The 144,179-nt window shown below is 39.1% G+C and overlaps 5 protein-coding genes across 17 annotated transcripts in view; 3 read left to right on the plus strand and 2 right to left on the minus strand.

Annotated features, from left to right (window-relative positions):
• Positions 1–6,179: 6,179 nt before the first annotated feature.
• LOC109405904 (uncharacterized) lies at positions 6,180–72,265 on the plus strand. 3 transcript variants are annotated; one of them, XM_019678968.3, is made up of 4 exons: positions 6,180–6,378; positions 59,135–59,504; positions 69,878–70,001; positions 71,536–72,265. In XM_019678968.3, exons 2-4 carry the CDS (start codon positions 59,308–59,310, stop codon positions 71,644–71,646), a joined length of 432 nt encoding a protein of 143 aa, XP_019534513.2. In that variant the 5' UTR covers positions 6,180–6,378; positions 59,135–59,307; the 3' UTR covers positions 71,647–72,265. The 3 variants fall into 3 exon arrangements, with proteins under 3 accessions (XP_019534513.2, XP_019534512.2, XP_029714799.1); XM_019678967.3 differs by having other exon boundaries at positions 59,147–59,504; XM_029858939.2 differs by lacking the exon at positions 71,536–72,265 and adding an exon at positions 70,212–71,402.
• Positions 72,266–85,903: 13,638 nt separating this feature from the next.
• LOC109407295 (phenoloxidase-activating factor 3-like) lies at positions 85,904–87,473 on the plus strand. Its single transcript, XM_019680292.3, has 3 exons — positions 85,904–86,582; positions 86,645–86,729; positions 86,792–87,473. The coding sequence occupies exons 1-3, from the start codon at positions 86,159–86,161 to the stop codon at positions 87,405–87,407; spliced, it is 1,125 nt and encodes a 374-aa protein (XP_019535837.3). The 5' UTR covers positions 85,904–86,158; the 3' UTR covers positions 87,408–87,473.
• A 14,947-nt stretch (positions 87,474–102,420) lies between these two features.
• Positions 102,421–144,179, plus strand: part of LOC109405894 (transcription factor SPT20 homolog) — a 98,699-nt gene continuing 56,940 nt past the window's right edge. For 8 of the 10 annotated variants that reach the window (XM_029858667.2, XM_029858673.2, XM_029858672.2 and 5 more), the window contains exon 1: positions 102,421–102,580. The gene's annotated coding sequence lies outside the window, so the exon portion shown is untranslated. Of the gene's footprint in view, positions 102,581–102,602; positions 103,064–120,754; positions 120,996–144,179 lie in introns of those variants that run through there. The other 2 variants (XM_062850653.1, XM_029858668.2) reach the window with 2 other exon arrangements.
• On the minus strand, positions 139,222–140,787 carry LOC115258483 (uncharacterized). Its single transcript, XM_062847836.1, has 3 exons — positions 140,373–140,787; positions 139,312–140,330; positions 139,222–139,254 (listed from the first exon to the last, which is right to left on the minus strand). Exons 1-3 carry the CDS (start codon positions 140,785–140,787, stop codon positions 139,222–139,224), a joined length of 1,467 nt encoding a protein of 488 aa, XP_062703820.1.
• The window catches only part of LOC134287776 (uncharacterized), a 4,042-nt gene continuing 3,822 nt past the window's right edge, over positions 143,960–144,179 (minus strand). For both annotated transcript variants that reach the window (XM_062850655.1, XM_062850654.1), the window contains one exon: positions 143,960–144,179. This exon is cut by the window's right edge and continues 797 nt beyond it. The gene's annotated coding sequence lies outside the window, so the exon portion shown is untranslated.

Here is a 144,179-nt window from a genome sequence, read left to right on the forward strand (position 1 = left end):
CGAATTTCGCGTGTCAAAAATTTCGATTTTTTACTGCACGAACAATAGTATGTTTCTAAATTCTAAAAAAATTTTCAGCATTTTAAGGGTGCATTAAATAAGCTGCTGGAATGTACTCCGTCAAAGCAATATGGCGAGTTAATTTTTACCACAAATGCCTAAATTTTCACTCGCAAAATGATAGGTAGACTGAGGCGCGTTGGGAATACGGAGCCAGAATGCGTGACTTACCGATAAATCTGGAGCGGCACACAAATTGACGTGCTCGGTCAGACTTTTTTGCGGTATATTTGTGCACATAATTATTGAACACATGAACGAAACTGTGGGTGCATAGTCACTGACAGTGACGAATGTGGTGACTAGCTGAATAGTTGTCGAACCGGTCACAGTTTGTAAGTTGACTATAAGTTGTATCTTGGTTGTAATTCTATTGCGTATTAAAACCGTTTATATCATGAATGGATGTTTTATATTGGCTCCACCTCTTGCGCTTTTTTAGTTGTAATTTAGTCGTTAATATGGCGATTGGTTCAAATGGCATAACTTTCAATATAGTTGCATACAAATTACAGGAACTTATTAATGTCCAAGTGTGTTGCTTGGGAGTTCATTTGAATCTCGTCGGGGACTACGACAAGGTGATGGACTCTCATGCCTACTCTTCAACATCGCTCTGGAAGGTGTGATGCGACGAGCCGGGCTCAACAGCCGGGGAACGATTTTCACAAAACCCGGTTAATTTCTGTGCTTTGTGGACGGCATGGACATTATCGCCAGAACATTTGGAACGGTGACAGAACTGTACACCCGCCTGAAACGCGAAGCAGCAAAGATTGGACTGGTGGTGAATGCGTCTAAAATTAGATACATGCTGGCAGCCGGAACCGAACACGACTGGGACCGTCTAGGTACTAATGTGACGATAGACGGCGATAGCTTCGAGGTGGTGGAGGAATTCATCTACCTCGGATCCTTACTGACGGCTGACAACAACGTGAGTCGTGAAATACGATGGCGCATCATCAGCGGAAATTGGGCCTACTACGGGCTCCAGAAGAAACTGCGATTTAAACATATTCATCCTCGCACCAAGTGCACCTGTTACATAAAAACTCATTGTTACATAAAAACTGGGAATTTTCTTCTGATCGACCCAATAATTAAAACGGGATTACATTTATAACATTTATTCTTCTTCTAGCCTAGCTTTTGCCCTGACCGTGGCCCTGACACTCTCTAGCAAGCGACCTTTCACACCTGGTTCTCCCGCACTGCCTCACTCTTACCCAGACACTTCGCTCCATGCGTTGGCCGGCGGATTCTCGTGTTCTCCGGCATTGCAAGCCCGTCAGCATCCTTCGAGCGGCAGTTCGTCCGTGCAACTCCCATTCGATCTTATTGCAGCTTTGGCTGCGCCTTCGACGCCTGCTCGAGCCAGCGGCTACTCGTCGCTCCTTCTTGCAGCCGCTGTTCACTGATCCGATCCTGGTTTCCGTCTTCGTCCATCCAAAGAGCGTGATCCACTTTGGCGTCTTGCTGTCATCGAGACTCCAGCTACCGCATTCAGGACGCGAATGTCCGTCACCGTTCCGCGATTTCCACATTGCCGTCTTTAGCGCGAGCACTTGACCGTTGTTTCCACTACACGTGCGCGACACCGGATTGTCCCATCGACTCAATTGGAATTATTCCGTCCGTATTGGGAGAAGACTGTCCCGGAAAAGAGACCAGTTGATCGTCGCGTTCTCTTTTTTATCCCCCTTTCGTGATGATTTCCTTTTTGACGTTTTGCACGTCGGCGTTTCTTCTTCTGACAGTTCGGTTCATACTGTCACTCTGGAGAGTGCGTTCAAATGTTCGGGCCAATAGAGTTTTGCATCGAAATTTATCCTCAATTTTCTCTCCGAGAGAGAAAAGAACGGCAACGAATGGGAATCAAAACAAACCACCGGAAAATGTCAAAATTCGCGTGAGAGGGAAAAGGAAAGGACGAGCGAGAATAAACCGAAAGTTCATTCGTGACGTCACCTTGCAAAATTCAATGGAAAATATTTGGGCGGTAGATATTCGAGCGAAACATGGCAAAGGTGCACAGTTGGCCAGGTGTGAATTAATTCTAGCCTTAATAAGACATGTTTATTTTACAAACAAAAAGAAATTTCAATGTGTTTTAACAAGCGGTGAATACAATCGACAATTTGATGACTTCGCTGAATAAAACATAACATTAACTTTCATACTTAAATCCAAACGTAACACACCATGTACAAAACGTTAATAAGAACGGTAGTCCTCTACGAACACGAGACGTGGACCATGCTCGAGGAGCACCTCCCAAGTAACAAATTCATTTCTGATTGGTTTTGTTTGATTTTTATTAGGGTTTTATTACAGCAATAATTAAAACTCGCAGTTTTATGACTGCTTTTATGAAAACTATTGATAAAATGTTTTATAGTATACTTGAAGATATCCATAAAGCCAGATTTCAAGAGTAAACAAAACTTTCCGATTTGTAAACCTTCTGGCAATCATTATTACCACAATAAAACTGTTAAAACTCTCAACAGATGGCGATCCGTTCGATTAGTAACGACATCTGTTGGTGGAAAAGCAGAACTACGGCATTTCTAGGTTTATTGTGGTCATCATAAAAGTAAACTTGCTAGATATCCATACCCAAGTAACATTTTAAGTTTTGTTCGGCTCTACAAGAGATCTTCATGACCAATTTTATAAAACTTGCAATAAAACTGAATCATACATCAAAACCTCTTTATAACCTCTTTAAGAGCATTTTCCGGCTAAGTGGACCACTCTCGGAGAGGTTTTGCAAATCGCATTAAGAGTGGCAATAAACCCGTTTTAAAACCTAGATGAAATATTTCTCATTCTCGATTGTTGTTGTTTTTTTTTTCAACAAAAACTATGACAGCTCAAGATGCAGAGAAGCTTCTTCGATGGCACGTAAAGTTCAGGAGGATACATCATTCGTAAGTAGAAAGCGATTATTTCAAAGTAGTATTTTAGTAGTTATTGTGCTGGTAGGCTTATGCGCATTCGAATTTACCGTGAATATTGGGGTTGCAGAATCATAAAATTAATGCGCTTCGAAAATAGTGAATATTATCATCTTGGAATGAAATAAATCAATTTGTGAATTTAGTAAAATTATCCCGAATCACAAGAAAACTCAGCAGAGAGAGTTTATTTATGTGAGCATGTTATGAAAATGGTTGCAAACTACCAATTCATTGCTAATTTAAGCAAAATTAACTATTTTTCATTCACGTAAGCTAATTCTTCAATATGGCGACGACCACAATCAGCGAAAATAAAACGAAAGCAAGTTTACTTTTATGATGACCGCAATAAACCTAGCAGTGTCGTAGTTTCTGCTTTTCCACCAACAGATGTCGTTACTAATCGAACGGACCGCCATCTGTTGAGAGTTTTAACAGTTTTATTGCGGTAATAATGATTGCCAGAAGGTTTACATATTGGAAAGTTTTGTTTACTCTTAAAATCTGTCTTTATGGATATCTTCAAGTATACTATAAAACATTTTATTAATGGTTTTCATAAAAGCAGTCATAAAACTGTGAGTTTTAATTATTGCTGTAATAAAACATTAATAAAAATCAAACAAAACCAATCAGCGATGGAATTGTTACTTGGGTAAAGCCAGATTTCAAGAGTAAACAAAACTTTCCGATTTGTAAACCTTCTGGCAATCATTATTACCACAATAAAACTGTTAAAACTCTCAACAGATGGCGATCCGTTCGATTAGTAACGACATCTGTTGGTGGAAAAGCAGAACTACGGCATTTCTAGGTTTATTGTGGTCATCATAAAAGTAAACTTGCTTTCGTTTTATTTTCACTGATTATGGTTGTCGCCATATTGAAGAATTAGCTAACGTAAATGGAAAATAGTTAATTTTGCTCAAATTAGCAATGAATTGATAGTTTGCCACCATTTCCATAACATGCTCACATAAATAAACTCTCTCTGCTGAGTTTTCTTGTGATTCGAGATGGTTTTACTAAATAAACAAATTGATTCATTTCATTCCAAGATGATATTATTCACTATTTTTGAAGCGCATTAATTTTAAGATTCTGCAACCCCAATATTCACGGTAAAATTGAATGCGCATAAGCCTACCAACACAAACTACTAAAATATTACTTTGAAATGACCGCTTCTACTTACGAATGATGTATCGTCCTGAACTTTGCGTGCCATCGAAGAAGCTTCTCTGCATCTTGAGCTGTCATAGTTTTTGTTGAAAAAAAAAACAACAACAATCGAGAATGGGAAATTTTTCTACTAGGTTTTAAAACGGTTTTATTGCTACTCTAAATGCGGTTTTCAAAACCTCTCCAAGAGTGGTCCACTTAGCCGGAAGATGCTCTTAAAGAGGTTATCAAGAGGTTTTGATGTATAAATCAGATTTATTGCAAGTTTTATAAAATTGGTCATGAGGATCTCTTGTAGAGCCGAACAAAACCTAAAATGTTACTTGGGCTGCCAGCACTTGGAGTTTTCCAGCGACGCGTGCTAAGGACGATCTTCGGCAAGTGAATGATGTATGGCGGATGAGGATGAACCACGAACATGCTGCAATCTACGGCGAACCTAGCATCCAGAAGGTGGCCAAAGCCGGAAGGAGCGGTGGGCAGGGCATGTTGCAGGAATGCCGGATAAAAACCCTGCAAAGTTGGTGTTCGAGACTGATCCGGTTGGCACAAGAAGGCGTGGAGCATAGAGAGCATGATGGGCGGATCATGTGGAGCGTGACCTGTCGAGCATTGGGCGTGACCGAGGATGGAGAGTGGCAGTCACGAACTGAGTATTGTGGCGTACTGTCGTTGATTACGTTTGGTAACCTCTGTCGCGTTGAGACCTATGGCACCCTTTCTAGACACATGTAGATACAAACGTCTCGCCGCGCACCCAGCTCTAAGCGTGTCTATTAGCGAAGAACTGAAAAAGTGCAACCTCAGCCTAAAGGTGCGGCTGTTTGCTTTCTTCGAGCAACTCCACTTCCTGTCCTGCAGCACAGTCATCACGGCGCGTTTTGCGTTTTGTTATGCGCTCGCAGATGTTGATGAATTTGTTTTGCTTTTTCGTTGTGCAATCAACCCATGCTAACAAAACCGTTCGCCGTAGCGGCGACCGGTGCGGTGGTGCGGCGTGATGCGACGCACGCTGAGCACCAAAACATTGAACCAAACTTCATTTGCGGCGTGCCACGGCGGATAGGTCTTCAAAGCAAAAACCATCTCGTGATCAGTTCAATCGCATGCGCCTCACCTCGCCTGGTAGCGATAGCGAAAGTGAATTCGGAACACGTGTGCGATCATTGGTACCGACAAGCATCCCGCTTGTCTGAGCGAGCATGAAGAGTCCAAATGCGAAACAGGTTCGCTGTGCGTTGAAATCACTCTTGAAATGTAAGCAAGCGTAGCTTGCATTGCAGTTGAACAGACGATCAAGAACCGGTAATACACACTCTTTCGATGGGGTTAGATAACAGCTGAGCTTGGAAGCGCCTTTGAAGCTGCAGTCAAATTGTCATATCGTAATCTTCTTATTTTTATGGTAATGATCCAAGTGGAATCGGATGAGGGTATGTCATCAAGTCATACACTGAAGTAGGTATTGCGAATTACGTTTGAGCCATCCGGCAATGCGTGTGGACATGGCTTGACTTTGAAATGATGATCAATCTTTGGTGACTTCTGACGAAGTGGTTCTCCTTGCCATGGGAACTCACTCTCTTTCGCGCACAATTGACATGAAGGTACCACTCACAACTTCAATCGCTCTGAGCAGTAAGTTGGAGTTAAATCAGGGTTGAAGTTGAATTCAATCGCATAAATTACGATTGATATAGGGTTCTGCAGAAGTCTCTTATGTCTTTCACAACTACTATTGTGAATTTGTAAATGAAAGCTTAAAATTTGTATAGGATGAGGATTGGATTTAGATTGTATCTAAAATTCAATTCAAATCCAAATTTACCAAAATTAAATAAAATGTAAACCATGATCTACTCAACCCAAACAACTCTCTAGATCCCAAAAATCCGCGCAGCGCACTCACCACGATCAGAACCCACCGCTCGCGCTCGCTCCACGCGTTTAAGTCTCCGCCGCGAGCCAAGGCGCGCAATTCCGCGCCGTCGTCAGTTTCGTTTCAACCCGTTTCCGAGTCGGACGCGATCTCGCTCTTGCGCGCGCACCCGAAGTTTCACGCGTTTTCGCCGTTCTTCCTAGTGCTATTATTTGATCAACGACAGACGGACAAGGAAAACCACTTCATCCCAAGTTGTGCCGCCACCTTCCTTGTACGGTCATCATCAGTGTAAGTTGGATACCAACTGGAATGGATACGTACAATATTCAGATTACGTACATACGTACAGTGGGTACAGTGGGTATGGCTTTCTGCGCCCCGATTGTCAAGGGCTGTGTGCGCGAGTGATTGCAAAGACGTCGTACCAAGGTACTGCAGCTAACAAGAGAAGAGAGAATGCAAATCAAAGTGCTTCGATCGATTGCGGTTGACTAATTGAGATTGGGGTGATATGGCAGCAGTGCAGTAGTGACGGCAACGGCTTTGGTAGTTGGTAAGGTTTCTATTTACCTATTCCTTTGCGCAGTGTCAATGCCGCCAGCCATAAGGTACCGCCGCATGCCGCCAACGAATCGGAACCAAAAGTGGCAAAAGATGTTTGCGACCAGTGAAAACAGTAGCGTGCATCATAACGAACAATGAAAAGTTACATTACAGCATCAGTTTTTTTTAAGAAGAACTTTACTACTAAATTTATCAAAACAAATTATTGTGATAAACTTCAAAATTATATTGATGAAGCATGTGGGATAACGGTTGTTTGCGCATAAACCTTGCATGAGTTAAATTTAAAAGAACAAAACGAAGACGACCCAAATGTGACGTTTCGCTTGCGAGTTCTGTGCGGTGAATATTTATTTTACTAGCTTTCGCGGCAACTGGTAATTGCATTTTTCTTGTCATTCAGCTCAGAGACATCCCCCGGAAAATGAAACATCACGTTTTCCCGTTTGATTGGGTTTTCTGGTCACTTTTTTCAAATACTTTTTCATACGTTCACGTTGGGGCGCTGGCCGGATTCAACTGTAAAATAATTGTGCAAATCATTGTAAATAGGGTCTGGGACCATTCGGGCAGGAGCACCTATTTTGGGCATTTCCTGCTGTAACTCAGTCAATTTCAAACCGATTGACTTGAATTTTTGAACATGGCTAGATACTGTGCGTATCTGAATGTGTTTCAAAAATCACGTCAATCCCTTCAAAATTGACTGAGTTATAGCATCAAGTGTCCAAAATAGGTGCCCCTGCCCAAGTGGTCTAAGACCCTACTCAGATCCTGATGATATTAAGCAATTCGAGCGATACGATACTTCAACCATCATACCGATCAACAATTGCGGTAATCCATCATCAAACCCGTGTTCTCCTGAATGAAGATCATCCGTATCCACTAAACAGTTTGGAGACACAAGCCAAAATAAGCAAGGTGTTAAAATAGTCTACACTTCAACCTTTTCTAGGCTTTAAATTCGTTGTTCGAATTTGTACGTGTATTCCTCCTGAACTTTATATCCAAGACTCTGCAGCAGTTCTAAACAGTTCCTCTCGAGCAGAAAATAATAACAACTTAATAACATACCTTACCTTGTACCTTGTTGGCTACAATAGTTATTTATGTAACGAGTTGCAAAAAGTTGTTTTTTTTTTCAGCACGAGTCGTACGATAAATACGAAGAGTGCTGAAAAAATCGAGTTTTGGAACGAGTTACATACAAAATTTTATGCAATGATTTTTTCATTATACAACTCATGAGTTGCATAATGAACATTATGCAAATATTTTTCATTATGCAACTCATTTCAGTTGCATAATGATCCAGTTCGGAAATGTTGACCATTATGACATCAAAATGAGTCATATAAAATAGAAATTATGATACTGAATTGCATATACAAAATTTTATGCAATGATTTTTTTCATAATGCAACCCATTTGAGTTGCATAATGTTCATAATGCAATTCAAATGAGTTGCATTATGAACTTTATACAACTATTTTTCATTATGCAACACATTTCAGTTGCATAATGGGCCAGTTCGGAAAAATTGGCCATTATGATAGCAAAATGAGTTATATAAAATGTAAATTAATACATATACTGAATTGCATAAAAGAATTGTATGGAGCTCGTTGCAAAACTCGATATTTTCAGCACTCTTCGAATTTATCCAACTCGGCAAGCCTCGTTGGATAAATGTACGACTCGTTCTGAAAAAATCAACTTTTCGCAACTCGTTACATAAATAACTATTTAGATCCTGAATTAACATGTATTGTTTATAAGTCGCAGCCTAAACTATGAAGGTAAAACTGGGTCCATTTATTCATTTTCTGTTTTTTTTTTTTATTTTTATGAAATAACGAAGCAATATTTTCAAAATCGGTTTTCGTACACATGTAGAGTATGGATCAAAGGCTTCTCCTGATTTTTTTCTGGTGGAAAATGTTTTTAGTTTGTTCAGAAACTATTTTCAAAAAAATTTCACAAAAAAATGGTTCCTGCAAAACTGGAAAACATTACCCACCTCAAAAAAATCAGGAGATTCCTTGATCCATACTCTACGTGTGTACGAAAACCGATTTTGAAAACATTGCTTCGTTATTTAATAAAAAATCAAAAACCTAAAAATTTAGGAAATGCTTTTAGTTTCGCCTTTAAGTGAAAGTTGTAGGAAAAGTACAAATTTCGAAAATTTTATATGGACAAAAGTTTACGAATGAGAAGTGGGGTCAGTTTTGTTCTCTGATATCGTAGAGGAAAATGTTGGCATATAAAGTAAATCTCCAATTTTTGCACAGCTAAAAACTTGCCAATAGGGCACTGCATGCCGCGGTTGCTAAGGTTTTTTTTTAATTTTTGACGTTCTTTGACGTGGCCTTGCTGTTCACCGTCCGGACTTGAAAAAGCTTTTGGACTTAGCAATATTGTGTTAGCTTTCCATGGATGGTTTGGTTCAATTCAAAATGTAAGGTTCGTGTACGTAGACAAGTGTGCTAATTTATGACTTGATAGTGACAAGGTGGCACCATTTCAAGGGTATTTATGGGATTCTACAGGAGTTCTATCCGCGAATCCTCCGAGACATCCTTGACTGTTCCTCCACAAGTTTCTTCTGATTCCCAGGAGTTCTTGGTGAGATTCTTCCTTATTTAGGATTTTTGAGAAGTTTCCTCTGGAGTTCCTCTAGAAGTTTCTTCTTTTATTTAAAAAACAAAAAACAATTACACCTTTTCGGCCTGAGGCCCCACAGACTGAACATTACGCTAACATTAGACAACGGACAACACATTTGAAACCCAGTGGCCCAGTGGAGAATTTTCTGTTTGACGAAAAGTTTTCCCCGCCTGGAGCGAGAATCGAACCCACACTCCGAGGCTTACGAGACACCTAAACGACTGACGCCGCTAACCGCTCGACCGCGAAACCCACGAAGCGGTTCAGAGATTCCTAAAGAGTTTTTGTCTGAGATTCCTTCAAGAGCTGCAGGGATTCTTCTAAAGATTCTTCCCGGGATCTTTTAAGGAATGACTTCTGGGATCATTGCGTACTTAAGAGGTACCCAGATTACTCCATAATCGGAAACTCCCCCCAAAAATTAGTCGAAATCCAAATCATTTTTGATGCCCGGGAACTATTTTTATAATGCATTTAAAGTTTGTATGGGAAATTTTTTTTGTTCGGGATGAACTGTCATTTTATCTATTGAACTCTCGTTATTTTATCGATTCTATTCACATAAATAAAAACTGGTTTCGTTTATTTAACCATCAACACAAAGGTTTTGGAACGCGCTAAAATCATGTTATACTCAGAAATGAGCTCTTTCTATTAGGATTTAGAAAATAGCAAGATTTTGTTCACTAAACAACCCAATTCCTACATTCCACCAGGAATTCTTCCTAGGATTACCCCAACATTTTTTCAGAGATTCCTCCAAGAACTTTTTCCGTGGTTTCCCGGATGAATCGTTGAAGGAGTTTCTGGAATCATCCCTGAAGTAATTCTTGGAGGATTCCCAGAATAAATTCTTGGAGGATTATCAGAAGGATTTCACGGTGCAATTATCATAGGAATCCCGAAAGAAATTCTTAATGCAATCCCAGAAGTAGTTCCTGTAGAAGTTCTTGGAGGAATCCTGTAGAAATTTTTGGAGGAATTCTTAAAGAAGTTCTTTCAAGGAATTCTTGGAAGGAATAAGAAGTTTGCAAGGAGTTCCTGAAGGAATTTCGGAAGGAATTCCTGAAGCAATCCTCGAAAGGACTACTGGAGGAATTTCGAAAGAAATTATAGGTCAAATTGTTGGAAGGATCCCAGGAGGAACTCCAGGTGTAATCTCTGGGGAAAATTCTTTAATAATTAAAAAAAAAACAAGTTCCTTCTGGTTTTCCTCCATCAGTTTCTTCCGAGAAGTCCATAAAAGCTTCTGAAGACATCCCAAAAAAGACTATTAGGAGAATCTCTGCTACAATTCCTGGAGGATTCCCGGAATTCCTTGAGAAATCACTTGAATCTCAGTAGGAATCCAGGAAGGAGTTCCTAGGGGGAATTTCTGAAGGATTTCAAAAATAATCTCAGACGAAGCTCCCTGAGGAATCACATAAGTGAATCTTTGATGGGTCAAAAAAAAAGTGTGAATAGACGGCGAAAGAAATTCCTGTAGGAATCTCAGGAAAAGTGGTTGGGTTAATTCTAGAATGTATGTCTGAAGGAATACCGGAATTAATCTCAGTATTCATTCCATAAGAAATCCCGGCAATAATCTATGGAAGAATCCCGGCAGATCTTCCTGAAGGGGTCCTGGCTCTTGAAGGAATCTCTTTAGGTTTCTCGAAAGAAGAAACTTCTGAAGGAATTCTAAAAATTCTAAATCTCCGGAAGTATCTCATCAAAAACTCCTGGGAATCCCAGAAGAAACTCCAGGACAAGCCCTGGAAAAAACTTGTGGAGAAACCGTGAGGGATGTCTTAGAGGATTCTCGGATGGAACTCCTGTGGAATTCCAGATGGACCCCTTAAGGCGAAACTGGAAGCATTTCCTCACTCTTTGGTTTTTGATTTTTTATTATATAACTAAGCAATATTTTCAAAATAGGTTTTCATACACAGTTAGAGGAAGGATCGAACTACCTTCTGATTTTTTTTTCAGGTGTAAAGCTTTTACCAATTTTTCAACCGATTTTGAAAATATTGCTTCCTTTTTTTATTAAAACATTAAAAACCAAAGAGTGAGGAAATGCTTCCAGTTTCGCCGTTTAAGGAGTTCCACCAGGTTCCGCCAAGCCGCCATCATATCATGAATCAGTACTCTTCCCCACATACGTTAACACCATATTTAGAATTAAATCAAGCCACCCATGAAAAGTTGACGATTTTTTTCTGAGTTCCAATAATAAACAACAAGGCTATGCGTTATTGTTGCACACCTCATAAGAAAAGCATGGAGAATGGAATGTACACCAATTGGCGAGTTTTTAGCCGAGCTACAATTAGCGATTCACCCTACCTATACGGCAAAACATATATTTAAAGAACACAGAGATATTCGCCACCAAGGATGGGAAAAAATCATTAATTTATTGCGTATCCCTCACTCACATCCACGCACAATCTGATGCGAGTGTGCTTCTCCCCCAGCCAAGCAAAATCTTTCCACTTTCATAGGGGACCGCCCTTGGATGAACCAAATGTCAAAACTACTTTTTCTTTTCATAGAGCTTCTATGAAAAGAAAAAGTAGATTTGACGTTTGGTTCATCCTAGGTGAACCACTTCCCCTGGCCTATTGCCTATTCTTTCCAATCGCCGAGCACCAAGCGACGCAAGCAACGACGGCCGAATGAATCGCTACCGCATCTGAGTGCCGAAGGCGAACGAACCAAGATTGAACGAATGTTTGCGTTCTGAGTCGGGTGCGAGAGCATTCATTTTGGAACGTTCATTTGGCGTTCAGTGGAAGCATTCAGTACTGGGAATTGAATCAGTGAGTGCGTTTTGATTAAATCAGCTGAATGCCACTCGGTAGTTGAGAGCGCGAACGTTCTTGTCGTATACACCGATGCAAGCTGATTTATTTCGCACTCTATTTGTTTCTCTCCTGATTCGCTTCGGTGGCGTCGGTGGCGAGCCGTTCGTGTTGCGTTCGTTCCTAGTGCGCCGTGCTATCACTCAGCATTGGGTTGTTGGCGTTCTTTTTGCTATTTTGCATCGCCGGTATTCGGGTGAGCGAATGAGTTTTCGCATGCTTGTTCGCCACAATGTAGCACACTTTTACTAGTTTCCATTGAAACTCAATACTTTCGGTGCTTCCTGTACCCTTAAGCACAGCTCTAGGTTGCCCATTTTGGATTCCTTAAGGGATTTTTTTCTGAGATTCCTCCTCAGCTGCCTTCAAGTATTTTCCTCATATTCCTTTTAATAATTTCGTAAAATTTTCGGTTTCTTTGAAATACCTCGACGTTTTTTTTTTTCGTAGACATTCGTAGACATTTATCGCCATTACAGTAAAAAAAAACCTTGCATTGATTCTTTTAAACCTTCGCCAACGTTTCAGCGCTTGTTGGAACCTCCTTTAGGGCCTTAATCAATTCACTGTTAAAATTGAGGACATTTCAAAAGATACTGTTACACATTTCTGAGATTTTAGCTACCTCGATTTAAATCAATAAATCACGATAGTTTTCTTCAAATTTGGTGTTTATACAGCCGATAGGCAACCAGTTTCAATTCCTTAGGAAGTCTACTCTGGGATTTTCACAGAAGTTCCTTTTGAGATCGCTTTACTTTTTTTTATATATTAGGAGTTACTTCGAGAATCCTCTAATAGTTCCTTTGAGATTTCCACCGGGAATTTCTCCTTGAGTTTCTTCCAAGGTTCCTCCAGTAATTCCTTCACGGATTTTTTTTTTTATTTCTTGTGGGATTCTCCCAAGAGTGTTTCTTTTGTTCATCTAGGAAAGCACCTACGATTTCACTTGGTTATCTCTTGGAGTTAATGAAAATCTTTTGCTCGGATACCCGAAAGAGTTCTAATTTCGCCAGGAGTTCTCTATGCAATTTCTTCAAGAGTTCCGTCTAGTATTAACCTAGATATCTCTACCCGAGCAAAGTCTGACAGCAAATTGAAAACAAATTTTGATATTGTGATATTGCAAATTATGATAACTCAGGTTGTTGTCGTTTTGGTCGTTTTAACGGTTAAAACATCAAAAATGAGAGCAGAAAAATGTTCCCGTAACAGCAAGTTGAAAACAATTCCTGCTATCGGTGATAGCAAATTGATAACTGTTCTTGCTATCAGTACGAAAAAATGGAAAAATCGTTAAATATAGGGGCTTTTCGATTGATATGAAATCCTGAATGTCATAAGATAATTACACTAACGATATACTCTTAGAGTTATTATACAAGGTTGCCTAGAAGTTTTAAAATAACTTAAAAACTTATTTTCCATAATAGTTTGAAGTGACAGCAAAACGAAATCTAAATTTGAAATCAAATTTAATCAAGACAAACTGATATCAAAATGTGATATCAATTTGCTGTTGAATACAAATCGAGTTTTCGATTTGCTATCATTTTGTTGTTAGATTCTGCTCGGGTGTCCCTACTCGCTTTTCCTTTTTTTTAATTTCTGTATCAATTCCTGTAAGAAATTTCCCAGACTTCAGTGTAGTAGTACGACCTCACCCAAAAAAAGCTCCTAGAGGAATCTAGTATAAGCAAATTAGGGTTAATCTGACTACATATATGCATAGACAAACCAAACTTCCTGTGAGGATCAAGCCTATTTATGTATGTTTTAAAAACGTTTATACTTAATATATATAAATCATACAAAATACAAAGGTTATACCAAAAGAATAGATGAAACTTAAGACCATTACAAATTTACTAGAAATTCTTCCTGGGTTTCTAAAAAAATCATTTCAGGATTCGTCTAGCAGATCCTTATGGGATTCATCAGAGAGCCTCTTCAGAGCTGTTACAGTGGTTTATTCAGAACTCCTGCAGAAGTTCGCTCCAGGATTCTTCCAGGAGTTTATCTTGGGAAGTAGTCCATCTGGGATAGTGTTATAGGATAAAAAAATAGCTACCTAACGCTGACATGGAATATGATTAATCAGCAGTTTCTTTTGGAATTCTTTCAGAAGTTCTGGGATCCCTTCAAGAGTTCCATCTACAATTCCTCCAGGAGTTCCTTCGCGGGTTCCTCTTGGGATTGCTTTAAAACATTATTTGAAGATTTCTCCATCTGAGACTCCCCCAGTAATTCCATCAGGATTTATTGCAGGGTTTTCTTCTGAAATTACAACAGAAGTTCCTTCTGATTCCCTCCAGGAATTCCCTACGGGATTCCTAAAGAAATTACTTCTGGGATTCCTCGCAAATTTTCTTCAGGGATTCATTCAGGTATTCATTCGGAGATTCATTCATGAATTCCACTCAAAACATCTCCTTGAAGGATTTCTCCTAGAATTCATTCTAAGATTCGTCCATCAGTCCCTTCTGAGATTAATTTAGAAGTTTCTCATGGGATTCCTTCAGGAGTAATAACTCCTTCAGGAGTAATAACTCCAGGAGTAATAACTCCTGGGATTCCTCCATGAATGCCTAGATTTTAATGTGAAATCCTCTATGATTCCTTCAGGAGTTCCTTCTGCTGGGATACCTCAGGTAACTACTCCCCCTCTCAATCAGTACATTATTAGTAGCTCAACTCCTCCAATCTGTACTCTGTAGGTCTGTGAGTAAACTAAAGGCGACGTGGAACTCTCCCAAACGACCCGCATGATTCTCGAACTGAATCAGTACAATGCCGGTTTTGCATACTCTTTCCTCTTGGCCAAGATCATCAACTCTTTTTCTCAAACTTGGTTTGATTCCTGAAATGAGGTTTGTGTGAATGTTAAGCGTATATTAAATTTACAGTCTTGAAACTCTCTAACCTGATTGAATCGTGTTTACCTAACGTCACAATGTATGAAACCACCTTGTTTCCTCCGAGGTACCCTCAATGATCGGTTCAAATCCGGAATTAACATGATCGTCGTCTTCAAAAACAATCTAAATTTTAAAAAAATGTAAAATCTGTTCTTTAGATTTATCTATAGACTGTAGAAAACAGCAACATTTTAACCACTAACTATAACCCAATTCAATGAATCATGCATTCTACGTATTCTACGGCCGCCATGGTTCGCCTGCCCGTTCGCCGTTGTTGGTTTAGATTTTGTTTCACGGAGAGTTAACCGCAATTTCGTTGGACTTTCCCGCTCTCTGTATGTACCTACCTACCTACCTAGTGTTGTGTTTTGTGACTTTTTTTTCGGTTTTGATCCAGTGATCGCGTGTGGGCTGACTTTCGACCGTCGTTGCTCGTGTGTCGTGGGCAGCGCTTGAAAATTGAAGCGTTTTACCGCAGACGAATCAAAATTTGCTCTTCTTTGACTGGCGCTTTTCAACCCAAAGCGGTAGCAATATGCCTTCATTGGCTAACATGCTTCAGAAGCAAGTGGGAGCGGGAGCAATAAAAAATATGAGTGAGAGTGAGGGACGACGATTCAGCGCCGTGCGGCTCTCTGAATCTCTCTCTTCGCCGATGTATACGGCAATGAATATACTTGATTTTTATCTCGTTATTACAGTGCAAATGGCATAAACTCGAATTAAATCGATTATAATAGTCACGTCCGTCATTCTCTTATGGACAAATTGATTGTTTTTACAAGTTTTGAGCAAAACATAAATCCACTGAATCATTTACGCATCTTCAGCCTCACCGCAGCAAGTGAGAAATAATCGTTACCAGTCGATATGCTTCACCAGCCAACCGACCGATGAGGAATAGTGGTCGCGGATGGTTCGGTTTCTCTTTGCTCCCTGTGCGTGTTCGTTCGTAGGGGCGGTTGGCGCTGATGACTGATCGTACCATTCATATTCACTGAATTTCAAGCACTGGTCGTGGGTCCATGGGTCTCTCTTGCGTGGAGTTGGACAATGACTGCGGTGTCTGGTGCACTGCGTGGTACGGTGTCGCGCTCTTTGGTTACAATTTTACCGTGCTTTTTTTTGGCGGAAAGGTGCGGAAAGGGCACTGACTGAAGCGGTATACAAGAAGGTTGAGTCACCAGCTAATCCATACACGTTTCAGTTGGTTGGTTTACAAGAGTGGAGAAGAAGCGCGGGGTTTAGCGGTGAAGTGATCTTGCACTCGGGGTTCAAGTGAACGGTTATACTGAAGTGAGTAACGACGACAACCGGTGTGCGGCGCAGAGTACAAACAACAAAGTGATGTGGTGGCCTATGAGGTCATGCGGTTCAATATTACGAAATAACGAATGGGCCGAATTCGTGTGGTACAGGTTACCTTTAATGGACCGGGTTATGAATAGCTGTAGGTATCTACCGCTGCGAGAATGGAACAATGAGAATAGTGACCAACAGCTGCACGAATTGGGACAAAGCTGATTTCGTGAGGTGATCGGAGGCAAAACTGAAAGCCAATCCATCAACTACCACTTATTTACTCGCTCGATGAGACTAATGCACTTGAATGACCAAAATCAACGAATGGATGAAATTGAAGATTTCCGCATATGACTGGAGTAGTATTCACTAACCTCGTCTGGTGAATAGTAGTAGTAAGACAAAAATTTCAACATTAACTCAGTATGTGTTTGTGTTGGGCTGATTTAAAATTTGGTGTTTGGAAACTCAATCTGATTGTTTTTTTCTGTATTTTTTTGGAACCATGTTACAACACATACACACAGATTCTCAGATAATGTACAAACAATGAAAGTACACTTGAAATCATGGAGCCCTGTAATTGTCAACCTAAAAAGATTAAGTAAAAAAAAATCGGGTAAAGTACTGTTCCTTTGAATTCCACTAAGAATTTGCATCCTTGTACTTGACTCGAGTCACCTTACAGTTAAGGTCGAAATACGTATCTGTAAAAGGATGATAAATTCTTAGTGGAATTCAAAGGAACAGTACTTAACCTGATTTTCTTTATACTTACAGATATTCCCCTAACAAGCCCAGGTTAATCATCATCTAAAAAGATTAGTTTAGTCGAAAAACCATGTTCAAACTTCAAATATTATCCACCCTATCTCATTTCAATATAGTGAACCGTGGGCCTTCAACATTCAACATTCAATTCTCATGCGACCCGATAGCCACAGCTGTAAAAGCGTGGGTATTCAGCATGACGATGCTTAAGGTGACGGGTTCGAATCCCGGTCGATCCAGACACTTTTCATGAAGGAAATTTATTTAACTTCCTTGGGCATAGATTATCTTCGTGCCTGCCACACAATATACACATACAAAATGGTCACTGAAATAGGAAGCTCTTAGTTGATAACTGTGGAAGTGATCATAGAACACTAAGTTGAGAAGCAGTCTTTGTCCTAGTGGAGACGTTACTCCAAGAAGAAAAGGGTTTTTAGGTGAATCACATCACGTGATAGTTAAATAAACCATAACTGTATCAGAGCAAGTTTGCCTTCGTGCGAGATATTGATCTTTTCGCCCTACCTACACTCAGCCAAATAACCTTAAGATTTCCGTAAGGCCCAACTTATGGAACGGCCTTTAAATAATTCATAATGATTCGGATGAATTTCATAAGGTCACTCTATGACGTAAAATCGTCTCACAGCTTGGCTTTTATTCATGTTTAGCAACATGGTATTCTCAAGCGTGTGTAGCCGTGTGGATAAAACACGGGCTCGGTGTTCCCGACGTTCATGGATCGAATGCAGTCTGCATCATTTTATGATTTTTTTGTTCTTTTCATAAGTCTATCTTATGAAATTTGTTATAGCAATCACGATCAATTTTCATAAGGTATTCTTATGTCATCCATAAGAATTAGTTATAGCAAATTTTCATAAGGTATTTCGATGAATTTCGCTAGTTTTTATCGCTGAGTGTACCTATCTGTGTGGGAAAGTTATCATTTTCCACCTTTCGAATCCCTTCTCCTCAATGTGCAGTCGATAAAACCATTCATTATGGCGAGACGTATCCGCTCTGATGCTTTGTGTGACGACAAATAAAAGACGCTGGCACCCAACAACTGGTACATCATACTCCATCATATTTTGCCAACCTACGAGGAGAAGAGATGACAATAAATGTGAAAGTTTTCCTCTCCATGTAAAGATCATCCACACCAATCGTCAATGAGTGGTGCTTCCGCTCTCGATTAGTATTTATCTGTCTGCCTTCAGCCCTTATTCCGATTACAATTTTTGATACTCTTTCGTCTGGTTATTGTAAACATGCAGAAACAAGACCCTGTGCATTTCTATTACCATATATGATACAAAGTTACATAACTTGAACGAACATCAGGAACGAACAAAATTTCCACAAATGAACCCATTTACAGCCTGGAAGTGTGGCTGTAAAAATGAAATAAACACATCGTGTGGAATTTTACACATTGGAGGTGAGATAGAAACATATCTCTTCCACCCGATGCATCGTGATGGTGGTGATTGATGTGCGTCATATGTGCACGTATGAAACAGAAGAAAAAAACCGACAATTGAACCGCAATTGAACAACTAAATCCAAATTTACCGCAATGGGAAGCTAATTGAGTGGGCACCGCAATGTGTTTTGTTTTTCTTTATCGGTGGTTCATTTGCGTGCGAATGATATAAGAAAATGTACCCAACACGGCTTCGATAAACGGCTTTTCGATTCTATGATAACTCGGTCAGTTTGGTTCTTTGAAAATTTAAAATGAAATCATGTTTTCTAGAACTTGTCAAGAGTTTCTTCAACAGTTTCACCGCAATAAATCTTCATAATGATCCACCAGAAATAACTTCAGAAGTATTTGCCGGAAAATTCCTCATTTCACATGAATACTTATTTCCCAACATTATTGCAGTACAATGGATGAATAAACCATTGTTCAGCTTGATTTTGAAAATGCTAGCCCAATAAGCTGTTATTCAGCTAACATTGTTACTTGGGTTGTAGTTATGTCAATTTATAAAATTAAAAGCAATTGTGCTCCCGTCAAAGATTATTTTACTTTTTTTTTTAGAAATTCTTAGATTTTTTTTTTTTTATTCATCTCTTTTTGGCGTAACGTTCCCACAAAACCTGCTTCTGAGTTTTGTATTCTATGATCACTTCTAAAGTTAACTGAGAGCTTTGTCATAATAGATCTAGCAACTGGTCGCAGTGACTTAGATACCCAACAAGGAATAAAAAAAATAACTGAGAGCTTTCTCTGCCAATGACTCTGTTGCATGGGAAAATCTTGTGGCCGGCATCCTAAGCCAAAGGAAGTTAAAGAAATTTTCTATACAAAAAGCTCTTGGACCGACCAGGAATCGAACCCATAACCCTGATCATGTTCATGCTGAATACCCATGGTTCATGGGATCAGATACATATGATCACTTATATAAATACATATGAAGTGAATCAAAACTAAATCACTCGAATATGTTGTGAACTAGGCCTGATTCACTTAAATATGATGTGTATTAGACCGCAATCACTTGAATACAATATAAACCAGACCATAATTACTTGAATATGTTGTGAGTTAGACCTGAATCACTTGATTTCGATGAGAATCAGACCTGTAGCACATTGGCGTAGCTAGAGGGAGGGCCTGGGGGCAGGCTAGGGCACCAAATTGCATTCGGTTTGAAGTATCATCAAGGGGAAGAGTGTTTCTTAACTATGATTTGGCGGGTATCCCCCTAAGGCCATTCCTACGTTTCTGCGGGGCGGATTTATAATATTATCATATCATGATATGATCATATCATATCATGATTTATAATATTATCATATCATCATGACATGATCCATAATATTATCATTTCATTATAATTTCGGTCATCCGGTGGCCATGGATCAGGTTCTGGGGACCTTGGAATCTCCGGTAGAAATGGTCATTCTTTGATTCTAAAAGAATCCCATCTGGATGAATTTCTGGAGGAATTGATGAGGAACTTCTGAAGATGTTCATAGATGAATCCATGGAGGAATTCCTGAAGAAATTCCAGAAAAAAAAATCCTGGAGAGATTCCTGGAGGAATCTCGAGAAATTCCAAGAGAATTTCCTGGAAGACTTCCGGGAGATTTTTTTCAGGATTTTCTGGAATAATCCGTAGGCGAAATCTTGGAGGAATTTTGGCAGAAATTCCTATAGGATTTTCTGGAGAATTATCTGGAGGAATTACTGGAAGTATTTCAAGAGAAATTCTTAAGGATTTTTGGGTGGAATTGTTAGAGGAATTCCTTGAACAACTTCTGGACGAATTACTGGAAAAGTTTCTGGAGGCATTCTTTGAGAAATTTCTGGAGAAATATTTGAGGTTTCCTTGAAGAACTCCCTGAGAAATTTCTGTAGGAATTCCTAGATGTAACTTTTCTCCCGAAACTCATTCGTATAGGGTTTCCTCAATGGGTTCCTCAAGGAATTTCTTGAGAAATTCCTACTCGGATTCACCCATGAATGTCTCGAGAAATTACTCAAAACATCCTCCAGATTTTCCTCCAGGAATTCCTTTAAAATTCTTCGAGAAGTTCCTCCAGACATTTCTCCAGAAATCCATCAAAGAACCAGAATTTTCTCAAGGAATTCCTTCATAAAAAAAGTTACTTCAGAAATTCCTCCAGAAATACTTCCAGGAATTTCTTCAAGGATTCCACCGGAAAATCCTGTAGGAGTTTCTGCCTGAATGCCTCCAAAATGTCCTTTAGGGATTCCTCCAGGAATTCCTCCACGGATTCCTCCAGAAATCCTAGAGGAATTTCTCCCGGAACTCTTCCAGAAGTTTCTCGAGGAATTCCAACAGGAATTCCTTGATGGATTCCTCTAGGAATATCTCCAGGAATTTCTTCATTAATTCCTCCGTTGATTCATCCATGAATATTTCCAGAAATTCTTTAAAAAAATCCTACAGAAATTCTTCTAGGAATTCCTACAGAAATTCCTCAAGGAGTTCTTTAAGGAAACTTCAAATATTTCTCCAGAAATTCCTCAAAGAATGCCTCCAGAAACTTCTCCAGTAATTCCTCTGAAAACTCCTCCTAAAAATCCTTCAGGAATTCCTCCAGATAATTCTCCAGAAAATCTTATTGGAATTTCTTCCAAAATTCCTCCAAGATTTCATCTACGGATTATTCCAGAATATCTTCAAAAAATCTTCCGGAAGTTTTCTAGGAAATTCTCTTGGAGTTTTTCGAGAAATTCCTCTAGGTATTCCTCCAGGAATTTCCCTTGGATTTTTTTTCAGGAATTTCTCCAGGAATTCCTCCATGGATTCATCCATGAGCATCTTCAGAAGTTCCACATCAATTCCTCCAGAAATTCATCCAGATGGGATTCTTTTAGAATCGAAAAATTGCCATTTCTATCGGAGATTCCAAGGTCCCCAGAACCTGTTCCGAGGTCACCGGTTGACCAGAATCGATCCAAATTATTTTTCTTTGTTTTACTGGATTACGCGCGGTATTCTGCAGAATTTGAGGTGTCGCATGATGGGATTATTTTGAAATATCTGGAAAAGCAATTCCTAGAGGAATTCGTGATGCATTTTCAACTGAAATTTCGAGAGGAAACCCTGGCATCTGTTCTGTGTGAATTCCTGGAAAATTTCCTGGAAAAAATGTCTGAAATGTCTGAAAGTGCTTCTAGCATGTAAGTACTAATATGTTTGAAGTAAGTCACAATGACTGTAAAAGAATAACAGGAAATATTCCTGGGGGAATTGCAGGACGAATTTCTGTAGCAACTCCTTGGATTGCTGAATAAATCTATGGATGAACTTATTAAAGACTTCTTGGAGATAATTGTGAAAGAATTCCTGGAGGACTTCTCTAAACTTATCTTAAGGTATTCCTATACAAATCACTGGAGGAATTCCTACAGAAATTCTTCAAGTAATTCAAACTTCAGGTAATTCTGGAAAAAATCCTGTGTAAATCCCTGGAAAAGATGATGAACGGATTTCTGAACTTTCAGACCGAGCCCCGGCATCAATTGTTGAAAAGATCCAGGACATAGCTACAGGTATTCCTGGAGCAATTCTTGAAAAAGAAAACTGCTGGAGCAAATGCTAAAAGAATTACTGGAGAAATTCCTACAGGAATTCCTGCAGGTATGCATGGAACAAACCGTGTAGGCATCCCAAGAGGAATTTCTGAAAGTATTCCTGAAGGAATCCATAGATGAATTCCTGGAGGAATCTTTAGAGCAAATTAAAGGAATCCTCAGAGAAATTTCTGAAGAAATCGCTTGATGACTCCTGGGAGGAATTCCTAGACAAATTTGTGGAGGCCTTGGAGAAATTTTTGGACGAATTCCTGGAGGAATTTCTAGAGGAATTTTTGGAGAAATTCTTGGAGAAATCCCTGGAGAAAGTCTTAAAAAATTCCTATAGCAATTCCTAGAGGAATACTGGAGGAACTTCTAGACAAATTCCTGGTGGAACTTCTAGACAAATTCCTGTTGGAATTCCTGGAGAAATTCCTGAACGAATGCCCAAAAAAATTTCTAGAGAAATCTCTGGATGAATCTGTGGAGGAATTCCTGAAGTAATTCCTAAAGCAATACCTGGAGGAAACCCTGGAGGAATCTCTGGAGAAATTCTTGAATGACTTACTGCGGAATTTTTTGAATGATCCTTGAGCAAACCCTGGGAGGCATCCTGAAGGAATCCCTGGATGAATTCCTGGAAAATTCTTTACAAGGATTCTGGGAGGAATCCCTGAAGAAATTTGTGAAGGAACATATAGGGAAATTCCGGGAGGAATCCTGAGAGATTCTGAGGAATGCTTAGACCTAGAGAAACTTTTTGACAAATTCCTGGCGGAATTCCAGGAGGAATTGCTGGAGAAATATCGTGAGGAATTCTTGGGATACTTCCGAGGAACTATTCCTAGTAGAATTCCTGGAGGAATCCCTGAATGAAATTCTAGCGGAATCTCTAGCGGAATTCTGGGAGAGTCCCTGCAGAAATTTTTGAAGAAATTCCTAGAGAATTTTCTAGAGGAATTCCTGCAGGTATGTCTGAGTAAACCCTGTAGGAATCTCTGGAGGAGTTTCTGAAATTATACCTGGAGGAATCCCTGGATGAACTCCTGGAGAAATCCTTAGAGCAAATATGGGAGGAATTCTTGGAGAAATTGCTGAAGAAATCATTTGAAGAATCTCGGGAGGAATTCCTAGCCAAGTTTCTGGAGGAATCTTTGGAGGATTTTTTGGACGAATTCCTGGAGGATTTTCTAGAGGAATTTCTAGAGCAACTCTTGGAGAAATCCCTGCAAAGATTCCTGGAAAAAAATCCCTGAAGCCATTCCTAGAGGAATTTCTGGCGGAAATCCTGGAGGTACTTCTGGACAAATTGCTGGCGGAATCCCTGAAGTAATTCTTGGAGAATCGCTAGAGGAAATCTTGGAGAAATCCCTGAAGGAATTTGTAAGGGAATTATTGGAGGATGTCCTGGAGGCATCCCTAGAGAAATTCCTGGACTAATGCCTGAAGTATTCCCTTGATAAATTTCAAAATAAATCCCTGGATGAATCCGTGGAGGAAACCCTGGAGGAATTCTTTTAGAAATTCCTGGAGGACTTACTTCAGAAATTCCTGGATGAATTCCTGTATCAAACCCTGGGAGACATTCTGATGAATACCAGGAGGATTTCCCAGAGGAATTCGGGGAGGAATTCCTGAAGAAATTTGCGAAGAAATCTTTTGAGAAATTTCGGGAAGAATCTTTAGAGACATTTCTGGAAAAAAAAAATGAAAAAAAAAAACCTGAGGAATTCTTAGAAAAATCCCTGGGGGAATTTCTGGACGAACCTCAGTAGGAATGTCTGGAGGAACTTCTGGGCAAATTCCTGGCGAAATTCCAGGAGGGATTCCTGGAGGAATCCCTAGAGGATTTCTTGTGATACTTCCGAAAAACTATCCCTTGAAGAATTCATGGAGGAATATCCCTGAATGAATGTCTGGAGCAATCTCTACAGGCATTCTGGAAGGAACCCCTGGAGAAATTTCAGAAGAATGTCCTAGAAGAATTCCCAGAGAAATTTCTGGGTAAATTACTGGAGGAATCATCGGAGGAATTTCAGGAATAATCTTTAGGGGAATCCGTGAAGGAATTCCTGTTAAATTCTTGGAGGAATGCCTGGTGGAATTTCTGGAGGAATCCATGAAATAATTCCTGCAGGAATCTGTGGAGTAATATTTGAAGGAATCCATTGAAGAGTAATTCCTGGATAAATTACTGGCGGAATCTCTGGAAAAAATCCTCCAGGAACTACGGGAGAAAATCTTGACAGAATTTCTGGAGGAATCCATGGAGGATTTCCTGAAAAAAAATCCTGAAGAAATTCATGGGATAATCCTGAAGGAATTCTTGGTGGAATTCCTGGAGGAGTCCCTGGGGAAATGCCTCCATGAAACCCTGGAGTAATATCTGGGATAATTCCTGTATAAACACCGGGACCAATCCCTGGAGGATGTGATGGGTAATTCATGAAGAAATTCTTGAATGTATATTCCTAGAGAAATCTCAGGAGGAAACCATGCAGGAGTCTCAGGAGGATTTCTTGGAATAATGCCTGCATAATCTCCGGGAGGAGGATTTCCTGGAGAAATTCCTGGAAAATTTTCTGAATAAATTTTGGAAAGAAATACAGGATCCATTCCTTGAGGAATTTCTGCAGGAATTCCTGGTGGAATTCTTAAAGGTATTCCTGGAGAAGTTCCTGAATGAAGTTCTGAAGGAATGCCTGGATCAATCCCTGGAGAAGTCTCTGCAGGAACTCCTGGAGAAAATCCTGGAAACATGACTATAAGAATTCCTGGAGAATCCTTGAGAAATCTCCAGAGGAACTCCTGGAGTAATTCTGGTGGAATTTCTGGAGGGTTTTCTTGAAGAACTTTCAGGTAGAGTCCCTGGAGGAATCCCTGGTGAAATTTCAAGAGGAGTTCCTTGAGGTATCTCTAGAGGAATCTCTGGAGGAATTCCTAGAGGAATCCTTGAGAAATCTCCAGAAGAACTCCTGGTGGAATCCCTGCATAAATTTCATGAGGAATCCCTGGAGGAATTTCTGGAGGTTTTTCTTCAAGAATCACTGGAGAATCTCTTAAGGAATCCCTGAAAGAATTCCTGGAGGAATTCCTTGAGTTATCTCTAGTGGAACACCTGGAGGAATCTCCAGAGGAATTCTTAGAGAAATCCCTAGCGTATTTTTTTAGAAAAAATCCTGGACGAATTCCTGTGGGAATTTTTAGACGAATCCACAAAGGAATTCACAAAGAAATCCTGAAGGCATTTTTAGAGACATCCCTGGAGGTATTCTTTGAAGAATCCCTGGGAGAAATCAAAGGATCAATTTGAGAAAGAATTCCAGAAGGAGTTTCTGGAGGAAGTTTTGAAGAAATCGCTGAGATCCTGAAGGAATCCCAAATAGTGTGCGTAGAGAAACTCTTAGACGAGTTCCTGAAGAAACCCCAGAAGGAATTTCGCAAGGAATGCCAAAAGGAATTCCTAAGAAAATCTCTAAACAGGAGAGCTTTCTTGGCGAATTCTTGGAAGAATTTCTTTAGGAGTCACTGGATAAAAAATCGGAAGAAATCCATGTCTGCAGTAATTTCAAGACGTATTATTGAAGGAATAATTGTTTTGTATAAAATTCTTAAGGAATTCTGGATTAATTTTGACACTTGACAATGATGTAAACCAAACCTGATTCACTTGAATATATTCTCTAGAAATTATGGACGATTATCTGGAGATTTTTTTTGTTTTTTTAGTTTTTATTTTTGTGTATTTTAACTTAGATGCTAATTCTACACTCATCTGGAGAAATTCGTGAAGGAATCGGGGGTGGAATTCTAGGAGGAATCTCTGGAGAAATGAATGGAAGAACTCCTGAATGAATTCTTTGAGCAATTTCTAGTGTTATTTCTAGTGAAATTTTCGGAGGAAAATTTTGGATGAAATCCTGATGGGATGCCTGGAAGAATTTTTGGAGAAATTCCTTGTGTAATTCGTGGAGGAACTCTTGAAAGAATTCCTCATAAATAGAATACCTGGAGGAATGCCTGGATGAATTCTTGGGGGAATGTCTGCAAAAACTCCGTGAGAAATCTTTATAGAAATCCCCGGGAGAATCCTTGAAAGAATTCCTGGAATAATCCCAGAAGTAATTCCTGGAGGAAGGCATGAAGGAATGCATGAATCCCTGAAAAAAAATCCTGGAGAAATTCCTGGCGGAATTTCTGGAGGAATTCCTAGATGAATCCCTGGATACATTTTTGAAGGAGGCCCTAGAGGAATCTTTAGAAGAATTCTTGAAGAATCCCTGCAAGAATTCGTAGAGGAATCCTAGAAGAATTCATGGAGGAATACCTGCAGGAATTTCTGGAGGAATACCTGCCGGTATACCTGGAACAATTTCTGAAGGAATCCTTGGAGGAATCTCTGGAGGATTTCCTGGATAAATTATTTATGGAATCTCTGGAGGATCTGCTGGAAGAATTCCTGAAGAAAATTCTGGAGAAATTCCTGGATTAATTTTCTGGAGGAATTTCTAAAGGAATTCGCGGAAAATACCGTGAAGGAACTCCTGAAAGAATTCCTGGAGGAATGCCTGGAAGAGTTCCTGAAGGAATATCTGGAGGAATCCTGGAGTAATTCCAAGATGAATTCCTGGATTCCAGGCGGAATACCTGGATCAGTTCCTGGATCAATCCCAGGATGAATCCCTAGAGAAATTTCTGGCGGAATTTCTGGAACACTTTCACGAGAAATCCCTGGATATATTCCAGCATCCCTAGATGAATTCTCTGGGAATCACTGAAGAAATTTTTGAAGAAATTCCCGGAGGAATCGGATGAAGGAATTCCTGGAGAAATTGCTGGGCGATTTCCTGGAGATATTCCTGGATAAAATCTCAGAGAAATTCTTGGATGAATCTCTGGAGGAATTCGTGAAGGAATCCGGGATGGAATTCCAGGAGCAATCCCAGGAGAAATGCATGGAGGAAGTCCTGACAGAATTCGTTGAGAAATTCCTGGGATGTTACTGTAGACATATTCGAAGGAGTTGCTGAGTTTCTGGATGAAATGCTGATGGAACGCCCGGAGGAATTTTTGGAGTAATTGCTGGATAAACGTCCTGAAGCAAGTCCTTGTGTATTTATTTCGTGGAGGAACTCTTGAAAGAATTTCTAGAAGAATGCCTGGATGAATTCATAGAGGAATGCCTGAAACAATTCCTGGAGGAATGCCTAGATGAATCCCAAGCGGAATGCATAGAGGAATTCTTGGAGGAATACCAGAAGATAGTTTTAGAGGAATTCCTGGAGAAATTCTAGGAGCAATCCTTGGAGAAATTCCTGGAGGAACTCTTGGAGGAGTTTCCACTTCGAAGACTCTTCGAGACAAGCTTGAAAATCATAAGTTATGAACTAATAACGATTGGATAAAAAACACATTCATTGGCGCATACCCATTATCTAAATGTAGCTTTTGATGCAGAATATCAAGTGCTGCACTACCAACATGAACGCAAAAAGGCATCTTGAGGAGAACTCCCATAAAATTCCAACTTGAACGGTTAAAACTCATAAAAAGCGAAAAGAAACGAACGCTCTTTGAACCGCTCAATACAGGTATGTACTGTTAGATCTTACAATGTGCTAACCTTGAAACTGCCCTAAGCCACAGCTCTGTTGGATACGGTTCAGTCGTTTTTTGTTCTGTTTTAATGGAAAATCGTGACATGGCTTGGCCTGTGAGCCTTTAGACCTCAATTAACCGCAGGTGAAATACGACATTCACCAACCGATTGATTAGCTTGCAGCTCAAGCTACTTCCGCATTCGATTTCGCAAACGAAACCACGCGAATCGTGGCCTCCAATGCAATGCCTAGGTTTCCAAGCCAGAATCGGAAGTTTTAATTTTCGAGACACACGAATGTAGGTTGACGGTTTGGCATTCGTGATCCACTTTTGGCTTCGTCGACACGATCGATGTGGCCGTCCTCGTCCCACGATCCATCACTTCCCACCTACGATCGAACGAATGAACGAACGGACGAAACGGTCAACTCTCGAAACGGAGATGACTCACGACGATCGATTCAGTTCCTATACCTGTCGCACGCCGTAGAAAACGAACCAATTCGGGTGGATTGGACGACGGATCTGGATCCAACCAAACCAATGCAATTTAACGGCAATTAAAGGCAGCGGCATTTCTTTTGAATGGCGCGGCGTCATCTCGTTCCGATCCGTCCGTGGGCTACACAGGTAGGTAGGCCTCTGGATTCTGGTACCGAACGAGAGACTCTTTTCCAACTCGTCGTCAGCGCCGTTCCAGATCTGTGGGCGCATGTTCCACCGTAAGTACAGACGGGGTTCGTCGCTTCTCCTCGTTTTCTTTTCGATTCATTGACCATTTGGAAGATTTAATTTATTCCTACGTTTTGCAGCTGTCTTCTTCGCTCTCGGTGAGCATCTTCTCTGTTTTGGTATGTTAACGACGCGACGGCCAACAGCAAAGAGCACTCAGCTGAAGGCGGTCGATTAGACGTGATGCCATGCGGTACCGTTAGCTCCCCAGGTGGATGTTTATTGTTTGGGGTATTGCTCATACAGTAGTTGAAAATGCTAGACTAAAAATATAGTGTTGTTACATTTTAAAAGTTTTTTTTTTTTTTACTTGTTCGTTTATTTGGGAGGCTCGGGCGCCACATGGGCATAACTGAGCCGAAATCTTTTGTTTTTACAATGATTTTACATTTTACAATTTATTACTGCCTTAAAACTATGTTAGTTTGGGAAGCCGAAGTACTCGCGGCTGTTTCGAGGTTAAGGATTGAGAAAAAAAAATAAAATAAAATAAAATAAAATTGGGAAGGAGGGATTTAAGGGTTTAAAACTAAATTATTTGCTAACTTATACTAAAACATTGATGGGACAAATTGTCCATATCTGTAACGGAACCAAAAAAAAAGGACTTTATCGGTAGAAAACGACAAGAAGAGGACAAACGGAAGGGGGGTGACGACAGACAGGGGCGAACAACAACACCAAAAGGCGGACAACGAAAACAAGGAACGTACTACATCAAACTCTGACATCAACACGTTTCAAAAACTGGTAAATCAGGTTCATGTATTCCAAATCAAGTCCTGCCAACACTTCTCTAACGGGTTTCTGTTGTTTTCCTCGGACCCGGAGAATTTCATGCAGCTCAGATCTGACCTCACGATACTCATTGCATCCCCACACGACATGTTCGATATCCTGGTAAGCCACGCCACAGACACAGAGATTGCTTTCTGAGAGTCCAATACGAAAGGTATGTGCGTTCAACAAATAGTGGTTGGACATCAACCGACACATCACACGAATGAAATCGCGGCCTAAATCCAACCCTTTGAACCATGGCTTCTTCGACACCTGTGGAATGATGGAGTGCAACCATCTACCCATCTCTCCATCTCTCCATTTGTGTTGCCAGCTGATCAAGATCTCCTGACGGGCCAATGCAAAAAATTCTTCGAAGGCGATTTGACGCTCGTAAATATCGCCTTCGCTAGCGCCCACCTTAGCCAGAGAGTCCGCTTTCTCATTGCCCGGGATTGAGCAATGTGAAGGGACCCAAGCTATGGTGATGATGTATGAGCGTTTGGACAAAGCACTCAAGACTTGGCGTATTCCATTCAGGAAGTACGCTGAGTGCTTCATCGGTTTCATTGACCGAACAGCCTCCAGAGAGCTTAGACTGTCGGTAAAAATGAAGTAGTGCTCAGGTGGAAGAGTGCGAATGTACTCTAAGGTGTAGTATATAGCCGCTAGCTCAGCAATATATACCGAACATGGCTTTTGAAGCATAAAGGTGGCGCTATGAAATTCGTTGTAGACACCGAATCCAGTCGAATCATCGGTTTTGGAACCATCTGTGAAGAACTGTCTGGCCCCGCTAACATGCCCGAACTTACTTGCAAAAATTTGTGGAATACCTATGGAACGATAAGATTCCGGTATACCGGTGATCTCATCCTTCATAGAGAGATCAAAATCCACAGAGGAGCTGTCGAAGTCTGAGAAGTTGTCACGATTGGTGTTAACCGGAGATGGGCTTACCTCCAGCGTCATGTACCAGTAGTACACACTCATGAAACGAGTTTAGGGATTCTGTTCGAGCAGCTTTTCGAAGTTTTCTATGACTAACGGATTCACAACCTCGCATCGGATGAGGAACCGGAATGACAACTCCGCAAAGCGGTCTGTCAGAGGCTGTACACCAGCGAGTACCTCTAAACTCATAGTGTGAGTCGAGTTCATGCAACCTAACGCGATCCGAAGGCAACGGTACTGAACCCGTTGAAGCTTCAGCAAGTGTGTTTTCGCCGCGGATTGAAAACAGAAGCTACCGTATTCTAAAACCGATAGAATGGTTGTTTGGTACAGCCTGATCAGATCTTCCGGGTGTGCTCCCCACCATGTTCCGGTAATAGTTCGCATAAAGTTGATTCGTTTTTGGCATTTCTGTATCAGATACACAATGTGCTTCCCCCAGGTGCATTTGGAGTCAAACCAGATGCCGAGGTATTGTGAAGACATGCTATGAGTGATTGTCTTACCCATTAGAACGAGCGGAAACTTAGCCGGTTTGTGTTTTTTAGAAAAGACAACCATCTCAGTTTTCTCCGGAGAGAATTCGATACCCAGCTTCAGAGCCCAAGTAGACAAACTGTCCAAAGTATCCTGTAGTGGTCCTTGCAGATCGACTGCTATTGATCCCGTCACAGAAACAACACAGTCATCCGCAAGCTGTCTTAACGTGCAATTTTCCATGAGACAATCATCAATGTCTCTGACATAAAAATTGTAAAGAAGGGGGCTTAAACATGAACCCTGGGGGAGACCCATGTAGCTAATTCGTGAAACATTAATGCATGTTTTAAAACATGCATTTTGTCTAAGAAGTAAAAAGATTTCTAAACTCGACGGTGCATCGAGGAATTTCTCCAGTATTTTATCCTGGAATTTCTCCAGGGATTGATCCAAGAATTTCTCCTGGAATCCAGGTATTTGTATAGGAATTCATCCAGGCATTCCCTTAGGGATTCCTCCAGAAATCCCTTCAGGAACTCTTTCAGGCATTCCTCCAGGAATTCTTCCAGGAGCTCCTTCAAGAATTTCTCCGGGAATTCCTACTCCAAGAAATTAATCCAGGAATTCCTCCAGAGATTCCTCAAATAATTTATCCAGAGAATCCTCCAGAGATTCCTCCAAGGATTGATTCTTCTAGGAGTTTTCAAGAGATATTCTGAGGGTGTTCCTATAAAAAATCCACCAGGAAATCTTCCAGAAAAAAATTCAGAAGAAATTCCATCAGTGGATCAGCATCACGCTGATATGTGTAGAGTAGAACAGGCAAGTTTTTTCCATCATATTATACAAAATACAACAACGTGACTGCTGAAGAGTCTAATAATGCTTTTTAAATATAATGATATCATATTCAATTTCATCGTGTTGCGTTTAGTTATTAAAAACGGCAGATAGGGTAATTTGCCAATTGTTGCACGGCTAAAAACTCGCCTATTGTTGCACACTCCATGCTTTTCTTATGGGGTGTGCAATAGTTGGCGAATTTTTAGCCGTGCAACAATTGGCGAATTACCCTATAATTTTGCTAATGGTCAACTAAATTGACTACGAAACAAAATAGAAGTATTTAGTTGACATGAAACACTAGTTTGTTTAGTAAAAATGAATTTCACATATCTGAAATCTTTCAAACGAGCAAATCTGCTTAAACTATCAGAATTTGCAAAATTTAAAAAGGATTTCAATGCCTGAATTCAACCAGCTTTTTTTTAGTTTCAATGAGAACAATTTTCTGTCCTTGTTCAAAGGGAATAAGTTTTAAGAAAAAAAAACCTAAATTCGGATTTTCTGGTGGAATTTCTGGATAAATTTATGGCACTTTTTTAATAATGTTTGGTGCAAATCCCTGAGATTAATAAAGACAGGACTCGAGAAAAATGAGACACTTAAAATAATGTATAACTTTTGATTGCGTTCACAAAAATAGCTGATTTTTAACCAGAAATAGCATGTTATGTGTAGTTAATGCCCCAAAAATTTCATCAAAATCGGTTCAGTATTGGCGCAAATATTGTCGATACAATAAAATGTGATTTTGGAAATTTTGGGCTCCCATTTAAAAATTTATGGTTGTTAGCTCATCAAAACGTCTGAAAATTTGACTGTAAGTTTTTCAAGTCAGTCATAATAAGTGGTGGATATTTCATTATAATCGTTTCAGGACCTTTTTTACAATTTAAACAAAAAACGGGGTTTTCAAATTTTGGGCACTTTTTAACATTTTAAAATCAGTGTGCATTATTTTGACTGTAATATTGGCAACACTGTCCCGATTTTTTTGAAACATTGACAATGTGAAATCGTTGTGTAAATTTGTTCTCAGTGAAAATTTCAGCCATTTTGATTGAACATTTTAAAAGTTATAGCAGTTTGAATGTCACTATACCAAAAACATCTGCTTATTGTGACATAGTGCTACATATATGGCTATAACTTTTTGAAGGTCAAATCAAATTGAATGAAATTTTGACACAATACATCTACATACATACTTTTTGTACAAAAAAATTTTCATTGAAACCGGTTCAGTATTTTTGGCTCTACAGTTTTAGGTAAAAAATGCGATATTTTTTAAAGTGTTTGTTTGGCCCAAGATTCTCAAATGGCAAGTCTCTTGTTTCCACGATATCTCCGCCAACACTTAACCGATTTTGATGATTTTGTTATGGTATTAGGTACACATAATGTACTGGTCAAAATATCAGCTAGTTTTGTGCACGCAATCAAAAATTATACATTATTCTTCATGTCTAATTTTTTTCGAGTCCAGTCTTTATATGACACAAACTATCCCGACAAAATTTGTATTGTATTATGGTGGCTTGACAAAAATGCACTCTAAATTGCAATTCCCCGCTCATACAAATTTAAATGTGTACTTCAACATTTGTTTATGTATTTAGCTGTCAAGTGATGTGAGAAAATGTGTAAAAAGAGTAATATAGTAGAAAGTGAAAATGATTTCTTACGAAGCCTCCCTAAAACCACAAGTGTGAGAGGCCCTGAAGCGCTTCTGAGACCTCCTGGGAGCTCCTAAAGCCCCATGCCCACCCCCCCCCCCCCCGCCCCACCCCCATGAAACGCCCTTTAAAGACCACTGAGACATCTTGAGCAGTGTTGCGAAGCATCAGCGTACAAGTCACAAAAAAGCTGATGAACACCAAACTTGTATCACCCTGTCTCTGCGGTTTCTGATTCGCTCTCTCTACAGTCGCTAACACCAGAAAAGACAGATTCCCATCATAGTCACACGGTCACCCTTGTTTTGCTACAATCATCCTGACTTGGATACGGCTCATGTGAGTGTCATGACTCTCTCCGTCTCCTCAAGCAGATGCACGCGCAACAGCATGTAAAACTATGCATGTGTATTATCACAAGCACGGTACTACGTCATAAATCCTATTCGTTTTGCATAGCTCAGTTTAAACGCACACATTGAGCGCACCACGCAGTTCGCCCTGGCTACGGCAAACGCTTTCACTTCGCCCGTTATGCATTGTTGCTCAGAGAGAATGATTCTCTCGCAACCCACCTGAAGCATACTCAGCAACTGCTATCGCTGCAAAGCTGCGAAGGGTGGAAACCAAAACATGTTTGTCATTCCAAGCGTGACATGCTAGCTGGTTCGTATCACCTTGGGAAGGGTGACTCCAGAAAGCGGTTCAAGTGATTGTCTCGCGATGGTCGCGATTATTCGCAAGACTGATCTTGAGACTATCTGAAACGCCCTTGAGGCCCCTGAAACGCCCCTGAGACCTCATGGAACCCCACATAACTCATTGAAACACCCTTGAAATCCCCAGAGACCCCCTGTAACTCTCCTGGAACTCTCCGAGACTTCTCAAGCTCTCTTGAAACCACCTGAATAGCCCCTTAAATGCCCCTGAATCATCTTGAGACGCGCTAAAACTCTCTGAAACTCCCTGAAATCCCCCGAAACCCATGTAAACTCTCTGAGACACCCTTTTTTACCCCTTCAGAGCCCAATGATTGCCTAATTCACCCCCCCCCCCTAACTTAGATCTTCCAAGGACCTCCTTTTTCTTTCTTTTAGTTACCGTCGTTATATTACATTTTCAAATGCACCATATTTTTTTGTACTGTACAGTACAAAGCAAGTGCCCAAAATAGGAGCACCTGCCCAAATGGTACAAGACCCTACCTCTATTTATGCAGGTAATTTTTATGCAATTCTAATTTATATAACTGTACTATATTTTCAAAATTTGTAGTACTATACTATACTGTACTTACAGTACAGTACTGTATAGCTCTCCATTTTTTATTGCCGGGAAAAATGGTGTATAAATTAGAATTGCATAAAAATTACCTGCATAAATAGAGGTAGGGTCTTGTACCATTTGAGCAGGTGTTCCTATTTTGGGCACTTGCCGCTATAGCTAAGTCAATTTCAAACGGATTGATTTGAATTTTGTAAAGAGCTAGGCACGTACGGTATCTAACTCTATAAAAAAAATCAAATCAATCTGTTTGAAATTGACTTAGCCATAGCGGCAAGTGCAAAAAAAAATAAGTTCAACTGCCCGAATGGTGCAAGACCCTATTTTATATTTTATTCCACCACCCGCAGCCTAAAATGGATTCGCCTTAATACGACAGCCTCCAAAGACCAATCATTGACATTGACATTGCACTTCAGATGAGCCTGCACTGCAACCGTGGGAATGAGGAACCCATTTTCGCATAATTTTCAAAGAGTGCATTTAAAATTCAAAATCTCGACCATCATTGACCCCACAGCTTTAGATTGTCACGATTGTCCATCTCGGTGCAGTGCGGTGCGGTCTAGTTCAGAAACTTAATCTCCTCAACCCTATCAGAAAGCTAGAGAGGCACAAGGTGGGTTCAGTTCGCTCTCGTTTGAGATTGAGACCGCAACAACGAACCACCACAAAGTGCAGTGCACTGGTTTCCCATACAAGAGATGCATATCGCGTGGCGAAGATCTTTGCCGAGCAACTTGATAAATTTGCAACAAGCTCGAGCGGTTTTTCTCAAAGCTTACTTGTGGGGGCTGAGATGGTAGATAATGGATCCAATGCCGGGGAGCGCTAAGTGAATCTTTTCTCTGCCGGTGATCGATACGACTCTTGGCATTTTGCACCTCCCGCCAGAGTTGACTTGATTGACTGACTAGAATATCTGCGCGTTTTGCTTCAGATAAATCGATCAGCACTGCTTGCACTGCTGCACATTTCTGTCAAATGGCGGCGCTTGGAAGGAACTGGTTTGCTGCAAATGTGTTAATGATCAGATTGTGACCTTAATCGGAGATCCATTTGGTTGCAAAATCAGATCCCTCATTTCAAACGATCATTGCGGTGAACAAATTTGGTAGGCTCAAATTGTTCCAGTTCATTTTTAGAGAAAACTTTTTCGGAAAACCCTCGTTTTTCCTCAGACTCTTACGATGTCTGATAAATTATGTGTAGATTTTTCTGATGATCGCAGACTATTGTTTTGAATCACAACGATGTTGACTTTCATTACCAAATCTCAAATCCTAGCTCATAGTGCGTAGATGTTCAGCATAGATACTGAAATCTAGTCAACCTTTGATGCGATCAAGGTTGTGATGAAATGAGTTGCGGTTTTTCAAAGCTTCCGTTCGTCGTGGAAGCGCGAAAAAAAGGGGCGCCAACTTGTTGATCTTTCGATTAGCATGTTCACCAGTGTTGCCACAGGTACAGATTATTCTGTAAAAGTACAGATTTTTTTTTCAACTTTTTGGTACAGATTCTGTACGGTACAGATTACAGATTTTCAGCAAAAGGTACAGAATGGTACAGATTTTTTGATTTTGAGAAAAAATCATTAAAAATCAAATTTAAAACATTTTCAATACTGATATTTTTGTTTTTAAAGTTCAGAAATTGTTAACAGTATACTCAAATTAAGTGTTTTATATAGTTTAGCCTGAATGTAATGCTCTTTTTTTGTGCATTTCAAGCGATTTTAAATCAAATGTGGTACAGATTTTGGGTACAGATTTTTCGAATGTCTGGTACATATAAAATAGTTATTTATGTAACGAGTTGCAAAAAGTTGATTTTTTCAGCACGAGTTGTACATTTATCCAACGAGGCTTGCCGAGCTGGATAAATACAAAGAGTGTTGAAAAAATCGAGTTTTGCAACGAGTTCCATACAAAACTTTATGCAATGATTTTTTCATAATGCAACCCATTTGAGTTGCATAATATTCATAATGCAACTCAAATGAGTTGCATTATGAACATTATACAACTATTTTTCATTATGCAACTCATTTTAGTTGCATAATGAACCAGTTCGGAAAAATTGGCCATTATTATACCAAAATGAGTTATATAAAATTTAAATTATGATACTGAATTGCATAAAAGATTTTCTAGCCTTCGGTACAGATAAAAATGTGGCAACACTGATGTTCACCTCGGTACAATGCCGGCCCCAAAAACTTGCCGGCAAATTGATTATGCTTATCACAGTGCTTGTCTTCCTTCGTTGTTCTCTCTTCATTCCACCACCGAACCTCAAATCTTGAAGGCTGGAAAGATCATTTATCTAACCCGGCCATCAAGGAGGGTACCTCCCTCAATGGGTAGCTCCGGTAGTCAGTCAGTCAGTGTGCCAATTTTCCCGTCTGTTTTGGGTCTTTCGACGCCGCGATCCAGACATCTCCGCTTATGATCCCATCATGTTACCGAACTTTTTCGCGCGCTTTCATTCCCCAAGTGTTGTAAATATGGCAGAACGCCGCAGCAGGTTGGTCTGTCTGGAGCATGGGAAGATGAATGGGAAATAATTAAATTATTTTTAATTATAGCTTTTAGGCACTGGAGCTCTGGGAATAAGGAAAAGTGCAAACGAAAATATTTATGTACCATACCATCTAAACAGGAATCAAGCTGAGTCAACAATTTCGCGTTGCACAGCTTCATCACAGCATACCAGAATAAGCACATTGCAGCCACAGACAAACAAACGTAACACTCTGTCCTGAGACTTAACATGGGTTTCAGGGAGTTTCTGAGAGTTCTAGGGTGTGCCAAGAGGATTCAGAGGCATATTAGGGGCTATTCAGGTAGTTCAAGGGGAGTTTGAAGAATCTCGAAGGGTTCCAGGAAGGGTACAGGGGGCCTATGGGGATTTCAAGGGCATTTCAGGGAGTTCCATGGGCTCTCAGTAGTCTCAAATAGTCTCAAGATTACTCAATGGTCTTTAAGGACAAACGTCTTAAAATCCCGCTTCAACAGTGCATCAGAACTTCAGACGCACAAATCTCAAGAAGCAACCTTCAAACAACTGTGCATTTTGTTATTCTGTTCTTGCTCACTTGTAATAAGCTTAAAATAAGAAGATCAGGTGCGCTGCTTTTGTTTACGAAGAGATTTGTGCGCTCGAAATCGTGAGTAGGTGCCAAAGTCGGCCATTGTGGCGGCCATTTTGGGATTATAACAAGTCTGTCCTTAAAGGGCGTTTCAGGGGGCTTTAGGAGGTTCTAGGGGTCTCAGAACGTTTCAGGTGATTTCAGGAGAGTTTGAAGGGTTCCAGGAAAATTACAGGGATCTTAGGGGATTTCAAGGGCGTTTCAGGGGGTTCTATGGGGTCTTAGGAACACTTTAGGAATCTCAAGGCTGTTTCAGATATTCTCAGGATGTCTCAGTGGTATTTTTAGGCCGTTTCAGAAGGCCCATGAGGCTTTAGGAGGTTCCAGGAGTTTTCAGGATCACTTCAGGGCCTCTCACCTTGGTGGTTTTAAGGGGGCTTTATTAGAAATCATTTTCACTTTCGATTTCTACCATGTTACTCTTAATACACAACTAGCGCTAGTTATGGGCGGTCCTACGTATGTCACTGCATTTTTGGGATTGTAACATAAGGCTGAATTTCAAATGGCTGAATACGAAAGGCTGAAATCAAGAGAGTGTAACATAAGGCTGAAATTGCAAAAGGCTGAAAATTGAAAAGGCTGAATATTCAAAAATGCATACATAAGTTATAGCACGTTTTCCTTTTCTTGGAGTAACGCCCGAACTGAGGTCGAGCCTGCTTCTCAACTTTGGCATATCGTGTAACAGGCACGAAAATACTCAATGCCAAAGAGAGTCAAGACAATTTTCATAATGAAAAGTTCTTGGACCGAACGCGAATCGTATGCGTAGCCCTCAGCATGCGTCCTAGTTTCGAAACTGAGCTTGTAGTAAAAAGGCCAATGGTGCAACACAAAAAGTAACTGATAATATTCATATCGTTAATTTATCCTTCTTTAAACATGAGCTATTCTTTTGAGTCATGTTGTTTTGGAGATGGTTGTCATTACGACTACTAAAACAACATCATCAGAGATTTTCCCTTCTTTGAGATGTATGCTATTCTTTAGAAAAATACTGTCTTAGAATTAGTCGTAAAACTTTCCGATTCGGAACATAGTAAGCGAAGCATGTTCTCTAGGGTGGCTCAAGCTTGTATGGCAAAACCACATGTCAAAAAGTTCGATGGGCCCCCTTCTCATTTCGTTGTTCTCACAAAATGGCTTAGTTTGGCCAACCATGTACTAGGGACGGTAGGACGGTCAACCGTCAAGCTCAAGCAAAACCAATACGAGTGCCACGGCTGAGTAATCGACCAACAAGCAAATTTTTTAATAAATCATAAAATCAATGAATGTATGTAATTTTTCCCAATTGGCGTGATCTGTTTGTCTGAGTTGTTAGTGTTGAGGTTAGCCTTTAGGCTGGTGCGTTTGAAAACTAGTCGAATCACTTTTTCAGCATTGTTATTTCAGCCTTTTGATGCATTCAGCCTTCTGAAATTTCAGACTTTCGTGTTTCAGCCTCTTGTTATTTCAGCCTTTCGTAATTCAGCCTTTTGTACGTAACCCGCATTTTTATATACAAAGATTACTCACATCACTTGAAAGGGGATTGTAACATAAGGCTGAATTCCAAAAGGCTGAATACACAAAAGGCTGAATACGAACGACTGAAATCAAGAAAGTGTGACATAAGGCTGAAATTACAAAAGGCTGAAAATTGAAATGGCAGAAAATATAGAAATGCATAGATAAGTTAGAGCACTTCTTCCTTTTCTTGGAGTAACGCCCGAACTAAGATAGAGCTTGCTTCTCAGCTTTGGCATATCGGCACGAAGATATTCAATGCCAAAGGGAGACAAGAAAATTTTCATAATGAAAAGGTCTTGATCCGAACGCGAATCATACGCGTAACTCTCGGCATGGGCCCTAGTTTCTAAACTGACTTTATAGTGAAAAGGCTAATGGTGCATACCAACGAACTCAAAAAGGATCTGATAATATCCATATCGTTAATTTATCCTTCTTTGAATATGAGCTATTCTTTTGGAGATTGTTGTCATTACGGCTGCTTAAACAATATCATCAGAGATTTTCCCTTCTTTGAAATATATGCTATTCTTTTGAAAAATACTGCCTTAGTAATGTATGCGTTCAATAATCCATAGCATTATGACCAGTCGTAAAATTCCGATTCAGAACATAGTAACTGAAGTATGTTCCCCTAAAATGGTTTAGTTTGGCCAACCATGAACTAGGGACGGTAGGATCATAGACTAACTTGAAGACCTGAAAGTACCGAAGAAAACTATTGAGTTTTGTGTGTCCAATGGCGTACCCAACAATATTCATTACCTTGTATTTCTTCCGTGTAATTTGCATTTGTGTATTTTTTTTAGTGTGTTACATTATGACGTCGCTGGTAGGACGATCAATCGTCAAGCTCAAGCAAAACCTATGCGACTGCCACAGCTGGGTAATCGACCTACAAGCAAATTTTCAAATACAGGGGATAGACAAAATGATCGGGACAGGCAAAATTTTCACTTTTCAAAAAATGTTCAACTAGCTGTAACTTTTCGAAAAGTGCATCAAATATTCTAAATTTTTTACTGTAAGTTCTTCAACTAGTTGTGTATCAGTGGACAAAATTTGGAAAAGATCGGACAATTCTTTACGAAGTTATAAAGATTTTTGAAAAAGATAAAATTATCCGATAGCCAACTTTGAGCTGTTATATCTCCGGATTCAATGAACCGATTGCAATGAAATTTTGACAATTCAAGACTTATATAATGAACTCTAGAAAACATTTGACTTAACTTGAAATTATTGACAAGCGAAAAAGTTATAGCGATTTTATTTTTTCATGATTTTTTTAGTAAATTGGTCTATTTTTAACATGCATCCCATTACTTTTTCAACTTATTGGCGGCTATGTTGTTACTTTCCTTCAAAACGCATTTATATAAAAGTCAATTAGAGGGAAACTAAATGAGCTATAATTTACATATTGAATTTTGAAACGATGTTGATGTTTTGGATAATTTGGTGTTTTATTAGAAAAATAATCTAATCGTTATAATTTTCTTCCGTGTTAAGAATATTAAGTAAAGGTAATAGTTTTTCATAGCTCATTATATAAGTCATAAATGGTCAAAATTTCATTGCATTCGGTTCATTGAATCCGGAGATATAACAGCTCAAAGTTGACTGTCGGATAATTTTACCTTTTTCAAAAATCTTTATAACTTCGTGAAGAATTGTCCGATCTTTTACAAATTTTGTCCACTGATACATAACTAGTTGAAGAACTTACAGTAAAAATTTGAGAATATTTGATGCACTTTTCGAAAAGTTACAGCTAATTGAACATTTTTTAATAAGTGAAAATTTAGCCTGTCCCGATCAATTTGTCTATCCCCTGTAGATCGTAACATCAATGAATGTATGTAATTATTCCCAATTATAATGATCTGTTTGTCTGAGCTGTTAGTGTTGAAGTTAGCCTTTAGGCTGGTGCGTTTAAAACCTACTCGAATCACTATTTCTGCCTTATGTTATTTCAGCCTTTCGTGTTTCAGCCATTTGTTATTTCAGCCTTTCGTAATTCAGCCTTTTGTGCGTAACCCCTTGAAATCTAAATTCATCAAAGATATATGGAAAATTAGGCCAAAAAAAAGTGTGAAGAATAGGTCAAATTAACCGACAATGGGTACCGTTTAACCCTATGAAGCCGGATTTTTCAAAGCGTTATTATAAAGTTTTTTTCTACGTATTTCTGTGGTTTTGGCGCTCAACAGCATAGAAAAGGTTGAATTTGATGCAGAATATTTTTTCTGTATATCCTAGATCATCCAAATTGTTCTTGAGTTTAGATCCTGAAGTCAACCGGTGTAACGGTAACTTCTTTCAATATTCAAAGCAACGATTTGTAATCTATCATGTCCACTATATCTTTTGAATGTTCAATATACAGAATCAGAAGAGTCGAGATATCCTAGGTCATCCAAACTGTTCTTGAGTTCAGATCCTGAAGTCAACCGGTGCAACGGTAACTTCTTTCATTATACAAAGCTACGATTTGTATTCTACCATGTCCAGTATGTCTTTTGAATGTTCAATATACAGCATCAGATCAGTCGAAATAGCCTTGGCCATCCAAACTGTTCTTGAGTATAGATCCTGAAGTCTACGCGTGTAACGGTAACTTCTATCATTATACAAAGCTACGATTTGTATTCTGTCATGTCCAGTAAGTCTTCTGGAAGTTAAATAGACAGTATCTGTTGGGATATCTTAGGTCATCCAAATTGTTCTTGAGTTCTTGAAGTCAACCGGTGTAGCATCCAGTATAGCATGTCCAGTAAGTCTTCTGAATAATGAAAAGACAGCATCAAATCAGTCAGGATATCCTAGGTCGTCCAAATTGTTCTTGAGTTTAGATCTTAAAGTCTACGCGTGTAACGGTAACTTCTTTCATTATACAAAGCTACAATTTGAAATCTATAATATCCAGTAAATCCCCTGAATGTTAAATGGACATGAGATCGGCTTGGGTCATCAAAATTACAAATTATGATTTTCAAAATCTAGCATCTCCAGCAATTGAAGTTTTTGTTGTAATGATTCTATCTATTTCATTTATATAGCGTTAATAACAATTATAATTAAACTGAATCAACAATTCTTCACCACAACTCTCGGTTCGTGGCTGCAGCCCCTATCCTCGGCCGCGTCCCACATTCTTCTTCAGATTTATGCTGGAGTTATGGCTTCGTCATATCTTCACATTAGCTGGAAGTTATTAGTTGTAGGGAAGTTTTGTAGCCATTGGCGAATCTAGCTTTTCCCCTTTTCTCACTCATCCTCCTTGATAAACACAAGAAAGAGCGGGATGCACAGTGGTCCAGATTTGAAAATATCTGGCAAAAATTGCCAAATCATAATAGTCTGCTAGTTTTAGCCTATATGAATGTATTGGAGCATGATTTAGCGCTCAATTTCATTTTTAATGCATTTTCATTTTTTGTCGATTTCTTCGAATAAAATCCGAACAAAATTGATGTCTTTCATACAGTTTTACTAGACACATATCATCATGGCGCTATTTTTTTGGCAGCTCTTGGCAGTTGCATTTTTCTTTAACATATTCTGCATACATAAACGAGCATTTGATCGGAATCTCCCCGCGGGGAGTAGCGGGGAGCGATTTGTAAGACACTTTGAAGTCGAACTGTAAGATGTTCTATACATTTCTTTAGATACTTTAGGGAATCTCCTTCAGAAATTCTTATAGAGATTCCTGCTAAAACATGTTTAAGAATTACTTTGAAACCCCTAGGTAAATTATTCCTCAGTAATTCCTCCATAGATTCCTATAGAAAATCTCGCATAGAATCGTGTAGAAATCCATCCATGGATTTCCTTAGAAATGTCTCTAAGATTTTCTTCAGAGTTTTTACCAGATATTTTATTAGAAAATTTTCTGTAGATTTCTTCAGTAGTTTGACCAAAATTTCCTGCAGAAAGTCTTTTATAAATGCCTTAAGAAATAAGAAAGCTCTAATATCGTTTAGAAAACCTTCTATTGGTTCATTCTGAAATAGTTGAATGTTCACTAAAGATTGTTTCATAAATGTATGCTAGAATTCCCCTAGAAAACTTTTCATGAACTTTCGCATAAATTCCTCCAAAAAACTATAAATTTGGGATTCCTACAGAAATTTCTCTAGGCATTCAAAAATACTTCCAAGTATGTTCTTTCAGAAATTCTTCCAGTTTTCCTTTTTTTTTTACAAACATTCATTCAGATATTTATTCGCAGTAATGCAAGTGACGATCGATTCATCTAGCCAGTCAAATTTCCTCTGGAGGGGTGCAAAATGTCAAGAGTCGTATCGATCGTTGAAGATCGCAAAAGAAAGATTCACTTAGCATTGTCCAATATCTACACAAATCTGATGTACAAGAAAGCTTTGCAGAAAAAAAAACTTTCCGCTCGAGTTTGCTGCAAATTTATCAAGTTTCTCGGTAAAGATCTTCGCCACGCGATAAACATCTCTTGTATGGGAAACCAGTGCACTGCACTTTGGATGTTGATCGCCGCAGCCTGAATGTTGAACGACGAAAGTAAGCTCTGGATCAAACCAACGTCGCATCTCCGAGCTGTGACAGGGTTTGAAAGATCAAGTTTCTGAACAAGACCGCTCTGTGATGGACAGCCATGACAATGCTGTGGGGGGTCAGTAAAGGTTGGGATTTTGAGTTGTTTCAAGTGCAATGTTAATAGTATCCAACAAAGCTTGAATGACAGCTGGAAACATCTTACTTATTCAATTGTTTGGTAGATTATAACAGTACTTAGAGGGAATAACTAAGTCAATGTCATTTACAGATCGAAAGAATTCTGTCCCTGCTCCGTCCTGTGTGTCTGTGATAAGAATTCTGGAATGGGCTAGGTTAGGCTGACCCCGCCTTGATCAAAATGTATGCTAATCAACACCTCACTCTTCTTCTTCTCATTCTCGTAAAGTCCCTACTGGGACAAAGCCTGTTAACGAAAAGTTCCTGGACCGACCAGGAATCGAACCCGGTTTACTGAATACTCATGCTTTTACAACTGTGGCTATATGGGACCTATAACACATCACTCATTGACGGTTAACACTGTAGTAATTATGTCTGATTAAGGCGATTCAGCTGAAGGCGCACCAGAAATTCCTAAAGGAATTCCTCCTGAAAATCCAAAGGAAATCGTCCAGCAATTTCCGAAGGAATTCCTCTCGAAATTTCTGAAAGAATTCCTCCTGGAATTTCTGAAGGAATTCCTGCAGGAATTCCGCTAGGAATTTCCGAAGAAATTCCTGCAAGAATTTCCAAAAAAAAACCAAAAAGTATTTCCGAAAAAAATCCTCCACGACTTTCCGAAGGGATTCCTCCAGGAATTTTCAATGACATTCGTCCAGCAATTTCCGAAGGAATTCCTACAGGAATTTCCAAAAGCATTCCTCCAGGAAGTTTGGAATTATTTTGTCCAGGAATTTCGTAAGCAATTCACCTAAGGATTTCCTCACGAATTTCTCTATGGATTTCTGAAAGAATTCCTCCAGGAATCTCCGAAGGTATTCATCCAAGATTTTCCCAAGGAACTGCCCAAGGAATTTCCGAAGGAATTTCTCCAGGAATTTCCAAAGGAATTGCTCCAGGAATTTCCGAAGGAATCCTTCAGGAATTTCCAAAGGAATTCCTCCAGGTATTTCCGAAGGAATACCCTCAGGAATTTTCGAAGATATTCCTCCAAGAATTTCCGAAGGAATTCCTGCATACATTAAAAAAAATACGGGGATGCAGGAGAGTTTTATTTTTACTAGTCAAAAGCAGCTCTGATCATCTAAGTTTTTCGGTAAAGTTAGAATATAGTTGCTCGGTCAGGGGGGGGGGCACGGAACCCCCTGCCCCCCCCCCCCCCCTGGCTACGCCCTTGTTGCGAACGATGACGAAATTTCATCCTCACTAGTACACTTGACTTCGATCCGTCAGGCATCGCACGAATCAACTTCGCCGGAAAACCATGTTCGATCATAATCTGCCATAACTCGTTCCTCTTCACTGAATTGGACGCCGCTTTAAAAGCATTATACAGATGATGAGTCTGCAAGTTGTACTTTATCGAAAACCTGACGCAGGATGAACATCTGATCCGTCGTTGATCGGCCCTCAAGAAAACCCGCCTTTTATTCGCCTAAGAAGGCTTCCTCGATTGGCTTCAGCATGTTAAACGGAACTCCGGCCAAATTTTGTATGCTGAATTGGATGCCCTTCGTCGTATAGTGGGCAAATAAGACCATCCAATCAGTTCTTCCTCTTCTCATACACTCAATATATTACGGTGTAAGAGTTGATACAGCTGCTCTTTATCGTGCTTAACAAGGTCGTCCTTGCCAGCAGTCGTGTTGTTCTCCAACCCTCTAATAAACTATCTTGATCTCGTCTAGAGTTGGAGGCTCCAGAACCTACCGTCTTCGTCGATTCAAATTCTCTCTGTCGTTCTTCCATTCCCACCTTTCAACAATTCCTTGAAGTGCTTTCTCCTCCTGGGAGCCACCATTGTTATGTCAATCAGAAAGTTTCCATCACGGTTGAAGAACATGACGAGAAAAGCGCTGTTTTTCTCCGCACGCCATTGGCAGTTTCGTAAAACCTCCGCATATCATTCTGTTTCATACACTTTTGCACCTGAGCAATCACATTTTCCTCATGCTATCTTTTGTTTTTGCGTCATGTTTCGACTGCTCAGATCAGGGCTGACATTCGTCCTTCTCGTCACCGCAACGTAAAGATAACAATAAAATCATCTTCGTCTGAAAAAACATCGATGATGACTAGCCTTTTCGTAGCCGAATGAGGACTTTACGACGAAGCTCCATCATAAATAGTCGACCACCAACTTTTTCGTTGCCCTCTTTGTTTCTTGCAGGCGTGCGACCAGCGACGAAGCGAACGCCAACAGGGAATAGCTTTTATTGACGTTTCAGCTCTTATGTTGGTGTATAGCCGCTTTAGCTCAGTTGGTATTAGTGGTACATGGATAGCTTAGTTTTCGTTCTCGTTGTCGACTGCTCGTACAATTATCAGCCCTGAGCATTTGTCTATTTTCTATGGTGCAATTTCAATTTTTTATGGTGCAATTAAATTTTTCTATGGAGCAATATTCAATTTTCTATGGGTATCATTTTATTTTTTTATGGAGCGTTTGCATTTCTATATGGCGCATTTGTATTTTATTATGGAGCATTTCAGTATTATTTATTGGTGCAAAATTTCACTTTGATTGATGCAATAACCTTTTGCCTTCTTGAACCACGCTACTCAGGCATGCCGGTCAGATCCAATGTACCGGAACGACGACAGCTAGGTGCTTCGATATAGTACAATTAGGAAAAGGTAACTGTGTCTACCTTCCTATGGTGATTGATCGATGAGAAGCATTAAATCATGAAAAGCAGCATATTGCACTTTTTTGGATTCGACTAGAATGCATTCTGTTTGAAGCAGCACCTGATATTTGAAAATTGATGCGAACACCTTAATCTGCATGGCCTTGATATTTCGAGCCAAACTGATCATTATAGTTCTCGAACTGGTTCTAATCGTTTGCGCGATCTCGCATCGTGCATACATTAAAAAAAACTCTAACCCTATCAATCTGAATTATATGAACGACTAATTATTCTGAGTCTGCTTCCGATGCAAGATTTCGCGAAACCGTATAGAACCAGTTCGAGAGCTAATGATCCATCTGTCTCGAAATATCAAGGCCATGCATATTTTGTGACTTGAGTTCCGATCCAAATGTCAGTATCCTCGTCGAAAACAAAAAGGTTGCATTCGATTCCGACCAAACGTAAAAGTGAAATGCTTGGTTGAGCTGTTTCTCACGATTAACTGCTTCCCATCGATTAATCACCACCGGGAAGGTACGATACATAATTACCCATTTCATATTTTTTTCTATATCGATGCACCGTCTGTCGTTCCGGTACATTGCATTGGCATGCAATGCACCACGATAATCCCCAACTCAACGATATGGTATGCTTCTTCTGTGGCGAATCGATTACAATCGATCAACGGAGTGAGAGCATGGAATCAGCGATAAACATACCACGGGAAAGATTGAAAATCGTTGATCTGCCACTCTTCCGCCCGTGCGCAATGATGATTGTGGTAGGTTGAGAATTCACCAGCGACTCGCGAGCAATCAAAAATTATACAGTACCAAAATTACAACCAAATGAAGCAATTGGCAAGAACCGCAAATCAGAAAAACACACGCCGTTTCATTTGCGGATGATATAACGAATGATATGGGCTAAACGGTACCAATTGACGGCCGGGCTCTTGACTGACCTATTATTCACCCTTTCGATTGGCCTTATTTTTCACGTCTTCGAGGATGATCGGGAGAAAGAGATGATAGAGCAGCACAACTTCCAGATGGTTAGCGAGTATTGTTGTGGGTTGGAATTGGAACAAATCATGGATAACGCCGGTGATTAGTATGTTTCATTTCAGACCATGGCCTAATAGTATTGTTTATTTATTTTATTTATTATTTTTTTATTTTTGTTGTTTTTTTTCAATATTTCTATTGGTATTTTTCTTCTACTAATAATTTGGACGAAGGAAATTCTTTTGAATAATATCCTTTCGAAATCTATCGCAAAGATCTACCCAATTTTTCATTTTTTTTAGCAAGACCATGATGAGGTTGAGACAAGCCCGTGCACAAGGGAGGGGTTTTGGGGGTTAAACCCCTCCCATTGCCGATGTTCCATACACTAGGCGCCCCTTCGCCCTTTCCCAAAATTAGGAAAAAAAACCCTCCCTTTTCGCCTTTTCTGTACACTGGCCTGGGTTGAGAGGTATTATTTCGGGTTGGTCCAAGATCTTTGTTCGTGTTGAAAAGATTTTGACTTCTTAAGGCACAAAGTATCATCGCATTTACTACACGATATATACATATGTTTATGTTTAAATGCGAGATGATCATTGGCAAAGGCAACTTCCAGTTAATTATTATGGTGGTTTTCATGGAATTCTGAGCAGCTGAAAGGTAGGCTCAGTCCCAGTTGGAACATTGCTTTAAGAAGAAAAGAAGCAGTATTGTTATAAGAAATATGTAAATCCAAAATTGATTCTGATGCATAAATAGAATTCAAAGATCTGGAAATGATTAAAATAATGATGATTAACCTGTGCTTGTTAGGGGAATATCTGTAAATAAAAGAAAATCGCGTTAAGTACTGTTCCTTTGAATTCCACTAAGAATTTGCATCCTTTGACAGATACGTATTTCGTCCTCAACTGTAAGGTCGTCTTTAGTGTCTTGTACTCGAGTCGAGTCAAGTACAAGACACTGAAGACGACCTTACAGTTGAGGTCGAAATACGTATCTGTCAAAGGATGCAAATTCTTAGTGGAATTCAAAGGAACAGTACTTAACGCGATTTTCTTTTATTTATTAAAATAATGTTTTCTAGTGTTTTTTACAATGGTACATAATGTTTCAAAATACATAGTAGAAAAACGGAATAAACCTTATAAAGCATCTTTTCCAAAATGTTTTCTTGGAAAACTTTTGAATTTCCGAAAGTTTCTTTTAAAGACTGTTTTCACACCATTTCGTGAAAAGAGATTCCCTGTAACCAAATCGATTCTGTAGCAGTAGATAGGGTGGTTATACAAATTGTGATGTTTAAAAACTTATATTTTCCAAAAAAAAATCATGATTTTTGAATCTGTTGACCGATCTTACTAAATCTTGCACACAATTTTCTCAGGTTTTCCTCAAGGGAGAACTTTGTTTGCTTTTACAAAAAATCGTCCGAGAAATTAAATGGAAGTCCATCAGAAATCTTCGTAGATTTGAATGATAATCTTTCTAGAATTCTTCCAGGAGTATATCTAGGATTTCTGGATTTCAATAGAGAGGTCTAAATTGCTCTCTCGAGAAGGTCTTTCAGAAGTTCCACAAGTTATTTTTTTTGGTAACATCATCTGGTCAACAGCTCTTTAATGAAGTTTTTTCAACTATTTCCACAGAAAATTATCTAAGGTTTGAATAAGAATTCCTTCGGGAATTATCAGTCATTTATTCAAGCAACCCTTCAAAAATTCTTCTGTTTCCTGAGGATTTTTTTAAGAGCTCTTCTAGAAGTATCGGAAAATTATTCAAGGGCTGCCTTCAAAAAGTTCATGCAATAGTTCCTAAATAAGCTTTTCCAAAATTTTCTCCAAGAAGTTCTAAAGTTCTTCCAGAGTTCCGCATGGTGTTCTTTCAGAAGTTTCTCCAAGAGCCTCTCGATTCTCGATCTTCTCGAGTTTTTCTAGGATTATGCTCCTAAACAATCCGTGAATCTTTTGAGAAACTTATCCAGGAAATTCTGTAGAAGTTTTCAAAACTATCCAGGAGATTTCCACAAAATTTCACCAGCAAAGGATTTCCTCAAGAAGTTGATAAAGAATCACTCAAGGTGTACTTCCGAAAATTACAAAAAAGCTCTCTTTCTTTATGAGTTCCTCAGAGTTTCAGCCGGAACTCGATCGAATGTTTCTCCAGAAGCTTACTCAGGATTTCAATCGGAATTGCTTAATAAAGTATTTCAGAAGTTTTTTTTTTTTAAATCCCTGCAATACCTTCTTTGTTTTTTTTTTATTTTTGTTTATGTGTATTTTAACATAAAGCTTATTCTACACTCTACCATTTTGGAGCTCTTGCAGGAGTTTCTCAAGAGGTGCCTCTGGGAATTCTTCCAGAAATTCTTCCAAAAGCTGTCGGAATTTTGCCGAAAATTTATCCAAGAATACCGTCAGAAATGTTTCCAGGAGATAAAATTACATTTGACTTTTTGAGTCAAGTTGTTTCTCATCGCCGAAGACACATATACCGACCGCCTCCGGCCCCAGAGGGCGAAGAAAAACCTGGAGTAATTGAATCAAACAACTATTGAAGGATTTCCAAGGAAGAAACTCTGAAGGAATTTCTGAAGAAACACTTAGGCACATTCTCAAATTCCCAAAATCTTTGAGGAATCTTTGAAAGAACTACGAAAAAAACCTGAAGGATCATCCACATAATTCCCTGATTCGCGAAAAAAAAATTCTAAAAAATTTTTTAAGTATTCCCGGATTAATTGCTAAAGAAAGTTTTTTAGAATTTAAAAAAAAATTCTAGGAAAAATTCTTATGACATCTGCAGAAGGAATTCTTGTTGAATAAACTCCTATTGGAATGAGCTCCTAAAGAAAATTCTGAAAGGACTGCTAAAAAAATCCTTGGCAGATATTTTTGAAGAAATTTCTCGAATAGTTTCTGATGAAATTTCCTTAGCAACTTCTAGAGAAACTCCTGAAGGGAATCCTAGACAAATTCATAAAGCAGGAAACCTTGCAGAACCTACAGGAGAAATTCCCAAAGGAACTCCTAAATTCTGAAGGAAACCCAGCAGCAATTCTTGAAGGAACCCTAGAGGAATATCTGCAAGTACTCCAGGGTACCTTCAAGCGTTAATTACTTGAAGAATTTCTGAAGGTGCAAATTCTGTGATTTTTTTCGGATTGTAAAGGAAAAGTTTCTGCAGGCACCTACGTGGATGAATTTCTGGACAACATCATGGAAAATTATTCACGGAACTGCTATAGCATGCTAGAGGAATTACAAGGGCTGCCTATACTGCCGTAATTCTTCAAAGTGACGTAAGCGCCATTCAAAATTGCCAGAATGACTTCTAGAGGAATTGTTGCTCATGAAACCCTGAAAAAAAAACTCCAAAACTGATTCCTGAAGAAATCCCTGCTTCATAAGGTAACTTCTGGAAAAATTACTAAAAAATACTCCTTGAGAGATTAATGAAAGAATTCTTGTATGATTCGTGTGAAATTGTGGGGAGACTTCTTGAACAGCTCTTATAGTAACTCGTAGTTTCGCTTAAGCTTAGTTTCCTGTTGCCAAGTAGAGCGCTCTAGTAAAATTTCGCCTTTTTCCGTAAGTAATGTTGACATTTGTTTAACTGACAGCATTTTAACGAAACGATGCTGTAAGAAGGATGTGAAGAAAAGGGCACCAGGTTGTTTACGATTTGGACTAAGAAAAATTTTGTTCGTTTCCTCAGAAGGTTTTTCTCTGGGATTACGCAGAAAATCGTCTTGAAATTCGTCCAGGTGTTCCACCGGAACATCCATCAGGAGTTCGCCGGGGATTCTCATAAAATGTGTTTGCGATTTTCCTTTTTTTTTTCAGGATTTAATAGCATGTAATCTTCAAGGAGTTCCTTCAGGGTGTTCTCCAGAGGTGTTTTCTAAGATTCGACTAGGAGTTTTTTCGAACCATCCTCCAATAATTTCAACCGGAATTTCTCTAGTATTTTTTCCGGGGTTCACTCAGATATTTATTCAGAGATTCCTGCAGGAATTCCTTCCGGGATCATTCCAAGAGTTCCTTCTATAGTAATGCATTCTAAGATTTCTTCAGGAGTTTTTTTTTTCTAAAATAGAGCTATTTGGGATTCCTCTAGGTTTTCTCTGGGCGTTTCTTATATGAATCCTCAAGGAATTCCTTTTGGGATTTCTCCAGAAATTGTTTATCAGATTTATCTGGGAAATCCTTCCTTCAGCAACTTCTTCCGGGATTCCTTCAGAAGCTCCTTCTAGATCTTTTCTAGGAGTAAATTTTTGAGTTCCTTTTATAGTTTCTTCTGGTATTTCTCCAGGATTTTCTTTTGAGAATAATACTACTTCAGGAGTGGCATCAGGGAGATTTCTAAAATCATTCCTCCGGAGATTCCTCCAGTTATCCATTCAGGAATTCCTCCGGTGAATCCTACTCCTCCGGAGATTTCTCCAGAAATTCCTCCAGAGATTTCTCTAATAATTCCTCCAAAGATTCCTCCAGAAATTCCTCCGGAGATTCCTGCAGTTTTTTTTTTTGAAAATCCCTCGGGGGAAACCTTCCGGAGATTCCTCCAGAAATTGCTCCAAAAATTCCTTGGGAGATTCTTCCAGGAATTCCTCCGGAGGTTTCTTCGGAGGTTCCTCCGGAAATTCCTCCCAGAACTCCTCCAAGGAATCTTCAGGGGAATTCCTGAAGGAGTCTCCGGAGAAATTTTTGGAGGAATCTCAAGAGGAATTATTAGAGAAATCTCAGAAGGAATTTCTGGAGATTTGCTCCAAAAGATCCTCTGGTGATTGCTCCATAAATTCCTTCGGGTATGCCTCCGGGATATTCCTCCAGGAATCCCTCCGGGAAGTCCTGCAGGAATTCTGGAAGAATTGCATGCGAATTTCAGAGTAACTCCTGGAAAATTTCCCGGAAACTTCCTGGTGGAATTATTGGTGAAGTTCTGGTGAAATTCCCGAGGTAATTTTAGATGAGGTCCTCGGAAACTCCCGAAGGAATTTCTTGGAAACTCATTGGAGAATTCCAAGGGAATTTCTGCAGGAATTTCCGGGGAACTCCTACAAGAACTAACGGGGAACTCCTGGATATACTCCCGGCAAACACCTGAAGGAATTGACGGGGATCTTTTGGAGGCATTCCCGGGGAACTCTTACGAGTATATCCAGGAAACTCCGGAGGGATAATCTCCTGGAGGAAGAACTGGAGGAGAACTTCTGGATGAATTCCCGTGAACTCCTGGAAGACATTCTAGAGGAAATATCGGGCAACTCCTGTAAGAACTCTTTTAGGAATTTTCGAGAACTAGGAAACCTCATATTTCTTTCGATAGAGCAAGAACAATGCTGCAGATTCTCACACTCAGGCAAATAAACCTAAGATTATTATAAGGTCTAACTTATGAAATGGCCTTTAAACAATCCATAACAACTAGAACGATTTTCATAAGTTCGGTCTATGACGCAGAATCGACTCACAGTTTGGCTTTTATACACATTTAGCAACACGATATTCTCAAGCGTCGATAGCCGCGTGGGTTGGGCACGAGCTCAGTGATCTTGACGTTCATGGATCGATTCCAGTCTGCATCATTTTGTGATTTTTCTGCTCTTTTCATAAGTTTATCTTATGTAATTAGGTCATAATAAGCATGTTCAATTTTCATAAGGTATTCTTATGGCATCCATACTTTACATTTATGGCTTAATTTCATAAGGTATTTTGATGAATTTCGGTAGTTTACTTCGCTGAGTGCACATAATTCATTTGTTCCAGGAAACAAACATGTTCACCGAAATGAAGTTGTTTTAAAATTAACCACAGGAAATCCGCGCTCATTGTGTTTTACCGCAGCGGCATACTTGCGGATTTTTAGTACATACCGCAGTGCTTCCTCATTCCGCTGCCGGCCCGTTTCAGAATAACGGCAGTAAAGGCAGAACTGAATGCATTTCCTCATTTTTTATTTTTTATTGAAAAAACGCAGCATTTTCTTTTCCTAGTGGAAAATGTTTATCAGTAAACGAAACGCAGCAAATATAGTTAAAATAATCCTTGCTTATATGAATAATATGATAAGGTTTAGGATACAACACAAAATATTCTAGTTGAATTTCTAACAGAACTCATAGTCTCAAATATTTTTTTTTTTTTTGACAGAGCCCTCTGATACTTAGTTTTTTTTTTTTTTTTGTTGAGGGTTTGGAACTACTGCGTCCATCAAAATACTAAAACAAAACTTCTGAGAGAATTTATGAGCGTTTATGGCGATTTTTAAGGGAGCGTCTAGTAATTATGTTTCAGATTTTTTTATTTTTTCTTATTTTCATATTTTACATTTTTCCTTTTTTATTTTTTCAATTTTTCTAAAATTATAAGGGGGATTCACTTAACAGCGTAAACCGCTTCCTGAGTAAATGTCGCGATTGCCAAGGCAATGTTTGATTATTTCATTCATGAAATATTTCAAATAATCTGATAACCATGGCTTACGCTGCTGTTTCATATGTTTAATGAATCCTCTAATTGTGATACCAATCAATGTCAAGGAGATTTTCTATTTTATTTTTAAACAGCTGGGCAACTGCTTGACAGCTTTGCCTGGTACAAAATACGGCCAGGGGTGATTCAACAAATTTGAAAGAAGGTAATTTAAAAAATTAAAAGTTATAAGGATGGTGTGGGGTTTGTAACGCAGTTTATTTTAATTATTTAATTTCTGGGATTTCGGTCCAGCTTTTTAATAATATAGTTAGTTTAGACAAATTCTTCGTGAAATACATACTTGGAAAAAATCCTAAAAAAGCTGCAAACAGGAAATAACAGACAACATAAACATATATTTTTACAAAATATTTAAAAAAAATCAGATTTTCGGAAAAAATGTTCACTGAATTTAAAAAAATATTAGTTTACAGCAATTGAAAATAGCTGATGACGACCTTTTTGGTGTAATCAATAGCGAAATCAAGTGGAGATTTCCAATCATTTCCACATCAATCTCTGGTGCAAACCTCAGAGCGTTTCAAGGGAATTTCCCGGGAGATATTCTTGGCGAAACTCCACTTAAAATCACCTGAAAAAAAAATTGCTCGAATCAAGCAGAGATATTAAGAAGTGTGTTCAGGGCCGTAGTGTGCGGTTGGCCAGGTTGACCCCCGCCAAGGGCGTTAGCCTCAGAGGGACGGCAGGTAAGGCTTAGAGCTAGAAGGAAACAGAATGATGCTGATATTTTCTTGAATATTATCAAGATTTCACCCCAGGCAAACAGATGTAACACTTCGAACATTTTCCGGTTCGAAGCATAGTCACAGAAACATGTTCGCTAGAAAGGCGAAGGTTGGCCAACTATCAACTAGGTGTCGATAGTGAGCAAACGTCAAACTCTAACAAAAACGATGCGAGCGCTACGGGTGGGTGGTTGGTCAACTATAAAATTTTCAAATAGACCGGTCAATCGGTGTACGATGGGAATTATCAGAGCGATACGTCTGTTTGTCTGTAATTTCACTATTTTCAGTATTTGAGATTGAAAATATTTTTCCGTATTCTTAAAAAAAAAAAACAAATTACTCTATGATGATTAACCTGGGCTTGTTAGGGGAATAACTGAAAAGAACGACCTTACAGTTGAGGTCGAAATACGTATCTGTCAAAGGATGCAAATTCTTAGTGGAATTCAAAGGAACCGTACAAATTACTCTAGTTAATTGTGAGCATTTACCATATTGTAACCTACTATCTACCATTTTATTTTGAGAGACTATTATAGTTATTTATGTGACGAGTTGCAAAAAGTTGATTTTTTCAGCACGAGTTGTACATTTATCCAACGAGGCTTGCCGAGTTGGATAAATACGAAGAGTGCTGAAAAAAATAAGTTATGCAACGAGTTCCATACAAAATTTTATGCAATGATTTTTTCATAATGCAACTCATTTGAGTTGCATAATGTTCATAATGCAACCCAAATGAGTTGCACTATGAACATTATGCAACTATTTTTCATTATGCAACTCATTTCAGTTGCATTTTGATCTAGTGTGGAAAAGTTGGCCATTATTTATGATACCGAAATGAGTTATATAAAATGGAAATTATGATACTAAATTGCATAAAATTTATTTTTGTAATTGCGTTGTGTTTTCCCCTACTTTTCACTCGCGGTTGTAACGTTAAAACGGCCTACTTTTCTTCACTAAAACAAAAGTGCCGAAAAGTAATACTTTTCGGCATTCTTAAGAGTGTCGAAAAGTAACACTTTTCGGCACCTTTGCCAGCACCCACTTTTCGATAACTTTCGAGGCTACCGTAGACACAGCTGCTACTTCTACATTCTCTGATGAGCTCGAATCAAGACTATCCGGATTCAGATTAGGACTGCAGAACAGTCGTAGAAGCAGCAGCTGAAGCTACTTTTGCTCCTGCCATGTTGCGGCTGCGGTATGACGACGACGAGAGCTTGCAAATTTCTGACACCTACCCTATCATAGCCTACCTGATCAAACAAAAGCACCACGCTGACGCGCATGAATGCTGCCACATGGTTCGACTTGAAAGTACGTGTAGCAAGATTATACCAAGGATTATACGGAATAGGTATTTTTTGCAATTACAAAAAACTTTGTATGCAACTCGTTGCAAAACTCGATTTTTTCAGCACTTGTCGTATTTATCCAACTCGGCAAGCCTCGTTGGATAAATGTACGACTCGTGCTGAAAAAATCATCATTTTGCAACTTGTTGCATAAATAACTATTTTAATGAGCAATGCAAAAACAATATGCTTTCAAAATTCTAGTGCAAGTATTTTTTTCAAAAATTCTTAAACACTTTCACTGGGGAATGTCTTGAGGCTACTTCCGAGGATTTTCATTGCTTTCATCGAAATATGTTTTTATACCTTAAAAAATTCAGGAAGTTATCTGGGAATTTATTCAGAAATCAGTCGAAGATCTCCTCCTGATATTTCTCTGAGGATTTCACGAGATATTCTTCCAAAGCTTCGTCAAAGAGTTTCTGCAGATATTCTTTTAAAAATCTTTCAGTGATAGTTTTGTATGTTTTCTTCAAGGATACGATCAGAAATTCCTTCAGACATTCTTCATGCTTCTATTCCTCAAAAGAAGTATTTCACATTTTCCCCGGGTTTCTCCTGGAAGATCTTCCATACATTTCTTTAGAAATTTTACAGGAGACTCAGAATTTCTAATAGAGATTCCTGCTAAAACATCTTTAAGGATTACTTTGAAACCCCTAGGTAAACTATTCCTCTGTAATTCCTCCAGAGATTCCTATAGAAAATCTTGCAGAGATTCGTGTAGAAATCCATCCATGGATTTCTTTAGAAATGTTTCTAAGAATTTCTTCAGAAATTCTTCCGGATATTTTTTTTAGAAAATCGTCTGTAGAATTCTTTAGTTGTTTGACCAAAGTTTCCTTCAGAAAGTCTTCTATAATTTTTTTTAGAAAGAAGGAAGCTCTAATATCGCTTAAACAACCTTCCGATGATTCCTTCTTAAATAGTTGCATGTTCACTAAAGATTATTACATAAATTTATGCGAGAATGAACTTTACCATAAATTCTTCCAGAGAACCATACACACTTAAAATAAAGTACCGTGTTCTATTTTCGGTAAAATTTCAGATTACCGAATGTTCAGCACCATATTACCGAAGTTCGTCAAAAAATTACCGAACGTTCGGTAAAAACTAGCTGAATTTCTATGTAAAACTATGCTGAACTTCGGTAATCCGAACTTTTACCGAAAATAGAACAATCGAACAAGTGACTCTAAAATAAGTGTGTAAATTTGGAATTCCTACAGAAATTTCTCTAGGTATTCAAACATTCTTCCAGGTATGTTCTTTCAGAATTTTTTCCAGCTCTTCACAAATTTTACAAGCATTCATTCAGATATTTATTCGCAGTAGTGCAAGTGATGATCGATTCACCCAAAGCCTGACATTATAGTCAGTCAATTTTCCTCTGGAGGGGTGCAAAATGCCAAGAGTCGTATCGATCGTTGAAGATCGCAAAAGAAAAGATTCACTTAGCACTGTTCAATATCTACACAAAGCTGATGTACAAGAAAGCTTTGAAAAAAAACACTTCCGCTCGAGCTTGTTGCAAATTTATCAAGTTACTCGGTAAGTAAAGATCTCCACCACGAGATATGCATCTCTTGAAGGAAACCAAGTGCACTGCACTTTGGATGTTGATAGCCGCAGCCTGAATGTTGAACGGCGAGAGTAAGCTCTGGATCTAACCAACGTCGCATCTCCGAGCTGTGACAGGGTTTGAAAGATCAAGTTTCTGAACAAGACCGCTCTGTGATGGACAGACAGCCATGACAATGCTGTGGGGGTCAGTGAAGGTTGGGATTTTGAGTTTGAGTTGTTTCAAGTGCAATGTTAATAGTATCCAACAAAGCTTGAATGACAGTTGGAAACATCTTTTTATTTATTCAATTGTTTGGAAGATCATAACAGTACTTAGTGGGAATAACTAAGTCAATGTCATTTAGGGTGCCTGTACCAGTTATCGCACTACCTAAGGAAAACTACTTCTACAAAAATAAGAAGAAGACCGACGAATGTTGTCGATATGTCAAATGATAGACTTGTTTTCATACTTTACAGGAAAAATATAAAATCTGAGCCAAACCCACTTTTACTATTTATTACGGCGTGTGCCAATGATAGGAACCCTGTACCAGTTATGGACATACTTTTTAATTTCTGTTCCACTTCGCACTATTTACATGTATTCCTTATGGGATTTGCCATAACTGGTACACTATGGCGAAATAGGGTGCAAGGAAGCCGAAATTTTAAGGAAAATGATTTATTTCTATCATTATTTGAGCAAAATGTGAAATTTGAATGAGTGCAATCATCTTTTATGAACGTGATCTATTGTTCACATATTTTTTCTTGATGATTTGCATCGTTAAAGGTTGAAAATCAACTATGGCGAATTTGAGGTACTATAGCCATAACTGGTACACTGAGCCTACAGATCGAAAGAATTCTGTGATAAGAATCCTGGAATGGGCTAGGTTGGGCTGACACCGCCTTGATCAAAATGTATGCTAATCAACACCTCACTCTTCTTCTTCTCATTTTCGTAAAGTCCCTACTGGGACAAAGCCGAAAAGTTAACGAAAAGTTCCTGGACCGACCAGGAATTGAACCCGGTTTACTGAATACTCACGCTTTTACAAATGTGGCTATATGGGCCCTATAACACACCACTCATTGGCGGTTAACACTGTAGTAATTATGTCTGATTAAGGTGATTCAGCTGAAGGCGCACAGCCTCTCCAGCGAAAGTAGCCACCCTTTCTCTTTCAACGATTATCGCGCAACAACGACATCAGCAAAACCTCGCGCACTCAGCCATTGTTATTCAACCTTGACATTACATACCTAAAGCCACACAACCCCATCAACCTGTAATCGCCCCGTAATCTATGGAGACCTAACAGACACAATGCTCTCTTTTCTCAGATAACCACACAGCTTATAGGACCGGCCTCAGCAGTAGACAATAGAGGAGACCCCACGTAAACGGTGGCAACAACCGACCGGAGATTAAACTTTCCCACCGTCTTGGATTGGGACCCATAATAGCTGACTAAAAGCGGAGGAACCCAGCAAGCAAGCAAGCAACCACAACAAACATGAGCAAATCGGCGACTGTGCTGGTACTTTTCACCGTGGCACTGCTGGTGGCGTTGGCCGGTGCCGCCAAGGAAAAACACATCAAGTACAAGGAGAAAGACCTGATGCGAAAGTCGATCGTCTACGACAAGAACACACCGGACGTGTTCTACTGCCCGATGAACAAGCCCACCGGGATGGACAAGATGATTGTGAGGTGAGTCACTATGTGTGTGTGTGTGTGTTTTTGTTTTTGTCGTGATTTTACAACTGATTCAGACTTTGTAGCCTATTCCATAATAATTTATCACTTCTGGTGAAATTTGCGAAGCTTGTTCAGAGAATACAAAACCCGAGTATGTGGTACCTACCTAAAATCTAACGAATAGTATATGAAGTCATTACTTACTTGATACTTGATGGGTTACAACTCGTATCGATTGCCGGGGCCCGTGGTGTAGTGGTTACACGTTTGCTTCATAAGCCGATGGTCATGGGTTCGATCCCAGCCCCAGCACTTTCGTTAGTTGCTCTTTCCCCTTGAGAGCAGCTGACACTGACTCTCTTCTGAGCCAATTGGACCCGGATACTTGGACATCGGCGACTCATAATGGACTGGAAACAGGAACCATGATAGGGTAGAAAGTGAAAGCAGCGCAACTGCAACCAGTTGGATTTAGTAGAATTATAATCGAATAAATTTAGGCGCTGTACAAATTGTAAGTACAGCTTCCAATTGGAATCGCTCACGCAGTGCCCTAGTGGACAAAAGAGCTGTAAATTAGGTCAAAAGATTGAGGAATAAAAACTCTTATCGGTTAATCTACGCCGAATGAAACATTCGCCTCCACTGGTCTCGGTTCTGGATCAATCGCTTCTAGTCGCCTTGAACGTTTAGAGTCATTGATGAGTGCTCCTCAACTGCAAAAAGTCAATGTGTGCGCGGCCTTCCCCGAAGCCAACGGCCTCTTCCTAGCTCTCTGGTGAATATGTTTTAGCTTGTCGTTCCTCCGGTATACGAAAAACGTGCCCAGCCCACCGAAGCCTGTCGTGTTTTATTTACTTTACCTTATCCATCTCTTTATGAACTTGGTACAACTCACAGTTCATGCCACGCCGCCAGATAACGTCCTCCAGTTTACTGCCGAGTATTAATCCGCAAACACCCGGGACGATCTACTTTTGGCAGAAATGCAATATCTTCTTTGTTTTAAAATATTTTACCCTGAATTTTTTATAGTCAAGGGGAATAGTTGTGCTAAGAAGTACATGGTACCTCCCCCCTTTGCACCCTCCCCTCTTTTGCTGGTAGACGAAAATACGTGCCTTTTTTTTATTTTTTATAAATTTTACATGTTTTTGCTCAAATTTACATCATTTTGCTAATCATCAATAGTTTTCACTGATCCTTGACATTCAATGTATTACTACCAGGGTACGAAAAACGGATCACGCCGAAAAACAAACGCTTTGTCCTAAACGGTACATGTCGGTAACAAAGGCGCTCCGCAACAAACGCATGTCAGGCGATGAGAGCAATAAAACAAACATCGCTTGCCGTGCGTGTGCTGATATTCTGGCTTTTCTGCTGGAATTTTCGACACACATTGTCGAATTCATAAGCATTTGGACGAAATAAGACTCTTGCAAACTTCAGATTTGAATTTCAGTTGTAAAACAATGCAAAACTCACGATGTGAATAGAACGAGATAAATATTCCTACCGTTTTTGTTGTGAACAAACTCGGGAGCGATTTTGTCATTATCTGCTAACGAAAAAACAAAGCGTTGTTGCCGTGCCTTCTTTGTTGCCTACTTTTTGCTTGCGGTGGCATATTCTGCGTACACTGATTACTACCAAGATTACTACCCATCATAGTCTGTTGAAGTTTTGACCCCAGAGCTATTGTAAGTCTTCCAAAGAACTCCGAAGTTTGTGCCACAAATCCAACATCCTATACCAATTTTATACACGATGAATCATCACAGAACATAGTCTACGGTAGTCAGAAAGCCTCCAAGCACTCCTAAAAAAACTCATAACACATGGATTGGGTAATCTCGGTCATCCAAACTACTCTGGAATTCATTTTCTTAAGATCTACAACATCTACCATCATTTGTGTTTACTCTGTTCAAGAAATTTATTCGCGTTGATGCTCATTAGACCTCGCAATGCTATGAGCAACTCGTTATTGTCGTAGTTGGACATTCAGTGAAATACAAATGGCCTCCAAAACACTTTGAAGTTTGGGTTACGATATCTAAAGACTGTATCATGCTTAAATTGTAAAAAATATTAGTGGAATGTAGTCTATACTGCTGATGGAGACTCAGTACACAACTATAATGCTTTTGGTACATTCATAGGATATTTCAGGCATTCCTAACTATTCTGGAATTGGGACCTTCAAGATCTACAGGCTCTACTCTTGTTTCTGTTCACTCTATCGGCATAATTCTTTCACGATTGTGTCTGATGCAACTCATAATATTACGAGTATCTCTAGGTATTGCTATTTGGGGCTTACAAATGGACCCAATGTCTTTTTAAAAATGGGTCGCAATATCTGTAAATCTTGGGATATATTTATTGTAGCGAATACTCGCGGAATATAACCTACACTTCTCTTAGAAACACAGAGTACAATTCTATTGACTGAGCAACATTCACTTGGTGATCTAAGTCATCCAAACTATTCTGGAATTAAGACTTTCAAGCCCCAGCAACTCTACACTTGAATTTCTTTACTTAATCGGTGTAGCTCCTCCAAAAAATCCTTCAGGAATGCCTCCAAGAATTCCTCAAACACTCTTTCCAGGTATTCCTCCAAGAATTTCTGCCAATAATTCCTGGAAGAATTCCACAAGAAATTTTTCAAGGAATATTTCGAAAATTGTCCCAGGAGTTCCTCCATGAATTCTACCAGAAATTCCTGCAAGAGTCCCTCCAGCAATTTGTTCAAGAATTCCTCTAAGAATTCCACCAGGAGTTTCTTCAAGGATCTTTCCGGATATTACTCTAAAAATTCTACCTAGAATTCCTGAAAGAATCCTGCTCACAATGTTTCCAAAAAATTTTCCAGGAATTCCTCATAGACTTCTGCCTAGAAATTATCCAAGTATTCCTCCAGGAATTCATCCAAAAGTTATTCCAGGAATTCCTCAATGTTTTTTTCATAAATTTCTTCAAGAAATTCCTGGAAAAATCATTGTAGGAGGAATTCTTGAAAGAAGTCTTGAAGGTATTCCTGAAGTAATTCATGGAAGGGAATTCTGAAAGGAATTCTGGATTGTCGGAGGAATTCTTGTCGGATGTTTTGGAGGAATTTCTGCAGGAATTCTTGGATGATTTCCTGGATGAACTTTTGAAGAAATTCCTGGGGGGATTCCAGTAGACTTTTCTGGAGGAATTTCTGAAGGATTTCCTGGAAGAATTTCGGAAGGTATTCATTGAAAATCCCTTAAGGAGGAGGAATTGCTAGAGTAATTTATAAAGGATTCCCTTGCCAAATTCTTGGAGGGATTCTTGGAGAAATTTTTAAGAGCAGCATTGCAGCAGGTCTTGGAGAAATTATTGTCAGAGTTCCTGTTCGAATTCTGGAAAGAACTTCTGGAGGAATTCCTGGACGGATACTTGGGAAAAATTTTAGCAAAAAATTTGGATGAATAACTGGAGAAATTATTGGAAACATTCCTGGAGGAAGTTTTGGAGAAATTCCTGATTGGATTCTTTCAGGAATTCTTAACAGAGAAAATCTTGAAGGAACTCTGGGATGAAGTCTCGGAGCAGTTACTGAAGGAATTCTCGGAGGAATCCCTGGAGTTGTCCCAGAAGCATTTTCATGAGGAATTCCTGTAGGTTTACTGAAGATTCTTGGAGGTGTTTATGAAGGAATTTCTGGAAGATTTTCTGGATCAATTCTTGAAGGAATTTCTTGAATCAATCCTTGAAGGTATTTGTGGAGAGATTCCTGAAGGGATTCTTGGAAGAAGGTAAAGAGGGACCCCTGGTGAACTTCTTGGAGAAGGTCTTCTAGGAATTTTTGGAGGAATCCATGGAGGGATTCTTGGAAGAATTCTAGGCAGAAGTCTTGGAGGAATTCCTGGATGAATTTTTGGAGAAATTCCTTGAGGAATTGTTGGAGGAATTATTGGAAGAATTCTTGGGGGAATTCCTGAAGATATTATAAGAGGAATTCCTGGATGAATTTCTGGAGGTCTTCTTGGTGGAATTCCAAAAAGAATATATAAGGGAATTCCTGGAAGAGATCCTGAAGTAATTTCTTCTTGGTGGAATTCCAAAAAGAATATATAAGGGAATTCCTGGAAGATATCCTGAAGTAATTTCTGAAGGAGTTCCTGGAGTAATTTCGGGAGGATTTTTTTTTTTCGTAATTCGTATTTTTTTTCGTAAAGGATTTTTGGAGGAATTTCTGAGGAAATCCCTGAAGGAATTTCTGAAAGAATTCTTAGAGTAATCCCAGGGGTATTTTCTAAAGGAATTACTAAAGGTTTCAAGAAGGATTCTGGAGGTATTCATAGAGGAATTTCTGGAGGAATTATTGAAAATAAATCTTTGAAAAAAACCCTGGAGGAATTGCTGGAACAATTCTTCGAGGAATTCCTGAAGACGTTCCTGGAGGATTTCTTGAGTAATTTCTGTTAGAATTCCTCGAAAATTTTCTTCATGAATTCCTGGTGGAATTTTTGGAAAAATTCCTGGGAGAAATCTCGGATGAATTTCTGGAGTAATTTTTGGAAGAATTTCTGGACGATTTTCTGAGAGTTTCTGGAGAAATTCTTTGATGAATTCCTGGATAAACCTTTGGAGGAATGCTTGGAGATTTTCATGGCAGAAGACTATTAGGAATTTCTGGAGAAATTCTTGGAGAATACCTAGAGGGATTTTTGAGAAATTCTTGGAATATTTTCAGGGTAATATCTGGAAAAATTCTTGAAGAAATTCCTGTTGGAATTCTTGAAGGAATTCTTGAACAAATTCCTGGAGGGACTCTTGCAGGAATCTCTGGTACAATTCATGGAGGAACTCCTGGAACAATTTTCAAAATATTCCTTGAAAAATTTCTTGTGGAATTCTTCCAGGAATTATTGGCAGAAATTCTTGGAGGAATACCTGGAAAGAGTGTTTGAGGAATTCTTGGAGGAATTCTTGGAGGCATTCCTAAAAGATAAAGTAAAGTAAAGAAATTCAAGCGTAGAGTTGCTGGGGCTTGAAGGTTTTAATACCAGAATAGTTTGGATGACCTAGATCACCAAGTGAATGTTGCTAAGTTAACAGCATTGTACTCTGAGTCTCTAAGAGAAGTGTAGATAAATCTCGTAAATAAAGATAATAATAATAATAATAATAATAAGTGTAGATTATATTCCGCGAGTATTCGCTACAATAAATATATCCCAAGATTTACAGATATTGCAACCCATTCTTCAAAATACATTGGGTCCATTTGTAAGCCCCAAACAGCAACACCTAGAGATACTCGTAATATTATGAGTTGCAACAGACACAATCGTGAAAGAATTATGCCGATAGAGTGAAGATATACAAGAGTAGAGCCTGTAGACCTTGAAGTTCCTAATTCCAGAATAGTTTGGAAAGCCTGGAATATCCCATGAATGTACCAAAAGCATTATAGATGTGCACTGAGGTTCCATCAGCACTATAGACTACATTCCACGAACATTTTTTACAACTAAAGCATGAGACAGTATGTAGATATCGTAACCCAAACTTCAAAGTGTATTGGAGGCCATTTGTATTTCACGGAATGTCCAACTACCACAATATCAAGTTGCTCATAGCATTGTGAGGCGTAATGGATATCAACGTGACTAAATTTCTTGAACAGAGTGAACACAAACGATGGTAGATGTTTAATATCTTAAGAAAATGATTTCCAGAGTAGTTTGGGTGACCTAGATCAACCAATTCATGCACCATAAATTTTCTAGGGGTGCTTTGAGACATTTTGAGTACCGTAGACAATGTTCTGTAATCGTTCATCGTGTATAAAATTTGGTTGAGAATGTTAGATTTGTGTCACAAACTTCGGAGTACTTTGGAGGCCTTAGAATAGCTCTGGGATCGAAACTTCAACAGACTATGATGGGTAGTAATACATTGCATGCCTAGAATAAGTGAAAACTATTGATGATTAGCAAAACGATGAAATTTGAGCAAAAACATGTAGAATTTATAAAAAATACTAAATAAGCCACGTATTTTACGTAGGCGTACCCGAAAAGGGGGGGCAGGGTTCAAACGGGGGAGGTACCATGTATTCCTTAGCACAACTATTCCCCTTGACTTTAAATAAAAATCCGGGGTAAAATGTTTTAAAACAAATAAGATATTGCATTTCTACCAAAAGTAGATCGTCCCGGGTGTTTACGGGTTAACTTCGCCGGAAACCATGTTCGATCATAATCTGCCATAACTCGTACCTCTTCACTGAATTGTACGCCGCTTTAAAAGCATTATACAGATGATGAGTCTGCAAGTTGTACTCCCGAAATGTATCGAAAACCTGACGCAGGATGAACATCTGATCCGTCGTTGATCGGCCCTCAAGAAAACCCGCCTTGTATTCGCCTACGAAGGCCTCCTCAATTGGCCTCAGCATGTTAGACGGAACTCCGGCCGAATTTGTATGCTGAAGTGAGACGTAATTCGCGCACTCCAGTAGATGCCCTTTCTTGTATAGAGGGCAAATAAGACCATCCAATCAGTTCCTCCTCTTCTCATACACTCAATGTAATACGGTGTAAGAGTTGATTCAACTGCTCTTTACAGTGCTTGGGAAGCTCGTCCTTCCTAGGAGCCTTGTTGTTCTTCAATCATCTGATATCTATCTTGATCTCGTCTAGAGTTGGAGGTTCCAGAACCTACTCGGCTTCGCTGATTCAAATTTTGTCTGTCGCTCTTCCATTCGCACCTTTCAACAATTCGACACTGATTTTTCATTTGGGCCTAACTGACATTTTCGAGTTCTCTTCTTCGATCCTCACTTTGTGTTATCACAGAATATGTATTGAGTTTTCCAAAAAAAATTGGTTGAAATCCGAAGAAGACGGCTACATGTTGCTATAGAAACAAAAAGAATAATGATTTTGTTTGTTTTGATCAAGTTATAAGCGAAAGAGACAGTCGACGAAGAGAAATCGATCAAATCAGTTAGGCCCTTATGAAAAGTCATTGTCGAATTCTTCGAAGTGCACTCTCCTCCTGGAAGCCACCATTGTTTTGTCGATCAGAAAGTTTCCATCACGGTTGAAGAACATGACGGGAGAGGGCGCTGTTTTTTCTTCGCACGCCATTGGCAGTTTCGTAAAACCTCCGCATATCATTCTGTTTCATACACTTTTGCACCTGAGCAATCACATTTTTCTCATGCTATCTTTTGTTTTTGCGTCATGTTTAAACTACTCAGACTAGGGCGTAAAGATAACAATAAAATCATCTTCGTCCGAAAGAACATCGGTGACGACTATCCTTTTTGTAGCCGAATGAGAACTTCACGAGGAAGCTCCACCATAAATAGTCGACCACCAACTTTTTCGTTGCCCTGTTTGTTCCTTGCAAACGAGCGACGACGGACCAAGCGAACGCCAACAGGGTATAGCTTTTATTGACGTTTCAGCTCTTATGTTGGTGTAAAGCCGCTTCTTTAGCTCAGTTAGTAATAGTGGTGGATGGACTGCTTAGTTTTCGTTCTTGTCGTCGACTTTCCTGCTCATACGGTGACAATTCTCAGCCCTGACTCTGACATCAGCATCCGGCTTCTGGCAGCATTACCCAAGTAACCAAAAGTTCAGATAAGACGGTAATTTAGATAGGGCCCATATAGCCGAGGCGGTAAACGCACGGGTATTCAGCATGACCATGCTAAGGGTGACGGGTTCGATTCCCGGTCGGTCCAGGATCTTTTCGTAAAGGAAATTTCCTTGGGCATAGAGTATCTTCGTGCCTGCCACACGATATACACATGCAAAATGGTCATTGGCAGAGGAAGCTCTCAGTTAATAACTGTGGAAGTGCTCATAGAACACTAAGCTGAGAAGCAGGCTTTGTCTCAGTGAGGACGTTACGCCAAGAAGAAGAAGAAGAAGACGGTAATTTATAAGCTAAGCAGCTTTTTATATGTTGCTTTTTAGCCTTCCAAGCAGCTTCAATTTAGGTAATTTCGAGACTTGAAAGTTCACATAAGGAAGTCGGATAGCCTTCTAAGGAACTTCCTCAAAATGAATGTCAAAACAAAAATGTACTGTTCAGATTCATCACAACTTGTTGTTGCTTGTATTATTGAGAAACATGCTCAAACTTACTTTGCATACTTGTTTACTTATGCATATCTAGATGAACATTTGAAAAGGGCCTATCTGCTTTTTGTAAACAAACATGTTTCTGTCTCTGTAGGGCCCATCTGCATCCACCCACGCACATCAACACACTTAACAGATAGCTTGAAGAACGCTCTTCCTGACAGAGTTTCCGATTGCTCATGTGTACATAAATGTGACAGCGAGCCTCCCACCAAATTGTCTCCTAGCTCTTCAAAATCGCAGTGTGCTGCGCTGCTAGGAGCCTCACGAAAATCTGGTGGGTGCGAGCTAGGCACATAGCTCCCGGGGAGCTCGTCTCATGCACTGCGTGAGCTGTTGGTATCTAAGGTGAAAAACAACATCTTGGTAACGAAGAACCTCAACATCTTTTTTCCGTACCCGACACAAGTGTCTGGTTGGGCTATGCGATACGACTAGGGACTCTCAATGCAAAGGTTAAGGTTTCAATTCTCGTTCGTTTAGGAAGTTTTTGTCGTGAAATTTTCTAATTTAATCAGCGCATGAGACGAAGCTCATGAGACACATCTTGAGAAAAATGAGGCGCACAACTTTCAGTCTCAAAATGTACTGTGCTCCTGGGAGCTTGCATGCAATGTGGCTCCCGTACATGGGACTACAGCACGTGTACATCAACTCTGCTTCCTGATAAGGGTGTTGATGTGCGTGGGTGGATGCAGATAAGCTCTGCAGAGACAAAAACATGTTTGTTTACGCAAAGCAGATAGGCCCTTTTCAAATGTTCGTCTAGATATGGCACTCCTATGTAGATTTGAACCGGGACCTCCTGCGTGATAAGCTGCCGTCAAACTGCTACGCTGCTACAGATACATAATATGTATAAGGGTGTCAGGCCATTCGGCCGAAGATCATTAGGCCGAATGGTCATCAGGCCGAATGGTCATTGGGTCTTCTTCTTGCCGTTACGTCCCCACTGAGACAAAGCCTGCTTCTCAGCTATGAACACTTCCACAGTTATTAACTGAGAGCTTCGTCTGCAAATGACCATTTTGCATGTGTGTATTGTTCGTGCAGTTGAAAATCGGAATTTTTGACACGCGAAAATCTATGTTTCTCCTAAACCGTGTGTCGGACGTACGTCGGGCACAGTGCGCTGGATAGAGGGCCAGGTCCGCTGTCCAGCGCACTACGTCCGACGTTAGGTTTCACGTATAGATTTTGAGAAAATTCGATTGTCGGGTATGGGGAATCTTCGGGTTTCAACCGCAACGACAATATCGTGTGACAGGCACGAAGATACTTTATTGATGCTGAATCTACTGATACTTTACCCATGAATTTTTCCTTCTTTTAAATATAGGCTGTACTTTCTAGTATCATTGCTAAAATAGTTTTTGGCGCTGAAACTGCTGATATTCAATTCATAAATTTTTCCTTCTTTAAAACATAGGCTATTCTTTCTAGTTTCATTGTTAAACTAGTTTTTGGCAAAAATTGTTGGAAAAGGTTAAAACAACGGATAACTTTCAATTCGTCCTGATGACCATTCGACCTAATGACCATTCGGCCTAATGACCATTCGGCCTAATGACCTTCGGCCTAATGGCCTTCGGCCTAATGACCCAGCATCATGTATAAGATAACTTCGCTACTGTACAAGTGTGCAAACCTAGATGTCGACAAAAGATTGATTCAAGTTAGATTTCATCCGCTTTGCACTTCATCGCAATTGTGGTGTCGAGGTAGAGTGTAGGGCTCTAACGCAGCAACTACTGGTTCGAATCTGGTGGGCGTCATATTTTTATTTTCATTTGCACTTCATTTTCATGATTTGGTAAATTTAATTTAGTTATCTATGAAAATTTGCTTATAATGATGTTTTTGCTAAAATGGCAAAAAATAAATCCATAGAACATCAAGCTACTGAAATGAACTTCAAGGAACTAGAAAGTTCCAACAAAGTTCTGAGTAGCATCTTAAGCAGCTTTCAAGTTCCACGAAGTTCAGATAAAGTTCCGAATGGAACTTTCTGGCTGCTTAAGAGGCTAACAATGAGCCTTGCTGGAACTTATGTGCGAAGTTCCAGCAAAGCTTATGGTTAGCCTCTTAAGCAGCTACAAAGTTCCGTTTGGAACTTTATCTGAACTTTGTGGAGCTTGAAAGTGAATTTTGTCATGAAAAGCGGAACTTTTGGTTACTTGAGTAATGAATTTTAACATAATGAACTGTTTGATCTGTATATACTAATGATCGTCTTTGTTTCAGATCACGCCCACTTCACAAACTGTGTGAGTTTGAGGGAAAACCTCTGCCCCCGGACTACAAATCTGACTGCTACAAGGATCTGGATGAGAGCGACTACGCGTGCAAAGAAAAATACAGAATCATGGTAACTTTTATCTCCCCTCCAAGGTTACCTTCAAGGTGACTTTGGACATAGTTGAAAATTTTAGAGTTTTGGTTTCATTTACCGCAAGATTGGCTTATTTGTGCTGTTTTGAGTTGTTTTGCACTTTGTTTTTTGGTATTTTTTTTATATTTAGGATTACTAATCACACAACGGTGACATTTATATTCTGGTTTCTCTCGCAATTTTCAGAAACGTTACGCCAAAGATAATACCGAGATCTAATACCCAAATCGCATATACCGCATATACGCCTAAATAATGAACACAAGCAATCACAAACTCGCCACACTGTACACCACACGCAGCGCCACGCGGCCGCCAAGCAAGAGCACACGCGATCTGTTCCCAAAATGCTCGAAACTGATATTTCAACTTCAACAATCTTCCAATAATTCTCCTCTAAAGACTGAAACTGACTGCCGACTAGAAATCTTTTTTTCCTAAACTTGAATCTATCTTCTTGCCTTTCCTGTGCGCGATTACAATACTTCCCTTCCAATAGCGCCGATCACTAATGCCAAAAGGCTTTATTAAATCAATGCTTTAACAATGTGAAAAATGGAAACAAAAATTTCCTAACCGAACGATCAGCAAGTAATAACCAACCAAGGTTTCAATAGCCGGTTACCAAATATAACCAGAATGTTCCCCACATTTGAAATAAGATTTCCTTTAACTTACTGATATGATTTTAAGTTACAATTTAAAAGAAAGTAAACACCCCTAGCATTTCAAATGCTGTGTCGCGACAACACGTATGTGACTAAAACAAGTCACATATAAGTTACAGCGTTGAATACATAGGGACGTCACAATAACACTTATTCAAACTACAGATATAAAAACAAAAAATCACAAAAAGTTTAACAAGGTTATTCATTTTACGTACAAAATTTATTAGAATGCGTTTTTCACAAGAATATGGTACAAATTAAACAAAATCAACGCCTACTGCTACGCGGTGGTATGCACCCAACAAGACAAAGTATACTATCGTGGCAGTGTTGCCAAAAATTCAATCGAACAATTAATATATTTAGCAAATTTTCATTATGGTTCCGGGACAATAACTATACTAATCCAACTCATTCTTGATTACTTCTTTCCGAAAGATGAATTACTAAAAAGCTAACCGCTTCACCCTTAGCAAATACTATCAGCGAATGATAACACAATTGACCTTCAGTAAAACAACTACTGGACACATTCTCGACCCCCCACAACATCACTCACTTGTACAAATGAATTCGACCTTCAGACTAAGCCCCCACAAACCCAAAAATCACCCAAATCTGCATTTGTAAACACACACCCCCTCCACACACACACAAACGCAAGCACGATGCATTTATTTCGAAACTGGGAATCGCAACTAGCAGCAGGTGCGTATGAGTTAAGGAAGCTGAATCAATAAGCTTGAGTTTTAAACTTACCGAAAGAGGGCTCACTAACGTTCATCGAATGGATAACATAATCTTTATGTGAAACTAATCGCCCTATTCGCTTCCCGTAGATGCGCATGCACCCACCGGGCAGTGATGCTCCCTTCAATGGATCCCGGCTGAGCCGATTCATGGACATGGATGACGACATGAAGCGGATAAAGAACAAGAAGCACCACTAGGACGAGCGTTATACCAGCCGGCTGATACATGCTTGCACGTGGTTTGTTAACGAAAAAGTTTCGGAAAAGATAGCAAAAAAACAAAATCGAGTCATTAGATGTACTGTTCACACAGCATCACAATCATTGTAAATAATCCAACTGCCATAAACAAGAACTACTCGCACAAACTGCTGACATTGTTTTGATGTTTGACAAAAAGTTACGAAAAAAATATAAAAAAAACGTGTAGAATTGTGTTACACGTCAATTGTTAAAGTTATTCCGACAACTTGCAACAAAATGCTAAGGTAATGCATACTATTTGTGACTATATCAGTAAACCAGGATGATGTTCATTTGAGTGTTTAATCTATGTTAGAATGAGCAATGATAACCCTGGAATTGACTGGAATCTTAAGACTTTGCCTTGTTGTGAGATTTGTAGTAATCATTAGGTGAAGTAAAATTAAAGTAGAACACAGACATTTCAGAAATTAGAGCAGACTTGGGAAAGAAGTAATCGATTAACAAAATCAAGCTGATAAATTATTTAGAGAAAAAATCTAAAATAATCCAGGTTTTTGTTCAGGATCGGAATCCAAAACTTAAGTGAAAATAAATTTTAACTATTAACACAGTTACAACGATCGTTTTGTTTCCGAAAAGTCCCCGAAAACATTTAACATTAATGCTTTTATTAGCAAACAAGTATATACATAGCGTGTTAAATAATACAAGATAGACGCGATACCACGGGAGTTTGTAAAAAAATAATATTAAATAATATTATCATATCCAATAATCTAGCCAATAGATGTTTCGTTTTTTTAGCGTTTTGGCGAAAAAACCCGCTAATTGGACATTTTTTATTGTTGTCGAATTACCACGGTAAACTTTATTTGGACACACTGGTCACTCTACACCGTTTTGTTGATTAAAATTTGGTCACACTGTTATTGTTTTTGTTTTAATTCCCGGATTAACTATTGACCACTAACCTAACAAATATTGTGGTAGTGCGAATGAAAAGCTCGTGCTTTCTACGATTGTTGGTTTCCAGAGTTCATCCTGGTTGGAGGAACTGTTGTGGGTGCGAGTATATACACAATATCGGATCGTTTCGCATTTCGCGTTCGACATTGATCGCTTTTAATTCGACAAATGCCGAATAATTGTGGTACAAATTAAAATGTGTCGAATTAGCAGGGTAAGACGGTATTAAGACAACTTCATTGGTATTCCTTCTGCGGATTCCTCCAGCAATTGCATCTGAGGGGGTTAGAAGCAAAAGGGTAATCGGTAAAGCACAGACAAACAGACGTCTCACTCTACTCATTTCCCTTCGTTTCCCTTTTAAACATATTATTCAATATTCTGCAGTTCGCAAATCGCTCGTTTATGGCGCTCGCATAGTTTTTACTCCTGTTTGACATTTGCTCACTATCGTCATCTACTCAGTGGGTTTGTGAACCACAGCGTAATTTGCATTGGGCGATTATGTTTTCGTAACGACGATTTTTATCGTATTTTGTTCCAAGTAATACGTCTGTTTGTATGTGGGTAAAGTAACAAAGTCCTACTTCCCACTTTCGAGTAAAGAAGATTTAACGTTTTCCACCATTTTTTACCTCATACAAGATGTGTCGAGCAGCAAAATCAATCCCATTTTCTTCGATTTATTGTTTTTTAATCAACTTAAAATAAAACTAATATTAAAAAAGTTGTGGATAGTTTAAAGTACGAAAAATTTCCAGATAGGCTCAACTCAAACTCTACCAGAAAGCCACTCACACTCTTTTGCCTCTAGATCCCTCATCTGTGAAATACTTCAGGAAATCCGTTTGGGGCTCTTCGAGGACTCTTCCAAAAATCCAACTGAGAATTCCACCAGGAACTACATCTGTCGATTACTCCAGGTATTTTATCTGGTGGTTCCCCCAGAAAAGATTCGATTCAAGAATTCTTCGGTGGATTACTTCAGGAATTTCTGGAATTGCCTCTAGGCATTCTTTTACAAATGTCCTCCATGGAAACGTCCAATTCTTCTGCAATTTCTTCCAGAAGTTCCTTGAGGGGCTCCTATAATATTTGATTCTGGGACATCTCTGAGAATTCCTTATGGGAATTAATCCCAAAATTCTATTGAGGGCCGTCTCGTGAAACTTCTGAACAAATCTCAGTAGGATGGTAGGATTTGGTTGAAGATTTATACCTAGAGAACAAATACTTCTAGAAGATTCCCGTAAAATACTCCAGAAAAACCTCTGTATATAAGAATTCCTAGGAAAAACTCCTGAAAGATTTAGGACAAATTCATGCGGATGCCGGAGTGTTGGTAAGGTATGGCTGGCAATGGGGTCACACATTGATGCCAGGCGTAAGGTGATAGAATAGTGTAATTAAATATTACTCTGAAGATAATGCGGCACAGGTCGCGCAGAACTCGTAGGTCGACACGATAGATTGATACTGTGCTAAGAAAGTTGGAAGGAAGGGAAACGGCTTTTACGAAGACTGGCGCTCGAGCCTAGCTATTTAGCACTGTAGTTGGAGGAAATGCCAATGCAGAACCCGTAGCTTCCGGGAAGGTAAGCCCAGCTCCCTGGGTTAGTGGGTTGGTGTCAGGCCCTGCGAGCCAGCCGTAAAAAAGACTAGCACCGGAAAATCAACAAGAGAAGAATGCGAACCGATACCAATGGCGACGACCACAGCGACGAAAAGGGACTTGCGATTGGAAGCTCGGTACGTGGAACTGCAGATCTCTCAACTTCATCGGGAGCACCCGCATACTCGCCGATATACTGAAGGACCGCGGGTTCGAAATCGTAGCGCTGCAGGAGGTGTGTTGGACAGGATCTATGGTGCGAACGTTTAGAGGTAATCATACCATCTACCAGAGTTGCGGCAACACACGTGAGCTGGGAACAGCTTTTATAGTGATGGGCGACATGCAGAGGCGCGTGATCGGTTGGTGGCCGATCGACGAAAGAATGTGCAGGTTGAGAATCAAGGGCCGATTCTTCAACATTAGCATAATAAACGTGCACAGCCCTCACTCCGGAAGCACTGATGATGACAAAGACGCATTTTACGCGCAGCTCGAACGCGAGTACGACCGCTGCCCAAACCACGACGTCAAGATCATCATAGGGGATCTAAACGCTCAGGTAGGCCAGGAGGAGGAATTCAGACCGACGATTGGAAAGTTCAGCGCCCACCAGCTGACGAACGAAAATGGCCTACGCCTCATCGATTTCGCCGCCTCCAAGAACATGGCCATTCGTAGCACCTTCTTCCAGCACAGCCTCCCGTATCGTTACACCTGGAGATCACCACAACAAACGGAATCGCAAATCGACCACGTTCTGATTGATGGACGGCACTTCTCCGACATTATCGACGTCAGGACCTATCGTAGCGCTAATATCGACTCCGATCACTACCTGGTGATGGTTAAACTGCGCCCAAAACTCTCCGTTATTAACAACGTACATTACCGGCGGCCGCCCCGGTACGATCTAGAGCGACTGAAGCAACCGGATGTCGCCACCGCATACGCGCAGAATCTCGAGGCAGCGTTGCCGGACGAGGGTGTGCTCGATGTGGCCCCTCTAGATGACTGCTGGAGTACAGTGAAAGCAGCCATCAACAACGCAGCCGAGAGCACAATTGGGTACGTAGAACGGAGTCGACGAAACGATTGGTTCGACGAGGAGTGCAGAGCGGTTCTGGAGGAGAAGGATGCAGCGCGGGCGGTAATGCTGCAGCATGGAACCCGACAGAATGTGGAGCGATACAGACAGAAGCGGAAGCAGCAGACCCGTCTCTTCCGGGAGAAAAAGCGCCGCCTGGAAGAAGCGGAGTGCGAGGAAATGGAACTGCTGTGCCGTTCACAGGAAACACGCAAGTTCTACCAGAAGCTCAACGCATCCCGCAAAGGCTACGTGCCGCAAGCCGAAATATGTAGGGATAAGGACGGGAGCCTCCTGACGGACAAACGTGAGGTGATCGAAAGGTGGAAGCAGCACTTCGACGAGCACCTGAATGGCGAAGAGAATGTAGGCACGGAGGACCAAGGCAGCGGAGGAAATGACTATGTTGGTGCAGCAGAGGACGGGAACGAACCAACTCCCACTCTGAGGGAAGTTAAGGATGCCATCCACCAGCTCAAAAACAACAAAGCGGCTGGTAAGGACGGTATCGCAGCAGAACTCATCAAGTTGGGCCCGGAAAAGTTGGCCACCTGTCTGCACCAATTAGTAGTCAAGATCTGGGAAACCGAACAGCTACCGGAGGAGTGGAAGGAAGGGATAATCTGTCCCATCCACAAGAAAGGCGACAAGTTAATGTGTGAGAACTTTCGAGCGATCACCGTTTTGAATGCCGCCTACAAAGTGCTATCCCAGATCATCTTCCGTCGTCTTTCACCTAAAGTAAATGAGTTCGTGGGAAGTTACCAAGCCGGTTTCATCGACGGCCGGTCGACAACGGACCAGATCTTCACTGTACGGCAAATCCTCCAGAAATGCCGTGAATACCAAGTCCCAACGCATCACCTGTACATCGACTTCAAAGCGGCATACGATAGTATCGACCGCGCAGAGCTATGGAAAATCATGGACGAGAACAGCTTTCCCGGGAAGCTGACTAGACTGATAAGAGCAACGATGGACGGTGTGCAGAACAGCGTAAGGATTTCGGGTGAGCTATCCAGTTCATTTGAATCTCGACGGGGACTACGACAAGGTGATGGACTTTTCTGCCTACTATTCAACATCGCCCTGGAAGGTGTTATGCGACGAGCCGGGCTCAACAGCCGGGGTACGATCTTCACGAAATCCAGCCAATTTGTCTGTTTTGCGGATGACATGGATATTATTGCCAGAACATTTGGAACGGTGGCAGAACTGTACACCCGCCTGAAACGTGAAGCAGCAAAGGTCGGACTGGTGGTGAATGCGGCTAAGACAAAGTACATGCTGGTAGGTGGGACTGAGCGAGACAGGACAAGCCTTGGCAGCAATGTTACGATAGACGGGGATACTTTCGAGGTGGTAGAAGAATTCGTCTACCTCGGTTCCTTGCTAACGGCTGACAATAACGTGAGCCGTGAAATACGAAGGCGCATCATCAGTGCACAATGGTTCGAATCCACGTTTTAGCAGGAAAAAAATCCGTATCTCTGTTTTTGTTAATTTTATGAGTTTGGTGTCTTCAGAGAAGTTGTTTGCATTTGTTTGCTGCATCTTTTCCAAAAATTTTTGATTAGGGTGGTCCTCGTCCTAACTCAAATCTGGTAAAGAATTTTTTAATTTTAAGTCATACGCGATCGAGTTCTTCAGCAAAGTTGTAGGCAATGCTATTTCGAGCAACTTTGCCGAATACGCCGTTTATCTAGCTCTTAATTTGAACATAGTAGGTCAATTTTAAGTTTTGACTTAGGGTGAGCCCCCCAAAAACGGTTTTTTCGCAATAACTTTTTTATTTGATTTTCTTCGAAGATGTGAGCTTCGGAGCACTTGAAGAGCAAGTAATGACGCATGTTTGTTCTGAACATTGCATGTTGCTAGGTCTTGTCATTCAAATGTTATTAGCAGTTTTGACTTAAAAACAACGATGTCTATAAATGCTTATATCTCATGGAGCTGGTAAAATAAAAAAAGTTCTTTAAGCGGCATTTGGAAGGTCACATATAAAGCCAAATGTAGAGCAAATGTTACAAGAACGTTATTTTTTAAATTAGAACAAATCGACTCCAAAAATCCCCTTAAAAAATCGAAAAACTACTTATAACTCATACAATTTTAAAGATAAAGTCAAACTGTCTTCGGAAAAAATGTGGATTTTCACCATGCCTAAAAGTTTCCTATACACGACTTCTTTGTAAAACGTGAAACAAAAGCTTGAAATTGATAATTTGTTTTTAAAGAATATAATTGTTCTGATTTCCTAGAAAAACATAGCATGTACTCCTAAGAATAAAATTATCAATTTCAAGCTTTTGTTTCACGTTTTGCAAAACAAATCGTGTATGGAAAACTTGTAGGCATGGTAAAAACCTACATTTTTTCCGAAGACAGTTTGACTCTACCTTTGAAATTGTATAAGTTATAAGTAGTTTTTTCAATTTTTAAGGGGATTTTTGGAGTCGATTTGTTCTAATTTAAAAAATAACGTTCTTGTAATATTTGCTCCAAATTTGGCTTTATATGTGACCTTCCAAATGCCGCTTAAAGAACTTTTTTTTATTTTACCAGCTCCTAGAGATATAAGCATTTGAAGACATCGTTGATTTTAAGTCAAAATTGCCCATAACATTTGAATGGCAAGACCTAGCAACGTGCAATGTTCAGAACAAATATGCGTCATTACTTGCTCTTCAAATGCTCCGAAGCACACATCTTCTAAAAAAATAAAATAAAAAAGTTATTGCGAAAAAATCGTTTTTGGGTGGCTCACCCTAAGTCAAAACTTAAAATTGACCTACTATGTTCAAATTAAGAGCTAGATAAATGGCGTATTCGGCAAAGTTGCTCAAAATAGCATTGCCTACAACTTTGCTGAAGAACTCGATCGCGTATGACTTGAAATTTAAAAGTTCTATTCCAGATTTGAGTTAGGACGAGGACCACCCTAATCAAAAGTTTTTGGAAAAGATGCAGCATTTGTTTGCAAATAACTTCTCTGAAGACACCAAACGCCTAAAATTAACGAAAACAGAGATACGGATTTTTTTCCTGCTAAAACGTGGATTCGGACCATTGTGCAGTGGAAGTCGTGCCTACTATGGGCTCCAGAAGAAACTGCGGTCAAAAAAGATACACCCCCGCACCAAATGTACCATGTACAAGACGTTAATAAGACCGGTGGTTCTCTTCGGACACGAGACATGGACGATGCTCGAGGAGGACCTGCAAGCACTCGGAGTTTTCGAGCGACGGGTGCTAAGGACGATCTTCGGCGGTGTGCAGGAGAACGGTGTGTGGCGGAGAAGAATGAACCACGAGCTCGTTGCACTTTACGGCGAACCCAGCATCCAAAAGGTGGCCAAAGCCGGAAGGATACGGTGGGCAGGGCATGTTGCAAGAATGCCGGACAACAACCCTGCAAAGCTGGTGTTTGCAACTGATCCGGTTGGCACAAGAAGGCGTGGAGCGCAGAGAGCACGATGGGCGGACCAGGTGGAGCGTGATCTGGCGAGTGTTGGGCGTGACCGAGGATGGAGAGCTGCAGCTGCAAATCGAGTATTATGGCGGCAAATTGTTGATTCAGTATTATCATGAATTTGATGTGAACTAAATAAATGAATGGAAACGGCTTTTCCAACCCGTTTCTTTTCTAGCGATGGCTATGAACTTATGAATACACATGAATATGTAGAGAGGAGGGAGAAAGAGATAAAAAGATATAAAGATGCAAAGTAGGAGGAAAGGGACGGGCCAGGGATAGAACCCAGGACCTTCTGCATATGAATCAGAAGCGGTAGCCACTAGACCACCAAGCCCGTTTTTTATGCAAATTACTTTTATACATTTTTAATTCACTCACCTTTTTTATGCCCTGCATAAAAGAGGAAAAGTTTTTCAAAACAAATACAGTGCATAAACAATGTAATCATGTCGCTAACTATGCCAACGGCGGCCAGGGGGAGTTTATAGGGGATGGCAAAAGTATGTTACATGAGCATTTCAAAGAGGTTCCAAGGGGCTTCAGAAGGTTACAGGTGGTCTCAGAGACTTTTCAGTGGGTCTCATGCCGTTTCAAGGAGTCTTTAGGCGTTTTAGGAGGTCTTCGAGTTGTTTCAGGGGAACTCAAGGACTTCCAGGGCAGCTCCAGGGGTTTAGGGACCTCTGGGGAGTTTCAGGGGGTATCATAGGCGTTTAAGGGAGTTTAGAAGTGTTTTGGAAGGTCTCCAGGGAGTTCCAGGAGGGTCCTAGAGGGTCCTTGGGATGCTTTAGGGGTCTCATGGGCGTTCCATGAGGTCTCAGGTAAATTTTAAGGAGTCTCAGTGGTGTTGCAGTGGAACTCAAAGGGGTTCCAAGAGGCCTCGTGGGGAGGTTTTAGGGGTTCCAGGGGGATCCAAGGGTATTCCAGAGGTCTAAGAGGCTTTACAGGGGTTCTCATGGGTGTTTCAGAAAGCCTTAGTCGGTTTCAAGTGGGTTCCAGGGAGTTTGAGGGTGCATCGAGAGATCTCGGAGAGTCTCAAAAAGGTTCTAGAGGTCTCAGGGATGCAGAGTTTCCGATTGCTCATGTGTACATAAATGTGACAGCGAGCCTCCCACCAAATTGTGTCCTAGCTCTTCAAAATCACAGTGTGCTGCACTGATAGGAGGGTTGCAAAAATCCTGTGGGTGCGAGCTAGGTGCATAGCTCTCAGGGAGCACGTCTCATGCGCTGCGTGAGCTGTTGGTATATAAGGCGAAAAACAACTTCTTGGTAACAAAAAACCTCACAAGTTTTTTTCCGTACACAACTTAAGTGTCTGGTTGGTCTATGTGATAAGACTAGGGACTCTCAATGCAAAGGTTAAGGTTTCAATTCTCGTTCGTTTAGGAAGTTTTTGTCATAAAACTTTCCACTTTAATTAACGAAGCTCATGAGGCACATCTTCAGAAATATGAGGCGCACATCTTTGAGTCTTGCAATGTACTGTGCTCCTGGGAGCTCACTTGCAATGCGGCTCCCATACATGGGACTACAGCACGTGTATCAACTCTGCAGGGATGTTGCAGGGGTTCTCATGAGCGTTTCAGAAGGGTTCCTGGAGGTCTCATGATCGTTTGAGAGGGTTTCAGAAGGTACCTGGAGCTCTCATGGGCATTTCAGAGAACCCAGGGCGTTTCAGGGAGATTTCGGGGGTCTGTTAGTCGCTGCGGGGGGTGGGGGGTCTCATGGGACATTTCGGAAGGACTCAGGGGCGTTTCACGGGATGCAAGGGGGTTCCAGTGGGGCCAACATTGACATCAGAATAGTGACGAACCAGCCAAGGGCTGAAAGTCTTTATAAAAAAGATAAATCAATCCTTCAATCAATCAAGGGGTGCTGGTACCTGGGAATCTCAGGGGCTTCTCAGGGGATATCATGGGCGCTCCTGAAATTTCTCAAAACGCCTCTGAAGCTTTCCTAATGTCAATGAAATGTCTTTGAAATCAACGTAATCAATTATAAATGCCTCTGAAACCCTTTGGAATGCTTTTTAAAAGCTCAACACCCCTGAAAATCCCTTCAAGCGCCCCCTGAAGTGCTTTCAAATGCCACTCATACCTCTCTGAACGCCCTTAACCCTTCAAAACGCGCACTTTAAAAGTACAACACTACCAACAAAAACTTTGCACGTCGTATACAGCAGGGGCTGTCCATTAATTACGTAAGGGAATTTTCACGATTTTTCGACACCCACTCCTCCCCTTGTAAGATTTTTTGTATGAGGTTCCAAAATTTTTTGTATGGCGCGTAAGATTTCTCAAACCCCCCTCCCTCCATAAAACCTTACGTTATTAATGTACAGCCCCAGCACGAGCACGGTGTAGTTTTTGGACCATATAGGCGCGCGTCATGAAAAGTTAAAACATTATTGCTGAAACCTCCATAATGTTTCTGAAATGCCTCTGAAATTCCTTGAAACGCCTCTGAAACCCCTTGTAACGCCTTTTAAAAGCTTCCCCTGAATTATCCTCGAAACCCTATGAAATTTCCTCGTAATACTAATAAAACGCCACTGAAATTCCCGTAATCCCATTGAAACGCCAACGAAACTTGTCGGAATGCCCTTAAAAGGCTCCTGTAATCCTTTGAAATAACACCCCTGAAACGTACCGGAAGCCCCTTGGAACTTTCTTTTTTTTCATCATAAATAATAGCATAGAATAATCTGCTGAGATCCGTGAAGCTCTTGAAATCTCAATTGTCATTTAGAGACACTATGGGATTGTTCCTTCCAGGTCAGCCAAACTATCTATGAGTTCAGAACTCCAGGTCTACACTCGTAACATCAGCTATATCTGACATACTGAGTAACGTTCCATAATCAATAGCGGTGACTGGACCAATCTGAAGTCTTCTATATATTATTATGAACCTTTGGGACATTGAGGGTCGTCCAAATTATCTTGAAGTTTAACTCTTGATAGTAACAGTAGTTATTCTCACAATGAACTTTGGACTATAATCTGTAATCCCCCTGGCATATCATGAGCCATTTCAAGATAGTTTTGAAATATTCCAGATCAACATCACTATTCCGGAGGCCATAGCTTCAGGTCTACACTTGTGATAATAGCTTTTGCCACTACGTTAAGGTGTTACATAATCCACTGTACTTACCAAAGCAGTTAGAGAAACAATGCGCGTTGTTATATGTTTTTGGGATATTATCCCGAGCAAAGGCCGATAACATAATGATTTCAAGTTGATAACAATTTTTGTTATTGTTGTTATCATTTTGTTGTTGAGTTATTATATCTCAAAATGATTGATAACTAAATGATAGCTAATGACGTTATCAAAATCGACACAAATTAAGTTGTCTGATTTATATTTCAAACTGCCTGTTTTTGATAACCTCCAACTTACAAGAAGCGAAAAACATGCAAAACATGTAATCGCGAACTCGACCCGGAAATAAAACATGCAACTTGACGTGTTATTTTTTTTAAATTCAGATTTTAATTCGTTTATGTTACAACTACATATTTGCATCGTCACTTATTATATTTTATAGTTAACAAGCCTAAAGTAAGATAAATGTGCTTTTTCGCAAAAAGCAGGGAGAATAAATTTGTTTCGAACGCAAATTAAGTCTAATTCATTAACAATAAATTTCGAAAAACTTGTTATCACATTGGGTTCACAATTTCAAATTGATAACTGATTTTATTATCATAGCAACGTCAATCACCCTGTTATCATTCATAGATAAATATAACAAAATGATAACTCATTGTGTTATTCGACATGAAATTACCCGGATAAAAACCAACCATAGGGTGTTTGGTGAAAACCATTCCTGCACCATACAGTGTACCAGCTACAATAATGTATATTGTGATGAAATGGTTCGCTTTAAGCTTCGCACATTGTAGCTACTATTCATTTACATTCGATTTTTATGTAACAATTTATTATACTGTTTTTCTTACGTTTGAACCATTCACTTTTCCGAAACATTATTTTTAATTATTTTTTCAGTTTTAGATTTTTTTCCGTGATTTTTTTTGTTGATGTTTGTGACTTTTTGATGCAAAGAAAAGGAAAGAAAAAAAGTGAATAAGTTAAAACATCAATTTAAAGTCAATAATTTTTTTAAATAAGTAGTAAACCAGAACTGCAGATCCAAGAGATATGGTGGGCTAGGTATGTAAAGTGCGATGAGAGGAATACGATTGACGAACTTTATCTTTGACTTAGAGCCATCTTTAACATATACTTAAATCCAGACTCAGAGCCATCTTTAACTTATACTTAAATCGAACTTGACAGTTTTCTCATGAGTTGTTATATATTTCTCCGTGTATTTCAAACTTTGGTCAAACTGGAGCCTCAATATTGCAATAATGGTTAAGCACGCTGTAATGATACTTATGTACCTCGTCACCCACTTCATGCAACTACATTAGTGGTCTAATAATACTTAGCGCGCTTGGCATAGTTCCATCATGCCGCTCAAAGTGTTGCCACAAATAATGCTTAGTTTGCGAAACCCGGTTATCTGGCTGGTGGGGCATGGGAGCCTAAGCTTCAACTGTTAATGCAATCAGAGACTACTCAGACCTCGACTCAGACTTAGACGTGGGCAATCCAATATATGAAGGGTTATCCAAAACGCTCTGAAGAATTCCCAAAGCGCATTCTCATAATGCTATAGCAAGCCTAAGATGCCATTAACAGGAGGAAAATGACAAGATAATATAACATTATATGGTTTATTTAATGTAAAACAATACAACATAACAAAAGAGAACCTTTCCAAAACCATTTAACTAAATGTATAATCAGTTGCGAAATTACAATTAAAAACAATATATTAACAGTACATTTTATTGTTTGAAACCATACGTGTACCATACAATGTACGGTTTATTAAAACCCACGTATCAGAATTTATAACAATTCATTTACAATATAATGCATGGTTTTGCAAAAAAATATATATGGAGAAAAATATTTTTTTATATTGTTACGATACTTAACAACCCGTATAGAATATTGTAAAAATCTGATTTACAATTTACTGTATGGTGTTTACATTACATTTTATTGTTTTTGTATTTTTATTTTTACAGTGGTGTCTATTGTAAAAATATGGTTTTAAATAGTACTGTTACAATACACGGTTCGGTTTTTCTACTGTATTTTTTATTCGGGTATGTATCACAGAGCTTGTTATCATTTTGAATTCAGTGAGAATCAAATGTGTTATCACTTTGATATTTTTCATGTAATATTATGTTATCATTTTTGTTATGTTGGCTGTTAATTCAACCTCAATAATAACAAATTATGTTATCAAAAAATACGATAACCAGATAACTGAACATGTTATCATTTAGTTATTTCCTTTTGCTCGGGATGGGCTTCATAACAGTAGGTTAGTTGATAAAAACGACCTTTGTAACTTTCAGAAGACTTGTTGGACATGATAGATCACAAGACGTAGCTTTTAATGAAAGAACCCAAGTAACCACGAAGCCGTATATGAGTGCATCAATTTTGCCATATATTTATATTTAAAATTATGTATATAATGCTGCGCTACTATAAACACCTCATTGAAGCAATATTAAAGTCGAAAAGGGCCCCGCTAAAATCAAAGTGCCACATATTGCAGCACGTTGACAGCCATTTCTAAAGTGACATAAATGCATGTGCTGTACATTTGCATTTGCACATGCTTAATACGTGCAACACGAAAAACCAAAACAAAAATCTATTTTTAGCACCGTTTCGTTATCGACGGTACTAATGCCCCCCAAGGAGAATACATTTTACTAAGGTGGCGCAGATAAACATTGCAAACCACTGGTTGTCTCTTCCACTCTTCTGGTGTTCTTATGCAACTAAAATAGTGACGTCACTATTTCAGTTCCATAAGAACACCAGAAGAATGGAAGAGACAACCAGTGGTTTGCAATGTTTATCTGCGCCACCTTAGTAAAATGTATTCTCCTTGAATGCCCCCCACGTGAATGTTTTAACCATTATTTTTTTTTTGTTGCCGTGTCGTCGGGAGTCGAACCAGACGTGTTGAAGACCGCTAGATGAGTTCCATACATCCCGGAGCCTTGGACCGTTCCTGCTGCAGTGATAACAACAGATATTTCATTAACTTAAAGGAAACTGTTCTTCTGTCTCAATCATTGCAGTAGAGGGCAAAACTAGTATGCCATGTGTAATAGAATCCCTGTGATCACATTCTGACAAATCCCTGATAAATACATAATGCATTTTAGAAGATATTTAATCAATATAAAAAAAATTAAAACACCCTTCGCACACTGCTCATATGCTATAATCGTGGTTTCCATCATTATTGGCATGTGATAGCAGTCAACAGAAAAGAGAAAAGGTTTTGCTGAAGAAAATCATCGATCGGGGGTTAAAACGGGAATGAAGTTGGTCGGGAGTCGAACCAGAAGTGTTGAAGACCGCTATAGTTGACCGTAAATTTGTTCACTCTTCTTAATTTCATTTGTTTACCATTAGAGTCAAGCTTTTATAATTGTATTAGTAGAGCAACCTTTGCTAGTTTGTACATTGCATTTATACAGTTTTTGAAGTGTTGAAGAAGTATTGAATTATCGTATATCACCTTTTAATGCACCCTAATGTAAACAAAAAATGTGATGCATCAATACATTGATAATGCCAATCTGAAGCATTATTGCATACTGTATCTTAACAATAAAGAAAATCCAAATTTTCTGGAGCAAATTCCACACTGAAAGACGGCTTGCGTTTGAAATTACTATTCTGAGGGTCAATTTAAATACACAACGCCACTAAATTTGTGCAGACTGATTTTCGTTTCATTTCAACATTTTAACATTTTTAACTTTACCATGGACTCGATTTACAATTAAAAAAGTTTCTGTTTGCAACCCGACTCCAACCAAGAACCTTAAGATCACCAGGCTCGCACGCTACCACTCGGCTATCGAACCGGTTGATATGGAAGAAAACAAAACGCAAAAAAGAAGCGTTTGTTGGTCGATGATCACGTTTTGCCATGGTAAATTTGAAAATATGTTTATGCTGGTCATTACCGCAAGCCATCTTTCAGTGTAGCCTTAAGTTTGAGTAAAAATGTATAAAATATTCTTACTTTTCACTGAGCTTAATGCAAATAATAGACCTACATGACTGCATTTACGATAATAGCTTGAAAAAGTGCTAGAGATGTAACTTCCCCTATTTCAACTTACAAACAATCACAACTCATAACAACTGATAAAGAAATGGGTTATTGCTAAACGATCGTTCCTGCCACGGTGTGATCTTCAATTCGTATCAATCGTTCGTCGGATCCACAACGATGATCCGTTATTCAATCAAACCTCTTACTCTACTCCTTATCGCATTGGCGATCAGCCAAGCCAGTGCGAAATCGTGTGAAACCGAAGACTACGAGGAAGGCACTTGTATCTCGATTCAGAAATGCGAAAAATTCGTAGAAATTATGTCCCAAGGACTATCGCTCGGCCAACAGCGCCTGGTTGACCTGGAACAGGAAAAGTGCGCTGACACCGGAGAGGAAGGCGCCGTCTGCTGCAAACGGAAGCAACGACCCGAGATACCCAAATTCGTCGAAGATGTCAAGCCCATTACGAAGGGTTTGTATGATCTGCTTCCGGATTCTACCGTTTGCGGAGTAGACAGTCCCGATCGGATCTACTACGGGAATGAAACGTATCTGGACCAGTTCCGGTGGCTGGCGTTGATCATGTACATTGGAGAAGGTTCGTAGGGTCTATGTGTTTCGGAATGGAGTGTATCATTGGTGTTCATTCGATTTTTACAGATGACAAGGAGACCTTCGGTTGCGGCGGATCGTTGATTAACCCACGTTATGTTCTAACGGCGGCTCACTGCATTAAAAATAATGTGTAATAACTTAACCTAGCACTCTTAGAAGGTCGCCATTGTACTAAATCTTTTATTATTTTAGGGCCGGCGTACGCCTAGGAGAATGGGATCTAACAACGGACCCAGATTGTGTAACGAGACAAGGCAAGGAACAATGCGCAAACCCGGCGATCGACGTCGGGATCGACAAGATCATTCGACATAAAAAATACAAGTTCTCCTGGTACAAGCCGAACAATATCGATCTGGCCCTCTTTCGGCTGGACCGGGACATAGAATACAGCAAGTACGTGGTGCCGATTTGTCTGCCGCGATCGGAAGAGGAAGCGCAAGTAACCGAGAATAAGCCAATGTACGTGGCCGGATGGGGCAAGACCGAGACCGGTGAAACGAGCAAACGGAAACTGTATGTCGACGTGAGCGCGGTTGATCTGGATGAGTGTCGGAAAGCGCACAAGTCACCGTTGATCAAGTTCCACGATTCGATGATCTGTGCCGTGGGTGTTGGAGGGAAGGATTCCTGCCAGGGTGATTCCGGAGGACCGTTGATGGATACTCAGAAGACGCCCGAAGGAGCGGAACGATACTTTCTGAAGGGAGTGGTCAGTGTAGGGGCTTCCTGCGGAACGACCAAGCCTGCCTTCTACATTGATGTGCACAAGAACATCGATTGGATCATTTCCAATATGGAACCGTAGGTGTAGATTTAAGTTTAAAAATAGATATTTTAAGTTTGCATGAGTAATTCAACTTTTATTTATGTGGAAATATGTGAATTTTGAATAAAATTTGTAGTAAAATAGTTTCGGAAAATACTTTATCTCTCTAGGTAGTCACAATGCAACCAAATGTACACAAATGAAAACCAGCAAAATAAAAAACAATCCCTGGAGAAATTCCTGGAACGGGGATGAACCAGCCTCGAGCAGAATTATAATGAAGAGCCAATAATAATAATGATTTCTTGGAAGAATCTTTGGAGAAACTTCTGGAGGAGTCACTGGGAAAATTCCTGGAGAAATCTCTGCAAAAGTCCAAGGAGGAATCCCTGGAAAATTTTATGGAAGAATGCCCTGGAGAATTCCTGATGGAATTCTTGGAGGATTCCCTGAAGTTATTCCTGGAGAAATCTTTGGAGGAATTCTTGTAGGAGTATCTGGAAAAATCTTTTGAGGAATCCGTTGAAGATATCCTGGATAAATTTCTGCAATCCTGGTTTAGTATATCCTAGAGGAATACCTGTAAGAATTTCCGAAGGAGTCTCCAGAGAGGAACTCCTGGAGAAATCTTTAGAGGAATTTCTAGCGCAATCACTGGAGGAATCTGTTGATGAATTCCTGGAGGATTTTTTAGAAAAATCCCTGCAGGAATTCCCAGAGGTATTCCTGGAAAAAAATCCTAGAGGAATTTCTGAAGAAATCTCTTAAGGAATTTGTAGAGGCATACAGTAATAATTTCTGAAGAAATCGCAGATGAAATTCTTGGGCAAATTCTTGAGGAATCCTTAGAAGAGTTCCTGAAAAGCTCCAGAAGGAATCCCGGAAGCAATTTGAAGAGAATTTACTAAGCAAATCCCTAAACAGTTCTTGGGGGAGGTTCTGAAATAATTCCTGGAGGGGTTAAAAATACAAGGAGGGAGTCCTGGAAGAATCCTAAAAAGAGTTCCTGGAAGAATTTTTGGAGAAATTTTTGAAATAAATTGTTCCAAAAACAAATCCCCGATGGAATTCCCGAGTTAATCCCTGAAGAAATTCTTTGAGGAATCCCTGGAGGATATCCTAGAAAAATGCCTGTAAGATTAAATGGAGAAATCTCTAGGAATACCCCTGGAGGAATTCCTAGATGAATTTTTAAGAGAATCCATGCAGCAATTCCCAGAGGAATCTCTGAAATAATTCCTGCAGGAATCTCTCAAGAAACTCCTGGAGGAATCCCAGGAAGAATTCATGAAGAAATTGCAGGGGGAATCCTTTGGGAAATCAAGAAGAAGTTCTAAGAAGAGTTCGTTCAGGAGCTCTTTAAGGAATCCCTGTAGCATTTCCCGAATGAATCCCTGCAGGAGTTCCTGAAGAAACTCCAGGAGGTATCCCGGAAGCATTTCCTAGAGGCATTCCTAAGGGAATCTCGGAGAATCCCTAAACAGTCCCTGGAGAAGGTTCCGAATTAATTCTTGGAAGAGTTCCTGAAACAATTCCAAGAGAAGAGAACTCTTGAAGCAATTCTTAAATGTGTTCTTGTGGAAAATTTTGGGTGAATTTTTAAGATAATTCCTGCAGTTGTTTCTAAAAGAAACACAGAAGATATTCCCGGGTTAATCCCTGGAAGAATTCTCGAAGGAAAACCTTGAGGAATCTCAGTAGCAACCCCATGAGGAATTGCTTAGGAAATCCCAGGAAAGCTTTCTTAACAAATTCCTGGAAGAATTTCTGAAGAAAAAATGTGAAGGTATCCATGTCTGCAATAATTTTAAGACGAATTATTGATGAAATACTTGGATGGACTTCCAAAAGAATGTTTTGTACAATGTTTTAAGGAACACCTGGATTAATTTTAACCTAATATCTGGTAAAATTTCCTGTTAGGGTTTCTGCAAGATATCCCTGCTGAAATACTTCGAATTATTCCAGGTTGAATTATTGGAGCAATGTCTTGTGGAATTCTTGAAAATTGGAAAATCCATTCAGAAATCTCTGAAGGAACACTTGCAAAAATACCTAAAAGAATTTCTGTTGACATTGCTTTGGGAATCCCTGGAGAAATTCCTGGAGGAATCCTCGAAAAAATCACTGGAACAATCACTGGAAGAACCTCTAAAGATATCACTGGAGAAATTCATGGAGAAATGTCCGTGAAAATTTCTTTTGAGCAATCCATACTGGAATCACTGAAGCAAGCTATGGAAAAAAAATCCTGGAGGAATTCGTCGATGTATCCTTGCAGAAGTATCTGCAAATAATCGGAAGGAATCGTGGGAGGAATTCTTGACCCCTAAAAAAAATTTTTGGACCCTGCAAGATGCCCATATGGAAGAATTCATGAAATAGAAACTTCTGGATAAGTCCATAAGTCCCTTGAAGATTTTCTGAAAGAATCCCTGGGAAAGTTCCCGAATAAATGCCTTAAGGAGCATAATATTAGATGTTATAATATTAGATATTATATCTGGAAAATTTGGCATACTGGGTTTGTATTCCATGAATAAACATCACAAAATTTAGCCATGCAGCCGAGCTTGTAAGTAACGACATAACCCATACAAATATGCAATTCTCTATCTGTACATCATATTACTAAACATATTACCACAGAGAACAGACGTCTATTTTCGCTCTCTGCCTTGTGTAACAATTTGTAACGGTCATATCAGAGTATGTGGTTATGCTCCCGTTGCGTGGCATTTATGTTTCCAGTGCTCACCGTTTCTGGCATTTGAGCGCTCGTGTCGTTTTGTAGGCTAGTGTATTTTAACGATGAACACTGCCATCGTGATGTCAAATCGACTCTTTAAGTGGGACAGTCTCCGTTGGTGGCGTTGAGGTACACTTAAATCCTTTACACACGATTTCGACGTATTTTTGTTCGAGCTTAAATGTCTGTTCTCTGTGATATTACTAAAGCATTTTGTGTATTATGAATTCGATTGGAAATCAAAAAACTTTTTTTGAGAAAAATATTTTTGCTAATTTTGAGTTGTTTACAACATACATCGGAAGTGACGTATATGATAGTGCATCATCAGCGGGGCAGCGCCAGCGGGGCAGCGCGGACGTCAACCACGAATAGATGTGCCGTAGTCCACATGAATTTGACATGTTTGGGAAATTGACACTTTTGGGCACTCTGACAGTTCTGGGATGTGTACGACTTTTGCGAATTAGTCATTACCATAAGTTATTACTTAAGTAAAACGTGTAAAACTAGCAAAAGGTTACCAAAATTTTGGCGTGCAATCGTTCGAAATTACACGACAACGCGAAGATAGCAAATAAATCAGTAAGAAATTGTGTAATGCATAAATTTTCAGCACAAACAATTTTGAACGTGTTTTTGTTGTGAGCTACGGTGATTTTGCCTTTTGCTGGCCCCCTGTGCATCATTGAACGCACACAGCGCACTCCACCCGGTACTGAAAAAAAGTGTCGCTACACTGAAATAAATTTTGTTGTCGTTTCCACCGAATCCATGGTAGAATTAAGAACTGTTCCAACAATTTTCAACCGAATGCAAAATTCTGTTAATTGTACTGAAACATTGTCAATATTACCATGCGTGTATTACTATTGACTAAAAACATTCTTGGTTCTACTATTTGGGCATTGTAATTTCGACCATGTAGACTTTAATGTTTCGCGTCTTAGATAAACATGGTCAAAAATACAATGTCAAAATAGTATTGTGAATTTACCGGCTACTTGCATTCTACCGCCCAAGTAACACAACTAGCTGAATAACAGTTTCTTAAGCTAAAGTTTGCTTAAGAATGGTTTGTTCCATTCTTGTACAGCAAAAATGTTTGTTGGGCGGTCGCTTCACTATAGCCTCCAAAGTAGCCGTTTTATAAAAAAAGTAATTTTAAAATGATGTTAAACATTTTTATTGTATGCGCTATTCCTCGTTGCCACTAGCTACTCAGCGACATTCACTTTTTGACAATCAAGTTGATTTTTATATGAAAACGGCTACTTTGTAACGGCTACTTAAGTAACCGGTAGAATACAAGTAGCCGGTAAATCCACAATAACATCAAGAATGTTTTTAGTCAATGGTACTTCACGCATGGTAATATTGACAATGTTTCAGTACAATTAACAGAATTTTGCATTCGGTTGAAAATTGTTGGTACAGTTCTTAATTTTACCATGGATTCGGTGGAAACAACAACAAAATTTATTTCAGTGTAGTCAAAACGTCGCTATTCGGTTTGGTGCTGGCGCCATAATATATAAATCATTGCTATAAAACAGGATAATTATAATCAGCCGTTCAACTATGTAGGAATGATTAATAGATTAAATGATTATAATTTAAAATCAAACTGACGATTTGTGTCAGTGGCTATTAAGAAGACTGAATTAGCGTACAGCAAGATTCGGCAACAATGATACGCGCGATGATATCGTAGTCAGCGAGACCAGCGAGAGAAACCGGTTATGCTCACGAAGATCTCGCAGAAAGCGACACCAGCCAGAGGTAGAGATGGAGAGAATGGAGAAAAAGAGAACGTGACGCGAGTCGGCGCCGCGCTGGTGGACTGGATGAGCTTCGGGGAGTTTGGAAACGGATTTTGTGGTGTGATGACGTGTTTGTGGCTTGGTTAGTGTGCTAGTGAAAAAAATGATGAAAAAATAAATAAAAAAAGAAAAATGACAAAAAAAGGAAAGAACAAAGTTTAGTTTATTTATTAATTTAAAATGACTGCTTCCTACAATGGCGCAAACAGGTAGGTATAATTACGGTAATGGATTTAAATGTGGAACGAGGCCCTTTTAAGTGATAATTGTGCGAAAATGTTTTGCACTTGGATGGCGGCAGAGAAGAGAAGGGCATCTTAGAACAAACCGAACACATGAAAAGTGATAAAGTTTAGGCGTGAAAAATCGACTCGATTTATTTTGTTTCTACCCATTTCGTTTCCATCGTGTATAAACGTCAAAACAACTGCATGGCTCAAAGTGTATTGATTATTTCAGGTATAATCAAAATTGATAAACAGATGACGTCATATCGATGATTAATTATCTTATTCTTCAAAATTTTGTTTCATTGAGAGCATATCAATTGTTGTTCCGACCACTATTGCAATAATATGGTGCACGTACCAAAGATGTTTTTTGCAATTGCAAGCTGTTATAAAGCATAATAATGGTGTTTTAATAATTTTTCTTGATTATCATAACGGTTTCATACATATTCCCATCACTATTGTATTGCGTACCCTATTTACGGTGTTAGGAGATAAGCAACTTTGACTGTGTCCTCGAAATACATTCTAGTTAAACACATTTTTTTGCGAATCAGTTTTTGAGTTGGTGTACCTGCCTCCGAAATACTTTGCTTTTTCGTGTCAACACGGTTGAAATTTTCCGTGTAAAAAGTGTGGCTTCAACAGCTAGGTGTCGCGACCAACAGCATGAAATATTTATCAATTTCTGACTCGGGAGATGGCCTTCTCTTCTCTGATGGCGGTGGAGCATGTATGACAGCTTTCGTTTGCAGCGATGCAGGTACACTCTGAAATGATTTAAATCACTGATTGTTTAAAAACAATACAATTTTATCTTATATGGAGTTTACACTCATCCCAGTTTAACATGTATACTAGGGTAAAAAATATAATTTGGACATGTATATAATTTGGACAGGCACGGCGATGTATGTCTTGTTCCGGAGAGCTAATAAAAGTAGATACTTCTGAATATCGATTATTGGATCAAATAGAGCCTATTCTGATGACTTACGTTGAAAATACGCTTAACAATTAAGATTTTACTTCAAAATTATCGAAAATGTAAATTATTTCATTAAAACCCCTCAAATGCACAGGTATGCAAGACGACATACACTTCAGAGCCACATTCAATATTCACCTCAAAATCGTTGAAATAATAATTGTAAGAAATTTAAAAGCCTTATTGCATTGAAACATGTTCAATAAAGAAGCATTAGGCAGCCAATCTCTTAACACTCATCTAGAACGCTTAAAAAAGGTGGTGTCCAAAATACATTACAAGTTTTCTACTGTAAATATATTTTGGTCATCTGACGAACTACATGGGGATGCACTGCGATTGCATACTTGGAGGCGTATTCTGTGGGTCTGGTGATATTTCCTCGATTTTAACGAAAACTGTAATAGTTATGAAAATAGATGCCTGTTAAGCGGAGAAATTTGATTATTTGTAAGAAAATATTTGGTAATTTATGGTACTTCCATCATTTAACAGTATTCATGGCTAAACATTGAGATAACTGCCCTGTCCAAATTATATATACATGAGGGTGTCCAAAACATATATTCGGTGTCCAAAATGCAATTCTTACAGGCGATCGAAAATTGCGATTTTCTCAGCTTAAAATGCTTTCGTTAAGGTTTTTGTCACCAGGAACGCAAAGTACAATCGTATTACTAGCGTATTAGTAACTTTGCAAAATAATCAATTGCTTTCTAAGAAAGCTGGGGGACGATTTTTTCAACGTTGTCCTCAGCCTGTCCAAAATACATGAATTACCCTATGAAGGCCTAAAAATTTAAACTTATCTAGAATGATCCGAGAATATTGTTTCCAATGTGTAGATTGAACTGTGGTGGCAAAAAGTGTTTACGTTTCCGACATGCGGGTTTTCTCCGAAAAGATTATCTTCCCGATGTTCCGTTTTTACTGGAATATTGTATCGTGGTGATTTCGAATATTCAAATAGAGCTGACGGTCATCAGGCCCGACCTGCCGTAAGAAATAACAAGCGGTAAGCAATCGCTGCATAAAGTTTACCACAGGCTAGAATTGAAATAAATTTACGTTGCAGGATCCGAGGTAGGAAGGCCCACCGACCAAACATGTTCCAGTTCAATGGATTGATTCCGCAGCCGCAATGGTTAATGACGATGGCCCCAGGAACTTTCGAACCACTTCACGTCGATTACGCACAATTGGAACAGCCAGTACAGCTACGAATGTCGTCTACGGGAACATTGCCAGCGGCATCAGAAACGGATCAATGACGATCGCCTTAGGCAGAATGCAAGATACCGATGTAGGAACCGTTACCGTAAGAACCACTGGAATGATCCACCTAACTGGATCGGGCACACCGGAAGTAAATGGATTTGGTCGATGATATGCATTTCCTGAAGAAGAGTTTCGCATTTTACGTTGTTGAATGAAGTGTTTCCATGAAGATGAATCATGATGATGTAGATTATTCAATGTGATTTAACTAAATATTTAGGTGAATAATAAAATGATAATTATTTTCGGTTTTTTACTACAAAATGTTTCAATTTTTAACAGCATCGAAAAATCAAAACAAAGTCATTTCGTATGAATGAAACCAAGTTATACTAGGCCTAGATTAATCCAACATATACTAGGTTATACGTATATCGAAGTTAAACGAAGCCAGTATAACCAGCATATATACCACACTTAGGGTCAACCAGGTGAAATTGATTTAGTGTGGGATTTATACTATTTAGTATTGATTTTTTTCTGAGTGTAGACAAACACACGGCGTAGGGGTGTTCAAGCTGAACATTTATCAAGGTGCCTTGATTTTGTTTGTTTTTATTGGCTTTTTTTTTAATGTCGGCCACGAAATACGGTGTTTCATAGAAACGGCTCTTTTTTATGAACACAGTAAGAAAAATTACCGAACGTGATTAGCTGTGAACGCTACTTCCGAAATGACAATAGTCCATTTTACGATTTATAAATGGAAATTTGACTGGAGATGGTGTCCTAATATGTGAATATCAATATTAACGTGTCGTTCGTAAAATGGTTCTACATAGTTTCGTCTGACGAATCTGGTGACCAAAACTGACTAACAGACTTGCTAACAGATCAACTTGTGTTTAGGTTGGCTATCGTGCTCTTCATGGATGAATCCAAAAGGAACAATTGTGACATGATAGATATGCGGTTTCAGTTCAGTCGTAACTAATATTATTATGCTTTTGGTCAAAATCCGAATTAATCGAACGTGCAAGACTTGATTTTCAACCTACTTAGAAATACCGCAACTCAATTTGGATAAGTGCATATTGTAGCTCTTAATTAGCTCAATGATGCGCAACAGACAACAAAAAATAGATTCAAATTTACTTCACAGCTGCAACTTCAAGCGACGACTTTGATTTGGTGGTGCGACGATAATAACATGATGTAACTCAACAGCCCTTATAGGAATGATTTTAGGAATCGGTCAGAGTATGGTAAAGATGCGATGGAATAAGTTGCATTTACCATTGTTTTTATTGATGAAGTTTCTTGGTACTTGGAGATTGATGAAAATAAAAACCTGTAAACGCTAAATCAAATGTTGGAATACCTCTTGGATTTGATGCTCAATTAGAAACACTGAACTTGGAAACCTCAATCCAAGAAAGTTATGAGATCGGAGATTGGTTATGAATAAATCTGTGGAAAGGAATACTGAATGGAACAATGGAATATTTTCTGGTTTTGATGCTTTATTGGAATCATTGAGCTTGAAAACCTCAATCCAAGACAATTTTGAGATCGGTGATTGTTAATAAATAGATCTGTGGAAAAGAATACTGAATATATCGATTGAATATTTTCTGGTTTTAATGCTTTATTGGAATCATTGAGCTTGAAAACCTCAATTCAAGAAAGTTTTGAGATCGGAGATTGTCAATGAATGAATCTGTGGTAATGAATACTGAATAGAACAATGGAATATTTTCTGGTTTTGATGCTTTATTGGAAACATTGAGCTTGAAAACCTCAATCCAAGATAGTTTTGAGATCAAAGATTGTTTAGGAATAAATCTGTGGAAAGGAATACTGAATGAAACAATGGAATATTTTCTGGTTGTGATGCTTATTGGAAACATTGAGCTTAAAAACCTCAATCCAAGAAAGTTTTGAGATCGGAGATTGTTAATAAATAAATCTGTGAAAAGGAATACTGAATACACAGATGGAATATTTTTTGGTTTTGATGCTTTATTGGAAACATTGAGCTTGAAAACCTCAATCCAAGAAAGTTTTGAGATTGGAGATTGTTAATGAACGAATCTATGGAAAGGAATACTGAATGAAACAATGGAATATTTTCTGGTTGTGATGCTTATTGGAAACATTGAGCTTAAAAACCTCAATCCAAGAAAGTTTTGAGATCGGAGATTGTTAATAAATAAATCTGTGGAAAGGAATACTGAATACATAGATGGAATATTTTCTGGTTTTGATGCTTTATTGGAAACATTGAGCTTGAAAACCTCAATCCAAGAAAGTTTTGAGATCGGAGATTGTTGATAAATAAATCTGTGAAAAGGAATACTGAATACACAGATGGAATATTTTTTGGTTTTGATGCTTTATTGGAAACATTGAGCTTGAAAACCTCAATCCAAGAAAGTTTTGAGATTGGAGATTGTTAATGAACGAATCTATGGAAAGGAATACTGAATGAAACAATGGAATATTTTCTGGTTTTGATGCTTTATTGGAATCCTTGAGCTTAAAAACCTCAATCCAAGAAAGTTTTGAGATCGGAGATTGTTAATAAATAAAAAATCTGTGGAAAGGAATACTGAATACATAGATGGAATATTTTCTGGTTTTGATGCTTTATTGGAAACATTGAGCTTGAAAACCTCAATCCAAGAAAGTTTTGAGATCGGAGATTGTTAATGAACGAATCTGTGGAAAGGAATACTGAATGGAACAATGGAATATTTTTTTGGTTTTGATGTTTTATTGGAATCATTGAGCTTGCAAACCTCAATCCATGACTGTTAAGAAATATATCTGTGGACAGCAATACTGAATACATAGATGGAATATTTTCTGGTTTTGATGCTTTATTGGAATCCTTGAGCTTGAAAACTTCTATCCAAGAAAGTTTTGAGATCGGAGATTGTCAATGAATAAATCTGTGGAAATGAATACTGAATGGAACAATGGAATATTTTCTGGTTTTGATGCTTTCTTGGAAACATTGAGCTTGCAAACCTCAATCCAAGAAAGTTTTGAGATCGGAGATTGTTAATGAACGAATCTGTGGAAAGGAATACTGAATACATAGATGGAATATTTTCTGGTTTTAATGCTTTGAGCTTGAAAACCTCAGTATAGGAATGATTATAGGAATCGGTCAGAGTATGGTAAAGATGCGATGGAATAAGTTGCATTTACCATTGTTTTTATTGATGAAGTTTCTTGGTACATACTTGGAGATTGATGAAAATAAAAACCTGTAAACGCTAAATTAAATGTTGGAATACCTCTTGGATTTGATGCTCGATTGGAAACACTGAACTTGGAAACCTCAATCCAAGAAACTTATGAGATCGGAGATTGTTTATGAATAAATCTGTGGAAAGGAATACTGAATGGAACAATGGAATATTTTCTGGTTTTGGTTCTGGTATTGGAACCATTGAGCTTGAAAACCTCAATCCAAGAAAGTTTTGAGATCGGAGATTGTCAATGAATAAATTTGTGGAAATAAATACTGAATGGAACAATGGAATATTTTCTGGTTTTGATGCTTTATTGGAAACATTGAGCTTGAAAACCTCAATCCAAGAAAGTTTTGAGATCAAAGATTGTTTAGGAATAAATCTGTGGAGAGGAATACTGAATGGAACAATGGAATATTTTCTGGTTTTGATGCTTTATTGGAATCATTGAGCTTGAAAACCTCAATCCATGAAAAATTTGAGATCGGTGATTGTTAATAAATAAATCTGTGGAAAGCAATACTGAATACATAGATGGAATATTTTCTGGTTTTAATGCTTTATTGGAATCATTGAGCTTGAAAACATCAATTCAAGAAAGTTTTGAGATCGGAGATTGTCAATGAATGAATCTGTCGTAATGAATACTGAATGGAACAATGGAATATTTTCTGGTTTTGATGCTTTGAGCTTGAAAACCTCAGTATAGGAATGACTATAGGAATCGGTCAGAGTATGGTAAAGATGCGATGGAATAAGTTGCATTTACCATTGTTTTTATTGATGAAGATTCTTGGTACTTGGAGATTGATGAAAATAAAAACCTGTAAACGCTAAATCAAATGTTGGAATACCTCTTGGAATTGATGCTCGATTGGAAACACTGAACTTGGAAACCTCAATCCAAGAAACTTATGAGATCAGAGATTGTTTATGAATAAATCTGTGGAAAGGAACACTGAATGGAACAATGGAATATTTTCTGGTTTTGATGCTTTATTGGAATCATTGAGCTTGAAAACCTCAATCCAAGAAAATTTTGAGATCGGTGATTGTTAATAAATAGATTTGTGGAAAAGAATACTGAATACACAGATTGAATATTTTCTGGTTTTAATGCTTTATTGGAATCATTGAGATTGAAAACCTCAATTCAAGAAAGTTTTGAGATCGGAGATTGTCAATGAATGAATCTGTCGTAATGAATACTGAATGGAACAATGGAATATTTTCTGGTTTTGATGCTTTATTGGAAACATTAAGCTTGAAAACCTCAATCCAAGAAAGTTTTGAGATCGGAGATTGTTAATAAATAAATCTGTGAAAAGGAATACTGAATACATAGATAGAATATTTTCTGGTTTTGATGCTTTATTGGAAACATTGAGCTTGAAAACCTCAATCCAAGAAAGTTTTGAGATCGGAGATTGTTAATAAATAAATCTGTGAAAGGGAATACTCAATACATAGATAGAATATTTTCTGGTTTTGATGCTTTATTGGAAACATTGAGATTGAAAACCTCAATCCAAGAAAGTTTTGAGATCAAAGATTGTTTAGGAATAAATCTGTGGAAAGGAATACTGAATGAAACAATGGAATATTTTCTGGTTGTGATGCTTATTGGAAACATTGAGCTTGAAAACCTCAATCCAAGAAAGTTTTGAGATCGGAGATTGTTAATATATAAATCTGTGGAAAGGAATACTGAATACATAGATGGAATATTTTCTGGTTTTGATGCTTTATTGGAATCATTGAGCTTAAAAACCTCAATCCAAGAAAATTTTGAGATCGGTGATTGTTAATAAATAGATCTGTGGAAAAGAATACTGAATACATAGATTGAATATTTTCTGGTTTTAATGCTTTATTGGAATCATTGAGCTTGAAAACCTCAATTCAAGAAAGTTTTGAGATCGGAGATTGTCAATGAATGAATCTGTCGTAATGAATACTGAATGGAACAATGGAATATTTTCTGGTTTTGATGCTTTATTGGAAACATTGAGCTTGAAAACCTCAATCCAAGAAAGTTTTGAGATCGGAGTCTGTTAATGAACAAATCTGTGGCAAGGAATACTGAATGGAACAATGGAATATTTTCTGGTTTTGATGCTTTATTGGAATCATTGAGCTTGAAAACCTCAATATAAGAAAGGGTTTGAAAGATGACACCAGATATGTATGAAAGATGGCATGAAATGTGTCTGAAAGATGACACCAGATATGCCTGAAAGATGTCATGGGATGTGTCTGAAAGATGACACCAGATATGCCTGGAAGATGGCATGACATGTGTCTGAAAGATGACACCATATATGCCTGAAAGATGGCATTAGATGTGTCTGAAAGATGGCATGAGATGTGTCTGAAAGATGACACCCGATATGTCTGAAAGACGACATTAGACGTGTCTGGAAGATACACCAGATATGCCTGAAAGATGGCATGACATGTGTCTGAAAGATGACACCATATATGCCTAAAAGATGGCATGAGATGTGTCTGAATGATGACACAATATATGCCTGAAAGATGGCATGGCATGTATCTGAAAGATGACACCACCCAAGTAACCAAAAGTTCCGCTTCCCATGACAAAATGCACTTTCAAGTTCCGCGAAGTTCAGATAAAGTTCCAAACGGAACTTTCTGGCTGCTTAAGAGGCTAACGATGAGCCTTGCTGGAACTTCGGTCACAAGTTCCGGCAAGGCTAATTGTTAGCCTTTTAAGCAGCCAGAAAGTTCCATTCGGAACTTTATCTGAACTTCGCGGAACTTCAAAGCTGCTTAAGATGCTATGTCGGAACTTTCAAGTTCATAGAAATTCAGTCCAGTAGCGTTGTGTTTCAATGAAGATTAAATTTATTTCTTTTACAGAAAACAACTGTTTAAGCGTACACGAATAAAAGACAAATATGAATGTATCAAATCAATGAATACTAGGCTTGAGCAAAAAAAAAATTGCCGCCCATCGGATTCGAACCGACAGTCGCTGCGTGAGAGCCCTACGCTCTACCACAGTACTACAGCTGCGATTGAGTGGACAGCAGGTAAAGTCTGACTTGAATCGATTATCTGTCGGCAGCTAGTTTTGCACATTTGTACAGTAGTGAAGTTAGCTTGACTTTGTCAAGTGTCTTCAGCAGCGCAGCGGTAAGTCGGCAGGCTATCACGCAGGAGGATCCAGTTCAAATCTACATAGCAGCGACATATGTGAGAATATAATTATCAGTAGCAATTTCCAGACGTGAATCACAAACCCCCCACCAACAGGGTGTGATTATGAAAAACACATTTTTGTTTCTGCATGAATTTTGACAAAGTTCTGTCAGAAGCTGCTTAGAAGGCTATCCAGCGTGCTTATGTGAACTTTCAAGTTCCAAAATTACTTAAAAATGAAGCTGCTTAGAAGGCTAATGAGCGACCTCGAACAAGCTGCTTAGCTTATAAAGTATCCTTTTATCTGAACTTTTGGTTACTTGGGCAGCTATGTCTGAAAGATGGCATGACATGTGTCTGAAAGATGACACCATATATGCCTGAAAGATGGCATTAGATGTGTCTGAAAGAGGACACCAGCTATGCCTGAAAGATGGCATGAGATGTGCCTGAAAGATGGCATGGGATGTGTCTTAAAGATGACATCAGATATGCCTGAAAGATGGCATGAGATGTGTCTGAGAGATGACACCAGATATGTCTGAAAGATGGCATGAGATGTGTCTGAAAGATGACACCAGATATGCCTGAAAGATGGCATAAGATGTGTCTGAGAGATGACACCAGATATGTCTGAAAGATGGCATGGCATGTGTCTGAAAGATGACACCAGATATGTCTGAAAGATGGCATGAGATGTGTCTGAAAGACGACACCCGATATGTCTGAAAGATGACATTAGACGTGTCTGAAAGATACACCAGATATGCTTGAAAGATGTCATGAATTATGTCTGAAAGATGACACCAGATATGTCTGGAAGATGGCATGAGATGTGTCCGAAAGAAGACACCAGATATGTCTGAAAGATGGCATGAGATGTGTCTGAAAGATGACACCCGATATGTCGAGTACCCGTGTTCCAGTACGGTGATTATAATCACGGATTCAACCCATTAAGTACCCGTTGATTCAAAAATCAACAGCAGAAATTTTTTTTTATTTTCGTCTCGATTTTCGTTTTGATCACAGAGAACAGACGTTTAAGCTCGAACAAAAATACGTCGAAATCGTGTGTAAAGGATTTAAGTTTACTTCAACGCCACCAACGGAGACTGCCCCACATATAAAGTCGATTTGATCCCACGGTGGCAGTGTTCATCGTTAGAATACACTAGTCCACAAAGCGACACAAGCGCTAAACAGCCAAAATCGGCGAGCACTGGAAACAAAAATGACAACACAACAATATAAATGATGGGACGCTGGCGCCACGCAACGGGAGCATAACCACATACTCTGAAGTGGCCGTTACAAAGTTTTACACAAGGCAGAAAGCAAAGACAGACGTCTGTTCTCTGTGTTTTGATCATTTCAGAATCTCTTTTTATCCGTGCACTGCCCACCGGTCTATCCATGCTAACGCTTCCCCTGCTAACGCTACTCATCAGCTGACGGTCCGCGAACGTGACCCAAATGACCCACCGCTGACAGCGGCTGTCAAAATCCGCGCACTCGCCTCGTCTCCGCCATTTTGTGCGATTGGGCGTTGATTTTTGCTTCCGCGCTACGTAGATCCGCAAAATCTCGTTGCCTCCCGTTCACGCAACCGGGACTCGCCTATCGCTCCATCTCGTTCCGCACCAACACCAACACGATCCGATCCGACCCGAGACCCGAGATCGTCACTGTATTTTTTCCTAGCGATTCGATTCGAAGTTGGTTCGATTTTCCTGGCTGGAAATCTTTGATTTCGCTTGCAATTTTGCGTATCAGGTAATTGAAATAGTGCGTAAAGTGTGCCTTGGGGAGTGCTGCATCCGGGAGAAGTGAAATTCCGCGGTGGAAGTGAGTGGAAAAGTGCGAAATTTGGGTTTATCTGTGGTGACCCTTCCGTGGATCGTCGAAAAGGGGGTGATTTCTTTTTTCTTGCTGCGCTGCTTCCCTTCACTCTTGGTCGGGTTGTGGAAGCTGCTGGGGGTGGATGGCGGAGGAGGAATACCAGCAGCAGCAGCAAGATTTTTCATCCATCCAGTGGAGCAAGCAGCAGCCAGCTAGAGCTAGTCAGTCAGCCTGTCATCGATGGTGTTCAGCAGGAATTTCATATGCGATGATGATGACACATACGAAGCCAGGCGACCAGGAGCGGATAGTAACGGAAAGAAAGGGATTATCGAACGCGCAGAATTGGATGCAAGTTGGTGGCGAGAATTTGGAACTTTTTTGTTGATATTTTTCCAGCATATCGAAAAAGGATACGTAAGTAAACAAAACATTTTTTATTGGATCCTGCAAAAGATTAGGCGTTGAATCCGATAATGAAATCTGGCCAGACAATAATGTTTACGTTTCCGACAACTTGATTCGGATTGCGTTGATGCGGGAAATCGGAGCAATATCTCCGTGGACCGAATCCAATACCCTAAGTAGAGACGATAGGCCGTTTTGATTATTCGAAAAGTTTCGATTTTGTTCCGTGTGGACCTGTGGTGGTGCGAACCTTTTACTCTCTTGTTTGCTTACGTTAGGGTTTGATATTGCACAACCACACGTAACACTCCCGTGGCTCCCTGATGGTGTCCGTTGTTGTCGATGTAATCAAAACTTTCTGACGACGATGGTGATGGTGGTGAACGAAGGTGTTGTCATCTCCGGATTAATCCTGAGTTCGGCAGCTGATTTTTAGTTTATTTGAAGGGAGTGCTTTTCTTGAGTTCCTAATGCTTGTATATCTGCATTGATCTGGACACAGAAATATGGCATCGGTTTAGCTGGTTACTTGGCATTGCAATTAAAGACACTTATGCTGACTAGTGTGATAATGTTCAACTATTTTAAAAATTCTTTAATGATGTATAAAAAAGATGTGGTGAGATAATAAGTACCCATCCACCTTTACTATTCCCAGGGCCGGATCTAAGGGGGGATGATTGCTAACATTAGCATTATTTTTCTCATATTGCTCAATTACTGTTCGAAAATAAGGAAAAACATTTTTGGTCATCTCTCCGAGGGGCCTCCGCATGCGCTCGGAACCCGGGCCCCCACAATCCTTAATCCGGGTCTGACCATTCCGCAGAGAAAATTGTTTTCAATTTGTATTTTCCTCCGGATTTTCAATAACAACACTGGTAGAGTTCTCAGTTCCTACTTGAAAAACTGAGGGCGCTTCTGACGTAGTTTTATAGAACATTCTTGTAGAATTCTTAGCGAGTATTTTTACAGATTTTCTGGAAAATCCTCTGATAAAACTCTAAATCTTAAGGATGAAACTCTTTAAAAACTCTGAAGAGTTGGGGAGAAATGTAAAAAAGTGACTGAATTTGTATTTGCAATGAGCCATTTTACGAAGTGACAACATTGTTGATGATGATACAGTTTCTTACCGATTTTGGCAACACCCGTTTTTGTCTACTCCCGATTTTGGCAACACCCGTTTTTGGCAACATTTCCTTCCCGATTTTGGCAACACCCGTTTTTGGCAACAATTTCTTACCGATTTTGGCAACACCCGATTTTGGCAACAATTTTTTACCGATTTTGGCAACAAAAAATTTTGACCAAAAATTTTTACCGCAAAATCGTTTGTATTTGTAAATGTATTTATATTTTAGCCTTACTCTTCTTAAAAACATCAAAATTCATTAAATTTTCCAAAATCAACAATTTTACAAATCATGACGTAATTTATGAACGTCACCTTCAGGGATCGTTTTATAACTTGTGAATAGTCCATATTTGAAATATAAGCCAAATTGACTTATAAAAGTTGAAAATAATAAACAAAAAAAATTTACCGATTTTGGCAACACCCCAATTTGGCAACATAAAATTCAGCTCGTGTTGCCAAAATCGGTAAGAAACTGTATTGGTTTTCACGGGTTCGAACGCCATCTCCTGTCAAATTTTCATTCATAAAATGGCTCGTAAAATGGACTGTATTTGGGATATTTTTTTGCAGGAATTTTATACAGATATGTTCCGTTTTTATCAACACGGTCCACGATTTTCAGTTGATAAAAAAAAAATATTTTTCTGACAATATATTTTGCAACATTTCAATATGAACTGAAAGTTTAACTATAAAACTCAATAAAATACATTCCTAAAGTAAAATTATTCAGTTTACTATAAAATTGAATTGTTCTTCAAGATTCCTCCAGGTATTTCTTTAAAGATTCTTCTGGGATACTTTTAGAAAATCAATCTCATGGATATTTTTTCTATGTTATTACTTGGAACTTCTCTAGAGCTCAGGATTCTCCTAGAAGTTCCTTCTGGGATTCCTCTTGGCTATCTTGTACGAATCCACTTGGAATTTGATGAGAATTTGTCGAAAAAAAAAGCATTTCTGCCTCTTGGGATTTCTTTAGGAAATTTCTTCTCATACTAACCCAGTTGTCCATTTTTAAATTTCTTCCGGGTTTCTTTCAGAAATTTCACCAGCAATTGGAATTGATTAAGGTGAAGGTTGCTCGAGATCATAATAATAAGCTCGGCTCCCACTCTAATAACCCTCTCAACCACCCATTCAAAACAAACAAATCAGACGGCGCACAGTGTAGTGTGACTTGGTCAAACAAACTAACAAAAATGTTCGAAAATTGACTGTATTAAAATAGCAGTTGTACCTTTGAATTTTGGCACACATTTGATTTATTGCATATGCCCACCAATACAATTTATTCTTATAAAGCATTTTTCAATTTATTTAAATTCCTACTTTGCCCAATATTTTCACAAATTATCCCATTGTGCACCACTTTATTTACGTTTTTGTTGACAACTCTCTCTTCTCATCTCTCGTACTTTTTCTTTCTGACCGTAGAAAACTACCGTGTTATGGGGTGACATTAATTGATGTAATTTCAACTCATAAACAGCGAACGATTGTTCTGTTTTCTTTTGAAATCATATTGGCAGTATGATATATAAAATAGTTAAAAAGATTAACAAAATAACAGCCTTTTGTTGTGATAAACATGAACTATGGTTTAATCAATTTCGCCGTACGTTGAACAATACCACTCAGTTTAACGGTACGCTTTCCGTTTTAGCGAACCGCGATGTAAATTGATTCGGGTTTTCGACCACAAAAGTGGAAAACGCGTTAGTTTTTCGCGATAACCGGTAGGTTATCAACTTATCAACTTATTACAGTGCTGTGTTGTTTGGAAGACTGCTAAATAGTGATTTAAAAAAGGTGGGACGCACTTGTCGGAGAAAAAAAAAGTGCAGTGTGTGCTAAATTTTGGCACGAAATCGTGAAAACATTGTGCAAAATACAAAGCAGTACATCCCGACGGACGAAAAATATAGTTGTCTACTACCAGTAGCAACCTAAGTGCATTTTGAGAAGGTAAGCACGTATAATTTTGAGAATTTGTTTGCTTACTTCCGCGCTACTCGATTACTAAGGTGAGGGGAGGGAGGTATAAGAGAGAGAGAGTGGCGGCCATACTCGCTGCCATTTTGTAACCCCAGCAACTATGTCCTTAAGAAAAGTCATTCTGGGGTTTAACCAAGACAACTTCTTAAAATTTATCCAATAGTTGCTTTTAATGTTCATCAAGATTTAACTTCCGAAGTTCCTCTGATTCTTCAGAATTTCCAACGAGAATTTTCCAAAATTATTATGTTTTGAAATCCCTCCAGAAATTCTTTCTGAGGTTCCTTCAGGAGGTCTTTTTGGAGTTCCCCCAGAATTTATCTCTGTGACTTCTTCAAAAGCTTTTCTAGGTTTTCATCGGGATTTTTTTCTGGGATTTAGAAGAGGTTCTTCTGGGGTATTTCTCCAGGAAATCCTTCTGGGACTCATTCAAAAAATTGCCTCTCGAGTTCTTTATAGGATTCCTGCAGGAGTTCTTTCTGAAAATTTAATTTTGAATACTCTTAAGAGATGTTGATTGATTTAGCTATATTATAGATACTTTCAGTCCCAAGAGATGTTTGGTTATTTCTTTATTTATCTTCGTAGTTTTTCCAGGATTTCTTACTGCGTTTCCTCTAAGAGATCCTCCTGTGAGTCCTCTAGGAGTTTATTCTAGGTATCTGAAGGAGTTGCTTTGGGAGTTCCTTCTGCAAATCTTGCAGAAGTTTCCTCTAGGGCCTTCCTCTTGTTCCTTATAGAAATCTTCCGGTTGTTAATTTTGGGAATCCTCCTGAAGTTCCTTCTGAAAATCCTCAAAAAGTTTCTTGTGGGCATCTTTAAGAAATTTCATGTGGGAATGCTTCAGAAATTCCTTCTAGGAATGCTGCAAAAAAATCTGTCAAGAAAGCCTCCGAGGGTTCCATGGGGGAAACCTTCGGGATTCTTTTAGACGCATCTTCTGGAAATTCTTTAGGAGTGCCTAGATCGAATTCCTGAATCCTAGACTAAATTCCTGTTCCCCCTAAGGAAACTAATTTGTATTTGTTTTTGTTTAGTGTAACGTAAGCCTGTTGATTAATACTTTTTGTTAGGTCAAGGAAACAAACATAATACCCAAGTAGTTGAGTTGTCCAAAAAAAGTGTCACGAAACCTAATGCAATCCTATCCATATACGGGAGAACAAAAGATTTTGACAAAGTTCTTACAAATTCTTAACACGGAGAATTTGAACACAAATCACAACAACACAGGCATTTAGGGGTAGGCGGGGCATAATGAGCAGCTTAAGCATTTTACCACCAAATCCAGTAAATTAAGTGCAATCAATGTGTAGTGTTAACGTTCAATACTCATTTGAACCTTAACTGACAAAAGCTAATCGTTGAAATTCCGAATAAAGTTATAAATGTTGTAAAGTTTTATGTTTTTAAAAACATATAAAATCGCGAGTTGCGTTTTGGGGGTGGGGCATAATGAGCACCCTAGGTGGGGCAGGATGATCAATCCCAGTTTTGTACACAATCAAATGCTAATTGACTATTCTTGTCAATGATAAAGCATACCGGCAACAATCAATAAGAATTTGAAGGGATTACGGGGTTTAATTTGTAGGGAACTGTGGGGTTCCAAAGAGTTTACTATTGAGGAATTTTTAAACGGTGATAATATACAGATACTGACGTTTTCAAGCTAATAAATTGAAAGTTAATGACAAAACCTTACTATATGCATCAAAACAAAGAAAACCAAAATAATAATTCGTTTGTTGAAGATGTTTACCATTTTCATCATTTTTTCACCAGTTGCTCATTTTGCCCCACCCTACTACCAACTCTTTGGAGCATATATTTTCAACAAAATAATTTAACAATTAGTTGAAAATTGTTACGAATACATTTTATTGGCCCAGGGAATATCAAGAAACTTGATAGATACCCACAAAATTGTTATTTCGATTCCCAAAACCTTATTTTAGGTCACCTGATTCTTATAATATTTTCCCGGTGCATGACCATTTTACGCATTTTGATTAATTTTTCAAGGTAAACGGCTTTTTTGACTAATGTTTCGTCATCAATTCATTGGATTTTAGTTAATAAAGTTACAATCAAGCAATTTGTTTTGTAAATTTGAAGATTTACAGTGAAAATACAAGGTGCTCATTATGCCCCACCTGCTCATTATGCCCCGCCTACCCCTAGATTGTTCAATAATGACAGCTGAAAAACAGCTAATTCAGCCAAAAATTTGAAAATCAAGCTTAAGAGCGGCTTATTCATCTGATGTACAGCAATAATGTTTGTTAGGTATACAAAGAAAAAACACTACACAACCACATGACCGTAAGAGCCTCCACTGTCCGTCAAAATTCCCACAAGGTCATTTCGGGCTGAACATTTGATGAAAATAACTGATTTTTGAAGCACCAGTTTTCACTGTTTCGGGACACCCCAATGTAATGTGGACCCTCTTAAGTATATATTTTGGACATTCGGTGTTTGAACCCTCTTGAAACTATTTTCGAAGAATCTGCCACTCGGATATGCTGGATCACATCATAATTACTTGATTGACAAAGGCTGATTAGACGAACTTTGCGAATTTAATGCGCTATAATGATAAACGTTTTCGTTTACATCTGCAAGTTCGCCCATTACCACTTTTTCTTTTCGTAAACAAGCCGCGACTCTTGCACGGATGACGAGATTAACAAAACATAATTTCAAGACAAATAATGATGTTTCCAGCGAGGAAATGATTGTTGCTCGTGCAGAACAACCTAATTTAGTGAATGATTCTAAAATTTTTCGTCATCTCTGCTTTAACCCTCAAGAGGATACCTTAAATGAAGGTCCGTTTTGGGACCCTGGGGTCCATTGGACCCCAACATATATTCTCGCGTATCTCGTGATCCTTACTATTTGAAAGGGTGATGTTTTCAGCAAAGATGTTAGGAAAGTCAAGGCCTATCTAGTGATGAATAATTTAGTTCGGGAAGTTTCCGCTAGGTGGTGCTAGTGAGCATTGAAAAATGCCCCCGATCCAACCCCGATCTACAGGATATAACGTACCTAAACAAGCGGACAAGGACAAGACGTACCGAAACAATAGGGTAAATCGCACTGCTGTAGACGAGTAGACATATATGTCCAGCGGGTCAAAAGGGGTCATTCAAATATTACGTAACGCAAAGGAGTGGGAGGTGGTCTAGCGCTGTGTTACGTTTCATTCAAAATTTTCCATACAAAAGTTGTTGCATGGAGAAGGGAGGAGCCCTTAAGTTGTCAAATTTTGCGTTTCGTAATATTTGAATAAACCCAAGAGGAATCAGAGACAAAAAGACGTAACACTATTAAAATTTAAATCTCATATATCTCAGGATCCTGATTACTTATATAGTTGATGTCTTCGGCAAAGTTGTTTGGTTGGTCAAGAACTTATAGATTATGGACCGTTTGATTCGATATTCCACCACTAGGCAGTGCTAGATAGCATGCAAATTTTTTATCTCATAATATCGCAGGATCCTGATTTCTTAAAAGAATGGTGTCTTAGTTGTTGGGTAGGTCAAAAATGTTCAGTTGATGAGCCATTTGATACGAACTCTCCTATTGGGAGACGCTGGTGCGGGATGCTTATTATTTATAGAGATGGTGTCTACAGCTGTTATTTGGCAGGATATGGACACTATAGAATCTACAGACTTGGGGAGAAATAGTTGAATTACGCAATTTTAGAGTGTTATATAGTGAATTTAGTGTGTACTAATAGAAAATGACGTCACACAACCCACAGTCGTTATCGTTCCGTGAATCTGGTTTGGCTAAACGAATTGATAGATCGCTTGGTTAGGGGCCATCCGTAAATGGCGTAGCATTTTTTTTTTTTGACGATTTTTGACGCCCCCCTTCTCCCCCTATTTTCCCCTACCTAATACATGGCTCGTAGCATAATCAGAGACTCTCCACCACCCTAAACTGCCACTTCATCTATGGATGGCCCCTTACAGTTGTCTGCACCTTGGAAAGCATATGGAATCTATAGTGTCTATATTACAGATTATGGGATGTATACAATTATACTTTGATCATAATCTACACAATTTTCACAGCACAGAGATCAGACATCCAAGCTCAGTTTCGAAACTGTGTAAGGAATAAAACGTTCATTTGAAATGGCAACACAAGTGGCAACATCGTTGTGGCGCTGCTATCCCAATGTTCCCACGTTGTTGTCGGTGGTGAATATAAAACTTATGTAGATATGCGTACTCACCACTAATTGTAGCAACTTGCCGCATAGGTGACGCTAGTGTTGTCAACGCTAAAAAAAATCGAATCCTTGCACAGCTTTCGAGACAATTTTTTATAAGCTTGGATGTCTGTTCTCTGTGATACAAAATATAATTTCATGAAAAATCGAATAAAATGGAATGTAAATTTCAACGTTTCTTTCCCGTAAACTGGAGAGAAATTCCTGGAGAAATCCCGTGAGGAGTTCCTGGAGGAATCCTGGAAGAAATTCCTAGGGGAATCTCGAGAGCAACTCCTAGAGGAATCCCGGGAGAAATTCCTGAAAGAATCCCGGGAGAAATTCCTGAAAGAATCCTGAGAGTAATTCCTGGAGGAATGCCAGGACGAATTCTTGGAGAAATTCCGGGAGAAATTCGTTGAGAAATACCGGTAAGAATTCCTGGAGAAATCCCAGGAGGAATTCCTGAAGCAACCCCGAATTCCTGAAGAAATCCCAGGAGGAATTTCAAGTGGATTTCCTAGAAAAACTCATGCAGGAAACCCGGGAGGAAATTCTGGAGAAAACCCGGGAGCCATTCGGAGACAAATTCCTGAAGAAATTCTGGGAGGATTTCGTGGAGGAATCTCGCAAAGCATTTGTGGAAGAATCCTTTTACGAATTCCTGATGTAGTTTTGGGAGTCATTTCCGGAAGGCTTTTAAGTGGATTTCCCAGATGAAATCGTAGAGGAACCTCGGGAAGAATTACTGAAAGAATCCCTGTATTAATTTCTGGAAGAATCCTGGTAGGAGTTCCTTCAGAAATTTTGGGAGGAATTCCTGGAGGTATCCGGGTGAGTCAATTCTGAAGTAAATTTTCCACCAAATTGGAAGTATTGGTATTGTGAACAGAATGTAATTATATTGTGTTATTCTCAAGATATTCACTTCAAAAGAAGCGTACTTATTTGAGGACGCTTGCCACTCGGTAATCTAGGATGCTGGGCATATACGAACTAATTAGCGCCATTTTGCAGAAAAACTTCAAAATAATTTTCATTACCAAATAATCCTTGATGTATGAACACTTTTGCCGAAGACACAAACTTTCTATACATTCCGAATCTCAAGATATTCAAACTAAATTTAACTTTCAATCCATAATTTGAATGAACAATAGCGCCACCTACTGGGCTAATTCCAATTCAATTTGTTCGTCACAAGATTGCCCTTGGTCTATTGAACAATTTTGTCGAAGACAGCATTATTCTAGGAAGTGACGATCACAAGATATAATCATTCGTATGGTGGGGTCCAATGGACCCCAGGGGACCAAAATCGCCCGGTTCAACTTTGACATAAAAAATAATCTATAGTACGCCATGAAATATTTGTTATTTTTGCACAAATAACTCATCGTGGTGTAGTTTGAAGGTACTGTGAAAGCGGGACCGATGTGTCAATCCAAACTTTGTTGCGACCACTTCAAAGTGGCTCTGGGGTCCAATGGACCCCAGGTATCCATTAGAGGGTTAAATCTGTGAAAGTTATGATAATACGGCCCAGGGGGTCCTAAATATGTGGGGGTCCAAATTATATTGGTTACCCTACTAGTATCACATAACCAAAAAATAACTTCGATTACCTAAGTGTTTTTTGAAAGAATTTAGGGTAGATTGTTGTTTTACTGCTAGTGGCAATCCATTCTACATGATTGCTCCACCGAGCAGCAGGCTCTTCTGGGATAATGTTGAATGACGATGCGCCTATGCTGGTCTTTCTGAACTAGCGGAAGGATGTAGCCAAGAAGTTCTTCGAGGTAATGTTCCCATAATCCTCGTTCTTCTCTTGATCCCCTCACGACGCAGCTGTGAATATTATTTATGGAATCTACTTTAATGACACTCCCCATATATACTCAACTGTAAGTTTTACTTGAATCTATTTATGTTTTATTATATTGATATCTTCGAATGAGTGTAGGGTATTGGTTCCCTTCTTAATCATGTGGCTCCCATTTTCATCCTACGAAAAACAAAGGATTGAAGCGCTGTTTGTTTTGTTACTTATTTTTGTATTTTTTGTTAGAAGTGAGCACCCATGAAAACAAAAAGAACGGAATCAATCGGTGCCGTAATCGCTTGTTTTCGAATAGGATGAATATGGGAGCGTGAGATTAATGATGGAACACATACCCTAATAAGTTTTGTACCTTTTAATTCTGCTTAGAGGGTTCGAAAAATCGATACAGGATACATTGATATGATGTTTTTGAAATGATCAACATAACTTCTTCTGTGAAGTAATGGGTAGAATATTGTATTGAATGTCGTACCCAAAAAATGGCATGCGTTCGGTATGCCCTGCCTGCCTACATATGTGTATGGAAGAGTTTCCAAAGTTGGCTGATATTGGGTAACATTTATCAGCATCCCTGTCCAATCTACAACACATTTGGCGAAACCATATTTCATAATGGTCATTGATATTGAATTATCAGAAGATAAATCAGAAGCTTGCTCAACGTTATGAAAGTGATTTTTTCTTTGTATCAAAAACTTTTTCATACGTTAGCGTTGATGAGTCACAAACTAAAGTTTGCTTAGACGACCCTTGATCAGACTCTGCGTGGCATTATAAATCCAAAGGTTATATTACTTATCAAAGTGAATCCCGATTCAACGATACCCTCCTTTTTCTAAGGCATTGTAACGCTACGACGCTGAGACTTCCTTCCTCCTTATAGCATTACGTAGTTTTTGTACAAGCCTAACAAGCAAACCAATTTTGCTGCCTTTCCTTCCTTCCTTTCCTTTTCAAACTTGACTGCAAGAGACTGCAAGGACGTACATTGTCAGTTGTTGCACACTCCATGCTTTTCTTATGAGGTGTGCAACAATTGACGAGGTCATCATTTCTTATGTGACCCAGAGGATTATTTGTTTCTAGCATTACTTCGCAACATAAAAATATTGTCTGTGTGAAGCAATGCAAATATTTCTTCTTTTTGGGCGTAACGTCTCAACTGGGACAAAGCCTACTTTTTGGCCTAGTATTCTATGAGCACTTTCACAGTTATTAGCTAAGAGCTTCCTCTGCCAATGATTATTTGGTGAGTATATCGTATGGCAGCCCCGAAGATACTCTATACCCAAGGAAGTCAAGAAAATTTACTTTACGAAAAGTTCCGGGATCGACGTGGAAATTGATAAACAAATTTTTAACAATTATCAAAACAGGTTCAAAAAAATTAGATACTAATTGGATCTTTTAAGTGTACTATTAGGTAGTTATATCTTGTTTGTTTTATTAGTTACTGTTTGTCATTGTTATCATTCAAATATTATTAAATCAAAAGTCAATCTGGTTAATCTCGGACAATCTAACTCCACAACATTACCGTGGCCTGTCTTTGTTTACGATTCCTTTCTCTGCCGAACGTACCAATCTGCTATTACCCTCCCCTGGTGGGCGCTCTGAATCCGTATACGTTGAGTGTATGACAATACACGCACCCCTTCCGTCCTCGTCTTGTCATCTCGTCACATTACCCATCCGTATGTTGTTCCTGAACTGGCTGCTATGCTATGTCATATGCTGTGAATGTATTTGTAGTGCGCATTGCATACGTGCCACTTTTTGCCATCAGCGGCACCGAAGATTCAGACAGCACCCACACAAAAACAATTGTTCCTTATTGTTGATTGTGGATGTGAATGGGGCTGAACCAGCAGATCAGCAGGGAAAACAGCAACACTTTATTAAACTGATGGTTGGCGGTTGTATTGGTGCCACTTTGGTCACTCGACGGTAGGAATAACATTGGCAACAACAGGCCTAGCGCTGCAATGCGATACCATGGTTCAGCAGTGGTTCCCAAACCCCTGAAACTGACCGGTTGTGACTTAGTCTAAGTGTAATGTTTCGGAATGCTAATCCGAATTATTTTTTTACAATTCTGAGTTTAGCAATAACAGTGTACGATATGGGACAAAAATGACCCTATAAGCAGAATACTCTTTTCGACGCATGTTATCTGTTTGTTGTACCTTTTAATCCAGTCCCCTGATGCTTATTCTTTGACAGATACATGTATTTCAACTATCACTTGTAATCGTCCTTAGTATCAGTTATCCACTGACACTGAGGACGATTACACCTATGGCGATTTTGATGCCACCTTCGGCCGCCATTTGGCTATCAAGATATTGGAAGCTTTCAACATTCTCTACTGCTTGCCCAGCTACCGTGTAGTTGGAAGGTTTGATCCTGTTTACATCCAACGATTTGGTCTTGTTGACGTTGATCGCAAGACCTGCCGCCGAGGAGCGATCGGCAAGATCATCGAACTTACTCTGCATATCAGAGCGCGCTGCTGAGCTAGGAGAGCAACGTCATCAGCCCGTTCGAAGTCATTTAGGTGCTCCGTGGCAATGGACTGCTACAGCAACCTGCAATTTGGTTCACGATTAATCGCAACCACCAGGGTCTCGTTGATTACGATGAGGAACAATAGCGGTGATAGTATATATCCTTGACTCACTCCAGCAACGACCCCTATGGGATCGGCCAAGACACCGTTGTGGTTATGCAGTACTCTACAACACGAAAATGTCCTGTACTGTGCTTCAATGAGGCCGATGAGCTTTTTCGTAATGAATGAACACTAGGTAGAGAGACCCTTGGAGGTGGGAGCGGATCTGGTATGATGGTTAAAGCGCATGCCTTTCACGCCGAGGACCTGGACTCGAATCCAACTCCCGAAAAACTCACAAAATGTGAGTTCTTCCTTCGGAAGGGAAGTACAGCGTGGGTCCCGAGATAAACTAGCCAAGGGCTAAAAATCTCGTAATACAGATAAAAAAGGGACTCTTGGAATTCATTGATTTGCTCCAGGATGATACGGAGCGTAACAATATGATCCACACAGGATCGTCCGGCACGGAATCCAGCTTGCTATACTATCGAAGAGTTGCATCAATCTTCTCCTGTATTCGGTTAAGAATCACTTTGTGGAGTCAGCTTTGAGTATTTCGGCTGATATGCGATAGACTGCTTGGGCTCTGTTCGATTGCATGCACGGCGGGCTGTTTCTATCTCCTGAAATAATGGAGGTTCGATGTTGACACGGGTAATGCGTCGAACCCTTGGTGGATCATGCTCAGGTGTTGATGGCGTGACCGATGCTTGAAAAATTTCCCCTAAGTGCTCGAATCTGTGCACAGTGAGAAAAATCGACCCAAAAAAACGGATGTTTTAACGCCGCTGGCTTCGGTACGAGAAAGTGACCATTTCTGACATAAAAAATTACGAGAAATCGATTGGTGCTAATTTCATTCACCGCAGGAAGTGGTCCATTTTGCCCCATTTTGCCTTTTGTCATACAAAAAGATAATCAAAATGTACTTTCAAACAACTAACACGACTGTAGATCATTGAAAATAGCTGCAGATGTAATTGGAAGTGAGTAAGAATCATAAGAATACATGAAAGATCCTTTTAAATGCTTTTTTTGCCCTATATGCCCCAACAACTGTCGGATATTCTCAATTTTTCCTAATTATGAATGGATTTTTGATATTACTGACTTGAAGTTGATTTGTTTAGCATAAACAAAAAGCGCTAGATCTTTTATCACCAGAATCATCTTCGGGAGTTGTCCAATTTGCCCCATTTTGCCCTATTTTCATGAAAAAATGAGATTTAAAATGTATTTATGAAAAACATATACTGCTCTCCCGAGATGAACTAGCCTAGGGCTAAAAATCTCGTTAATACAGATAAAAAAAATATACTGCTCTGGAACGTTGAAATTAGTTTTAGGTGCAATTGGAAGCTAACAGTTATGCGCATTTATGAAAGATATTTTCCCTATTTTACCCTACACGCCCCTAAACCTGCTGGATAATAACATATTTTGTGTGGCTTTGTAATGCCGCTGGATGCCCTGGATCATTTTTGATATATACAAATGCGGTTTATCGATTAATACAACAATCATTCTCGGATTGGTATAAATAGCTGACCATTGCCCTGATTTTTGTCAAGTAATGCATAAATTAATTTCCCTTATTAGCATTGGTACTGAAACCAATGATATAAAAAAAAAACATATAGGGTAATTCGCCAATTGTTGAACGGTTAGTACTGGCATTTTGGTTTTCGTTCGTTTTTCCGTGCATAATTCCACTTTAGTTGAAAAATATCCAGTGAACGTCTAGATCTACTCATCCCTTATACTGCCCATTGAATTTATATTCTCTTAAATTCCATTTTCTAAGAGAAAATAGACCATTTGTATGGGAAGTCTGTAACCCAAATGTTGAACGCTTCCTTTAGCTTGCTCATCCTAATGTTGGACGGTTCTCGCCAATTGTTGAACGGTTGAAGCTTTGTTCGTAATTGATGACGTATAACCCGACATCAACCTATCATTCACCTGTTTTCATTTTGGCCACCAAACCCAATATAGACCCAACAGTTATCCTATGTGAGTCCAACAGTGGTCCAACATTTGATAAAATTTGACCCGACATCCGATATTTTTTCACTCTGGCGGATTTTTTCCGGGTTTTTCGTGTTTTGTGCCCAACTAGTCCGAGCTAGTGACAATTCATTTAAATGACAAGGAATCAATCATTTGAAGAGAGCTCTAGTGGACTGAAATCGATTTAAACATGACTGGATGCAAAAATGGCTGAAAAGATTTGATTAGAAGCGAAAACATCATAAGAAAAGTATGCCTTTAAAAACCCCTGAAACACTTCTGGAAACCCATGGGACCCACTCAACCCCCAAGAACACTCGTGGAACTACCCTGAAATCCCTTGAAAACACGTGGGTTGCTCCTGAACCTCCTGGAACGCCTTGAAATACTCCTGGGACCCCTTTAACACTCTGAATTCTTCTTGAACATCTCTGGAATGCCCTTGAAACCCATTGAACACCACTGGAATCTTTCTGAAGCCCACTGGAACACTCCTAGAACATCCCTGGAACGCCCTTGAAACCCCATGAAATGCACGGTTAGGTAAAGTGAAAAAAAATTCTAGCGGTAATGCTAACACCGTTGGTTATGCCAGTGTTCAACAATTGGATCATGGATGCATAATGATAGTGTGATAAGAAAAATATTTTTTTCAAATTAAATTACAATGAAAATGTGATTTTAAACAATGTTAAACTGTTAAGGACATCCTTCCAGTTCTTGTAACTATGGTGTGCCTTTGATATTTGTGGTTGATTTGCCCGCAAAGCTTATTTCGTGACAGCAATTTCTTAACATTAATCTTAAGAATTGTGTAGTTTTCGTGTCATCAGCGGTACTAAATTTTTAATCAATTTTTTTGACATAAAATATGTATAATTTTGTAAATTAATTAGAGCGATATCGTGACCCACATGTATATTAGCGTGGTTCAAAAAATCGTTTTTGCTCCACACCGCTTATTCGATTCCTAACCAGATTATATGCCTTCTCCCAAAATTTGAGCTCATTTGGTTGAAAATTGAGACTGCACAAGCCCTTCAAAGTTTGTATGGGAATTACTATGGGAAAACGATGTTTTTCATCCAATCCACCGTAGCATTTCCCCAAGTGCCCTAGTGGGTTAGTCGACCCTTGGTAATCCTAGGCTACTTTATCAGCTACAACTTTGCCGAAGACCGCATTCAAATCGAACGCCTCATTAATTAGTTACCGATTTTCATCCAGAATCGAAATCTTTACTCATGATGGTTAAACTATTCGGTGGGCATCACTGCATTTTGCAGTGAAACATAGTAGCCATAATTTCAGTGTGCTATCTTTGGCGCCATATACAGCAATGTTGCCTGCTGGAAAGCTGGAGGATCACTGTTAAAGTTTGCCCAGTTGAATACAAATCGATAACTAATTAATGAGGCGTCCGATTTGAATGCGATCTTCGGCAAAGTTGTAGCTGATAGAGTAGCCTAAGAGCGCCAAGGGTCAACTAACCCTCTAGGGCACTTGGGGAAATGCTACAGTCGATTGAATGAAAAACTTCGTTTCCCATAGTAATTCCCATACAAACTTTGAAGGGCTTGTGCAGTCTCAATTTTCAACCAAATCATCTCAATTTTTGGGAGAAGGCTCAGAATCTGGTTACGAATGAAATAAGCGGTGTGGAGCAAAAACGATTTTTTGAACCACGCTAATGTATATGCATCTACATCATACGTTTACGTTGGATTAAAATTACTTAAGTAAGATTTACAATAATATATTCAGAAACTGTTCAACATTTGGGTAGTGTTCAACAATTAGCGAATTACCCTATATGACTTTTTCTATAATTTTAGCTTTTGATGGGGAATTAAGGGCATAATAGGCGTTTTATAATATATGTCAAATATGCGCTAAACTGATTAAATAGGGCGTCTCAAAGCACTAAATTATATATATTTAAGATGCGTTATTCAATCAGTTGTGTGCATATTTGCCGCACATTAAGATTAGGGTTAATGCTTATTATACCCTGTATTCCCCACTAATGTCATATGTTTTAACTGTCCTTTCGATTACATTGGTTTCAGTAATAAAAGTCCATCAATTCGGACATCAGCAAATGGGGAAATCAATTCATTCATGAAGCGACAACAAATCAGGGCAAATTGAGGTAGAATGGACAGCTAACCTTATCGATAAACCGTATTTGTATATTCCAAAAATGACCTACGACTTCATGTATTGCCATGTAGTGACATTACAAAACAATAGAAAAAAATATCATCCAGCAGTTTTAGGGGCATATAGAGCAAAATAGGGAAAATATCTTTCATTTATGCGTATGATAGCTGTTAGCTTCCAATTGCAACTAAAACAAATTACAATGTTTCATTACAGTATCTGTTTCTTATAAATACATTTTAAATCTCATTTTTCTATGATAATAGGGCAATATGGAACAAATTGGGTATTTAAATTAAGAAAAATTCAATGATTTTTTATTTTTAAACAAAAGAGCACCTTTTTCTGAGTCGCTATGATTTTTTTCAGATTTTTAGAACTTTGATATCTAAAATCAATTTCAAAGAGATTTTTTTAAATCACCTTTTGACAGCTGGGCAACTGCTTGACAGCTCCGCTCAGTACAAAATGCGACGAGGGGTGATTCGACAAATCGCTCCCATACAAAATTCAAATTGATTTTTAAATAGGTTCCCGGGCTCCAAAATTGATGAAAATTTGGATTTCGGCTCAGTTTGGCATGCAGATTCAGAATATGGAATTAATTATCTCAACACCACTAAAGAAGCCAATTGGGCAACTCCTGAAGCTGATTCTGCGGATAACAGATCTAGCGCTTTTTGTTTATGCAAAAAAAAAAAGAAATTCAAATCAGTAATATTAAAAATCCATTCATAATCATGTAAAATTCACAATTTCCAGCAGTTGTTGAGGCATATGAGACAATATAAGCATTTAAAAGGATCTTTCATGTATGTTCATGTATGTTTATTGTTTCCATTAACCTTTAATTACACCTGCAGCTATTTTCAATGATCTACAGTCGTGTTAGTTGTTTCAAAGTACATTTTGTTTCTATTTTTGTATGAAAAAAGCGCAAAATGGGGCAAAATGGACCACTTTCCGTGCCGTGCGGTGAATGAATTTAGCACCAATCGATTTCTCGTACTTTTTTACGTCAGAAATGGTCATCTTCACGTACCAAAACTAGCGGTGTTAAAAGATCCGTTTTTTGAGTCGATTTTTCCCATTGTGTTTCAACTGATCTGCCAAGTCGATCAACAGCTGTTCAGACGTGTCTTTCACGGCCATCGAAACATTAATCTCAGTTCCAGTAAGCCGACGTGAGACATTGTAGAGGACACTAACGTCGCCGGTATTTGCGGCTTTCTCGTCTTCGTCGGCTAGGCAGTCCGGTCACGCTCTTGTGTCCCGCCTACATGAGTGCTTCACTTCCTTCTCGAGAGTCGAATACCGCTGACGGGCTTTGGCTCCTCGTGTTTCCGCTCGCTCTATCGTGGCTTTAGCGATATTTCGCTCCTCTATCCTCCAAGTGAAATCTGTGATCTACTGTTTTCTGCGTAGCTCACCCAAATTATTCTCGCTGGTGGCGATGAAGGCGTTTTTGAGTGCGCTCCATTGATCTTCTACGCTGCCACCTTCCGCTGAACGAATTCTTTACGAACTTTTTATGTTCAATTTCTCATCAAACCGTGATGCTGTAGCCCCCAGTTTGTCAACCCCTGTCACACACTTATCAGGCGGTTGTGTACTTGTGAACCGTGGTGTTTACCGTATTATACACCCGTCTGTTCCACCGTATAGCGTGTGAAGTAGCATCTCTGGTCGGTCGGTTCGTCCGTTCCATTCGGGGAATTGATTCGCGTAAAAAACTTTTCAGTCATCTTCGAGCGCTTTCGAGTTGTGTATCGTTATTTTTTTTCGCGTTTTTCGCCTATTTTGCGGTGTGTGAAGAAATTTTCTTCGGTTTCGCAGTAGTCAGTCGGTCTTCGGTCGATTCCTGGGTTTTGTGTGCCTGTGCTACTATGTGCTCTCTTACATCAGAGTTCGTGGCTGGTTTAGATTCGTGAATAAAAGGTAATGGATGAGTGATGGTTTCCGTTTTAGAGGAAAAAATTTGCGGAGATTTTGGGCCTCTGAAGTGTGTTGTGACGAAGGTTCATGACCTTCTTTTTTTTCCCTCTGAAGTCGAAGAAGTCAAACGGTGAAGATCACCTCGGGCCTAGCGAACCACAATCAGTGATTGACCTATTGTGTACTGTGTGTGTAATTGGTTGAGAAGAAAAAAAGGTGCTTATTCGGGAAATTTTCCACACGACGAAATCTATATTCAACCAGCGCTAGAGTCGTAGGTCGGAAAACGATAATAATTGGCCTCTTCAAAGAGCTACGTGCGAGTGATGTTGTTTGCAAGGTGGGCGAGACATCATGGTTGACGGTGGTAAAGCTATGCCTAATCATAGGTTTACGACTAGCGGATAATCCAACCAGCATTTTCCCATTCAAACAAAGATACCTACGGTACCTAATGTACCTCCTCGAACAACATATTGTGTGTGGAAGTGGGCGCTCGACAGTTCAAGTGAGAGATATTTTTTCAGTTTTCATTCACGCTAAGAGATTACGACGACACTGAAAACCACGGTAAACCAGTCTCAGCCAGCCAGGCCGTTTGTTGGCGGTACGAGAGGAGAGTGTTACGAGACTACGACGACGATGGTCACAATGAAGACGATGGCGAATGGTATAGAGATTGCTCTAGCTTAACGTATGATGGGAACCTAAGCGGTAAATATTACGTTTTCCCAAAACGAAGTCATTCGATTCGGAGTGTGAAGAATAAAATATAGGTATCAGCATTGATAGGTATCTAGCAGCATCCCATACCAGTTGTTAGAGAGAAAATTAACTTTTAAAAATTCACATCACTCTTAAGATTCTATCTTAAAATCCGTCTTTTGTGAAAAATCACGAAACTTCTGTTTTTATTATTCGCAAACATATATCTATGATTCAAGAAAAAGTCCCGTAAAATCACGTAAGCACGTGAGGTAGAAGTTACCTGATTTTTATGATCGTAAAACCTCGATGAGCTACTTGTCAGTAATAAAAGTAATCAATATGGCTTTAGTCATTTGACTACTTTCTCGCACAGTATATGAAGATTTCAGAAGATTTAAAAAAATGTAGATCGTTGGTACAATTCAGTAGAAAAAAAAACTTTCAAAAGAGATCTGTGTAGGAATTATTAGTGAAAATTTAGAGTAATTTTCAAATTAATCCCCGAGTTTCTGGAGATTCACAGAAAAAAGTTTTTATTATTGCAAACTTTACATAAAAGTTCCAATTATGATAGAAACTCAGAGTTGCACTCTGTCACTATAAATGATAAGCCGACCGGTGCACGGTGTGTTGAAACAGGATTATTATCGCACTTTCATGAACCTAAAATATTTTTTCGTTATAAGTTAGCCTTAGCAGCATATATTAAGATTCTGGAGGTTAAAAAATCTTTCATCGGGGAAAATTAAAATAAATTCGATTTTAGTAGTTTACTACTTTTCTCATATGATATGGAATTACGCAAATCTGATGAACCTAAACTCCGCTAGAAAATATCCCCTTTCTAATAATAAATTTAAACCATTTAGAGAAAAACAAATAAAAAAGTCTTTACAACGAGTTTAAGTTTGTTTAGCGCTCGTTTCATGTGTCAAGCCCACTACAGTCTGCCGAACGTCATAAATCATAAAAGTCTACATTCCTTCCATATGTCTGGTACATAGATATTTGTAATGGAGGAAAACAAATCTGGAACAAAATTTGAAAATGGCATGCAAGCATTGGTAAACAATGACTTCACACGTCGTTCCTGAGCCCCCATTAGCTTATTCGCACAAACTAAGACCGTTATCAGAGAGAGCAAACATCGATCTTTCGGATAACGGTGTATATTTGCGTGTGCGGGCTGCTGTTGGGCCCTACGGAGCGTTTTCGAAAAAAGACACAAGACCTCTTGGGCCCTTTTCAAATGTTGCTCCAGAAATACTTCTCATTAGTGCGACTCATACATTTGAGAAAACACCATATACCTGTGAATCGTGCCATTTGCAGCACATACTCTTTATGTGCTAATTTGCCTAAAATGGCGGGTATTAGTTGCACATACTTTGCATGAAAAACCATGTAACGATACACCTAGACGACGCTCCGACGGCCACGAAAGATGATTCGATTGCGAAATCATTAAACAAATATGGTGACTTAATCACGCGTATTTTTTAACATTCTTGTTAACTGTAAATTTAGTTGTTTTGAGCTAGTTTAGCAGAAATACTGATAGCTCTTCGAATATCATAAGAACTTTTATGTATATTGTGCTCTGATTTTGCAGGGCTCGATGTTTTACTAAAAAGTGAAAATTTATCCTATTAATACTTTTGTTCGCATGTTGGACACATAGGGCCGATTTCTTCACCCTGAATAAAGCGTTAAACCAGGTTTAACTATATGGGTAAACCTGGTTTACCGGTCAATCCGATGTTAAGAAATCAGCCCTTAGAGAATAGCTTTTAATTATTCTTTCGGCACACGCCCTTGATACAGTACTTTAAGGTAAGCATTTGTAATCGTTTTTTTATTGCGAAATCAATCAAGGTTTAATTGAAATAGTTTTAGATATGATGATGATAAACCTGGGCATGCTAGCGGAATACATGTACGTAAAAAGAATATCGGATTAAGTACGAGACACTGAAGATGACCTAACAGTTGAGGTCGAAATACGTATCTGTCAAAGAATGCAAAATCGTAGTGCAATTAAAAGGAACAGTCCTTAACTCATCTTCTCTTTTCTTAGTTTTAGATATGTTCATGTTGAATATGTTCATTGTTGTTTATGCTGAGAACAAATTTAACTAAGTTTACAGATGAAAATATAGAACAAGATTAAGAAGACATCAATGTTATGGAAATGTCAAAAAATATTAAAAACAACAAACAGTGATATGCAAAATATAGCAAGATTGACGCAATTTGAGGTTTCAATACAACTTTTTAAGAATTTTTATTAGTTATTTTATGCTTCATTTCGGAATCATTGGATAGATTTTGATTGTTAAATAGTTATAACACATAGAAGATGATTGGGAGGTATCGAGTTACGGGTGACTTTTCAATTCAAGTCTAATGGATAGTTTTCACTTTGTAAGTGAAGTGTAGTGGTTTTTCAGTTTTATGGCTAGTCGTTTTATTTACTATTCCTTTTTATTTCATTTTTGTCACGCTCTGCAAGAACAAGCGACATTTCTCCCCATACTAAATCTGTTATCAAACTCACTTTGCAAAAAAAAGAAGGAATTTTACTTGGGAAAAAAGAAACTTTATTTTATGCAGTCACAACATTGAAACCATTATAATGCATGAAGTTTTTATCAAGACCAAAGTGTCTTATAAAGTAAAACTACAGAGTCATTAACAGTCGTCGAACAGGTTGGACGCGTTTTTAATTTGCTCCGTTTAAAGTAAGCCGCGCGCGATTTAATTTAATTTGTTTTTTTTTGTGTCCGTTATTGCTGCGTAAGTGAATCATGCCGTGCGCGATAATTAATTGCACCGTAAGTGACGACAAGCACGTTTGGTACTGCAGTGGCTCGTGCGGGAAAAAATTCCATGCTGCATGCGTCGGCGCCCAGAGGAATCACGAGAAGAGCATTCTTACATATATGCTTCCTTTATGCTACGAATGCCAGAAACGTTTTGTATTAGAGGTCAATTTTGACAAGCTCTACAGTCAGCAGCAGGAGAGCATCAAACTTAACAAGCTAGTACTGGAATCTAATCACAAGCTAGCAACAAAATTTAACAATTTAAACATCGGTGATGGTTTTGAAAGCATGGAAATGCTTCTCAGTGAACTTAAAACTGCCGTCATCGATAACAACAACGCTATAAAGCAAAATGACCTGAATTCGGGTGCCAAGAATGATGAGGTTGCAATAAAAAACCACCTCACATCGCTGTTCGATATTTCGATGCAGGCTACGAAAAATAACATAATGCAATACGTAGAGGCATTGACCATTGACCTAACAAGAGAACTCCAGAATATTTGTTCTGAATTTGAAAAGGTCAGTGGTCTAATCATTGACATGGCCAATCACTGCTCAGAACACAATTCAAGTCAAACGAATCTAACTGCAACAGCAGATATCGTTGATGAATTGAAAACACTTAGCAGCGCAGTCAACTCATTGGGAAATAAGACTGCTGCCTCACAAAAGGTACAATCACCCCCCAGCCTGGAGGTAGAATTATCCACACAAACAACTAACTCCGGATGGCGTAAACTAGGTAATCGTAATGTGTGGAAGGCGGACTGGTCGGAATTCGATGCGCGCGAACTACGTCGCCTTCATCAACAAAAAGCTGCAGATAAGGCAAAATTGAGGAAGAAGCGTAGGAAGCAGCAATACGTTGAAAGTAACAATAGCAGAGCCTACCCCAACCGTAATCAAACACATAAACGCAGCAATGATAAACGAAACACCAATGCCCTACCATTGGATAAAGAACTGTTGGCCGCCGCAAAGGAGCGATTTTCGGGACCTCCACCCGCACCATATAGACCAACTATAAGATTTCAAAGAGGAGAAGTGCTGAACCCGTACCCTGCTGACGAACGGAACCCTTACCTCTCGGATGGACATACCTCTAGCAATGGAACAAATTCGATGACCCATAGAAACAGTCCAAAGACCTCTTATAGAAATGATGCAGCCACACCAGTGCATGTTAACGGTATCCGCACCACCGACGTTCATCCAGAACCACGAGTGAACAGACCCTGTTGCTGTCAGTGTTTTCACTAGATTTGACGCATTCCCTAGATGAAGGTAACAATAGTATATTTACATGTAGCAGATGTATTGTTACTAATTTACATAATGACGATAGTGAAATGAATATTGATGGTATTTTAACTGTTAATGAACGATTACCAATAATTAATAATAATAATCATGTAATTTCTGAAATTGACAAGCTATCATCGTTTACTAAGAACTCACCTGCTACTGAAATAGTTATCTATTGCCAAAACTTTAATCGTATGAGTAGCGCATCAAAGTTGAATGCAATTCATAAAAATATATTGAGTTCAAATTATTCAGTTATACTGGGCACTGAAACTAGCTGGAGTGACAGTGTCAAAAACGAGGAAGCTTTTGGTAGCGATTATAACGTGTTTAGAGACGACCGTGATCTAGTATTAAGCCAAAGACAATCTGGAGGAGGAGTACTCATTGCAATCTTAACTAAGTATAACTCGGAACATATAATTTCACCAAAATTTAAAGAGTTCGAACACGTGTGGGTCAAAACTAATATTGATGGTGAAACTCACATTTTCGCCTCAGTTTATTTCCCACCTGATCAAGCATGCAAATCAACTTATGAAAAGTTCTTTCAAACAGCCGATGAAATTGTGTCTCGGCTTCCTCCTGAATATAAAATACACATATATGGTGACTTTAATCAGCGTGATGCAGACTTTATTCCTGATGCAGAAAATGAGAGTATTTTATTGCCAGTTATTGGTGACAATGATACATTACAATTTATTTTTGAGAAAATTGCCTTTCTAGGTCTTAATCAAATAAATCACGTGAAAAACGAACAAAACAATTTCTTAGATTTTTTACTGACGAACACACACGAAGATTTCTGTGTAATTGAATCTCTTGCACCGCTATGGAAAAACGAAGTATTTCATACGGCAATTGAGTACTCTGTATTTGTACATAATAATAGCATTCCCATCGAATGTGAATATGAAAATGTATTGGATTTCAACAAAGCAAACTTTGACAATATCAAGGCTAAATTAAATAGGACAAACTGGCAATCTATTTTAAGGAGTCAACAAAGTATTGATTGCGCTGTGGGATTTTTTTACGAAATATTATCGGGTATTATTCAAGAAGAAGTTCCGCTTACGAAAAAGCGACGAAATTACAATTCCAAAAATCCAATTTGGTTCAACAAACAAATTCTGAATTTGAAAAATCGAAAGCAGAAGGCTCATAAAATATATAGAAAATACGAAAATCAAGAAAATTTGATGAAGTATTTGAACATTTGCAATCAACTTAATACAGCAATGTCTTCTGCTCTTTCTGATTATAATGTAAAAACTGAAAGTGAAATTAAGTCATGTCCAAAGAACTTTTTCAATTATGTTAAATCCAAGTTAAAGTCAGCCAGTTTTCCGGCCAAAATGACATTAGACGAAAAAGAAGGACATAATTCAGAAGACATTTGCAATCTTTTTGCATCATTCTTTCAAGAAACTTACACAAATTTTTCAGATAACGATCGTGATTTTGAATACTTTTCTTATTTTCCTTATTTTCCAAACGATGTTAGTGTTAGTCACATTAATGTTAAAGACATTTTTGCTAGATTAAATGACCTAGATATCACAAAAGGTTCTGGACCAGACGGAATTCCTCCATCTTTTTTAAAACCATTAGCAGTTGAACTTACAACTCCATTATTTTGGTTATTTAACATGTCGCTGGATTCTGGTAAATTCCCGATGGAATGGAAAAAATCTTTCCTAATACCCATTTATAAGTCTGGTAAAAAATGTGATGTTCGAAATTATCGTGGAATTGCTATTATTTCATGCATACCAAAATTATTTGAATCAATCATCAACAGAAATGTTTTCGTTCAGATTAAAAATAGAATAACTAATTCTCAACATGGCTTCTTCAAAGGCCGTTCAACAGCCACTAACCTGCTTGAGTTTGTCAATTACTCTTTGAATGCAATGGAAAACGGTAATCATGTGGAAGCTCTCTACACTGACTTCAGCAAAGCATTCGATAGACTGGACATTCCTATGTTGATTTACAAGCTTGAAAAGATGGGAATTGCAACGGGGCTCCTCAGCTGGATCAAGTCTTATCTAACTGATCGTCAACAAATAGTGCGATTCAATGAGAAAAAATCAAAACCAATTAATGTCACATCTGGAGTTCCCCAAGGTTCACACTTGGGGCCTCTTCTTTTTATTTTATACGTTAACGATATCTCCTTTATACTAAAAAAACTAAATGTTCTTATATATGCTGATGACATGAAGCTGTTCCTAGAAATTAGAAATAAAGATGACGCCGATGTATTTAAGAATGAAATTCAAATATTCCATGTATGGTGCTCTAAAAGTTTATTGGAATTAAATGTAAAAAAGTGCAATCATATAACGTACAGTAGAAAACGATGTCCATCAGATGTCTCAATAAAGCTAGGCAATCAAATTGTTGAAAAATGTTCAAAAATAAGAGATTTGGGTATAATTCTAGACACAAAATTAACGTTTGTAGAACATTATAATACAATTATCCATAGAGCATATAATATGTTATCGTTTATAAAACGTTTTGGTTATAACTTTCAGGATCCATACACTATAAAAACATTATACATTGCGTATGTGAGATCAATATTAGAGTATTGCAGCGTTGTTTGGTCTCCTTACATGAAAAAACATGAAGAACGCATAGAGTCAATTCAGAAGCAGTTTCTATTGTACGCACTACGTAAGTTAGGATGGACAGTATTTCCTCTGCCTTCATACGAAGCACGTTGTTTGCTGATCAACATTCAGACATTGAAAGAACGACGTGACTACGCTATGGTATCGTTTGTTACTGATATTGTCTCACAGCGTACTGATTCACCTGAATTATTGTCCAAATTAAATTTTTATGCTCCCAGCCGGCATCTACGTGAGAGAAATTTGTTTACAGCGGAACGTCATCATGCTGATTATGCAAAATATGGACCGTTAAATCAAATGATGTACACTTATAATCGGCATTGTGAAATGATTGACCTAAATATGACTAGAACGCAGTTGAAGAAACATTTTCAAAACATTCGGAATCGTAGAAGCTAAATAAAATAGCAGATAGATGTAGCCTTTATATGAAGAATGATTGAAAAATTGAAAAATTGAACTAATAACAATTATAACTATAAAATATGTATAAATAGATATTAAGCATGAAATGTATTGAAACCGGTCTACGTTTGATTGACGACAATAAATAAATAAACAAAGAAAAAAAACTACACAAGACTACTATTATTGAAATTTATCGTATTGCTTGCAAAACGATATGTTTCCAATATAGTTTTGGCTTATACTATAAGATGTCATTCACATTGACATATATCAAGCATGCGTTTCATTCGGTAAGGTAAATTCTTAATAAAAATTTGTGATGTTTTGAAATAGATTTCAATATCATTTGTATAATTATCCTTAACCAAATGATTGTTTGATTCAAAAAATGTAATGAAATTCAAATTGCTTATCATGACTAGATAATATCACGTAGACCCGCTGTTTCATTTTATTCCACCCGTTTCAACTTGCCCCTGTGTACCTTATTTTAAACCGAATGTTGAATTATCATTTTTAAATGCACTAACATAATATCATAATATCACCGTGAATATCATTTGGCATTTTTTAAAAGTAGTCCGTGACATTTACCTTAAATATTTGAAAAATAGTGGTTTTTCCGTGACTTTCTTGCAGAACTGGTCTAGCCGCACAAGTTTTTCATATATCATATTCTCAGGTTCAGCTTCTAAAATGAGCTGTAGGTGATTGAATTTAGATATGACGAAATGAAATTTTCAGCACTGATAATATGACAACGCCAATCTAATGTTTTTTGTGTAAACTTTTTGTTATTTGAGACTCAACAGCCCACTTAACCGTTAAGGTATCAATTTATAAGTAACAAGGAGATAAGTCTTTGAAAATTTTAAGATTGTGTATGGACGAAAGTCCTCAACAGATCAGAGGCAGAACTTTTGCAAATAAGTCACGCACACTCAGTATAGTCGACTCACACTTTTTGGCAAATATCCATGTGGATGTGGTTTGAGATGCAAAGTATGTTCAATTAATACCCGCCATTTCAGGCAAGTTAGCACATGAAGGGTATGTGCTGCAAATTGTATGAGTAACAGGTGTATGGTGCTTCCTCAAATGCATGGGTCGCACTAATGGGAAGTATTTGTTTACCTCCATTACAAATATCTATATGCCAGACAAATGGAAGGAATGTACACTTTAATGATTTATGACTTTCGGCAGACTGTAGTGGGCTGGACACATGAAACGAACGCCAAACTAATTTAAACTCGTTGTAAAGACTTTTGCATTCGTTTCTTTCTAAATGGATTCAAATTTATTATTAGAAAGGGGACATTTTCTAGCGGAGTTTAGGTTCATCAGATTTGCGTAATTCCATATCATATGAGAAAAGTAGTAAACTACTAAAATCGAATTTATTTTAATTTTCCCCGATGAAAGATTTTTCAACCTCCAGAATCTTAATATATGCTGCTAAGGCTAACTTATAACGAAAAAATATTTTAGGTTCATGAAAGTGCGATAATAATCCTGTTTCAACACACCGTGCGGTGATTGCTCAGTTGAATCACCGTCATTTTTTTTATGTCTTTATTATCGAGACTTTCAGCCCGAGGCTGAACTTATGTGACTGTGCGAACAACAGTCGGGACCAGGGATGAGAAATGTACTGAAAAAAAAAACGGTTACCGGCTGTACATTTGACATTTTTCCACACGAACATCATATGCCCAGCCAAACTCAAACTGTTCGAAAAATAAATGTCATAACATTTTTTTTCCTGCAGCCTTATTCCTCGAAACGGCTTCCAAGCGCGAGAGCGCCAGTACTCGAGCACAACGACGACAAAAATTTCTGTCTCTCCCGTTTTCGCGTTTTTCTGCGTTTCAAACCGCTTCTGGACAAACTTCTTTACATGCATCACAAATCTAGGAGTGTGCTCTAGCTATTTGTGCAAATCGATTTAAATTATTTATTAAAACAAGTGAGTTATTAGCAGTTGAAAATATTTGACATTTTTCGCAATCACCCGCCTCAGCATGACTGCTCATAAATATTTTCGTGGGGAAGCGAAAACCATCAAGCGTCTGCTTGACTGCCGTCGGCACGGCGTCTGATGGTATTGGTGCTGCCGTTGTTTTGTTTTTATTTTACTGCCAGTATCGATGAACGGAAAAGAGAAAAAAGTATTTTTCCCATCCCTGGTCGGGACAAATAATGTTTCAATTTAAAAGCAAACGAAAATTCAACTTTTCAAGTTTCACAACATGAACTTCCATTTGAAAGTATAGTCTCAGGAAACATCAGGACGAGAATCTGTGAGATAATTGAACTAAATACCATACAAGCTAAACAAATATGCGATGCAAAGATATTTAGTGCAAATACATTGATTGAATGCATATATGATCTCTACTGTCTACGATCATACTTAATCTAGAGTGCCGAGAACTCAGCATTTTCTCAAACTTTCACCGAGATCCGCACTGTCGAGTGCTCGGTAAAAAAACAACATTACCGAGATCTCAGCAACTTTGACAGATCATTACTGAGATTCGACAGCAACTGTTTAGCTGAGAATCAGCTAACAAACGTATTTTTACTGAGATATCAGTTTGTGAGTTCACTGAACAGTCGGCTGTGCGCGAAAAGCTGAACACGCGATTTTTAAGTGTGATTTTGAAGGCACTCTTTACGCAATTCCCAGAAGAATTGCAACCGAAAATCCTTGAGAAATTTAAACTTTTTGTGCCAAAAATCATAATTTTAACACTAAGTAAAGGCTTGAATTGATTGATTGATTGATTTGTGTTTATTAAAGAGACTTTCAGCCCTTGGCTGGTTCGTCTCCTAAAGGCTTGAAGATTATTTGTCATTAAATGATGGATTTGAGATTGGTTTTTAGTATGGGTATATTTCATTGTTTTGATTACATCATTATTATGTCAAATGTCCTACTCTCCAAAAAAAAACATGAAATTCAGTACAAAAGTGTTATGAACTATAAACCCAATAAGAAAGGCATCACAAAAATGTAACACAACAATATCAATGGTTCAGGAAGTCATCCAATGATCCCTACAGGAAGACCTCCAACGATTTCCACATGAAATGTTCCAAGGATTTATGTCAAAATATTTTGAAGTATTTCTTCAGGAATTCTTACAAGGATGGAAATAAAACAATCTATAACAAAAACAAAAATCTTACTTAAGCACTGCGTGATCCGCAAAATCGTTAGGTAAGAGGACGAAAATGTTGGACACCGAAGACAAATTTGCAAGCACTTTTCGAGGTAAAAAGCAGCCGTTTCTCAATTCGGCCTGCCATATTCAAAACACCGCGGAACAAAGAAAACGTGTGACTGTGTTGAAAACGCAACCACTCGCACGCTCAGCCAGCTATGATCTTGTCCCAAGGATTGCGTCATGAGTTTTTTGCAAATAATCCTTCAGAAACTCCGCCTTGTATTCCTCCTAGTAATTTTCTAAGGAATCCTCCAGGAGTTACTTCATGGATTGCTGCACGAATTGCTCCCACATTCAGCAATTCAAAATTCTTCGAAGAATTGCTCCAATTCTTACTTCAGAAATATCCGCAAGGATTTTTCCAAAATTTATTCCAAGAATTGCTTATAAATTCTTCCAAGTAATTCTCCAGGAATTCTTCCGAGGTTTCTATCATAAATGTATCCAAGGCTTCCTGCAGGAAGTACTCCAACGATTCCTTCAGAAGTTCCATCAGTCGCGCGGTTAGGCACCACCACGAGATTTCTCAACCTGTTGTACAAAATACAACAGCGCGATCATTCAATGTTTAAGATTCCTCAGAAATTTCTCAATTCATTATTTTAGGAATGTTTGATATGATCCTTTTAGAAATTCCTCCTGAAATTTCTTCAGTAGTTTGGTATACGTCCCACGATTTGTCATAAGAATTCAAAAGAAATTTCTCCTGCTTTGGAATTTATCCAGAAGTTCTACTAGAACTAGATAGTCCCATGTTGATTTATCCTAGGAACTCATGAGAAATTTCTCCAATTCATCATGATTCTCTCATGAATTCCTTTCTTTTGCTACTGTTCCTTTAGAAACATCTTCAATAATTTCTTTAAGGGTTCCTCTGGTGATTTCCTCGAGCATGCTTTAGAAATATCTTCATGTTTCTTCAAGTATTCCATCAAGGATCAAAGAATTCCTTCAATAATTTCGCCACAAATTTATCCATGGATTTCCCCGGAAAGACAGACATTCCTCCAACGCTTCGTTCAGTAATTTCTCTACAGATTTTCTGTAATTTTTTCTATTCATTCGAGAATTCCACCAAGGCAGTATTCGTTTATTACGTAACGCTAAAATAGTCATTTAGCCTTAGGATACTCTTAGAAATTTCTCCAGGTATACAAGGATTTCTCCAAGGATTCATTCCAGAATTCTTTCAAGTCTTTCAAAAAAAAAATCCTACTTGAATTTTATCATGCATTTATGCAAGGGAATCCCTCCAAGTACCGGCGCAACCAGCTTTTTCTTGTTTATTGCTCACTTTCCTAAACAAACACTACAAAGAGTGGGATGAAAGCAGAGGTTCCCCTCTTTCCATCCTTTTTTTCTCATGTTGGTTTGGGAGAGTAAGTAAGAAAGAAAGAAAAAAAAGTGGTTGCTCCGCTATCTCCGAGTAATCTTACCAGAATTCTAAGGATTCATTCAGGAAATCTTGCATACATTCCTTCAGGCATTTCTCTAAGGATTTCTACAGAAAGTTTTCATTAGGTTCCTTCAAGAGATACTTCAATGATTGTTTCTCAAGAATACCTTCAAGTATTTCTTCTGGAGTTATCTTCTGGTATCTAGTCTAGTCTAGTCTAGTCTAGTCTACACATACACAGGCATTTATTGAAAGAATCCTGGAAAATGATAGAAATGGCTAATTAATGCTTGCAGTACATCGGAAATGCATTACAAGCATTGCAGCGTTATTAGTTTTACGATAAAGCCATTGAGTGGGGACAGACATCTCGTACCAACCACTCAGCTTTTTAGAAATCAAAATACGTGAACATTGGTGGAGGTGACGTGACACGCTAAGAAGGTTAATGTCATCCCTAGGTCCTTCGCTTCCTGGGATGGAAGACATGTATTTTGTCCATGTTCTGGCCCTTACGCCTAAGTTTAAGCGTCTTTACTCGTTCTCTGAAATGAAACAAACTGGGTACGAGAGAAACGTTGTGTAACGTTAGGCATCCTTAACGTTACCAGGACGAACTGGTTTCTGCAGTTTGATCACAGTAGTATCCAGTCAATGCTGCTGCTTCTTGGTATCAACTTCTGGGTTCTTTTAAAAAATATTCCAAAGATTTCTGTAAGGGTTTCTTCAAATATTCTTTCAGGGGGAATCCCAATGATTCTCCAATTATGTAAGAAAATTTCAGTATTTCTTAGCAAATACTTCCAATCGATCTTACGGGAATTTCTCCAAGAATGCCTTCAGGAAATCCTCCAAAATTGATTCACGATTTTTCTAAGCATTCCTCGCATAAATTTTTCATTCGGTTCCTTCAAAAACTCTTTCAATGATTGATTCAGGAATTCCTCTAGGTATACCATCAGGAGTATTCTAATGCGGCTGTAGAGATTCCTTCAAATTCCCCCAATGATTACTTCAGGAAACCTGTAGGGAACTTTTTCAAGGGTTTCTCCTTGATTGTCCTTATGTATTTTTTTTCCAAATCCTCCAAAGATTGTTTAGCTAGCTCCGTTAATGCTGGCTTTAGAAATTTATTCAACGCATTTTTCAAGATATGCTCTAACGATTTCTTCATGAATTCGTCCAAGGACTTCTTTAGAATCTCCACCAAGACTTCTCTCATAAATACTTTGTCTATGACTCGTCAATCTACTTCGTCATATGGGCTCTAATTCTCGTCATGTCAGACGGAAAATAGCCAATAATTATAGATATTGCAACTTACCTTTTCCAATGGCTTATTAAATGGAAGGAAAAAGATGTAGACTCTACAGTGGTCACCAAACTGCGGCCCGCGGGCCGCATGCGGCCCTCGAGAAGGTTTAGTGCGGCCCGCGATCTGATTTTGAAATTTATTAAAAAGATTGCAAAAACTAAAAGCAAACATTTTCATCAAAGCTTTTTTAAGAAGTGAAGAATTCTTACCCAAGCAAAATATACAGATAAACAAAAAGCTATATTAAGGTGAAACATCAAGAAATCCCATTGAAGTTTTGCATGCAAACTTTAGAGGCACAAATCTGACGATCGAAGCATCGAACCGAGCCGAACTTGTTTATCCTGGCTTTGCTCACTTGCAAAAAAGGCAGCTTTTACAAATCGAGCACATTTGTTAACGAATTTTTAAGATTGGTGCTCTTGAAAACGTGAGTAGGTGTCCAAGTCGGTCATTGTGGCAGCCATTTTTGTATTCTCTGAAGTTTTTCCTTAAATCAGTATAGTTAACTTTAAAAATGATTTCATCTGTAACATTTTTATGCCCAAAAAATTGTGACTTCTCCATTTTGACTGTAAAACATTATTCTGTACAATATAAAGGATGACTTGTATGTCGAAGTTAAAACCTGAAATTCTATTAAAATTTGATGAAAATAATTTTTAAATGCCTTGCGGCCCGCAACCATCTTGTAAAGTTCATTCGTGGCCCGCGTAGACAGTAGGCCTGAGGACCACTGATGTAGACTATCAATAATCAGCTTCTATAGCACTGGAAATCGAAAAATTCAGCAAAAAAAATCTCGTTTCAACTTCACTTACGAGTTTAAATTTTTCTCCTTTTGCGTACGACAAAGATAAATTTTCACTTCGCCAGATTCACTTGTTGAACCGACCTTCAATACACACTCCACAGAACTGTGGCACTTCAAAGTTGGATTTCATTGCTGCAGAACGCAGCAAAAGCTGTTCAAATTATCAAATCGATCACATTTTCCCGTCGGACAAATGTTTGTTTACAATTGTCTTCGTCTAGGGAGGATGCACGCAAATATGTGCGTAAATTGTCTGCATACGGAACATCGTATTTCACAACCACAGATGGCAGATTATGATTTGGTGGGCAAAAATATTAATTAAAATATTTTCGTCATCATTCTCAATTTAAGAGTTTGTACCTAAAAGTACTTTGAACTCATGATTTGATTTGGATTGGGAAGAATTTGTTCGAGCTTTCGAATAAACACGGTCAAAACATAATTTTTGACCGTCCTATGTACCAAGGGTTGGGCGAGCTATAGGAATAAATGTGTGATAATTATTGGTCTCTGTTTAGATAGACGGGAATTAGATAAAACCCCTACTATTGTACAGTGTTGGTAAAATCACACTCAAAGCAGACTCATGAATCGCTCGATAAAGCCTCGCGTACGATTCTGAATCATTTTCTCACGCGCGAGATTTTCATGCAAAATCTCGCTCTCACGAGTCAAGCTTGTAAAACGAACCCATACCAATTTCAACGGCATTCAATGTTATTGTACGCTAGGTTTGCTTTTGTTCTATCATATAATCCTAAAAACTTTGATGGAAATAATAAGAACACCAAGAAATGAAGCAATGAGTGAAATTGCGAGTCAACTCATGCTTGATTTTTTTCTGTGGTGAGTTTGGCGAGTCAAGAATCGTGCGTGAAACAACTCGACCATGAGATTTGAGAATTTAAGTTTTTACCAACACTGCTATTGTATGTATACTACTTTCACAACAAAATGTGCCACCAACTTCCAATGGGCATCTCAGAATTATCGGACTCGGCGACGGTTTCACTTGCCTTCTATAAGGTGCAAACTCGACAATAACATTCCTTCCCTTCCTCGATGACCGTAAGGACGTGGTCGGAGTCGTTATTGACATAATATTGCTTGGAATCTCGAAGGTGCACATTGACAACGGTAAGCTGCTCCCAAGCTCCGTTTGTTGATTCCTTCATGGAACTTCCTTGTACATCTTCGATTGTTCTGGTCAATCACGGAATATCAACTACGAATTGTGCGATCGTCTATGCTCATGCTCATAAGCTATCGTGTGTACTTCTCAGTGTACTTCCCAATTATTTCTCCATGACGAGTTTAGTGGTCTAGTGGTTTCCACTTCTGATTCATATGTAGAAGGATTTGGGTTCAATCTCTGGCTCGCCCCTTCCTACTTTGTATTCTTCTATCCAAGTACTTTCTCTATACTCTCCTCCCTACATAAATATCTCATGCATCAACGTATGGTCATAGTCATCGCTAGAACCAGAAACGAATTAAAAAATCCGTTTCTCTTCCTTCCAACTTTCACAGCACAGTGTAAATCTATCATATAACGCCTGGAGTTATGCAAACAAGCGAACTGTGCCGCTTCACAGTAATCTTCACTCAATCTATCATTTTACGCCTGGTATCCAAGCACCAATGCGTGAACCTCTATGCAAAAACAATAAACATTTCCCAACAACACACCAACATCCGCATGAACCGTGCAGATGCAGTGAATTCCTCGGTCTGTTGGCAATCACCACTTCCCTGCAGAAATTTCCATCCCTAGTGAAAAAGTAGTGATCTAACCTTCGGATCTCCGAATTTTTAACACTTCGAAGTAGAAAATGACCAGCACTTCAGATGTTAACGCCAGGCAGTCATTTCGTCAGTTCCTTTTGCAATTCTGCTGATCTAGCAATTACAGGCAGTCAATCAAGCCCAAGCTCATTCAAAAGGCCGCCGGCTTCAGAGGCACGTCATTGACATTGATTTAGGCCACTCTCACATGTTATGCTGGATTGTATATAAATATTACTTGACGTACAATAACAATCACCCAAAGGCCACAAGGGAGAACCACAAAAAAAACGACAGTAGCGATCAACCATTCAAAAAACGCAAACAAGCAATAGAAGCCACTGCCTGTGCTCAAAGTTTTTTCTCGAACTCGCACAGCACAGCTGATGGCATAACACCTTGAAGATCCTACCGTCCGTCATCATCGCTGACGACTGTGTGTACCGAGTTGAGTTCCCACCGGCCTCAGTAGTGTGGTTCACCTGTGCGCCTGGTGTGTGGTTGTGGTTAGCTACCTACTTTTTTGTTTTGCTGCTCGTGCGGAATCGGAATTCCTATGTAAATTAGAGGTGCGTTTTCGACGACTACGACGATGCGGATCCGATGGACTGACTGTGTGCAGAAATTTGGAAATCCTATTAATATTTGTCCGCTTGCTTGCACAATCGATGAACTGAACAGTAAACTTTTAGCTCTTTTATGAAGAATTTGATTTAGTTTAAAACCCATGTGAACTTCCCAAAAATAAGAATTGGTACGTAGCACATTTGTCGGATAGTGTTTCTTGTTTCTGACGCATTTATATTATTTTTTAGAGTCTCAGTCTAACTACAAATTGCGCTGTGGCGATGGAGAAATAATGGGAGATGCAAATATCAAATCAACAATTTTGAAAGGCCCGATAAACTACAGACGAATTCCTCCAAATAACAGCAACGTTCTCTCCGAATATTCTTATACATTTATGCAGGCTCAGGTACATTTTTTCATAACTTGAGCTTTTTTTCAGGTGTGAAAGGTTCCAGTTAAACTATTGTGTCAAGTATCATTCAATTTGCATGAGAATTATTTAATTGTTTGTAAACAGGATCAAATTTGAATTTCTGAATTGCAAGTCCGATTCCAAATATTGTTGGTAATTGATTCAAAGTTACCAAAGCACTAAGATTTGGGGCTCTTCACTGACTTCAATACAAGATTTATGCAATCCTCCCACAGCGGAGAGCTGGCCATGTCCTTGCAACAGCTGCAGCTGAGGGATGGGAAAGGAAGATTGATTGGTTAGACACCTAAGGGGCGATTTCTTCACCCTGGCTTAAGCGTTAAGCTAGGTTTACCTGTATGGGTAAAACTGGCTTACCGGTTAAGCCGAGGTGAAATAATCGGCCCTAAGAAAGGTATGCAGAGACCTCTGCATTCTTATTATCGGAATACATTATTTATCCCGATATGATATACCTAGATGATATTGATCGCCTGAAAACAAAATATTTTGATGTAACGTTAAATGGAAAATACTTACCATTGGGAAGACTACTTTCATTCTATACTACATGCACTATCAGAAATTGTTTTATTTCGAAAATCTTTAATACGAAAGATCATGAAAATGTTTCACATAAACTAAAAAACGAGTTCAAACTGATAGATTAAAAATAAAATAAAATTCATACCAACAAAACGAAACAAATGTTTCATACAAAAAAAAAAAAATAAATCAAAATCAATCAACGTAGGTTCGAAGTTGTGACACGACATCGGAAAAGTGCTTGGAGTAGCAGATCTAGTGAGTGTTCCCAAATGATGATTGGATCAGCTAAAAAAAAACAATGTTTTATATTTGAATATATTACGAATATAAATGCTATCATACCTGTGAAAGTTTATCTCCTGCTTGGGTACCACTGCTCGGTTGGGATTCTCCAAATCCGGAATCAACCAATTCAGATATGATAATCGGCTGGTCGAACTTGTAATATTCTGGAGCTTGGTTTATCTGGTCTGCATTAATCTGTTGCAAATAAATTGGAACAGATATGTTCTGGTAGTACGGGACTATTGGCGTCGAAACCCGGATTTCCGGATCAGCGTCATTCATTTGGCTCGTCGACGGATCATTTGATGCCAGAGTATTCCCTTCTTCTTCGGCCACCGTGTCGACTTGCTCATTCGTCAATTCACCAGGACCAATGAAGAGCATTTCGTCATACGGATTTTGAAATGCAACTTCTCTGGGCGAGTCTGCTGTCGGCGACTGAGGGTTTGGCGGAGGAGTAACAGGTGGTTCGCGGTGATAATCATCCCTTCTTGTGAACGATGGAGATTCCATTGATGATGTACGGTCGGCCGGTTCATTACTGGCAGTCATACGCTGATTTTGCCGACTCGATTCATACTCGATTCGTTCGAGAGCAACCATTCTCTGCAGTTTGTCCTGCAGCACCAATGCTCGTAGCTTCGGCATGTCCCTTAGTTGCGCAGCGAGATTTAGTCCGAAGTATTGGAACTCATCCTGAATAGGTGGCGACACAGATGCACGGATGTTGTCCAATTTATTTAGCGCTGACGTTATGTGCGGAGGAACATTTTCGTCGGAGGTCGCTTTCGGTTTCACAGAGGACAATGCAGAACGGCGCTTCCGTTTCTTCGGAGTTGCGAGACTGCGAGTGAAACTCGACGACGCTACCGGAGACTTACGTTTCTGTCCGGCAGTTTGAACCGGACTATGCTCTTCCGATCCGTATTCTTTATTATATTCCTCCTCGTACCGCTTCAGTAGGTCAGCAGGGTCATCTCCCGATTCCGAAGATGATATTGATTGATAAAGCTGATAGTCTCGGACTTCGGGCTCAATCAATAGATCTTCGACAGACTTCTTCGATTGTTTGCAGGTGGATTTCTCGGGCTATGAATAGAAGGGGCATTATTGTATACCGGAAGTTTCAAGACAAGAAGAACAGAAGTTTTCCGGAACAGTAAATAGAATATATGTACTTACAATGTTGCTGTACGATTCTCTGGCTTCGCATACCGAAAGAAACTCGTGCGCTGTCTTGTACCACGAAAGCCGGGTGTGATAAACGTCTGCTGTTCCTGCGCCGGACTTTTTCGAACTGCTCATTTTGTTTTTTTCGATGTTGTAGGTATCACGGACCACTTTAATCCTCCTTTTGACCTCATCCACGGATTCAAGATCCATTGCTGCACGGATTGTTTCCAGGGCCGCCAGCCTTTTCTGCTTATTTTTATACAGCTCGTGGCTGTAGTTCCACAGCAGCTCATGTTCCCTGTAGAGCCCCAGCAAGTGGACAATTTCGTCACTTGACATTCGCTTCTTTCGAATAGCCATTTCAAATTTCACCGATTTAAAAAACTCACAAATTTCCACGACGACGGCGGCGACAGCAGCGAGCGCGAGGACGAGCGAAGCAAACTGAATGAAACAAAGTTGTTTGTGTGTGTGCGGCACAATCGCAGAGATGCCAGTGTGTGTGACAGTTATGATTATTGTCTGCTAGTTCTAGCGCGAAAATCAGAACCTTCTAAAATAATCATGATAATTTTATTGTCTGCTAAAAAGTGTTTACACTGTGCTAATTAAACGCTACTAGCGCCAGTTCATGCATTGTCATGTAGTTTTAGCAAAGGTGTAAACGGGCCATCAGCTGGTGCTGCTGGTGCAGCGACACCAGCAAAGCTGATGTCCGGTAATCGTTGATGACGAATTTGATAAGATTGCTATTATTGTTGTTGAACTCGATGAAGTTTTGCAATATGTCTTTTGACTGCTTTTCAGCTTTGGAGTTCTACGAAAACTTCTTGGCCAAAGTTGCCATTTTTGCATTCGTATATCGTGTGGATGAGTTGTATGGACCTCATTACATCAATGTGAAAAAGAAGGGAAGAACAATGGCATCTCTTCAGAATTTACCAAAATTGGTCAAATTTACAGGTTTCACGTGCTGACCTGCACGTCGTTTGTCCAGGTCGACATTGATCCGGAATACCTTCATTTTGAACAAACGAGAATGAGAAAGGCTCCCAAAGCCTTCGAGCGAACAAAGTGACTGCATATTTTCTTTACTTCGGTGACTGGCTGTGGTCCACCCGCCGAAGCGCATGGCCCTGATGTGGATGGACCCAAAAAGCAGAGCAGCTGCTCTGTTCTGATGAAGGTTCACATTCCTGCTGTTGCTGCTGCTGCTGCTCGTGTACAGAATTATCCACCAAAGTTGTGTTCGCGCGCGCGAGTTTGTTGCTTGTTGCTTGTGCCGCCGAGCGAAACCCAACAAAGAGCCCGGACGAAATAATTGCATAAAATTACGCGGCGAACGATGTCACGGAGAACAATTTTCTCGTTTCTGACGGCGCGGCGACGGCTGCAATAGTCAAATGTGAGCTCTCTGATGACTATAGTGGTGGAGTTGTGGGTTCCGTTGCAACCTGGGACGACGAGATTTTGGATCAACCCTGTACGGTGCCAGTCGTTGCTCGCTGGAATCGTGCAACTGTAATTAGTTGTGCGATGACGAAGAGTGGGACGAAGCTCAAACAGCTGATATTGAAAGCTGTTGCTGCTGCTGCTAGCTGAGGCATCCGAGTGGAGCATACTTAAATGCCAAGTTCATAAATCTAAAAAAGCAGGCAAGCTACAACAGATAAGACTTCCCAACCGAGGGTAACGACTATACGCCAGCAGACCACGCACACATCCAACAGTTCAGTCCTATTCGGCAGCTATTACGCGAAACGCGCGAAGCATAGAAGCGACGTAATTGTGGACACTACCACGCACAGTGGCATGATGTTTTTTTGCGTAGTAAAATTTCAAATTTTGTTTTCATCGCAAAAATTTGCACGATAGCAGCCGGTTTAACGATAAGTTACTGCGTTGCAAGAGGCGGGACTCGATCTACCAAAATCAAACGAGCTATTCGTGCAAAGTGTGCAGGTATGTTGAAGGCTAATACGTGGTTTATTACAACGCACTGCTTTCAGCAAGACCGTCTTTAATATTAAGGTTTTTATATAAACAGAGCTGGTGTAGCGCTGGGCAATGGAACAATAATTACTAAAATTTCTACGATTCTGAAAATAATTAAAAAAAACTTCAACTTTTTACTTCTCAGCTCTACGTTCCCACTGTGACAGAGCTTGTCTCTCTTCAACTTCGTAATCTCTGTGCATTTCCGCATTGACGTTCTTTCTTTTGCTGAGATACTCAAAGACCCACTGTACCCATTAAAATAGAGAAAATTCCTCGACCAAAGATTTTTAAATTATGAATTTGCTTTAGGGATTTATGCAAGGATTTCTACAGCAACTTCAGGTCAGGTATGCTTCTCTAAGAAATTCATGGGATTCCTTCAGGAATTATTTCAGATATTTTTTTTTAAATTTTTCGTGAATTCTCTGGGAATTTTTCCAAAAACTTCATCTGCAATTCTACTTGAAGCTTTTCCAAAGCTTTTTTTACTTGGATTTCTCCAGGCATTATTCTTCGTATTCCTTCGGATTTCTTCAGGAACTCCTGCTGGAATTCTTCCACAAATTCATGCTGAGGTAGCCCTAGTATTTACTGTAGCAGTTCATCCAGAAATTTCTTTATCGATTTACTCCAAGTATTCCATTTGATGGTCATTCAGCAATTCTTCTGGTATTCCTACCAGGCTTCCCAAAAGTACCGCATCATGATAGCATTTTGATGGCTGTCACACTCTTATTCCCATGACAGCCTTGTGAATGCATGGTTCATGACAGCCCACAGAATAAAGCTCATGCGATCTATAACATCACTGTCGGGAACTGCTCACATCGTCTGCTTTCGCTGTGCGTTCGTTCGCCGATGACAACCTCGGCTCTAGCCCAAACCGTCTCTCGTTGGCTGGACACGAAGTGACGAAAATCGCTGCGCTCGGCCCGTGCATTTTACTTCTGTTGAACGTGTCGAGTATCGTGGTATATCGCACGCTCAAAATTATCGACGCGTTTCATGTATTATGTATTTTTTTTTTCAAATAGAGAATATGTACCTGTAAGTCTTATTCTAGTAGAGTATTTTGCATAGCATTATTTTTTATTGGCATGTGAAATGCACTGCCATGTTTTCAATATAAAAGAGAGTTGAATCTCACATCAGTGGTATATTTTAGCCAGATTACAATTTTGACAAACGCTGGCACAAACTTCTTTTCGCCCCTGGGGCATCTTGTGAAAGGCATATCATGTTTGTAAAAAAATATTTATTGAGCACATATTGCCCGTTGTGAAGATGTATAGATTCCGACGCAAATGAATGATTAGGCTCATTTTCAGCGTAGGTGCGTTATAAATGTTTGTTTACAATGCAAAATTATCACCAATTGTGTACCTAACAACACAGCGTAAAATATTCACCAGGACGCGGTCTGGTTTAATATCTGTGGGCCCACGCAAGAAAAATCCACGCAACTAATTTTCGCGCAGGAGTCTAAACAGGTGGAATCTCCGCAATATTTTGTGAATAACTTTTAGCGTTAAGGTGAAACTTCACTGAGTCCATCAGATCATTTGCATTTGTATTTGTGTAATGGCAGTATTGTGTGTGTGCGTGTAATCGATTGCATTATAAACAGTTGCAAACAAACTGTCTGTCAAATGGGTTTGTTATTATTACCAAAGATCGATCCACCTAAGAGTGATAAATCGTGTGATATGAAAATATTTGATTTTAATTCGTTGTAATATCGATGTGTCGATGTG

This window comes from Aedes albopictus, chromosome 2, assembly GCF_035046485.1.
Source record: "Aedes albopictus strain Foshan chromosome 2, AalbF5, whole genome shotgun sequence".
Taxonomy (NCBI): Eukaryota; Metazoa; Arthropoda; class Insecta; order Diptera; family Culicidae; genus Aedes; species Aedes albopictus.

Coding starts and splice junctions, on each gene's coding strand:
- LOC115258483 (XM_062847836.1), bottom strand. CDS start 140,787: ATGGCTATTCGAAAGAAGCGAATGTCAAGTGACGAAATTGTCCACTTG. Junction 140,331..140,372: donor TTCTTGTCTTGAAACTTCCG/GTATACAATAAT, acceptor CCGAGAAATCCA/CCTGCAAACAATCGAAGAAG. Junction 139,255..139,311: donor CAGGAGATAAACTTTCACAG/GTATGATAGCAT, acceptor GTTTTTTTTTAG/CTGATCCAATCATCATTTGG.
- LOC109405904 (XM_019678968.3), top strand. CDS start 59,308: ATGAGCAAATCGGCGACTGTGCTGGTACTTTTCACCGTGGCACTGCTG. Junction 59,505..69,877: donor ATGGACAAGATGATTGTGAG/GTGAGTCACTAT, acceptor TCTTTGTTTCAG/ATCACGCCCACTTCACAAAC. Junction 70,002..71,535: donor AAGAAAAATACAGAATCATG/GTAACTTTTATC, acceptor CGCTTCCCGTAG/ATGCGCATGCACCCACCGGG.
- LOC109407295 (XM_019680292.3), top strand. CDS start 86,159: ATGATCCGTTATTCAATCAAACCTCTTACTCTACTCCTTATCGCATTG. Junction 86,583..86,644: donor GATCATGTACATTGGAGAAG/GTTCGTAGGGTC, acceptor CGATTTTTACAG/ATGACAAGGAGACCTTCGGT. Junction 86,730..86,791: donor CACTGCATTAAAAATAATGT/GTAATAACTTAA, acceptor TTATTATTTTAG/GGCCGGCGTACGCCTAGGAG.